Raw genomic sequence first — 144,179 nt, 5'->3', positions numbered from 1 at the left:
CTCTCCAAGTCACCCGTCAGCTGGGCCCAGCCACTTACCTCCTCAGCGATGGCACTCGGTGGCACTCCAGTCGTCTACGGAAGGTGTCAGCTCCGCCACACACAGCTGGTGACACAACCATAGCCATTCCCTCAGCATGGCGAGACGCCCCGGGGCTTCATGCAGCTCCTACACGGGCCCCAGACATTTCTGGGCCTCAGCTTCCCCTGCCATCTCCCTCCCCACCTCGGCCTGCCCAGCCTCAGGCCGCCCCGCGACCTGTTCGCACACGTTTACGCCCTGGCCACCTAGAGGACTTTGTGTCAACCTTTCATGTTTGAAATCCTGCCGGGGGGGGGGAAATGTTATGTATGCACACATCGACAGTGCTGCATTTGATTTGGTGCTGTTCTATTGTGCTGGGATCGATTGGTGATGCCTGCGGGCTCTGGGTTGTTTGATCGGGTCTGCCTTTGATGCTGTGTCAGTCTAAATAAAGAATGCCACGGAGAGGTTGTGTCGAGCGACAGCGCTGTGTCCTGACGTGATTTCTAAATACAATACTGGGACCGCCAGTTTTTGCGCGCGCGCGGCGCCTCGACACGATAAAATTGGCTGCAGCTAAGGAGGAGTTCGCCATCATGGAGCGTCTGGGTATAGTGAGGCGTTCCAACAGCCTGTGGGCCTCGCCGCTTCACATGGTGCCCAAGGCGGATGGGTCGTGGCGGCCTGAACAACGTCACCGCCAATGACCGCTATCCCATCCCACACATACAGGACTTTTTCATACGCCTGTCAGGTACCACTATTTTCTCTAAGGTGGACCTGGTGCGCGGCTATCATCAGGTTCCCGTACGCGCAGAGGACGTGCCCAAGACCGCAGTGTTCACCCCGTTTGGGCTTTTTGAGTTCATGCGCATGCCTTTTGGCTTGAAGGGGGCAGCGCAAACCTTTCAGAGGCTGATGGACTCGGTGTTGCGTGACCTTGCTTTCGTGTTCGTTTATCTCGACGACATATTAGTGGCCAGTCCGTCAGCTGAAGAGCACCTGGCGCACCTGAAACAGGTTTTCCGTCGTCTGGACGAACACGGCCTGATAGTCAACCCGGCCAAGTGTCAGTTTGGACTGCCGGTGATTGACTTCTTGGATCACCGCATTTCGCCACAAGGCGCGGTCCCGTTGCCTTCTAAGGTGCAAGCGGTGGCGGAATTTCCCTGCCCAGTCTCTGTTAAGGCATTGCAGGAATTCTTGGGCATGGTGAATTTCCATAACCGTTTCCTCCCTCGCGCTGCCCACCTCCTTCAGCCACTTTACGAAGCCCTGTGGCTTAAGAAGGCTAACGACCCTGTCGACCGGACTCCCGAACAGGTCCAGGCCTTTGACGGAGCTAAGTGCGCCCTGGCTAGCGCTGCCCTCCTCGCCCATCCCACACCCACGGCGTCCATAGCTTTAACAACCGATGTGTCTGACATAGCCGTGGGGGGTGTGGTTGAACAGCGTGTGGCGAATGCGTGGCGGCCACTCGCATTTTTTTAGCCACAAACTGCGGGATAGCGAGTTGCTGGCACTGCACCTTGCAACCCAGCATTTACGCTTCCTGCTGGAGGGTCGCCCATTCACGGTTTATGTGGATCATAAGCCGCTGACTTTTGCCATGTCCAAGGTGACTGAGCCGTGGTCTGCTCGTCAACAGCGCCACCTAGCGGCAATCTCCGAGTTCACAACGGACATTCAGCATGTGGCCAGGAAGTCCAACCCTGTTGCTGATTGTCTGTCGCGTGTGCTTGTGTGTCCTGTGCACCTCGGTGTGGATTTCTCCGCTATGGCTGCCGACCAGCCCAGCGACCCGGGCGTCCTTGCCCTTAGGTCAACGCATACCGGTCTCAAGCTAGAGGACGCTGTGATGCAGGAAGGCAGTCCTGCCCTCCTCTGCGATGTCTCCACCAGCCGTCCCCGCCCCGTTGTTCCAGTGGCCTGGCGCCGTTGAGTTTTCGATTCTATTCACTCCCTCTCGCACCCTGGAGTTCGGGCGTCGGTGAAGTTGGTCGGTTCCAAGTTCGTCTGGCCTGGCCTCCGCAAGGACGTCAAGGGGGGGGGGGCAGCTTCATGTGTAGCGTGCCAGCGCGCTAAGGTCCACCAGCACACTAAATCGCCCCTCGAACCGTTTCCGATCCCGGCCAAACGTTTCGACCACGTGTATGTGGACCTGGTGGGCCCTCTACCTTCTTCACAGGGTTTTACGCACCTGCTCACAATGGTAGATCGGACCACCAGGTGGCCAGAGGCTGTCCCTCTATCCTCCACAACATCCTCGGATGTTGCACGCGCTTTTCTTTCTTCCTGGGTCGCCCGTTTCGGCACTCCGTCAGATATCACCTCAGACAGGGGCCCCCAGTTCGTGTCAGAGCTCTGGTCGGCACTTGCGCGATCCTTGGGTGTGCAGGTACACCGCACTACCGCGTATCACCCTCAGGCTAACGGGTTGTGTGAACGTTTTCACCGGTTGCTCAAGGCGGCGCTGCGACAGTGCTTAAACCGGCGCACAGGGTGGCAGGCGAAGTTGTGTTTCCGGCCCAGGTTCCCCGTCGGGGTCGTCCTCCTTCCAGGACCCTGGCAGTGTCTGCACGGGTTCAGCGTTCTGCTTCTCAGCCGGCTTTGGACTGTGTTTCACCTACTGTTTCAGCTGAGGGACGGCGCAACCGTTATGGCAGGCTGCTTAAGCCTCCAGTGAGACACTAATTTTCTTTCCAGGAGTCCCTTCTGGGTGTTCGGGGGGCGGGGCTTTGTGGCGGACACTAGGGGCTATGCCTCTCACCCAGCAGGACTGTGAGCTGGGGGCGTGGTTTACGTTCCCGGGCTCGCCGGTGCAGGGTTGTTCCTGCGGCAGTTGGTTTTTGGATTTGAGGAATAAACATCAAACTCGCCTTGGTCTCCTGTGTTTTTCCTCATTCCTGCCACAGGCTTATCTTTTTTTCTTTTTTTTTTTTTGTGAAGCACTTTGAAACATTGTTTTAGAAAAGTGCTATTTAAATATTTTCCCCTCTTTCTCACCAGTTGCATCCGGTCAATTACCCCACTCTTCCGAGCCGTCCCAGTCTGCTCCACCCCCTCTGCCGATCCAGAGAGGTCTGCAGACTACCATATGTCTCCTCCGATACATGTGGAGTCGCCAGCCACGTCTTTTCACCTGACAGTAAGGAGTTTCACCAGGAGAACGTAGCACGTGGGAGGATCACGCTATTCCCCCCAGTTCCCCCTCCCTCCCAAACAGGTGTCCCGACTGACCAGAGGGGGCGCTAGTGCAGTACCCAGGACACATACCCACATCTGGCTTCCCACCCGCAGACACGGCCAATTGACCCTTCGCTAAGCCCCGCCCTGGAACAGCCACTGTCCAATCCTACGTTTGTAACCGTTACTAAGCAGGGGAGGCCTGGCAAGCGATCGAGGAAATGCCGAAGCGGTGCGCTTACAGTACCTGCAAATCAGACAGCTGATATCCTAAATAGTCTGGTCAGTTAAGGGCAAATATGGGGTCAAGGCTGCAAAAAGTCATTCACATTTGAGCCAATGTTTTTCTGTTAATTTAGGGTCCAATAAAGAAAAAAATGCAAGGAGCCCAAAATTTTAGGTGGGGGAAGTCTCTGAAATGGCCACGCCCACTTTTTAGGCCTGGAAATCAGTATCTCGGCTCCTGAATGTCGCAGAGAGCTGATCATGGGCTCAAAAGAAGCAGAAGCACCACATTTATATAAGCATTATGAACAAACATATACCCCAAAACCTTTACTTTTTCAGGTATTTACAAAAAACTAATTTTCACTGGTCACATACATGGCCACGCCCACTTTTTAGCCCTGGGACTATATCTCAGGCTCAGCTCTCGGAGGTTGCCCCGAGTTGATATTGGGCTCAAAAGATGTGGAAATAACTATTTATATTAGTGCTCTGAACAAATATACTGTATGCCCTAAAACCTTCACGTTTTGAGCTATTCATGAACATGTTCTTTTTTCCATTGAATTGATCAGCAGCATGCAATCAACTTTAGCCAAATCTGTGCAAGAAGGCTATACAGTTTGTTTGAGTAAAAGTGTTACATCTACTCATGGAGTGCTAGTATTCAAGTTGACTCTTTGTTATAAGAGGAGGAACCCAGTAACCACCAAAGAAACAAAGCAAACCATGTGAGGTCCAAAAAAATCTTTATTTTAACCTCACACATCCCATCAGACTGGATTCAAACACTTGCTGAGGCACTTGCAATAAATGAGACATTTCATCCCTCTGCCAGCACAAGAACATGAGGTACACTTATTAGATCTGCAACTACACACCCCTGTTACTTGAGACAATGTATCTCTTGTGGAAACTGTGCTCCACTTGACGAAGAGTTCCTCTCCTTCGGTAGTCCAACCCCATTCAATGACAGGGGGACAAGGGAGTTGTAGCAGGCTGTTTCCCCACAGCCATCCTGCCTGGAATGTAGCTCTCAACAGATGCTGTAGAAGCGCATCCTGACTTGGGGGTAGGTCTCTCAGCTCATCATTAACTGAGTGCTTGAACAGCTGGAATCTGAGCTCATCTATACTGACACAGTTGTACAGTCCAGTCTTGTTGTACCAGCTCATTACCCAGGGCTCAATAACTTCCATGCTTTCCTTAACTGTCTCGATACTAGGGCAGCAACTTAGTCCTCTCAAAGCAGCAGTGAGTTCTGTGGACTTACTGTGGTTTATCCAGGCTTTGTATTGAGCAGTCTTTGAGTGGCCAAAGAAGGCGCTCACAGAATCACAGCCACTAAAAGAATGGAACACAGGCATGGCATCGGCCACATCTCCACCAAGCTTCTTGTGTGCTTCTGTGATTGAGTAGAATTGGCGTTTGCCAGGAACTGCAAAGTCAACTATAAGTTGCAAGTCATTACATACTGATAGGAACTGTGTAGTGAACCCTAGTAGGATGACTACCACATCGGAGTCGACTGTTCTAACTGTAACTGACTTGATCCCCTTGTTTAGCATGTGCATCACATGGCAAACGATGCGGTTGTCAGCCTCCTCAAGCATATCTATGCTGTCATAAAGCTGGATCTCGAAGCTTTTGCCGAAGTTTGCAAGCACCTTTCTGCCGTAGGTGATGCTGAACTCCTTGTCCCAGTTCCACGCTTGTGCCTTAGCAATCCTGGCGAACATTAGATTCAGGGCTACTTTGTTGTCTACATTAGACAGAAAAGCTTCAAAGAATTGCTTAGATTCTGGCATGGTGTCATTCTCACTGAAAGCCATCTGTGAACTACCTGCTGATCCCCGGTTCTTCCTAGTCGCAGTCTTGATACTCATATTCTGGTAGAGGTCAGCCACAATGTCAATACGATTGGCTTTCTTCTCATGACCGATCCTGGCAATGCTGTTCAACACTTTGATTACAAAGTCTTGGAATGTCATGCCTTTGGTGAGAGACTTTGCCATGATTCGTACTTGCACAGACAAATCTATCACAAGTCCTTCTGAGGATGTAGATTGAACTTGTACACCGATGTCCTTAAGAATTTGAGACTTTTGGCTATGATAAATATCTCCATCCTTTGTTGACAAGGCGTCGGGTAAACCTGAAATTGAAATGAATAGTTAAGCTAAGTGTAACTCTTGGGCTTACTGTCAAATCAATTAACTTGAATGTGAAATTGAATCAATGAATATCACTGTATTAAAAATCTGGTAAGACTTAAGTAACATCTAAAATATTTGAATAACTGACTTTATATCAATTAGTTTCACCTGTGAATTCACCACCAAATAACTTCCTTGTCTCTTCTTCTCTTGATCTGCAGGCCTCCTTCAGCTTTGCAAAGGTTCCTTTGGGTGGCTTGATTGCAGGGCTAGCGAGTTGGACTTTTGCACATGAACTTGGGAGTTTCAGGGCATTTCGTGAGATGGTTGCATTGACATCCTTCTTACTTAATACAATTCGCTCCTGCACAAACTGGTCATGCTGAGTTTTGCCGACTGTAAAGACAAAACTGGAGTCTTTACTTATGACATCTGGGAAGGGAATGGATGAGTTCAACCTCATGAACTGAGCTTCATCGAACGGGTTGGTAAGGATACCCTGGTACACCTTGAGTGTGTGGCTTGAAAATGTTTCCTTGAAGGAATCCAGCATTTCTTTGTGCCCGTGTGATGGATCTTGACCTTCGACCTCATCTAGGTAGCGCTGGATTTCGGGTAGCGCAAGTTCGAGTTTCCTGAAGAACTCTTGATCTTCCCGATTGATGATATCGACATATCCAGTGTCAGACTTGATGACCTTTATGTTATGTTCCTGCTTTTGATCACATGCAATCTTTGAGAATGGGTTGTCTCTGGTGTTTACTGTGAAAGAGCCTGAAAGAAATTCCTTGAACAAGTATGGGTGTCTCCATTTGAGCTCTTTGAGATCCTGAAGAAACACTGATGCCCATCTGGCATAGTGTGTATGATCAAGTGCAAAGAAAAGAGGAATGAGCTGCTCAAGTGCACTGATCATCATGATGAAGTTTGCCTCTCGAAAGGATCTTATGAAGATAAGAACCTTCTTGATTGTGTCAACAACATTGTTCCAGTAGTGAAACATGGGGCTGTTTTCATTGGCCACCCAGTTACTCCAAGTCAAACTGTTGTCCTCTAGACGTTTTGCCTGAAATGCTTCATCTCTCTTCTTGGCCAGCACCACAGCCAGGAGTTGAATACAGTATCTAGCCTTCTTTATGGAATTCACATCGCAGACAGCAGTTGTCAGACCTGTGATATTCAGATTAGCTGAGGTTAAGATGGTATCAAGGCCAGTTCCTTTTATCAACTGCCCAACACAGACAAGAGAAACCTTCTCAAGGTGCAGCCCACCCATGAACGCGAAGTATGAATGAGAAAACTCTTCCCCCATGGCCCACTGTATCATCTTCTTGATGGCATAAAGGGGCTGATCGGATCCACCCACTGCAACCTGGCCTGGGTTAAGATATCTTGTGTATGATACTGCTATTCTCATGACATGGAGCTGAAGACAACTAAGATATTTTCTAAACTCATGATTCGTGTGTGTATTGTGCTCCATGCTTTATAACATAGGCAGCGAATGAGATTCATGTCAAATATAGCTTTTTACAACCTTCAGGAGCTGATACGTGAAACGTGACCAGTAAAAATTAGTTTTCTTAAAATATCTGAAAAAGTAAAGGTTTTGCGGTATATGTTTGTTCATAATGCTTATATAAATGTGGTGCTTCTGCTTCTTTTGAGCCCATGATCAGCTCTCTGCGACATTCAGGAGCCGAGATACTGATTTCCAGGCCTAAAAAGTGGGCGCGGCCATTTCAGAGACTTCCCCTACCTAAAATTTTGGGCTCCTTGCATTTTTTTCTTTATTGGACTCTAAATTAACAGAAAAACATAGGCTCAAATGTGAATGACTTTTTGCAGCCATTTTGCCTTAACTGACTAGACTAAAAAGTTTGGAGGGTGGGGTCGTATTTTGGGCTTTTCCTAAGCCTAAAACACAAGAGGAAAAATGTCGAATGTGGATCAAACAGTGTGGAAGACCTCACTCACAGCTGAATCCATCGAGGATAAACAAAAACACATTTGTTTGCTCCAAGGTAAGCTTGCTAACACTAACTAGCCTAGCTAGCTAGGTTAGCTATCGAGTACTAACAATGCTTGTTACATTTTAGTCCGGTTCCACCAAACCTTATACCTAACTTTGTATGTTATGAGTTATGTTATCATCTCAGTGCCCCAAACTCTTCCATCATCTCAATCAGCAACATCTTTTCAAATGTAGAGAAGTTGCTAGCTAACGTTACATCCGACAACCCTAGTCTCTAACACAGACGCCGATAGTGCTGCTAGCTAGCTAGTTCAGAGAAAGGGGAAGTATCATAGCAAATTTAGCACATAAAAGAAACTAGCTGGTAACGTTGGTTGCGAAGGTATGCATGCTCTTAACTATCAACTGTTATCTTTTAGCATTTTGTGAATGGACAGCCTACACCTGAACATCCGAATCCCATAGCTGCTATCCCTGCAACTATCCAAAGGAAGGAACATTATGGAGGTTGCCGAAAGCCTCCAACAAAAAGGTGACGAGCAATGAAAGTAACATTAACAATTTTATTGAGTTTGAAAGGACATGACATTTCTTTCTACCACGCAGTTTACATACAACTTTTAATTTCATAGATTGATCAAGGAATATGTACATGAATGCACTTCGATTGCTAGGCTACGCTGAATGAATGCATTTAATTTTGTATCAAAACCCACCCCAGGATTCTCGCTTTCTGTCTGTTTAAAATGATAAGTACAGCATTTATTATTTAATTTGTGTTTTTGTTTCCAACTAAATGATTGTCAAACTGAACTTTTTTACAGAACCAGAAGTGAGGAACAGGATGCTCTGCAAGCTTGCAGCTCAAACCCTACTGAGGACACTGCTTCTCCAAACCCTGCCGAAGACACTGCTTCTCAAGCCTGTGACAGTGATACAGGTAAGTGTTCAAGTGCATCTATCTAGTTATGTGTCTATTTATTTCTGTTCTACTGATGGCATCTGCTGAGAAAGTAGTCAAAGAAAAACAAATCTAATTTGTTTTTCATGTTACCCCACTTTACTGCATCAAAATATATACACTGTAGGTGATAATCTTCAGTGCACATTACAAAGAAGTCACACCATGGCATGCCTTTAAGTCCCAGCTGCCCCGTTATTTGGTAATGATAGGAATGGCTCTCCTTTAGCTTGTAGCTACCATCTGCCTGCCTCACGAGATAGGTACAGTCTTTGAAACTGTCTTTTGATGGGCACTTGATCTCCAAAAGTCCATAGCTTGTACTATCCCCCCTCTCTATCACCTTCCTGTCTGGTGAAGTGCCAAGGTGTGGAGCATGAGGATTAACCACAAAGCCACATGGGAACACTAGATTGCCTGTGACCTCAGAATAGTGCATTGCAGCTATAGGTTCTAGATCTACCCCTCTTTTCATTGCCTTGGTCTGTCTTGGGGCCTTGGTTTTGATACTAGCGGCAAGGATATCATGGTTGGTTCTCCTTATGCATATTCTATGAAAGGAGCTTGATGTGAGTCGGGGAGACCTTTCAAGATGCCAAATGTTACTTGTGTCCTGTTGTATGGTCTCACGTTCTGGAGCTACAGATTCTGCCAAAGTGACTGTCATTTTACTGTAGCTACACATTTCATTTCGATTGAGCACCGTACAGACATGTGTTGGTTGTGGCGGCAATGGGAAATCAGGGAAATCGCAAGGCTGGTTTGTAGGTGGTGTTGGTCTTGCTGGCCTGACAAGAGGAAGCTGTAAAAGGGAAGAAATGTGTACAAATTATTAACTAATGTTTTATCATTTTGTCATTTACAGAGACACATCATGACCCAGACAACCATGGAGAGCCATTGGAGACTCTAAAGGAGACACTAGCAGAACAGAAGCAGGAGATGTTGAACCTGAAGATGGAACTTCAAGCCAAAGACAGCCAAATCCAGTTGCTTGGGAAGGAACTTCATGCATACACTACAAATGCATTAACCCCAGAGTGTCTAAACAACAGTCATGTACCTGAGTACTTCCACTACTGCACTGGATTCACCTATGATCAGTTCAACAGCTTATATGAATTTTTCAAAGTACCCAATGATCCCATCACTCCACAAACAAACATTCCTCTCTCTTACAAAATGCCAGACATCGAGATCCAAAAACTTCCCGTGCGTAGTCAGTTTTTACTCACACTAATGAAACTAAGACAAAATTTTGACCACAAACATTTAGCATTTAGATTTCAGATTCGTGTACAGAGTGACAGCACACTGATAAACTCCTGGGTAGACTACATGTATGACAGACTTGGCCAACTGTCCATTTGGCAACATAGAGATGTGATTTCACAGAACATGCCTGTTAACTTTAAAGAGGAATTCCCAAATACATTTGCAATTCTGGACTGCACAAAACTGAAGACACAGAAGCCCAGCTCATTACTGTTGCAGAGTCAAACCTATTCAACCTACAAGTCCTCCAACACACTGAAGTCACTAGTTGCTTGTGACCCACGAGGTGCACTTATGTATGTGTCTGCTCTATTCACTGGATCTATTTCAGACAAAGAGATCTTTAATCAGTGTAATATCATAGAGCTACTGCAGGGTTGTATTCAGTGTGGCTACCTTAAAGTTGGAGATGGATTAATGACCGACAAAGGTTTTCTGATTGAAAAAGAAGTGGAAGAGATTGGTCTCAGACTGAACATTCCACCTTTTGCTAGATCTAACCGTCAGATGCCACATGCAGATGTTGAGATGACCAAAAAAATCGCCAAACACAGAGTTCATGTGGAAAGGGCAATTGCCAAAATTAAGAAGTTTAAGATTGTTTCTGGTATAATACAAATGTCCCGACTTTCCAACATAAATCAGATATGGTACGTGGTTAGCGTGCTGTCCAACTTCCAACCACACATCATCAAAGACCAGTGATCAGGAGGCGCCCTGGTGGCTAAGGGTCCCCTCCTCTCGTACCTTTCTGTCTACAAGGTATTACTGTCCTATAATACAGGTACATGTCCATTACATCCTTTTTCATGTTTCTTTAGTCATATTAGTCCTATGTAATATTGTATGATACTAACCTGCTTGAAATTACTTGTACACTATTGCCTATGTAGCAAGTGACTTTTGGATACAAAATAAGTACTTATGTTGACTCAGTCAAATCCTTCTTCATTTACCTGTTGGCTCAAACCACTTCCAAGGGGGTACTTGTTTTCCCCTATAGTTATATCAATAGGCGGTCTGTTAGCCAAGTAGCTGATGGGTGCTCCCGTCTGCCGTCTCAGTAGTGCCAAGTCCTCGTCCGTTATTGAGGGGGTCCTTGGAAAATAATATCAAAACATTATTAATATCAATATGGACTACTGCTGAATATGTAAAGTATGTCATTTTGGGGGGAATATGACAGGTCATTCCAGGTAGTCAGTGACAATCCAGGTAACTTACCTGCTCCCGGTGTAGTGACAGTCAACTGGTCGCCGCTTTTGATCCTGTCTAGCCTTCGCGACCACCACCGATGATACGGGCACAGCCTTTATTTTACCACCTCTTGGTTTGTGCCATTGTTGTGGCAAACTTGTGCAGGACTTAGCTGACTCTTCTGTTCTTGCCTTTATAAGATCCAGTGTATGGATCAAGTCCACGATGTGTGAGCAATGTCCTGGTGCACTTTAAACAAACAGGAAAGTGCATGTGAGCTCCCCTGATCCAGCTGGCTAGCCTGGCTAGCTAAAACATAGCCTAATGTTAGCTAGATCTGAAAGCTAGCTAGTAGGCTATATGGACTCATAACTAAATGTCAGCTTAAAATACAACTATCTATATTGTCTTACACTGCTGTACACGAGCATTGTTGTTCATTTATCTCCTTGTCCTTAACGTGAATAGTTAAGACATGGGGTGCCTGGGTCTTATATTGGGACCTGTAGGCTTTAGCCTCGATTTTAATTTCCCCTTCATTCACACGCTGACAAATTATATCATGGATATAGCTTTCAAATGCATATTTCAAGCCTTTCTGTCTACTTCTCTCTGATATCTCCTTGCTTTTCCAGAAATTGGATATCAATTCACCTGGAATATCTGTCGCTGACATGACAGTAAACGCCATGTTTAAATTTTGCGGACGGACGATAGCTTGCCAGGCGTAGCAACAGTAACCAAGGGGGGCGGGACATCGCGAAGGGTGAATTGTGTCTGTAGGGATGCCTGACCAAGCCGGAGGTAACACATGGCCTCGAACCGTCGATCCCTGTGTTGGTAGGCAATGGAATAGACTGCAATGCTACCCGGACACCCTATAAATAAAATTATTATTCACCCTAACATGCATGTCTTTTGATGGTGGGAGGAAACTGGAGCACCCGGAGGAAGAACACCCACACAGACAACATGCAAACTCGACACAGAAAGGACCTGGGATAGCCTCGGGTTCGAACCCAGAACCTTCTTGATGTGAGGCAATAGTGCTAACCACTGGGCCACTGTGCTGCCATAACCCAGGTTAACTGGGAAAGAAGTTAGGCTGAGCAGATAATATCTACTGTGGCTATTTATCATTGGGCAGCAGGCAGGATTGTAAAGCTTCAGGGTTGTACTGTGCTGGTAACAAATATCCACACTTACTGGCTGTTTAGCTATGAATGTGCAACAGCACACGTTCTATAAGTGCATACATACACTCAATTTCTTTAAAAAAAAAGTCAATACTACGTTTCTTTATTGAAAGCAGAAAGCTTATCTAAAAATAACAGACCACAAAGACCTGGAAATGCATAGATATCAAGTGTTTGCTTACTTACCTTTGGCTCCCATCCAAGTCGGCTACTGAGTAGGTTTTTAAGGTTGTAGCTGCACAATATATATGTGCTTAAGTGTTGGTTCTGAAACCAAAAATAGCACATTTACCTGCCTATTTGCAAAACATACACTGACGGGGGAAAAAACATGCTCAGTAAAATGGTGCTTATACTTAGTATGTGAAAGATGGGGCTGCTTGACAGCGCAGTCTATTCTTGGTATGATGGAGGAGAGGCAAATCCTAATGTCATTCTGTGTTTGGCTTAGCTCTATATTTTGAATCGCTTGGAGAAAAATGATGCATCACAGAGATAAAGCATGAGAAAGCCAAACAAAATCTACAAAGGCTTGGTGGTTGGTTTAGGATATTTATCTCTGACAGCTGGTCATAAGTCCAGCAATGATTGCCCCTGAAATCTTATTTTCATTGTCCAGTTTGCAGGACAGTAATATCAATTGCTTCTCTGCCGCAATGAAGGTTGCAGATGTCCATGACAGTGTGGTGAAATGGGTGACACAAACACCATCTCAGCAGTAGAACTTGTAAACATCAAACCTACCAGGGTCACCCATCGCTCTCCTCCATCAATCCAAATTGTCGCATTTAAATTGCCATATTCGAATTCAGATTGTCATATTTCTTTACTTTGACCATTTTAGAAAGGGATCATCCGACTCATTTGATATAGCTTGCTGGAGAAAGCTGTCCATTTGCATCATTTGAGAATAATAGTTCAGCCACAAGCTAGCTGGATAATGCACCACAACAGTGCTAGATGTGTGTGTGTGTGTGTGTGTGTGTGTGTGTGTGCGCACGCGCTCGTGTGCATGCATTTTGGCTAGAACGCTGAGTAATATTTTGAGAACCACTCAGCTGAAACTTTTGAAATGTTGGCCCTCTCAAAAAAAAAAACAAAAAAAAAACCCTATCATGAAAAATTTTGAAATCCCCCTGTGCCGTGTGCCAGGGACCCCCCCAGGGGTCTGTTTGAGAATCAGGGTATGAAAAACCTTTGCTTCTGCAGTCTTTCAGACAGTCTTTTACTTAGCAGTACAGGCCCATCCTTCAGGGGAGGTAGTTGAGCTTAAAGGTTCATAGGGACTCAAGTTAAGGGGGAGAGGGTTTTTTCGACCCAGAATAAATGAGGTGAATAAAATCGATCGTAAAATTGATTCAAAAGAAATTCATTCATTCATTCTTGCAGCATATTTTGGGACGCTAGGTCTGAAGGCCAGATGGCAGATTAAGGTGCAACGCTTGCATTTAGAATGTGAACTGGAATGTAGCTGTGGTCCGTTCCGTTCCACGGCTATCTAAAATTCACATGGATCACTGATCAAATATGAACAACTGTGTGGACATTCATCAACTTTAACAGGAAAATGTCAATGCATCGAAATACTTTGAATGATGAATGATGACAACAACAAAAAAATCAGTAAAAAAAAGTACGTCTTTGGAAAATGATCTTTGCACCAGCACATTATAAATATTTTCTGAATTAGTGACTTTGTTATTCTCTGCCGTGCTGTTCTGAGTATGCCCGGCTTGTCTCCCAGTGTTCTCTCTCTCTCTCTCTCTCTCTCTTTCTATATATATATATATATATATATATATATATATATATATATATATATATATATATATCTTGCTCTCTCTGTCTCTCTCTCATTCCCCCCTCCTTCATTTTCTTCCTCTCTCTCTTTCTCTATAAGGTTATTATAGGCTACTCGCTGCCCCGTAGAAGATTAGCACAGCAGTTTAATAACAGCAGGGCTGGCTTGAACTTGAAGAACTAATATCAGGACCGGAAGACAAACTCTTTTCTTTGAAATCACTCTTTAATTATTTATTTATTTTTATTCTTATTCAACCTTTGTTTAATCCACGGTAGTCTTGCTACCAGGCACACGGGTTCCTTTCCAACAACTCCCTGCTTCTGCTTCACACTCATACAGTTACAAGCAACATTTAAAATAAATACACATGGGAAAAAAAACCTGTCTCCTTACATGTGTTTATCTACCAAGCACGTTTGTGAGCACTCGGTAAGAAAACAGACATACATACAAGCAAATGTGCACACTGGTAAAACCGTATGCTCACACACACACACACACACACACACACACACACACACACACACACACACACACACACACACACACACACACTGAAAGTTAACTGTCCTCTGACTGGGTTAGCTGAGAATAGGGTTTGATTCAGAAGTAAACTGGTGCAACTGGGAGGCTTGGTGTGGGAATTAAATAAAAAATTATTCTATAGACTCTTCTGCAGCAGACTGCTCTTTTATAAACATATTTGTTTTGCAGCAATACCTCAGCCTCAGAAGAGTTGAACTGTTGAATTCTCACTATTAAAATTTCATCTCAAAACCTTTCTTTGGTTTAGTTTTCTTGGGAGCCGGCAATGAGAGACAAGAGACCCTCAGCTATCCATTCTCAATAATGTAAAACACCCTCTCATTAATAAGCATGTAGACTTCAGCCAGGGATCCTATGAGGATGACACCATGCGTGCACGACTCCGTTGCGAAACATTTCTTTTTCATACAAGTCATTTTATCGACAGAATACAAAAATGGCATCATGGTGAAAAATGTTGGACAGCATCTTTCGGTCGCTGCAGACGCTGTCCTTCTTCCAGGCAGTGAAATAGGACGAAATGTTTCCTGTTACCCCGCATTGCTACTGCCATCTCACTGTAATGTCATTATGGGTTGTTGATTGGGGTCTCTTCGTCTTTGTTTTCTTTCAGGGGGTAGGGTGGAGTGGGGGGGATGCATGCATGACTTCATATGATTATAGCCAGACATATTCTCCTCCGTGTCTAAATGCAGAGAATCGCTTTGTCGCTGTGAGTAAGTGAACGCGGGCTCTGGGTGCTTCTTCTGCACTGTGGCATTACCATTGTGTAATTTCCTTTGACACCTCAGTCCCTCACTGAATGTGGGTGTTTAGCAGGCTGATTTATTAGACAGGGCTGGAAACTGTAAAACCCCGGTACCACCCTCGCTAAGGCCTGACACCAGACCTGATTTACACTAATAAGAAACCTGCTTCTCTCCTATAGGCTCCTCAGACTGACGTGACTGTTGGCCTTGTCACCTCCACCCCTTATCTTGTTAGAGACAATTGGGAAAAAAGCAATTACCTGCAGATGCCACATTGTGTCTTGACAAACAAGGTAATGGAGGACAGCAAGCGACTGCTCTCTTTCCCCCCCCCCACTGCTCCCATCTGTAAACATTTATAACAGCATCTTCTCTGGCTGTCATGGCCACTAACGGTCTCACCTATCCTGACGACCCCGAACAGATCTGGTAGCTGGCTCCGTGAGCTTTGACCCCCTGAGCTAGCTACCATCTCTCGTTCCTATTTGTGTAGCATACCCAACAGGGGGATGTTTTGGTTCCAGCTCGCTCGTCTGGCTCTCTCATTAAGCCTGCACAGGGGCGCTTGAGAGGCTGGAAGTTGCTGCAGCTTGGCTTTACTTCCTGAACAATCCTCCAACTTTGTTTACATCCGAGCATACAAGAATAGCCCAGCAGAAGGAGGAGACAACTTGTGTACTTCTTACACAAGACAGTACTAAAAAAACCCGTTTCCAGACTCTCAGACACCAGCCAAGAAAAGTAATCAGTCACAGGCATCTCACCGTGGACACTGAAATATTGTTTTGGGGGAAAATGCCAACTGGAAGAAGGCATGCCTTGGAGAGAGTACATATGGAGTCCACAGAAAAGAGAAAGCTTGCAGCAAATGAAAAATATTGTGCTTCATACTCAACGCAGTGGAGGAGCTGATTAGGAAGATAATTGAAGTGGAAAGTCAGATTAGACAAGGGAGTTGCATGTCTCATTAAACTGTAATCAAAAACAGCACTGCACTATTTAAAAAAAAGAAATCTTTCTTATTTTCATTTTTTTCTGTCAGTCACAAGTGTTTCTGACATGCAGATCACAGAAAGGATGCCGCTATGCCCCCTCTTGATAATTCGAGTCAGACATTCACCGCACATCAACATCACCCTGATTTTGCTAATGGAGATGAATTCTTCAAGACAGGCGCAAACAGAAATTTCATTTTCTGCCGGGGAGTTTGACACATGGCAGGAACTTAACCTGGCCAAATGGATTTTTTGTCTCTCATCCTTTTGATATGAAGGCCTTGCAAAATGTCTAATGAATAATGAGATGGTGCCCTTTGGAAAAGCGCTTGTAAGAGAAAATGAAAAAAAATACACTAATGCCTTCTCCTTCTTTCTCCCTCAATCATATCTCGGCATCTGTTTCGACACAAGTAAAACCGAGGGAACCCTTCTTTTTTCCTCCAAAGGCACAAGACCCCTCGCAGCGGGCGACTACCCTTGGCCAGTAGCCAACAAGTCGGATATCAGGAGAGCTTTGAAGACTTTCCCAAGTGGATATAAATAGTGTATTTAGCCCCAGCTCCTCCACCATGCCACAGACAATAGCTTGGTGTAGTCACCTTCCTCTCACTCATCACCACCCGACCTCAACGAGCAGATTGTGCCATGTGTGAATTAGCTTAAATGCCATGTCTCAAACATGTGCAACCTCCCATAGGCATCATTAAAGAACTGCGATATCAGGTTATATTCAATGTACAGTGCACAGCCTCCCATCTGATTTCCGTTCTGGCCGTGATATCTCTTCATGCTTGCTCAGTAATCCGGGTAAAGAAACACAACGTTGTGTCCAGACGAACTGATGCATCCTTCTGGGATGAGCCACAATATCATTTTCAAACCATTCCATTGCCTTGAATCGGATGGCTAGCGATCTTCCCGGTGGCTGAAATAATTAATGTATTTTTCCACCTTTTCAGTTGATGATTTATTCATTTGGTATATGCAGTGTTGTGGATTACTTTTTCATGATACAAATGCCCTGAGCTCTGCGTTGGGAAGTCGAATAGGTGGATGAGACGGTGAAAAATCAGGTCGTAAAATCCAGGGTTGTAGCCGCAAGCTGGGCCAGTGGGTACTGAACTATATTACTGAACCAGAGAGATTCGCTGGTCCATTGACATCTGCTTATACTTGTTTAGTTCAGTTTATGATCATGCCTTGCCAGATTTTCTTCCAAATAAGATAAAAGTTAGCAGCTTTCGTCACACAGCCTTGTTTTACTTTCTGTGTACATGTTTATGTGCCCCCCACCACCCCCGCCTCTTGCATCATGCTCAATAACAATGCAAAGTTGACCAAACCTATCACGTGTTTTTTTTTTACAATTGACTGTACCTTCAACCAAAGAGGGAAAAAAAAGAGAGAGAAAGAGAAATCTCACATTAAAATGAACATGGTGTTTATCGGTAGGACACAACCCAGGGCCATGTAATCGCCTGCCCTCATTACAAACAAATAATTTTGTCAAGCAGAGTGATCTCATTTGGGTTAAATTCTTCTTTTTTCCACTCACTGAAAAGATGCAACAGTAATCCAAACGGAGTACAAAGAAGTGAGAGTCTCAACAGATCTTGCACACCAAAGCTTGTTCAACCCGGCTGTTGTACGATGCATACAAGCAGGGTACAGCCAGTGGCAGCAGGGGGGGGGTGGTGGGGGTGTGGGGAGGTGGAGGGAGGGTGGATACCCCCATGTATTTGGGTCAGTTCTTTGCAGGCAGTAAAAAAAAAAGTATGGACATGAGGCTGGATCACATGTGTAGTGACAAAATGATGCCAAACATTTGGACCATGAAAATGATTACGCTTGGAAATCAAATGAACCAGTCAGCTAATCAGATGTCTCCACAGTGACACGGATAAACGCTACACAGAAGCACACACGCATGCACGCACACACACAAACTTATATATGCACTCCCATGAGTTTACACTCCCGCACATGTGCCTGCAAGCACACAAAGACATGCATACACAACATTGGTTGCTCGCCTGCTAGTGACTTATAGATCGTGGAGATTAATGTGCTGACTGTTTGAGGCGGTACCGCTCACTGTGAGCCAGTCAGCAATGCTGGAATCCAGCTTCATGACTTTCATTTCCCCCTGCTCACTGCAACATACAAGATTAATTCAGGTGCAGGGGGGGGGGGGTTGTTCAAAGGTGCAGATTTGTGGGACTTATTATTCAGTGGCCTATATATTATGACTTAGCATATCTCCACTGCAATGAACACGTTATCTTCTATGGCATAATATTCAAAAGACAGATAAAAAATATGTTTTGTTTTTTCTTTCATTTAATTGCTGTTTTCTCTCTTTACATTTTATTCAACATCTAGACAACTGAGCACGACAACAAGATAATTACTCCTATGAGACTATTTACATGAAAATGTTCCGTTTTGGGACAATAATCAGACCAGCCAAATTACCGGGAGGAATTCATTTCTTTACACTGCCGAATGAGAAGGAGGCACGGACTCGTCCCAATTAAGGCCCCTTTTACCCCCCCCCTCCACTTTATGTGCGTTTAGAAGTTCTGCAGACAATTTTCTTGAACGCTTTTCTGAAATCCCTGTTGAAGATGGTGTATATGATGGGGTTGACGGAGCTGTTGCAGTAACCTATCCAAAAGAAGAGGTTGAAGAGCGCGCCGGGGATGTAGCAGCTCTCTCGGCACACCGCGTGCAGACTGTAGGTGAAAAAGAAAGGGAACCAGCAGAGCACAAACACCCCCATCACCACCGCCAGCACGAAGGTGAAACGCTTCTCCCGCATCTGGGCTACTTTAGTCTTGTTGGCCGCCGTCAGCTGCTGGCGACCGGCTGCGCTCCTTTGCTCCGAGAGGAGCTGCGAGGCGCGCCGCGCCGACGCCCAGGACAGGCGGCAGTTCTGCGGCGCGCAGCAGTCCGACCCCTCCACCTTCCGCCGCTTGGCGAAGCGGTGGTTCCGCGGCTTGCTATCCGACGCGCAGCAGCTCTCCTCCAGGTCAATGTCGTCCAGCTCTTCTTGCTGGCGAGGCTGCTGCTGCTGCTGCTGGTGGTTCTGCTGGTGTTGGCTGCCGACGGAGCTCTGGCTGCTGGGGCTCTCCGTCTCGCAGCGGTCCTTCCTGACGAAGCAGGTCTCCGACTGGGACGGCTGCCGCTCGAGGCCGTTCTTGGCCACGAACACGGTGGAGGAGCGCTGCTTGGCCACTTTGTAGATCTTACAGTAGACCAGTATCATGATGAGACCTGGAGCGAAGAAGGACACCAGGCAGGAGGACAGGATGTACCACGTCTCGTCGTTTAGCAAGCACTCCCGTTCGTCGTGCTTGGTCATGAGGAGCGGCGGGAACGAGATGACGGCCGAGATAATCCACACCACGGCTATCATCGTCTTGATGCGCTTGGGTGTCCGCTTTAGGTTGTAGCTGACGGCTTTAGTGACAGACCAGTAGCGATCCAAACTGATGGCGCACAGGTGCACGATGGACGAAGTGCAGAAGAGCACGTCCAGAGCCAGGTAGAAGGCGCACCAGGTGCTACCAAAGTACCAGTAGCCCATGACCTCGTTGGCGAGGGAGAACGGGATGACCAGAGTGGCTACGAGGATGTCCGCGGACGCCAGTGAGACCAGGAACAGGTTCTGAGGCGCACGGAGAGCCCGGCTGGTGAGGACCGCCACGATGACCAGCACGTTGCCGACGATGGTCACCGAAATTATCGCCGTTACCACGAAGATGATGAGCGCGGCGGCCACCTCGGTGTGAGGCGGCAGATTGACGGGTGCGCTCGTGCCATTCTCCTCTTTGGAGACGTTTTCCGTAGACGAGTTAAACTGCGTTAAATCCATTTTCTTCGCGCTCTGCTCCCCCGTGTCATGTTGGTTATTTTCGCAGCCCCATTTCTCTCCAAATCAGCTGTGGCGTGACGCGCGGAGCTGCCCTCCGGTCGAGTCGATGACCCCTCGGAAACCGTTGCGCATTGATTAAGGCGTTTGGTAATGGCAACTAAACAAAGTTACGTAAATGTTAAACGAATTCATTGTATGTCCTGGTAGGCTCGTACCTTCATCACGAATCCTCCTACTTGTCCCTGTCAACGCAGCCGACGCACTCCCCAAATTTCAAACATATCCATAAAAATTTGGACAAAACCAAGATAAAAAATCTAGGTTGTCCACATGGGTCACTGTTCCAGAGGCTCGCGAAAAGCTTCTTCCAAGCTGTCACACATATTTCGTTTTGTTGTAAAACATGCTTTGGGGGGGGGGGCACGGAAGACATTCACACACACACACATACACACACACACTCTCTCACACATACACACATACTGCTGATGGAATGTGTGCGAATGCAGGCGGGTTGTGAGTGACATCACTCTGAGGACCAACCCATCTCTAGACTTCTAGGGGGAGGGGACGCACTGGGGGGGGGGTCACACATATTGACTTTTCACACTGGTGTTGAGACAGAGAAAGACAATGATGAAGAGATCTGTGAAACTGAAAATGTGTTTCTGCATCAGCCAGTTGTGAAGTTGACTGCCTGTCTTCACCTGTCTGTCTGTCTGTCTGTCTGTCTGTCTGTCTGTCTGTCTGTGTGTGTTTGTGTGTGTGTGTGTGTGTGTGTGTGTGTGTGTGTGTGTGTGTGTCTGTGTGTGTGTGTGTGTGTGTGTTTGCAATGAGCGGGTGTGGGCTGACCAGATCATCATGAGTAACTGAGGATTGCAGAGCTAAGCAGGATTGCAAGATTTTTTTTTTCTCTGAATTTCACGAGCACTGCAGGACCTTCACCACCACACTTTTGGTTCAGCAATTGCACGCCCAAAATAGAGAGGCTGTCATGAACGGATGAACCTCACGACAACTCTGCTCCGTACTTGAACCGCAGGTGTTTATATCTTATTTCTGCTATGTTATTATCCGGCTGGTAGATGTATTGCTTAAATAAAGACCAAGTCGACGTCATGAAACAAATCTTACTTTTTTCTTTTTTTTTTGATAAAGACCATTTATACAGCATATGCCTACTGTGCCAGTATGAATACACAGCATACCTGAACGTTTCCAAACTGATATGAGTGGATGTGGGTATAACACCTGTTGCTGAGAGGCTTCTCAGATGATGTGTAAGGGAGACATAGTTATATAACATGTATGCAGCATTCAGCAGTGTTAAGCAGCCAGACATTTAGCTGGGGGATATTTATCATCAAGAGGCAATGAGCACGTTCTCACACACAAACACACGCACACACATGCACGCACACAGACAGACAAGTTAGCGTGGCCATGCAGGGGTCATTGTAGAAAAGCTGCCGGGCTCATTGCAACTGTAGACTGCTGCTCTGCCTTGCAGATGTTTGCTATGCTAATTTGGGATTCAAAGAAAAAACAAAAACAATTTGAAATGTAAATATCATCTGCTGGGAGGTTGTTAGTAACAGACTTTCTGTTTGTCAATGTTTTTTGATTGCTGCCAAATTTTACGTGTGTTTGTGTGTGCGTGTGCACGCGTGTTTATGTTTGTGTGTGTGTGTGTGAGAGAGAGAGAGAGAGAGAGAGAGAGAGAGAGAGAGAGAGAGAGAGAGAGAGAGAGAGAGAGAGAGAGAGAGAGAGAGAGAGAGAGAGAGAGAGAGAGTGAAGAAGGTGTGAGTAGGTGCATGTCAGTCTACACTCAGACTTGACAGCGTGTTTGCTGGGGTAAGCTCAGTGAGATCATCTCTTAGTGAAGGAGGCGATACGTGACAGGGAAGAGGAGTAAAAGGAGGAGGATGCAGACAATCTGCAACGCTCACTTCTGATATCTCCCCCCTCCCCTCACTCTCCCACTCTGTTTCTCTCTGATCTACTCTCCACAGTGAGCACAAAAGAACCGAGAGGAGCTCATCTAAAGGCCAAATGTCACGGCAGATCAGTGATCTGCAGTCACTCCCTAAGGCTTCACCTGCTAAGTGAGCACTGAAGAGTAGTTAAGAAGATAGAAAGCCAAGTCAAGGTGGACTTCAGTGCCCAGCATCCACTGAAAGCCTGCATGTTGTTGACAGGTAGGACAAATCAAATGAACTAACAACACCCTTCAGCCACCTCCATTGATCACATGATATTGCTAGCTTAAGAAAGTTAGCTGTGTTTAGAACAGCGGTTCATAAACTCATTATTCAAAGGTCCGCATCTGATTTTTATTTAAGGTTAGAAGTCTGGAATGATTGGCTATAACAAAATAAGATTTAATCAACTCACTTGTAACTTTTAAGCAACATACACTCAAGTTCAAGACAGTCCAAAATACATTTGAGCCTAGTGGGAGGAATGGCCTTGTTTGTTGCATACCAGTAGGCTACTCGTATTACTGTCATTTATGGTCATGCTAGATTCTCTCCTCTCCTCTGCTCTCTGTGTTTACACGAGGTATGGACTGGGTCCGGGTTGACTTGCCATTCAGTCTGGATGCGGACCGAGGTCTGGAGTTTGAGAAGCCCTTTTCTAGAATATAAAATTTTCTTATTAAAAACAAATGACACTGTCTTTACTAACCCTGGCGGCAGGCATGAGCACAAGTCCATGAATACTGGGATCCAGCACTTTACCTGTGCCCTCGTCCATAGGGTTAGTGGTTGTGTCAGGAGGGGCATCTGATGTAAAATTTTGCCAAATCATTATGCGGATTGACAAGACCATATTGGATCGGTCAAGGCCCGGGTTAACAATGGCTGCCATTGGTGCTGTGCTCTCACAGGGTACTGATGGAAACTGTAAAATCCACTGTGGTGACCCCTGAGAAACAGGGAACAAGCCAAAAGCAGAAGAAGACTGTCTTTACCAACCACAGAGTTGGAAAGAGACCTTACTGACACCACCAATGTTGCCTTATGGAAGTATATTTATAATAACACATTTTCTGTGATCCACAATTCAGAAATGCAGCTTATTCAGTACAAAGTATTACACAGAGCACCTTTCACCCAACACCAAATGTTCAAAATGGGATTCCTAGACAAAGACACCTCCTCACATTGTACACTCCATACCACGGGCGATTACTTCTACACCAGTTTGCTCTGCCCACCTAGTCAATCATTCAGGACCAACATGATTAATGAACTATCTTCTGTTCGGGACCACAGCATTCCAGTTTGCCCATCAGTTTGTCTTCTCGGAGATCTCTCCTCGGTGGAAACACCACCCAAACTCCAGCAACACATTTTGATGGCCTTAACACTTGCCAAGAAAACAAGTTCTACTCAACTGGAAAAGCAGAAAGAATCCCACCACATCCCGGTTACACCTATTAATAGAAAATATCTCACTGGAAATTCTAGTGGCATTATCCAACAATAGGTTGATTCATTTAATGAAATATGGGCTACTTTTATCAATGTCTTAGCATCATCCATGGACACATAAGTCCCATACCCAAGAGTGGGGGGGGGGGGCTCCCACTCCTAGGCTGGGCCAGCGGAAGTGCAGAAAGGGTCTGTGAGAGAGTAGTCAGTCGGGAGGGGCCCCGTCCCAGATGGATTGCTCTGTCCTTGGTGCTTGGTGGTGTCCCTCTTGCTGTATTCCGGCAGGGTTGTGGTGAGCACTGCCAGATGCTTTCCAGGGTCCCAGGGTGGTGACTCGTCATAGTGGATGTGTGCCACAGAGCGGGGGGCAGCTGTCGGACTTGCTCCGCTGCCGTGGGTGCAGAGGGCGGTGAGAGGACTGCATGTCTGGCTGTCTGCGGGTGCTGGCAGGGCCCTTTCCATCCCAGGGGAGGGGTTGCTGTTGGGTGGCCTGGGTTGGATGTATTTGGCTACTCGGGTGTATGCTCGGTGCATGCAGCCAGATGGGATGTCTAGCTGGTTTCTCCACACAATACGCAAAGTTCCATAATTTTAGTAGGTGTTTTAGGTCTAGACGGTATTTCGGCAAATGCCGTCTGCCTCTTTCGCTCCCTGCACAGACTGTTGCCAACATGCAACCAAAACATGTCCCTGTAGAGATCACCACCTACTTAAACGTGATTGGATAATACTACTTGGACTAAAACAGAAATAGAAACGGAAACCAGAACACTTCCCATACCAAAATCTTGGCCCTTGCCTACAGATTTTATATTTATACGGCAGAAATTTAACATAACTGGTTAACAGCCATAGGCAGTAAGGGAGGAGATTCAGGGTCATGCTCAACCTTGGCAGTGTGTCGACAAGCATTCACCCTACTGGAGTGTCCTTGAACAAGACGTTTGTTTCCAACCAGTTGCAGAGGTGGTGTTCTGTAGTTGACACCATTTGAGACCGGACCTTTTATACAGACACACAATTGGTTTGGTTTCAAAGTCGAGGGAGCTAAGCGGTGCTGCGCGATTTGGTGAAAAAGTCATATTGAGATTATTGTGGACAATATTGCAATTTGCAATTGCAATATCATAAACAAATTTATACAAATAATAAAATTTGCTGTGTTGCCATGACATGTAACGACTTTCATTTTATATTATTTTACACAGTACCTCTTTCTGCTCAATATCGCTAAGCTTGAATCCACAATATCGCCAAAAACAGAAATTGCGTTTGTTTTTGGGTTTTTTTTGGCCACCAGTTCATCAGCATTAACCTGCTCCTTGTCATCGGTATCCATTTGCTCCCTCTTTCTGGTCTGCACACGGCACACCGGATAGTCATGTGACCGTAGACTGCACACGCTTCACTGCCTAAAGAGAGACTGATTGGTCGCCTCTTAATTTTGGGCGTAGATATGCAGACGACACACAAATAGACGGTCACACACGCACATTTTATTATTTCATTAAATCGCAGCCTTTTGCGGCTATATAATTGCACAGGCTGCACAGCGATGTGCAGCACTAGAGGCAAGTAAGACCAGAATGTGTTGCATTATTACAATTCATGAAAAGCAGACCATTTTTTTTGTGTAATAGTTGTGACCGCACACATGTTTTACTACTCTATGGGGGTGCTTGGTAGTCTAAGCAGGATGGTGGTGCAAGAACCTATTCCTTTATCAACTTTACTTTTACCCTAAGTGAAATCTGAAAGCACATAATAGCTCTGAACTCTTGCCTGTCTGCAGGTGTTGACAACGTGTACAAGAAAATTAAAAAAATTAGCGTTCACTTATCAAGGTCTTAGAGAAGCAATAACAAAAAGTGGCATCGTCTAATATTCTCCCACAGGGAAGTGCAGAAAATGGTTCAAAAAGGAACACAAAAAAAGGGGGGGGAGACAAGTTATCTATCATTCTTTCTTTCAGTCTTGTGTAAATACAGGATTAAGGGGTTTCATAACAGATTAATGATAAGACTTTTCTCTCAAAGTTAAAAGTTAGTGTCAAGGTTTTTGTCTGCTTTGTATTGTTAGGCAGCACACACACACACACACACACACACACACACACACACACACACACACACACACACACACACACAACATCTTCCTTTCCACCCTACCTTTTGTATTGTGTGTCCTGTCTCTTAAGTTTCCTGTTATGATGCAATCAGCATACCTAATGAGAGGCGTGTATGAGATTTCTGCCCCTGGTTCCCCACCAACCTACACAAACACATAGACTTTTTAAAACGCTCCAAGTTTTACTGTCAGTGAGAGGATTTACACTGGCATTCACATTGTTGAAAACTATGTTGAGTCATAACAGCATCACTAGTGTGTGTACCAGAATCAGAATCAGAATCATGTATTGGCCATGTGGCTTTGCACATACCTGGCATTTGACTCCGGTTTCGTGGCTCTCTCAGTGTACTTAACATAGAATAACAACACTACAACACAACAATCTTCAGATATATATACACAAGGATTAACTATATACAAGCAAAAGAAGAGGTGATAAAGTGCAGTGGTGTAGAGAATATATCAGAGATGCTGAAATAGATGTTAGCAGATTACTTACATACATGCCTGAGGTAGATGGACATGTATGGACATGGACATGTGTATGTGACTGTCCAACAGACAGCCAACCAGGGCCTGTTTTGTCCGATGTGGCTTTGGTCTCCGCCAAATGATATTATTCAGCAGCCAAGACGTACTACTCAATACCCTTAAGAAACATCATTTCACAGGCCAAGTCCATCTGCTGATCAAAACTGTTTCTACTAATATCAGAGCGCAATAGTAGACTGATCTGTAACATACGCTACGTTTATTGCCTGAGTGTGGCAAGACTGTACACCGGTCTCTATTTCACTGACCACCTCTGTTGCTTTGTGTTCCTACCTGGCTCTTAGGACGTTGTTTTCTTTGACAACCACTGCTCTGTTACGTAATGTTCCAAGAATAAATGACTCGAAGTGGTGTGTGAACTCCTTATCCCACGGGATAAGTGATTAATAATACTACTCTCCCCTAACGTTTTGACCGATTGTGATTAATTTGGTTTGTGTATGTTTATTACATTTGTGTGTGTGTGTGTGTGTGTGTGTGTGTGTGTAGTTGTGGTGTGTTTGTGAGTGAGAAAGATCAGCAAGAATAGCAAAGTCCCAGACTCGCTGGTTTCAGGGACTCTTACGCCATTATGTTTTCACCAACATGTGTTCCCTGTATACTTGGCAGGTAGAATGAGACGGATCTGCATGGACATAGCTGCTGACCTTTGTTTTGTGCCGACTAAACTAGATATCCCCTCAGATTTTCTGCACCTTCAGACAAAACCACATAGCAACATGAAAGTGTGACCTTCTAAAAGTGGCTGCAGAGGTCAACCGTGTCAGCTAATATCCCAATGGGACACTTTCCCACCGTTCTGAGCTGTTTCAACAGAAGAAGTTTTCTGACGGGTTCATATCTGCACAAACAGATCAGGAATCAGGGACATTTATTTGTCATTTCATTTCATGCACCTGTGCACATAAAATGAAATTAAATATCATTTCCCCCAGTCCACAGCAGTGCAACACAAAGACAAAAACGCATATCTAAACTACAAGAACATATAGCCAACATATCCAACAATAACAAAAAAAATTCACTGTCCAAGAGAGCAAACACCAGGATGACTGTCGGACCTACTGGTCTGCATGGCCTAGCAGTTAACTTAGCCTGCCCTGCTTCCGTGTCCTGTCAGACCGCCCTCGGTGTTTCCTCCTTGAGCACAGCTCCAGGTCCCTGAGCCCACAGGATGCAGCAGACCAAGCTCCCCCAGCCGATCCAATGCCAGCTCTCCCAGCCAGACACCTTCAACATACCTCCCCGCACTCCACACAATGACACCAAAAACACAGTCAACGCTAGGTGAGGCCGCCACCAGACCACCCTCGATTTTATCGGAACTGCCAGTCTGCATGGACTAGCAGTTAGCTTAGCCTGCCCTGCTTCTGTGTCCTGTCAGACCGTCCTTGGTGTTTCCTCTTCAGGCACAGCTCCAGGCAGGGCTGTGGTCCCTGGGCCCACAGGACGCAGCAGACCAAGCTCCGTGAACATAAGTTCACGCCGCCATCTTCTCACACCAGTACTGGGTGAGGCTGCTTCAAATGTGAATTCACGCCATCATCTTGTTGATGTTGAAGCTCATCCAAGGATTGCCTGAATCTAGAATATCGGCTTCGATGAAAGCCATTTTGGCATTAATGAATGCCCAGTCGATTAAATGATTGGTTGTACTTCATCATTCACTTATTTTGGCAGTCATGATGCCATTAATTAAAAAAAAGTATATATGTTCAAATGGATTTGAATATCTCATGAAGTCTTTGAAACTTGTTTACGTAATTCATCAGATGCTCATTGAGTGGTTACAAAACCCAATCAAAGTGTTCTGGGTATCCGGATAAATAAAGTTTGGTATCATTTATGTAGATATGTACTTGTTGGAGACCAAATTAAGAGCTGTATTTCAGCTAACAGAGGTGCCTTAAAAAAAACAAAAAACAAACTCTAATTCCCTGGAGAGGATAGGTTTCCTGCAAATAACCTTTAAAATAATGACCCGCTCCATCTGATTTTAATGAAACTAAACACTTAATGCAGCAAATTATCCTGCTGTAATTACCCATCGTTATCCAGGCTGTGTTGTGTGATTAGATTTAAAGCATTTTAATTGTGGTCGACAGGTGACCTTATTCTCCTCTTTGAGCATTTGAAAAGTGAACAAATGATGGAAAATGTGGTGCAATTCAGTGTTAGGGCTGTCAAAAAGTCTGAGCTTTTTACATGCACTGTTGTCCAAAACATCTCAGTTTAATCCTCAATTATATTTAGGGAGCCTATCCTCTGGCATGGCAGAGCATGCACACTCGAGATTCAAGATGGCTACGTAGTATGAAGTAGTGAAAATTGTAGAATCCGATCATGTTGGCTTCAGGAAAAATCGTCGTATGGGGCTGTGGTCACCTTCGGTCCTTGCCTGCCCATATAATCAGTAAAAATGATGCAATTTACTTTTAACAACTGCTGTTGAAGCTTCATCTCTTCAGTTTGTCACGACTCCAACATACCCGGGTGCACGGGCCAGCGTTTAAGGGTCTCTCGACCTGTGACCTTTGTGAGTATCTGAAGTATCCATCCGCAGTCTTGCTGCCAGGGCTTGTGTTCATTAACGTATCCATTTAGCATTTGACATTGGCTTCATCCACTGTTATTTTTGTGTCAGCCTGTGGAGTCTAATTGTGCCTTTTTTATTATCATAGAAAACATCAGTTTTTATTAACTGTGAGCAAGTGTTTACCTTGGCTCGCACTGCTTCTTTCCTTAATACTCCACATTATTTACAGGAATGCAAAAATAACAGAAGGGGGTAGAAAACCATTTCTGGTGGTTTTTCCAAATTTACCTTTCAACATGATTAATTCCCTGGTGTCTTTCTAATGAGCTGAATGTCAGTTTCTTTACACTGTTCATATACAACAACAACAAGGAATACAATTGTTATTTTAAGTCGAATTCTGGTACATAAAAGGGCATACCTGTGTAGCCCGTGGAATTAGATACCACACAGGACACAATTACTTCCGGGGTTCTTGTAGCTTTAATTTTATTGTTTGAACCTTCGAATGCAGATCGTTTTACTGAGTGCATAAATTCCTGTGTCTTTCGAGCAAACAGCTCATAAATGTTCACAGATGTGGCAAGTTTAACAGAAAAGATTTTAAAAGGAAAATAAATACAACATACAACATACGGTGCAAAATACGGCAGTGGACTATGTACGTTAAACAGGGTTTAACAAAGACATGTGGAACTTCCTGAAGATCGCGCAACTTCTCACTCTGTCAGTTACCTTTAAACAGAATTCAAATGCATATAAAACCTTTACATCCCAAATACAATGGCATGGTGTGGCTTTATTCACGCCAACATTACCTTGTCATGCCTGCAATGGCGAACAGTGGTCGACGGCTCGCGCCCAAAATCACCGAACATCAACTCCAGTAGCGTCTAAATCAAACCATCTTGTCAAATTACCGACATACAATATTGTTTGGAATAATGTTACAGGTATATTTCACAAGATATTTACCTTTACTTACTACGGAGTCAGAGCACCGTCACACCGCAATCTTCAGGTGCTCCACACAAGAAAAAAAGAAAGAATACCCAAGATGCACTTGGATAACTTGCACGGAGTTACAATAAAAGTCCGCAACACTGCCACTTACTGGTCAAAACATGCAATGACAACCAAAACTATAAAAATACACTCACAATCTGCTTCACAATTTAACTACATCAAATGACATTTTACATGGCTTGACAGTGTAACAATTACATATATTAACAGTTAAACTATACTAAATTTAAGTGGAAAATCATTTAACATATTTAACAGATTTACCACCCGGCTACATACTCCCCTGCAAATATAGTCAACGTCCTCGGTGACTACGAAACATGAACTGACTCAAATACTCCCTGCAAGGCCTTTTCAAAGAGAGCAGCACCCAGGCTTGTCAAAACCTTAGAGACCATGTCTGTGCTGACTGAGACTGCATTACAGGCTGACTTTGGCAGATGAAATGGGTTTGAATGAGATCCAGCCATTTCCCGCTTGCTTTTCCTAATGGCAGGTTTAGGTGCATAGGTTCTACGTCCTGCTCCACCAGCATCCTCTGTTAGTGCGGGCCTGTCCCTGTTTTCAATAATGGGCAAGTCACTGTCGCTAACGTCTGGATGCACATCATTAACACATTCTGTTTCTGTGCCACAATTTCTCATATCTGAATAACCTTCCTCAGGTCCTTCACCGTCACTCTCATCTGTGGGTGCTGTCACAGGTAAACTAACACTTTCTGCTGCAAGAGGCAGGTTAGGTACTTGCACAAGCCGGCGAGGGATGACTTCCTCAACAATAACAAAATCAGCCTCAGGTGACTCAGGCTCATCCTCAGCTACAGGCTGTGTAGTGGTCTGTAACCTAGTTCTAGTTCTTGGTTTGGGAACTGGTTTCGCACAAGGTCGCAACTCTGACCTATGAACTCTTTTAATGGGACCTCCCTCAAAAGGTTCAACAGTGTGTGTGGTACCCTGGATGTCAACTACCTTGTAGACTGTTGAGGTCCATGTGTCCTGAATCTTATGTCTACCTGGGGGTCTGTGACGTAGGAAAACCAACTGACCAATGTCCACAGGAGGACAATACACCTTCTCATTTTGCAGTGAGATCCTCTCAGCTGCCTTCTGCTCTGAGTACTCTCTGGCTCTCTCATGTGCCTGTCGGAGTCTCTCCTGATGAACAACCAATCCTGTTTCCTGTCTGACACACACTCACGCCCTAATAAAGCATCTACTGGGAGATGTGGCTGTACCCCGAAAAGCAAATAATAAGGCGAGTACCCTGTGGTGGAATGAGGAGTGACATTATAGGCATATACTACTTCAGACAGATGCTCTGGCCAACGCTTTTTTTTCTCTGGTGGGAGTGTCCTTAACAAGTCATGGAGTGTGCGATTGTATCTTTCACACTGACCGTTTCCCTGTGGCCTGTAGGGAGTTGTCCGTGTCTTTTTAACCCCATAGAGTTTGCACAGCTCTGCTATAATTTCACTCTCGAAATTTCGACCTTGGTCTGAGTGCAGTCTCTCTGGGACCACATATTTCATGAACCACTCCCTGAGCAAAACTTTAGCTGTAGTGTCAGCCTTCTGGTCTTTGGTAGCATACGCTTGTGTGAACTTTGTAAACACATCGGTCACAACAAGGACATTTTCACGGCCATCTGAAGCTGCCTCCAACACTGTAAAATCAACAGCCACCACTTCTAGAGGTCGGGAGGCCAGGAATGCCTGAACTGGAGCATGGATTTTTGGCTGAGGCATCTTGGTCAAAATGCACCGCTCGCAGTTTTTAACCCAGCTTTCAACATCCTCGCATAGCCCTACCCAAAAACACCTCCCTCTTAGCAAGTTTACAGTGCGCTCTATGCCCTGATGTCCCATGTTGTTATGTACATTTTCTAGAACTTGGTCCCTCAAACAACTAGGCACGAGTAACTGCCACACTTCTCCATGACGTGGGTCTGTGATAACCCTGTACAACAACCCTTCTCGTTGTTGTATGCCCTAAACTCTTTTAGGGTGGGGTCACCGGCCTGAAAACCTACCAGCTCCTCTCTGGTATAACCTGGCAGTGTGGGGGTGTTGACCTGTTTAGTACCTGTCTCACCAGACCTCGACTCCCCAGCACGGATCTGTCTCACTTTGTAACACTCCAGACCTCTAGAGACAAGACCAGGATCCAGAACTGTTCCTCGCTCAATCAGGTTACACACAGTGATACAGTCGTCAAAATCCGAGTCAGGGTCTGTTTCAGGCTCCCCTGCAAACTCCTGCCTAGAGAGAGCATCTGCAGCGGCATTACTGCAACCAGGACGGTACTTAACCTCGAAATCAAAAACAGACAGTTGCGCTACCCACCTCTGCTCTATAGCACCTAACTTGGCTGTCTTGAGGTGGCAGAGGGGATTGTTATCAGTCAGGACAACAAACTTTGAACCAAGCAAGTAACCCCTGAATTTTTCAGCAACTGCCCATTTTAAGGCAAGCAACTCCAACTTCATGCTACTATAATTTCGGTCATTCTTCTCAGCCTGGCGTAGTCTGCGGCTAGCATATGCTAGGACACGTCTGGTGTCACCTTGCTGCTGACACAATACAGCGCCTAATCCATGCTGACTAGCATCTGTCTCAACTACAAATGGTTGTGTGAAATCGGCAAAACCCAAAATGGGGGCAGAGGTAAGTTTTTCCTTTAACTGCTCAAAGGAAGAGTCACACTCTGGTGTCCACATATTACAAAACTGGTGACCTACTTTCCCTGTTTTTTTTTCACACCTGAACATTTGTTGACTAGGTCATGCAGTGGCCCGGCAATCTGTGAGAAGCCTCGAATGAATCTCCTGTAGTAACTACAGAAACCCAAGAACGACTGCAGCTCTTTGGCAGTGGTTGGGACCTTCCAGTTCTTAACAGCAGAGACCTTGGAGGGGTCAGTTCCTATACCTTCTGCTGACACCTGATGACCCAAAAACTTTACTGACTGTTGTAGAAAAGCACACTTCTGCAACTTCACCTTAAGGCCCGTCTCCGCCAGTCTCTTAAACACAGTCTCAAGTCTCTCCAAATGCTGCTCAAATGTCTCTGAAAAAACCAAGATGTCATCTAGGTAGACCAGGAGTATCTGAAAAATGAGATCATTCATAGTAACTTGCATAAGTCTCTGAAATGTAGCTGGACCGTTACAAACACCAAAAGGCATTCTCACGTACTCATACAGACCAAACGGTGTAGTAAATGCAGTCTTAGTCCGATCTCTCTCATGCATAGCTACCTGGTGGTATCCGCTCGCCAGATCTATGGTCGAAAAGAACTTTGCCCCTCTCAGCGCATCAAAACTCTCATCAATTCTCGGGAGCGGGAATGCATCACGTCTTGTCTTTGAGTTGAGTTTCCTGTAATCGACACATAGCCTCAGACTACCATCTGCCTTTCTCACTAGTACTATGGGCGAAGCATAAGCACTAGAGCTTTCTTGAATGACCCCTTTTTTAAGCAGCTTGCCAATATGTTCCCTGACTTCACTGTACTGTGTGGGTGGGATTCGTCTGTATGGCTGTGTTACAGGTATGTCATCTGTCAGATGGATCTCATGTTGTACTTTGTCAGTGTGGCCTAGATCTTCATCTTCTGTTGCAAACACAAAAGAGTACTTCTCCAGTAACAAAGTCAGCTGTGCTTGCTGTTCTGGGCTACCACAAAAATTGAGCTTGCCGAGAATTTCCTGCACATCTGTCGGTGTTTCGGGGTGTTAACTGATACTCACTTGTTCAGTGTCTGCTGAGATTCTCTGGAACTGTACCTCACAAAGCTCATCACTTTTCACACAGTCTACCTGAGTCAAAACCCCTAGCCTAGTCCGTGGCCCTAGCCAGATATCTTCATCAGACATGTTCATGACTCGGACTGGAAAAATGTGATTGCCCGATGAAACCAAAGTAGGCACAACAACCAAACCTCCAGAAACGGGGACACCCACAGACTCCAGCAACAAAAAAGAACCATCCTCACTCACGGTCCTGAGTCCCCTAGCCATAACTGTAGCAGCAGATGAAGCAGGTATATGGACTACATCCTTACCAGCTACCCTAGCGAAAGAGAGTCTGTCTGTTGCATGTACTGCATGAAGATGATTAAAAGCCTCTCTCCAGTTTGAGTCAAACCTCTCCTGCAGTGTGGTGTTAAACTCAGTGTGTACTAGCTCTCTGCATTTTTTGACAATGTTCATCCCTATTAGACCTGGAACAGAGGAAGAGTGTTCAGAATCTTTAACTATCAGAAAACCTCGCTCTGGGATAGTCAGACCCATGGCTTCTACATCAAGCTCCACATAGCCCATATAGGGTATGTCTAATCCATTAGCTGCAGTGATCTTTAACCACTCAAATGCCGGGTGAATGTCTTCGCCTTTCACTGACAGGTGTTCCCTGAAAAAACTCTCAGAAATTGTACTGACCTGGCTACCAGTGTCAAGTAAGCAGGACACTGTAACACCTCGTAGTTTCACCTCAACAGTTTTACATTCTCCGACTGCACGCTCTAAGATCCTGCTTCTGTCTGGAGTCTCTTTTGGTGAGCCAGCTTCCTCCCCTCGAGTTGTGTGGCTCATGACAACTGAGGGTGCGAGTTTTCCTGCACTACATAAGAACTAGATGTTGCGTCCCCTTGACCCCCTCTGGCCTGTGAGCATTTTCTTGCAATGTGACCTATGCCTCTACACTTGAAACAGATAGGCTGACCATCTGGTGTGAACTTTGGCTGGGGTCTAGGTCGTGGCTTGGGCTCTAGGAATGTCTGTTGAGTGCTGCGCTTACTCAGTTCACCTACAGCAAAGGCTAGATCAGCAAGTGTTTTGCCTAACTCTGCTAGCTGTTTTTCCTGATGGGCGACTGCTCTCCGAACATCATTTAATGCAGTACCTTGGTCATTGTTTGTTTTAATAATAGAGCACTGGGTTTCTGGAACCTCTGATGTAACTTGGTTGCTCTTTATGACCTTGGGACGATGAGACCTGCTGTCCTCCATCTCCCACAGGAGGGCCTCGTTCCTCACATCTAGAAGACTGCTCTCTGGTTTGTCCCTAACCATTTTCCTGAGTTCACGCCTGAGTGCTGCTTCTCTTAAACCCTCAATAAACCGGTCTCTGAGCACAGTTTTCTCATTAGGTATTACATCTGTGGACTGTTTCACTACAGAGCTCAAAATCTGGGATAGTGCATGGGAGTAGTCACGGAGGTCTTCTCCATCAGTTTGGTTACGGTTGTAAAAGGTCTGCAAAAGCTGTGTGGAACTGCGCTTTTCCCCAAATGCATTGCTCAGGTAAGAGTATAAATCACTGGGCCCCACTGACTGACCCCTCATGCATAGTCGCACCTCTTCCAATGCAGGGACACGCAATAGAGATAGTATATAGTCACATTGTTCTTCTGTTGTTTGCTCTCTGTATCTTAAAACCCTTTCAACCTCTTCAATAAACTCTTCGACAGATCTCCTGTCTGTACCACACTCCCCACTAAATGCTTGGATCTGGCGTTCTCTTGGAACGTAGATGTATGAACGTGTGGGTGCACTGTTATCACTTGCTCTCTGAGCCCTTGCTTCACCATTTAACCTGGTGAGCTCATCTCGCAGTCTGGCGAGCTCTTGCATGGTGGTCTGCATTTCTTTTGTAGCACCTTCACCTATACCCGTTATGCCACCTGAGGTGTGGCCATTATCATTACGTGAATTCCCTTCATCACCAGAATCACTAGACATAATGATATATTAATCTTTACTCAGTCCAGTATAAATGAGGATATTTAGTTCAAAACCTGGTTTAAGGATACTACAAGGACAGTCTTTAACTTGGAGCCTTGCTGAATCTTGGTCTTGTAGCTGAAGTTAGCGCTGGAGTCCTCTGCGCTGGTACGGCTGAGTCGTGTGACACAGGAAGCACCAGAACCTCGTAGAGCCCCTCACGTCGTCTCTCGCTGGTCACCACCTCCACAGCAGGATGGCTTCAGACTCAACACCAACGGACGTCACCAGCAATCTTCACCACTGCCGTATTTTTTTTAAGTAAAAATAAGCCACTCTGTTGCCAATTTAAAAAAAAATGTTTTAGCTACACCCCACTCCTGGTACCAAAATTATGTAGCCCGTGGAATAAGATACCACACAGGACACAATTACTTCCGGGGTTCTTGTAGCTTTAATTTTATTGTTTGAACCTTCGAATGCAGATCGTTTTACTGAGTGCATAAATTCCTGTGTCTTTCGAGCAAACAGCTAATAAATGTTCACAGATGTGGCAAGTTTAACAGAAAAGATTTTAAAAGGAAAATAAATACAACATACAGTGCAAAATACGGCAGTGGACTATGTACGTTAAACAGGGTTTAACAAAGACATGTGGAACTTCCTGAAGATCGCGCAACTTCTCACTCTGTCAGTTACCTTTAAACAGAATTCAAATGCATATAAAACCTTTACATCCCAAATACAATGGCATGGTGTGGCTTTATTCACGCCAACATTACCTTGTCATGCCTGCAATGGCGAACAGTGGTCGACGGCTCGCGCCCAAAATCACCGAACATCAACTCCAGTAGCGTCTAAATCAAACCATCGTGTCAAATTACCGACATACAATATTGTTTGGAATAATGTTACAGGTATATTTCACAAGATATTTACCTTTACTTACTACGGAGTCAGAGCACCGTCACACCGCAATCTTCAGGTGCTCCACACAAGAAAAAAAGAAAGAATACCCAAGATGCACTTGGATAACTTGCACGGAGTTACAATAAAAGTCCGCAACACTGCCACTTACTGATCAAAACATGCAATGACAACCAAAACTATAAAAATACACTCACAATCTGCTTCACAATTTAACTACATCAAATGACATTTTACATGGCTTGACAGTGTAACAATTACATATATTAACAGTTAAACTATACTAAATTTAAGTGGAAAATCATTTAACATATTTAACAGATTTACCACCCGGCTACACCTGTTACCTTTCATAACAGCTCTTTTCAACAAATAAAAGTTCAAATACGAAGTTTTGACGGAGAATACCTTTGGATTTTTGAAGACTTGGTTTGTTGTCATTCTTTACCTTACAGGAGGTCAGATTAGACTGTTTGCTAGATTGATGTTTAACTTTTCCCTTTATTGAAATATTAATATGCACCTGGTGGTGATTCAAGAATAATGCAGGGTTGACGTGTAGCCCAAGTCTTCACATGTAACTAAAACTTTGGCTTAAAATATCACAATTTTTTACACAGTCATCATTTCAAAAACAAGACTTTTGTGTGGTGTGAAGTCTTTTTTATTTAATCTAGTTTTCTACACTAAAGCTGTGATCCTGAAGATTTACATGTAAACAAAATTTGTTTACTGTCCTGTTTGATAAGTGTCATCACAGACACATACAGTGCTGCTTGAAAGTATGTGAACCCCTTGAGCAGTTTAGATGTTTCTGTTGTTTTACCATGATTTTCTTATTTTATCATCACCAGTTTTTATGTATGAAATGTCAGATATATGTTTATCAATTGCATGTACTCGTTTAGTGGGACTTGTGTAAGTAGCCCAAAAACTACATGAAACATGGAATTAGTGTATGTGCAAAAGTAAGTGAACCCCCAGCTGCATTGGTTAAGTCAAGCAGGCAACAGACTGTGGTGAAACACATTTGGGTGCTTAATTAATCATTTAAGCAGACCAATGAAATGAGACATCTTTGGGAAAGGGTTTGGCCTGCACTAATTAAAAGAGAGAGGAAACCAACCAAACCACTGTGGTCCCATACAAATCAACAATGCCGAGAGCAAAGGAGATATCCGAGGACATGAAGAAGAGGGTAGTGACAGCCCATCAGTCTGGGGAGGGCTATAAGACCATCTCCAAAAGATTCCAGCTCCATCCATCCACTGTAAGACAAATAATTTACAAATGAAGGGCCTTCAACATGACAGCAACTCTGCCTAGAAGTCGACGCCCATCAAAACTATCACCCAGAAGCACCAGAAAAATAATAAATCAGGTAAAGGCCAACCCACACATCACCTCTAGAGAGTTGCACACCTCTCTGGTAGCATCTGGGACAAATGTGCATGCGTCTACAATCAGACGAAAATTGAATCGCCATGACATTCATGGGAGGGTTGCTAGAAGGAAGCCTCTGCTCTCAAAAAAGAACAAAGCTGCCCGTTTCAGCTTTGCCAGAGAGCACTTGGACAAACCAGAGGCCTTCTGGAAGTCCATTCTCTGGACAGACGAGTCCAAAATAGAATTATTTGGTCATAATCAAAACTAACAAGTTTGGGGAAAAGCCAACACTGCATATGAAGAAAAGAACCTCCTCCCAACAGTGAAGCATGGTGGTGGAAATGTGAAGGTCTGGGGCTGCTTTTCTGCTTCTGGACCTCAACAACTCCATATTATCCAAGGAACCATGAATTCTCCGGCATATCAACAAATTCTTGACCAGAATCTCCTGCCATCAGTCAGGGAGTTGAAGCTGGGACGAAAATGGATTATGCAACAAGACAATGACCCAAAGCATTCCAGCAAAACTACAAAGGAATGGCTTCAGAGAAAGAGGATTCGTACTCTGGATTGGCCCAGTCAAAGTCCGGACCTTAATCCAATTGGAATGTTGTGGCGAGACCTGAAGAAGTTGGTACATACCAGATGTCCCTCCAACCTCTCTCAACTGGCTGAGTTCTGCAAGGAGGAGTGGGCAAAAATCCCCATAAGCAGATGTGAGAGACTGGTTAGTGGTTACAGAAGACGTTTGGTTGAAGTAATGGCCTCAAAAGGAGGAGCCGCAAGCTACTAATACAAGGGTCCACATACTTTTGCACATGTTAAATGTTCAGTTTTTGTGAAATAAACCACCTTTGTTGAATTAAATAATGAAAATATATCTCTTTTTGTGTGTGTGTCCATTATTTGGAAGGTGTGCTTTACAAATTGGGATTTGGATGTATGTGTAATAAGCTTATTTTAATGTTTTTTACAAAAACAGTGACCATGTCTGGAGGGTTCACAAACTTTCAAGCAGCACTGTATAAGATATTAGCTAATGCATGACTATCCACACTATGCACGCTTTTGTAGTTGCTCATTTTAATGGCTCCCGTTGGGTGGGACTTAGCATTTAACGCTTTCGTGATAGCAGCCAAAGGCAGAGGAATAAGGTCGGTGGATACAGGTTAAACACCAGTAAATTTGCCACTATTAACACATGTGGTTGTCTGTAGTAATAATAATAATGATAAATTTAACTTGACACGCCTTTCAAGGAAGCCAAGGGCACTGTACAGCTCAAGAAGAGCAAAACACAAGTGGTGTTGTAGTAAAGTACAAGTTGAACAAAATCAAAAATTATTTTACGATGGTAGTCCGAACAAATTATTTAATATGAGTCCAGCCAGGTTGCTAAAAACACTTTTCAGACTCTGAACCTCCAGATTGCAGACCGAAACACTGGCTGGCCTGCAATGACGTGTGTGTGTGTGTGTGTGTGTGTGTGTGTGTGTGTGTGTGTGTGTGTGTGTGTGTGTGTGTGTGTGTGTGTGTATCTGACACATTCTGCCACTAAAACGGACCCTGTTGGAGGTGCTATGATATTTCCAGAGACTCAGAGAAGAGGATGACCAGCCTGGACCAGCGGCAGGTGTGGCAGGATGTGGGCCAGCTACAGTCAAAATGGCTTGAATGGCTGAGAAAGAAGTGGACAGTTGAGGAATCGACAAGCAGTTGTTGGATATGTTTCAAGTATTGTCTTCATGGGTGTAGCCATATTTGACCTTCCAAAGGTGACCAAACAAACAGACAAACAAACAAACAAGCAAGCAAGCAAGCAAACAAACAATATAACTTTCATTTCATGTATTGGGCCTCCAGGGGGCTCTCCGAAAGTAAGCCTGGGCCAAGGCTGTGTCCATGAAATGTGAAAAGTAAACTTTTCATAAGACTAAACCAAGTTCATCGGTGGAAAGGTCTTGACCTGTAGAGTAACATTATGTCAGTCTGAATATTGTAAGTGGATCCTGCTTTAAAATACTGACCTCAGTGCATGTTGGAAGGCTTGTCATTCAGCAACAAAAGGGGGGCTGCAGACATGAGACCAACAGTTATAGAGAATGCTTGACTTCAGCTATGTGCCTATACCCGTATGGGTACAGTCACCTAGTGGGGGCGCTGTCACATATGGTCAAAATTAATTTTCACCCACTTAACAATTAGACATTTAAAATCTGATCTCACAAATGTGTTTCCGATCCCCTTAAAACCCTCGGTGTACTCTCAATTCAGTATTTACAACTTCCAATTCAAGGCAATACACTAATATTTTTAAAAAAAAACTACAATTCTTTTGAGCCATGCCATGCAGCTTGATAAAAATCAGTACCATATAGTTGTCGTTTTTTGTTTTGTGTTGTTTTTGTTTGCAAACTAGCATTGTAAATAGGGTTGTAAAAAAACATGTCTACAGAATATATCAAATATTTACTACAGGCGAAACATAAATTACATTGCATTTAGGTGGGCGGCCTGTCCAGGGTGTCTCCCCGCCTTCCGCCCAATGACTGCTGGGATAGGCTGCAGCATCCCTGCGACCCTGAGAGCAGGATAAACGGTTTGGATAATGGATGGGATGGATGGATTTGCAAAAAAGAAAAATACAAATGTTGATTTATTTAGGATATTTTAGCAAGTATTGCAGAAACGCATTTTGGGGTTATGTTCAATGTCGGAAAAGTTCAAAAACGCTGCATTCCAACAATTTTATGGCGAGACCTGAAAGTACCTTCATTAATAACTAACAAACTAACGATCATATACATTCACTGAACGAAGAGTATGAAAATAAAATGCACATTTCTCGTTAAAAATGTTTTTGAAACACATTTTAATGCAAAAACTATCTTACTGCATTTTCCACTGAGAATGTAAGGAATGTCAGCTACTTTTTTTCCAGACAGAAACTTGACAGTCACGTGACATGGACGCAGGCTCCACCAAGGTTGGCTTTAATTTGAAACATCGATACAAAACGTTTTTGGACTGTGCGAGGAAACCGGAGCCCCCGGAGGAAACCCACGCAGACATGTAAGTCAGGTGAATTGGCCATACTAAAATTAAAACTGTCCCTAAGAATGAATGGCTGTGTGTGTGTGTGTGTGTGTGTGTGTGTGTGTGTGTGTGTGTGTGTGTGTGTGTGTGTGTGTGTGTGTGTGTGTGTGTGTGTGTGTGTGTGTGTGTGTGTGTGTGTCAGCCCTGTGATGGCCTGGTGGCCTGTCCAGGGTGTCTCCCTGCCTGCCGCCCAATAACCAATGACTACTGGGATATAGGCTCCAGTATCCCCGCGACCCTGACAGCAGGATAAGCGGTTAAGATAATGGATGGATGGATACGAAACATATTGTAGCGACCGGGAAGGGCGGTCACTGGACTATCAGCAGTTACGTGCTGGGGGAGCGCAAGGGATTCTGGGACTGTTTACGTCATGTTCAGATTATTGTTTTATTGATGATGTGTTTATGTTTTGGTTATTGTTGTGGTGTTTGTTAGGGGGTTCGACTCGGACTGGGTAGGCGACCTGTGACTGTGACTTACTGTGACTTACTGTAGGACCGTGAATAAGACAGATGTTCTTGATAGTGAGACTGTTGGGGGAGGCCATTGTTCAGCAACCATTTTGTGGGTGCAAAATAAAACAGCACTCCTGAGTCCGTGCGGTATATTGGACACACGAGCTGCCATTCAAACGAGGTCCCTACTGTGGGGTACTTGGGATTTAGTAGCCCCCCATCTATTTTTTATTTTATATACTTACCTTCATTGACCACTCACTACTAGTAAAGAGGAAAATTGTCTGCCGTGTTGTTGTGATAGCCGGTTCTCGCCACAGGAGGGCACTGCAGGTTAATTGCTTCTAGCCTGTGTGACGTAGTGCTGGCTCCCGCGGTGCACTCTGGGGCATTCGGGTAGAGTCGTCAGATGAGTGTTGCCGTTCGTATAGTTAGCCATGCTCTGAAAACGTGTCCTCTGTAATGTCTATTTGACAGGTAAGCAGACTAGTTAGACATATGGAATTAGGATGGTGATTAAATATGATGTAATATTGGTGCCGAAACCCGGGATCAGCGCCATTGCCACCATTGTCAGGAGAAGAAGTGGGGAGCGGAGTGAGAACACCTGACCAACAATGGAACTGGAGCTTGAGCAACTGCAAGACAGGCTGAGTGAGACCCTCCTGCAGTTAGGGCTGGACCAGTTAAAAGAGGTGTGTGTTATTGCTAAAGTTCCCACTGAAAACCAGACAAAGAGGCATGCGCTGATCAGACTTATTAGTGAAACTGTGGATGAAGCAATTGAGAAGGAGGATGAAGAGGTAGCACGTCAGTTTCTGTCCAGACTAGTGGACCTCTCTAGTGAAATGAAGCAGAGAGGGGCGGAGTCACATACTGGTGCAGGTGCAGACAGTACTAACAAGGATGCTGCTGAATTGGCAAGCTTACATGAACAATATCAGGCCTTACATTCCAGCTTTACTGCATCCACAAAAGCGCTTGAGGAAGAGATATCACGCCTCAGTGAGAAACTAAGTCTTAAAGAACCCAGTAGACCTATTCAACCTTCAAACCCAATCCCGTCAGTAATCCAACCCCCTGAAGTGACCATACGCAGAGACTTTAAGATAAATGGCCAAATAGGAGAACGGGGGCAGATAGACAAGTTGTCTTATATAAATCTTACGCATCAGATTGATATGGGGGTGAGAAAAGGCCACAGCGAGTTCGAGATAATAGAGGCTGTAATCCGAGCCATCAGCCCTGGGCTGACTCTCCGTGACTTGTTAGAGATCAAAACTGAACTCGCCCTCCCTCAGCTGAGGACCATTCTGAAAGGCCATTTAAAAGAGGATAGCTCTGTGGACCTATATCACCGACTAATCAACATCACACAGGACAGTCAGGAGTCACCACAGAACTTCCTGTTCCGAGCCATAGCATGTAAAGAGAGACTCTTAGCAGCAGTGAGAGAGCCTGGCTCTGATGAACAATACAGTCCTGAACTGATACAGAAGAAGTTCCTAAGAGCTGTGGGAACTGGGCTAGTGAATGACCAGGTAAAATATCAGCTCAAGAGCTATCTCGATGATCAAGCAACTACTGATGATCTTCTCATTGTTAAGATGATAGAGGCCGCAAGTTTCGAGTCAGAGAGACAGCGGAAATTCAAGAAGAGCTCCCACAGTAAGGAAACCAGAGTGCGGGAAGTGCGAGCTGAGGCACATCAGTATCTAGGAGCGGAAGCTGCAGTGGTCGGGGGTCAGGAGTCGTCGCCATCAACATCCGCGAGTGTGAAAGCCCTTAAGACACAGGCAGGGAACCAAAAGGAGTCTGCGTTCTACGAGATAATCCAACAGCTGAAAGGAGAAATGGAACAGATGAGAAAAGCCATGAACCACTCCTCTGGCCAAAGACCTTCTCGTCAGCAGCAGCCTGTGAGGAAGCGCGGATGCAAAGCCTGTCAAGACAGTGAAAGGGGCGACCAGTGCAACCACTGTTTCAAATACGGACAGAGTGGCCATCTTTCAAGAGGGTGTAGAGCTCAGAGGCCTGAAAAATCGGAGCAGGTAGACACATCTAGCTGTACTGTCACCAGCAAGCTCATCGACGACAGTATTCAGCTACTAGAAGCCAGAGTGTCTGCCCGACAGCGAGACGAGGCAGGGCGGGAACAGCAAGCACCCACAGTGAGTCATATCTCCTCAAAACGCCAGTCACTGCTGCTGAACCTAATTGGAAAGAAATACATGATAAACTGTTACATTGATGGTGTAGCCACACAGGCATTGTGGGATACCGGGTCGCAGGTCTGCCTAATCAGTAATCAGCATCCAGGATATGCTCGACAGCCTGAAGGGGAGTGCCTGGTTTTCTGTCTTGGATCAGGGGAAGGCATATCACCAGGGGTTTCTTGAGGAGTCCAGCCGCCCACTGACTGCATTCATCACCCCGTGGGGATTATATGAATGGGTGAGAATTCCCTTCGGACTGTCCTCAGCACCAGCAGAGTTCCAGAGGTCCATGGAGGAATGTTTGATTGGGCTGAGGGACGACATTTGTCAGCCGTATTTAGATGACAACCTGGTCCACTCAACCACATTCGACGAACACCTCCAGCACCTGAGAAGAGTACTGCACCGCTACAGAAGCCATGGAATCAAGCTGACGGCAAGAAAATGTGAACTCTTCAAAAACCATGTAAAGTTCCTGGGAAGGCTTGTGACCAAGGATGGATACACAATGGACCCCGCTGATGTGGCCCCGGTCCAGGCACTGAAGGAGAGAGAACCTATGACCATCGGAGAGCTCAGGAAGATGCTGGGATTCATCTCGTATTACCGGCCCTACATACCTAACTTCTCCCGAATCGCAAGGCCTCTCTATGACCTCCTCACCCCAGAGAAGACAGCAGCGGGGAAGCTCAAACAAAAGAGAAAGGACAAGGGGAGGAAGGGCTCCCGAGACCATCTGCCCTCCTCTCACCCAGTTAAGTGGACAGCTGAACACCAACAGGTCCTCTGTCAGTTGATTGAATTCCTCATCCAGCCACCAGTGTTGGGCTACCCAGACTTTGAACAGCCCTTTATCCTTCACTGCGACGCGTCACGAGAGGGCCTCGGGGCAGTATTGTATCAAAGACAGTCACAGGGTGGGCTGGCAGTCATCGCGTACGGGTCTAGGACACTGACAACTCCTGAGAAGAACTACCATCTCCACTCAGGGAAGTTGGAGTTTCTCGCGATGAAATGGGCCATATGTGAGAGATTTAGAGATTACCTCTACCACGCTCCATCATTCACTGTCTACACAGACAATAATCCCCTCACCTATGTGCTCACGACAGCCAAACTGAATGCGACCATCCACAGGTGGGTAGCAGAGTTAGCCGATTTCCAGTTCTCTATCAAGTACCGGCCTGGACGAGCCAATGGGGACGCAGATGGCCTCTCACGCATGCCGATGGAGCAGTACATGCAGACCTGTTCACAAGAAGTACACCCCGAGGTCATGAACAGTGTGACCCAGGCGCTGTCAGTACAGCTGGAGAGAGCTGAGCCTTGGATGTGTCCGGTAACCATAGCCACAGCACTAGCCGAGTTTGAGAAGGAACATACATCACCTGTGGCAGAGATACCCAGTCAGACGGTGAGAGACGCCCAGAGGGAGGATGCTGTCATTGGTGAGGTGCTGAAGTACATAACCTCCAATCAGTGGCCTCGGGGAAAAACACAGTGTGCGAGCAGGGGTGTTGCGACACTCATGAGAGAGAAGCATCGGCTGTGCCTTGATGATGATGGCATCCTGCGCCGGAAAACAGCTACCCGAACTCAGCTAGTCCTGCCGAAAAAGTTCCATGAGCTGGTGTATAAAGAACTGCACAGAGACCTGGGCCATCTAGGCGTGGAGAGGGTGTTGCACCTGTTGAGGGACCATTTCTATTGGCCTCACATGCAGAAAGATGTGGAACATTACATCACACAGGTGTGTAGCTGCCTGAAGACCAAGCGCCCCAACAAACCAACCAGAGCCCCTCTCACCAACATCGTGACCACACACCCATTTGAGACGGTCTCCATTGACTTCTTACACTTAGAGAAGTGTAAGGGAGGGTACGAGTATATACTGGTGGTTATGGACCACTTTACCCGTTTTGTTCAAGCCTATGCATGCAGAAACAAAGCTGCCAAGACTGCCGCAGAGAAGGTATTCGGGGACTTTGTGCTGAGATTTGGTTTCCCAGCGACGCTGCACCATGACCAAGGGAAGGAGTTTGACAATAAGCTCTTCGCCAAGCTGCAGGAGTACAGTGGAGTCAGGGGTTCTCACACAACACCGTATCACCCGCAAGGAAATGGTCAGGTCGAGCGTTTCAACAGAACGGTTCTGGCGATGCTGAGAAACCTGCCAGCGGTTGCGAAAACGGATTGGAAAGCGTCACTCCCAAAGGTGATACATGCATACAACTGCACCCGAAATGAAGCGACCGGATTTGCACCTTACTATCTGTTGTTCGGCAGAAATCCAAGACTTCCCATTGACCTGATGTTTGGCCTTAGAGCAAAGGACCAGGCACTATCCCATCAAGAATATGCAGAGAAGTGGAAGGCCCGCATGAATGACGCCTATCGCCTAGCATCAGAGACAGCACGGAAGGAGGGGGCCAGAAACAAAACACTATACGACAAAAAGGCCCACGGGACAGAGCTGTATCCCGGATGCAGGGTTCTCATCCGCAACCTGAACGAGAAAGGAGGACCGGGGAAATTAAGACCATTCTGGGAGGACCAGGTGCATGTAGTAACACAGAGGAAGCACGCCGACAGCCCTGTGTATGAGCTGAAGCCGGAGAATGGAAAAGGACGAACCAGAATCATGCATAGGAACCTTCTTCTGCCATGCGACTTCCTGCCGGTGGAACCAAGAGAAGAGGACTTACCTGTGAAACCTAGACGGGAGAGAAAGAAGACAGACAGACAAATGCAGTGGAACCAGGAACAGGACAGTGACTCAGATGATGAGGATAACTGGAGATGCATCGTGGGACGACCAACAGTCAGAGCCAGTGAGCGGATCCAGAGTCAGCTGAGCCCAGACGCCTTGGAGTTCTATCCGGAGGAAAGAGACGGTCAAGATGAAGAGGATTTTGCGGAGCAGCCTGCAACAATAGAGGACAATGGGACAGTGTCAGAGAATGGCGAGACATCTGGAGCTGAAGAAGAGGATGAGCCCGATGACGACAAGAGCCCGGAAGATGCCTTGCAGCCTCCACCAGAAGATGCCTTGCAGCCTCCTCCAGGGGAAGCTGTGCAGCCTGCCAGAGAAAAAGCATATCCTTTGAGAAATAGAAAACCTACACCAGTGTTTACTTATCACAGACTAGGGCAGCCTAGTGTGTCTGGTAGATAAGCAAATCAGACAAGTCAGTATAAATAAATAAATGAAAAAAAATTTTTTTTTAAAAAACAAAAAAAAACAAAAAAAACTTTTGACATGTTACAATTGTTATAGCTATGTGATTTTAGTTGTCCTGTGATCACCAGACATAGAGTTACTGTAGCATTGGTGTTTTAGAACACACCTGTTACCACCAGGGATATTACTATTACAAAGTTATTTGCTTTTAGTCAGATACTATAGCTCCCCGGCCTCAAGACGGACGAAGCAGTGGATTCAAGTGCACATTATTTACTGCAAACATATACCATTAATAGGAGATGTGTGTTATATGTTATGACTGATTACAGTACAGTATCCAGATTGACTCCTGCTTAGTAATAACCTATCTTTTCAATGAAAAGTTATGCAATGTGGACTGGTAGATTTGTTATGTCGGGACGCCATTATCTTTTTGAGGGGAGAGTGTGGGGTACTTGGGATTTAGTAGCCCCCCATCTATTTTTTATTTTATATACTTACCTTCATTGACCACTCACTACTAGTAAAGAGGAGAATTGTCTGCTGTGTTGTTGTGATAGCCGGTTCTCGCCACAGGAGGGCACTGCAGGTTAATTGCTTCTAGCCTGTGTGACGTAGTGCTGGCTCCCGCGGTGCACTCTGGGGCATTCGGATAGAGTCGTCAGATGAGTGTTGCCGTTCGTATAGTTAGCCATGCTCTGAAAACGTGTCCTCTGTAATGTCTATTTGACAGGTAAGCAGACTAGTTAGACATATAGAATTAGGATGGTGATTAAATATGATGTGTAGGTGGGATATGGATGCCTATTAGAAATACCCACGAAGGGACTTTCATATTTATTTTGATAACGTCATATCACTGGCTAACGTTAGCTAGATTGCTAGCGAGTTGCTAACGTTAGCATAGCCATAGCTCCCGCGGTCTGAACCCATTGTTCTGTAGCTTGGCTTTGACATTGTCTGTATGTGTGATTAGTCTCCCTTTACTATGTTTAGTGTCTCCACACTGTGTAAATATGAAGGTAGGCCTATGTGTGTTGCTATTTTGATCCCCCCATGTTCCGTAACGTTATATACTGTTTAGCTTTGCTAGCGGTAGGCTATACTAATGTGAATTTATGGAAGAATATATTTGGTGCTCTTATTGTGTATAAATTGGAGATGAGTGTTGCCGTTCGTATAGTTAGCCATGCTCTGAAAACGTGTCCTCTGTAATGTCTATTTGACAGATGGAGTAAAACAACAAAAACACCAGCCCTTGTAAGTGTCATTCTTATCAAGTGTGCTACACTACCTCTTACCGCCTTTGGTCACCCTAGCTTGCCATGTGGGTGTCAGAAGTGGGACCTCGCTGAAAAATGGAGAGGGAGATCCAGCGACTGCAGCGGGACATTAAGCAGACCTATTGGTGCTTGGAATGCCTCCGCTGCTACATGTGTGACGAGCCTGACTCCATAACCCGCGACTGCCCAGCACCGAAGGCCAGGGTCACCCAGCCGGCGGAATAATATCAGCGGAGTGGTCTAGAGAAGGGACCGCCACGCCAGTCTCCAGCCCACCTTCAAGGCCAATGCATGCTGCTTGGCCACCTAGGTCACACCAAAGGACTGTATTGGACTGTCAACTCGATGGTCGATCCTGCAGGGCCCTGGTAGGTACGGGGTCTACCATTTCCCTTTTGCGACCTGGCATCCTTTCGGGCACCATCTGCCCACTCTCAGTGGCATCGTCAGCAACCAACCCCCAGCTAATGATGGGGGAAAAGACTGGGACGAGAGAGAAGAAGTCACTGCAATGCAGGCTGGAGACCAGGAGCTGGCACACAAGTTCTGGCTTGCCAACATCTAGGACCACTGTTATTCAACACTTAAATGGCAGATGGAACATCCATATGCTTGGTCAGGTGCAAAGTGGGAGAAAGACTTGGGCCCTCTTCAGGACAATCTAGTAAGTATCTTTCAATCCAGTGACACCTTTGCATATTTTGTATTTTTTCCATTATTTAATCATGTCAAATTTCATTTACTTTTAGTTGGAGTACTCCTTTTTAATGTGCATATTATGATGCATATGTGTTTAATCATTTGTAATGCTCTTGCCATAAGGGAATAGATGTTCACATTGTTGACCTCTATGTTTTGCCCACCTGGAAAGACAAAAACGTAGACCCACTGCTTTGTTTGCCAGTAGGTTTTTTGTTGCGATCTATATACACATCAACTGAGAAAACACTATATTAGGAACAGACACAGAAGCATTTCTGTATGCCGAGGTATATTATTCTGCCCAGTTACTCTTGGGAAAGCTTGACCCATACTGCCATACTGTTACCAGGCAGCAGGATGAAGCTGATCACTATCTGCTCTGCTCTCTTTTTAATGCACTTTTTGTTTTTAATATTTATTGTGTTGTAGTGGTTATGGGGCTACATAATTCCCCTTATTGAGCTAGTAGGAACGTTAGTTTACAGCTGCTGTTTCCTCGGTTCGGGTTTACAGTGACACACTTTCGCTGCGCGGGTTTCTGGTTGTTGTTGTAATGGTGGAAGGAATAAATGGTGCACGTTGTGTAGCCAAAAGAGAAAGTTGTCACGACTCCTGCTTGAGCTCCTCTACACTGGTGACCCCGACGTTTGTCTCTTGGTAGTTATCAGAGACAATCTTTCGAACGAACATGGTTGACGAAATCAACGCGGTTTCTCTCAAATTGCCAGAGTTCTGGGAGTCATCGGCAACGAAATGGTTCGCCCAGGCGGAAGCGCAGTTTGCTATCCGCAAAATAACGGATGATGCTACTAAATACTACTACGTGGTATCGGCGCTCGGATGTTCGGCAGACAAATACAAGGGGCTCAAAGATCACCTCTTGAAGATTTTTTAAATTTCCGACGCCGACAGGGCCCACCGTCTCTTTTCTCTGCAAGGCTTGGGTGACAGCAAGCCATCCGAGCTCATGGACAAAATGCTGAATCTGCTGGGACCGGCGCACACACCTGATTTCCTCTTTGTACAACTATTTCTGCGACAACTGCCTGCTCAGGTGCGGGCCGCTTTGGCTAACACCAGCATTACCGATTGCCGCACGTTAGCTGGAGAAGCTGACAAGTTCTTCCTGGCCAGCCAACAGCAGCACTGCGCGTCCGCGCTCACCCCTGCCCACCCCCACACGCCACCACCTGGTGACTCCATGGTGGTCGCCGCGGCAACCCCCGGTCGGCGACATGAGCCCGGCCTGTGCTTTTACCATGCAAAGTTCGGGGCCAAGGCGAAAAAGTGCACCTCCCCGTGCAATTTCAGCTCGTCGGGAAACGCCAAGGCCGGCGCTCACTAGTGGCCATGGGCGTCGGCGTGGAGGACAACAGGCTACTTTTCTTGCAAGACTCCATCTCGGGGCGGCGTTTCCTATGCGACACTGGGGCGCAGAGGAGTGTCGTACCTGCATCGAGTGTGGATGCCCAGTCGGGTGCTCACAGCCCTCCCATGGGAGCTGCTAACGGCAGCTCTATCCGTACGTACGGCACGAGGCATGTGTTTTAATGGACAGCGGTTCAGCTGGGATTTTTTCACCGCCGACGTGGCATTTCCCCTCCTCGGTGCAGATTTTCTTTGTGCTCATGGGCTGCTGGTGGACGTCAGGAATCGACGCCTGATTGACGCCGTCACCTTCGCTTCACACTCAGCGATACAGGCTCCGTCAGGCTGTCCAGCATGCTCTCCAATGAGGACGTGTTTCTCCATCTTCTCTCCGAGTTCCCTGACCTCACTCAGCCCACATTCTCGTCACGACCAAACATGGGGTTGAGCACCACATCGTCACCACTGGCCCGCCGGTGCACGCCCGAGCTCGGCGCCTCGACCCGACCAAGCTCTCTGTCGCCAAGGCGGAGTTTGAGAACATGGAGCGCCTCAGCATCATCCGTCGCTCCAGCAGCCCGTGGGCTTCACCCCTCCACATAGTGCCTAAGCCTGGCGGTGGGTGGCGTCCAGGTGGTGACTACCGTCGGCTCAATGACGCAACAACACCGGACCGCTACCCGGTCCCTCACATCCAAGATTTCTCCGCCCACCTGGCTGGGAAAGTGATCTTTTCCAAGGTGGACCTCATCCGTGGATACCACCAGGTGCCCGTCCATCCCGCTGATGTCCCCAAAACGGCTGTGACAACTCCGTTCGGACTGTTCGAGTTCCTGCGCATGCCGTTTGGGCTTAAGAACGCTGCACAGTCCTTCCAACGCCTCATGGACTCAGTGTTGCGGGACCTGTCTTTCCTCTTTGTGTACCTGGATGACATCCCGGTCGCTAGCACCTCCGTGTCCGAGCACTTGTCCCACCTCAGAGCCCTTTTTGAGAGACTCAGCCTGCACGGGTTGATAGTTAACCCGGCCAAATGCCAGTTTGGTCTGAGCACCATCGACTTCCTGGGTCACCAAGGACGGGGCGGCCCCCCTTCCATCTAAAGTGGAGGCCGTCGCAGACTTTCCACGCCCACACACGGCCCAGTCCCTCCGGGAGTTCATTGGCATGGTGTCCTTCTACCACCGGTTTATCCCCCGGGCTGCCGATCTCCTCCGGCCCCTATATGAGGCTCTGAAGGGCACAGCCCCCAAACACGCTGTGGACTGGTCTGCAGAGAGGGATACGGCTTTTAAGGATGTGAAGGTTGCCCTGGCTGACGCGGCGATGCTGGCACACCCTGTGTCTGGAGCGCCAATTGCTATCACGACGGATGCTTCGGACTACGCTGTCGGCGCAGTTTACGAGCAGTGGGTGAGCGGTGCGTGGCAGCCGCTTGCCTTCTTCAGTCGGCAGTTGAACCTGAGAGAGCGCAAATACAGCACCTTTGATCGTGAGCTGCTTGGCCTTTTCCTCGCTGTTCGGCACTTTCGTTTCCTACTGGAGGGCCGTCAGTTCACGGCTTTCGTCGCTCACAAACCGCTGGTGTTCGCGATTGCCAAGGTGGCAGAGCCGTGGTCAGCCCGCCAGCAGTGACAGTTGGCCTACATCTCAGAGTTTACCACCAACGTGAGGCATGTCGCTGGTAAGTCCAACCCGGTCGCTGACTGTCTCTCCCAGGCCATCGCTGGTGCCGCCCATTTGGGACTGGACTACAGCCAGATGACGGCTAACCAGGCCGCCGACCCAGGAGTGCAGGCATGCAGGACCGCCGACACAGGGCTGCAGTTGGAGGATGTGGCTTTCGACGACACCGGCGCCACGCTCCTGTGCGACGTCTCTACGGGTCAGCCCCGACCAGTCTTTTCGACTGCTTGGAGGCGACGGGTCTTCGACGCAGTCCATGGGCTGTCTCACCCTGGCAGAAAGCCTTCACAGAGGTTGGTGGCGGCAAAGTTTGTCTGGCATGGACTCAAAAAGGATGTGAGGGACTGGGCTGACACCTGTGTGGAGTGCCAATGCTCCAAAGTGCTCCGGCACGTCAAAGCGCCCCTGATACCTTTCACGGTACCTGAGAGGAGGTTCGACCACATGAATGTGGACCTGGTAGGCCCCCTACCCCCTCCCATGGTTTCACATACCTGCTCACCATGGTTGACAGGACCACGCGATGGCCAGAGGCCGTCCCGCTTTCGTCCACGACAGCGCCTGAGGTTGCCCGAGCGTTCATCGGAACCTGGGTTGCCCGCTTTGGCACCCCATCTGACCTCTCCTCGGACAGAGGGCCGCAATTCACGTCAGCGCTCTGGGAGGAGATCGCCGCGGGTTTAGGGGTGAGGCTCCATCGCACCACAGCATATCACCCTCAGGCGAATGGATTGGTCGAGAGGTTCCATCGCTCGATGAAGACCGCATTGCGGGCTACCCTCAAGGATGACCGCTGGGTCGACAAACTGCCTTGGGTCATGCTTGGACTCAGGGCAGCTCCCAAGGAGGACCTCCAGTCCTCATCCGCCGGACTGGTCTACGGACAGCCACTTCGGGTCCCGGGGGATTTCCTTCCCACCGCCACAGCTCCCTGGTCCGCCAGATGCCAACGGACTGTGCTGCAGGAGGAAGCCAGGGCTTTTGCACTGGTCCCCACTTCTCAGCATGGCGGCTCTCAGTCCTATGTCCCCACGGAGCTGCGGTCGGTTGGAGTATGTTTTCATCCGTCACGACGCGCACCGCGGTCCCCTGCAGCCACCCTACGACGGCCCATTTCGGACACGGGACACTGGAGATAAGCACTTTGTGGTGGAGGTTGGCAGCAGGCTGGAGCGGGTTTCTCTGGACCGCCTCAAGCCTGCTCACCTGGACTTAGACCGCCCTGTTGGTCTTGCCCTGCCCCCACGGCGGGGGCGCCCCCCCCCGGCTCTGCCCCCTCCCCCGGCGAGCCGCCCCCTGCTTCCCCAGCCCCTCCCTTTCCCCGGTCCAGCTGTGAGGACTCTGCTGCTTTGCCTGCGGTTAACCAGCCCCCAGCTCCTGTTCAGCGGAGCCGTTGGGGCAGAGAGATCCGCCCCCCTCGCCACACTGACTTTCGTATTAAGGCGAATTCTGGGGGGACGTGTGTAGTGGTTATGGGGCTACATAATTCCCCTTATTGAGCTAGTAGGAACGTTAGTTTACAGCTGCTGTTTCCTCAGTTCGGGTTTACAGTGACACACTTCCGCTGCGCGGGTTTCTGGTTGTTGTTGTAATGGTGGAAGGAATAAATGGTGCACGTTGTGTAGCTCCTCTACAATGTGTTATTTGTTTTTATGCGGCACTGGGGTCTTTGTGAAACATAGTTTCGTTCCCTTGTATGTATGAGACATGTATATAAGGCAATGACAAATAAAAGCAGCCTAACTCTGTGTTGTGTCCTTTTATAACCTTTGTAGATTTTTATTTTTCAGTTCAACAGAAGGGGATAGTGTGTTGTGTTTTCATAGATATTGATAAAATATCCATTGCGGATTATTTTGGTAGCTGAGAGACAGATACGTTATCTCAACTCTCTTCGCCCTGATGGTTTTTGAGATGAGGCCTACAGAACCATATTTAGGTTGACTAAAAATAATTTACTAGCCTTGTTCTATGGCTAAGCTTTTTCTTTGGCTACAGGTTCCAAAAGTAGCCTTGTTCTCTGGCTACAAGTTCAACAGGGAGCCTTGTTCTCAGACTACAGAACTGATCATTCAATTACACATATAATCGTGTTTTCTCTGGATTGCCAGACGCATTTCAGTCTTCATTGATCTGGGCTCCTGGACTGGGAAACAGGAAGAGATCTTGAACTGATGGAATTGTGTCACGCTATACAAGTAAATATGTATACATATTTAAAGCTAGCAGCTGTATTTCAAACTCGTCTAATTTAGGATGCACTTTCCATTTTCCAGTATTTTCCTCAACAGGCTACAGGAAATTCCTGCGGCGTCTTCATGCTGATGGTAGACATGTTTGATTCCTCAAAGCTGTTATACGTAAATGTCACAGTGTGCTACAGTTTTCTTTGTATTTTGCAGTATGCCCTCTGCATCTCATCCCCATTAACATTCACAGAGGTAAGCTGTTTATTCTGGTAAGTATACCATTGTGGAGGATGTAAGAAAGGACACGAGACCACTTCTCCTTTCAACCACACAGCCGTGGAGTCGTTTATTTCCTCCTACCAACTCAAAGTGAACAGATCAATATCTTAAAACCTCAGCCTTGTGTCTACCCACAATACCCCTTGCTAACCCCCGCCCACTGTCTTAAAGGGACCGTCTCTGTCTCGCATGGTGAATATCTAACCTCTAAGTAGGTTGTGTGTGTTTTAGTGGGAAATGTCATTGATTCGCGGTGGTGGTGCATTCGGCTAATTGAGAGGTTTTGCATAAAAGGGTATGACTGACACTACAGAAAATTTCAGTATATTGGCTCTATTAAGTCACTTGTCCAAATGTTACAATGGTATTGTAACGTGCATGGATAAGTAGACACGTTGGCCCTTGGCTAACGGGTCGGACCCTTTAGTCCACTTAACGATGTCGCTTGCGGAGCGGTTCCCGCTGCTGTCCCCCGAAAAAATGGACGGAGATTTGCCTACTGGATAGACGAAGCCCCCCAGCTCCTTCGGGGAACCCTTTAGCCTCTCTTCATGTTGTGAAAATCCACCTTTGCCAAACTGTCACACAGCAGGAAAGTTACGATTGACGGGGTTGAAGAGGACAATTTAAGATCAGGAGGGTCATTCCTTGTCTATATGTACCAGTTAAAAGGGTTGTTGTCCATCCATTATCTTAACCGCTTATCCTGCTCCCAGGGTCGCTGGAGCCCATTCCAGCAGTCATTGGGCGGCAGGCGGGGAGACACTCTACACAAATGATAGGTTCAAAAATTATTCCTTATTTTCTTAAATGCCGAAATCTGTTGAGGAAAGTTTCAATTGAAGTCACACTGTTCTGCCCCTACAAAGGTAGCTTAGTGTGTTTAAGTTGTTTATCTTGTGTAGTAGCCCTAACCTGCGGTAGTTCATGTACAAGGTCGTTTCTTGCTTGTTTAAGTCCTGTGTGAGACGGACTTCAGCTACCAGACTTTCGGAAGTAAATTTTTTCCCGGAAGTAAATTCATGGTTCGCAATACGCGCTGCCGTCGTCGTCATCTCTTCAGTTAAACGCCGTTCTTATATATTCTGCTACCTAAAGCAACGTCTGTAAGTACAGTTCATCTGACAATGTAAGTTAATATAACCAGCAGGATAATTTGTGTCCGAATGAATGTCCAAGTATATATTTTACGGTAGCCGTAGCACTATGTGGCTAGGCTAGGCTAGGCTAGCTCCGCGCCTTTATGCTATGTGCCTAGATACCTGTTCTATCTTTATCGTTTAGTACTGTTTTCATAATTCTGATACCCTGCATGTATCGTGCTTGAAGTTTCAAAAGATTCTCAGTAAACTTCATGAAAATCGATACGTTGCTTCTCGTGGAGTTTTCTTGGGAGTGGTTATCTGGTTGGATAGTTAGCGTCATTGGCTAACAAGGCTTACACACACTTTATCAATCGATCAAGTTGCATTTTATATAGCGCTTTTCTAGCTGCAACAGCCACTTATTGATAAGTGCAATATAACTTCAGAAATACATATTGATAAAATATATTAATGTGATTTTAACAATACTACCAAAATCTAGTGGTCCACATAAATTTGATAAATTTAAAAAGTATGTTAGGTTAACATTTATCATAATATAATTAATATATATTTAATTTTCATAATTCAATCAATCAATCAAGTTGCATTTTATATAGCACTTTTCTAGCTGCAACAGCCACTCAAAGCGCTTTACATTTCTGGTCACATCTCAGTTTCAGACAGCTGTTATAATAGCCGTTTTCTGTACCATTGCTACCCATTTCTTATGCGTAAGGCCACCAAAATGTGATTCACAATGATTAACTTCACATGTGCATCAACATGCGTCCAAACAGCATCTGTAAATGTGAGCAGCTTTTAAAGCCTCCAGGGATGTGCAACATGATCCAGAAAGGGTTGGCGCAAGTGCAGGGCCCTGCTCCAACCAAGCAGCCGCATACCCGAGTCTATAAATCAAGGTCCTTAGCAAAGACTATTGGTTGATTAATAGAATCAGTTGTGTAACTGCTTGGTTGGAACAAGATTATTGTTTGACTAAAAGAATCAGGTGTGTGGTGTGTAACTGCTTGGTTGGAACAAAGACCCCCACCCACACCGGCCCCCTCCAGACCATGCTACCCACCTCAAATCTAACCTGACTAAGCATGCCCAGGCATGCCTAAAACAACATTTGCATGCCCAGGTATGCTTGGACTGATCAAAACAGCTTGCTTTGTGTGCAATATACTAGTAGACTTAAAATATGATGGGAAATCGCAAAAATAGGTTATATCTACAAAACAGTATGTGATGGGAAAATTTTAAGGCAATTTTCATGATCAGCAGCCCAAAATTCATAGAATACACCCAAGTGTTCAGGAAGCAAAATCTTTGTTGTCCAGTAACTATAGTTACTGACCTTCAGACCCCTCCAGGACAAGAGGTCACGACAACATCATTAAGCAAGTCAAGAGCTTTTCAATTTCACTATGATTGGCAATCAGAGAATACCTACTGTCAAAAATGTGATTGGTTGCTTATCATTTTATAATTGAATCCATCCATCCATTATCCAAGCCGCTTATCCCAGCAGTCATTGGGCGGCAGGTGGGGAGACACCCTGGACAGGCTGCCAGGCCATCACAGGGCTGACACATTCACACCTAGGGACAATTTAGTATGAAAGAAATAATGAAAGAATGCATGATGATGACATCAGAACGGACATAGTCAAAAATAAACCACTGCAGGTGACCGATTTTGATTTCCCTAAAACATGGCCGTCGTTTCACACCAGCTAATTACACCAGGACAGTCGGTGCCCTAAAAGTACCTCGGCCATGGTTAGTCTACTCAAAGTCTGCCAATGCCGTCTTTTGTTTCCGTTGTAAGTTGTTTGGAACTGACAAAGGGATCTTCACTACTGGTTTTTCAAACTGGGTCAAGTTATCAACGAGACTGAATGAACACGAGAATTATCGTTGTCATCTTGAGAATTTTTCAAAGAGGAAAACTCTGGAATCTGCTTTGGCTACTGGTACAACGATTGACAGCCACCAGCAAGCAGAGCTTCTCAGTGAGAGACAACGGTGGCATGAAGTGCTTAGCAGAATTTTGGATTGCATCATGTTTCTTGCATTACAAAACCGTGCATTTAGAGGAAGTGGGGGGGGGGTGAGCGATGGTTGCTCCCCTGCCCAGAATAGCATAGGACCGGCCCTGCTGTACACCATACAGTACCGTACATATATAGAAATAACTTCTTTAAAGAAAAAACACTCAACAGTAGGGAAAGTGCTCAACAAATGAGTAAAATAATCCAGTGATTCAAGTAAATTCTTTAATAGACTACTGTTAATTAAAGAATTTACTTGAATCACTGGATTATATATATACGTATAAAATTTGTTAAAAAAAACACTCAACGGTAGGGAAAGTGCTCAAAAAATAAGGGGCAAAATAATCCAGTGAGTCAAGTTAATTCTTTATGAGACAGTACAAGCCTGTTTCATGCCATAAGCAATCATCAGCTGTCGGTCAATTGTTAATTGACAGCTGATGATTGCAGGCTCTAACAGGTACTATTTAATGAAGATGCCAGTTGGGGACCTGTGAGGCGTCTGTTTCTCAAACTAGAGACTCTAATGTACTTATCTTCTTGCTCAGTTGTGCAACGCGGCCTCCCACTTCTTTTTCTACTCTGGTTAGAGCCTGTTTGTGCTGTCCTCTGAAGGGAGTAGTACACACCGGTGTAGGAAATCTTCAATTTCTTAGCAATTTCTCGCATGGAATAGCCTTCATTTCTAAGAACAAGAATAGACTGTCGAGTTTCAGATGAAAGTTCTCTTTTTCTGGCCATTTTGAGCGTTTAATTGACCCCACAAATGTGATGCTCCAGAAACTCAATCTGCTCAAAGAAGTGCCCATCCAACCAATCCAACTTGTGGGAGCTGCTTCTGGAAGCGTGGGGTGCAATTTCTCCAGATTACCTCAACAAATTAACAGCTAGAATGCCAAAGGTCTGCAATGCTGTATTTGCTGCAAATGGAGTATTCTTTGACGAAAGCAAAGTTTGATGTAAAAAAAATCTTATTTCAAATACAAATCATTATTTCTAACCTTGTCAATGTCTTGACTCTATTTTCTATTCATTTCACAACATATGGTGGTGAATAAGTGTGACTTTTCATGGAAAACACAAAATTGTTTGGGTGATCCCAAACTTTTGAACGGTAGTGTATGTGAAGAAGGAACGACCATCCCTGAACCGAGGGGGGTACTAAGAGTACGTCTGTCGCCATCTTACAATGCTGTGATTGCAAACATTCCCAAATCCTCTGAATAGTGCACATGGCCATTGAAACTCTAGTTCATGGGCACGCCTATTTGCATATGAAATTGATTGTTGGTTTCGGTCGTTATGCAACTGTATTATTTAAGGGTGGGGATACCTGCAGTGAGTTGGGACTGAAGAGGTCAGTAAGATGAGTGATGAAACGTTTCTCTCGCAATAAACGTTGTGTGCAGATGAACTGATTCAACTTACACAGCACTTCATCCCTTCAGATGTGGCGGATGGTCAAGTGGTCCATTTTTTTTGCTTTTTCCCCTTTATCCATTCTCTGGTTCTGGCTATTGTTGTAACCAATGTCCAACTAATATGTAAAATTTGAATAATGTTAAGATCGCTATCCATATAGGTACCTTAATCAGTAACTGGGAGCCACTGCCTAATATTTTCTATTGAATTGCTCCACGTGCCTGTGTTCATAGGTTGCTGACTCCTGCTGTATATACTATATGGAAACAACAGAAGTGGTCTAAATGTCTGATTTAGTTTCTCTTGAAATTGGAGGTATTGCATTTTACTGGCATCAAAGAGTGTTCTTTGATTCAGATATTTGTTTTCAGGTTTGAGAGTGTTGGCTGACTCCTCTGTCACTGCCACAGTCTGCTGAGACAGAGAACAACAGCCCAGGCCATCCGGCTGTGCGGTGACTACTAAGCGATTACAGGTAAACGTACTTATCTGGAACTTTGAATAGCGTCTTCTGTGTGCATAGATGGGTGTACTGTCTCTTCCATCTCCTGATCAAACTTAAAATTACTTATTTGGTTTAACATGTCTTTTGAGTTGATGACTGTGAAGTCCACAGCTTTTGCCCTAAATGTCTGCCCAGTTATGCCGTCACGCAACAAAACTTTTTGAAATGGAATCTCTCAACTTGCCTCCAGACCTTTTAACTCTGCTGTTTCAGTCTGTCGTCATAACGCCAATTCTAATGTTTTACATCTGAAATTAAATATTCTTGATGAGCTCGGGCAGACTTCTGACTCTATGATCCAAGTAACCAATTCAAGCTAATAATCCAAAAAAGATGGATGAAGAGCCAGTTTCATTTCCTAATTACTAAGAAATGTGGAGATATGAATTTTTTATTTGACAGGAGTGATATGCTGTAGCAAATCCCAGCATGCTTTGCTGGCCCTCTAGGAACCGCACTGTATTCACGCCACTTATTTGTCTCACAGTCTCTGTTGATAAAGCCAACTAAGGCTTTATAGGGAACTAAGACCATAAATGTTATGAAACATAAAACCAGTCCACAACAAGGGAAGAGTAGTTATAATATACACAGTTAAGATGTAACAAATTTCAAGATATAATGGATTAAAGTAAGAATTATGCTGAGGACCAATGGTCCATGGAATTGGAGGTTTGCTTCAGGCTGTTGTGGATTGGCAGTATATGCATAGTGCCCCTGCTCTGCATATAGACGGCAGGCTGAGATATTGGGGCTTACCATACAGACTGTCTCATCGTCTGTATGGTAAGCCTTTTGCTGTATACTCAAGTGAAAATAAAGAAACGCAAATTAAGGGAAGATGCAGGGTTTTAAATTACTCCCACATTTTCCACTTTAGACACAATATTTTTAAGTGGCTTTTCATTGCTGTGTGTGTGTGTGTGTGTGTGTGTGTGTGTGTGTGTGTGTGTGTGTGTGTGTGTGTGTGCGCGTGCGTCCGTGTGTGCGTGTGTACAAAGAATCTAGAATTATACTCAGTACAAGATCTTTTTTTTCTTCTAGATTTTTCAATAGTTTTTTTAACATGTTTTATATTTTTAAAAATTAGTTATCAAGTCCTGATTAACTTCTAAAAGGTCATTTTCCAACTGCTTTCAAACCCCTTGACTTTTCAGACAGGTCAAATAAATACCAGATTTTTTTATAATTTTTTTGGTTTAAAAAAAGTTTTTATTACCCAGGCTATGCTGAAAAGCCACCCCCCCCCAATCAATCAAGTACTACCACACAGCGCCTCGTAAATTTCTGATAAAGTTGGCTGTCCACAAATCCCATATTTTATCGTTTCCATTGCGGCCTGCTATGAAGGAACACAGACTTTTTAAACACTGTCTTTTGCTCATTTTTAAAACAAAAAATTCCAGAAAGTGTCGCTGATATAGTGCTTGATGCTTTAATCCATGCCCATGTAAGGGCTGAGCAGGCCAGGCGAGTGGTTGGGGGTTCATCATGAGGATTTTAAGGTGCATTCCACAATCCTACCTATCTATGTAATTGGACTTGGAATGTCTTTGAGGCCCAAATTATTGCTGCTACAAACGTTTGTTTTGTTTTTTTTCTTCTTATAAATTGAGCACAATTTTATGGAATTACTGACAATATAACTGGGCATTGAACACTGTGATTGTCACTATTACCTATGATTTCATTGTAAATATTGTGTTGAAATATGCTATTTCAACAAAGTTCATATTTTGGTCTGTTATCTTTCGCTAGTTGAAATGCATAAACTATGCTCCAGAACCCATCCAGTAACTTTTTTTCATTCAGAACCCAAGCATTGTAAGCAAGCTTGACATTGTATTTTAGGACAATGGCTTATTTGTCCTGGATGCTTTCCAAGGGAAATACATATTGTTAATGGAAACAAATCAGTCTCATTACTTTCTAAGACTCCAGCTCACAGCACCTTAGGGCATAGTCCCAAATCACTGCAAACATGCACACACAGACAAACACACACACATATACAAGACAACACATTAATTGCCATATTCATCTTATCTCCTCTTCAGCCGCTTTTCCGGGGTCGGGTCGCGGTGGCAGCAAGCTAAGTAGGGCACTCCAGATGTCCCTCTCCCCAGCAACGCCCTCCAGCTCCTCCTGGGGGATCCCAAGGTGTTCCCAGGCCAAATTGGGCTTGTATTCCCTCCAGTGAGTTCTGGGTCTACCCCAGGGTCTCCTCCCAGTTGGCCGTGCCCGGTAAACCTCCAAAGGAAGGTGCCCAGGAGGCACCCTAATCAGATGCCTGAACCATCTCAACTGGCTCCTTTCGATGTGAAGGAGCAGCGGCTCTACTCCAAGCTCCCTCCGGATGTCCGAGCTCCTCACCCTATCTCTAAGGCTGAGCCCAGACACCCTACGGAGGAAACTCATTTCAGTCGCTTGTATCCGCGATCTCGCCCTTTCAGTCACTACCCAAAGCTCATGACCATAGGTGAGGACTGGAACGAAGACTGACTGGTAAATTGAGAGCTTTGCCCCCCGGCTCAGCTCCTTCTTCGCCACAACAGTCCGGTACAACATCCGCATTACTGCTGATGCTACACCAATCTGCCTGTCAATCTCCCGTTCCATCCTACCCTCACTCGTGAACAAGACCCCGAGATACTTGAACTCCTTCACTGGAGGCAACAACTCATCCCCAACCCGGAGGGAGCAATCCACCATTTTCCGGTAGAGAACTATGGCCTCAGACTTGGAGGTGCTGACTCTCATCCAAACCATTTCACACTCAGCTGCAAACCGCCCCAGTGCGTGCTGGAGGTCATGTTCTGATGAAGCCAACAAAACCACATCATCTGCGAAGAGCAGAGATGCAATTCTGAGGTTCCCAAAATGGACACACTCCTCACCTTGGCTGCGCCTTGAAATCCTGTCCATGAATATCACAAACAGAATCGGAGACAAGGGACAACCTTGGCGGAGTCCGACACACACCGCAAACGTGTTTGACTTTGTGCCAAGAATTTAGAAAAAGCTCTCACTTTGGTTATACAAGGACCGGATGGCTTGTACCCCATACTCCCGCAGTAGCCTCCACAGAGTGCCCCAGGGTACACGGTCGTAAGCCTTCTCCAAGTCCACAAAACACATGTAGACTGGCTGGTCAAACTCCCATGCCCCCCTCAGCATTTTCGCAAGGGTAAAGAGTTGGTCCATTATTCCACAGCCGGGACGGAATCCGCATTGTTCCTCCTGGATCTGAGGTTCGACAGTCGGTTGGAGCCTCCTTTCAAGCACCCTAGAGTAGACTTTCTCAGGGAGGCTGAGCAATGTGATGCTGCGATAATTGGAGCACACCTTCCGGTCCCCCTTTTTGAATATGGGAACCACCACCCCAGTCTGCCACTCCACAGGTACTGTCTGCGACCTCCACGCAACACTGAAGAGGCGTGTCAACCAAGACAGCCCAACAATGTCCAAAGCCTTCAGCATCTCAGGGCGAATCTCATCCATACCCGGCGCCTTGCCACCGAGGAGCTTTTTAATTACCTCAGAGACCTCTGCCAGGGATATGGGTGGGGCTTCCCCTGAGTCTTCAGACTCTACCTCCTCCACTGAGGACATGTTAGTTGGGTTCAGGAGCTCCTCAAAGTGTTCTTTCCAGCGCTCGACAACATCCCTAGTCCGGGTCAACAGTTCCCCTCCCCAGCTGAACACAGCCTGAGTCAAGCCCTGCTTCCCCTTCCTGAATTGCCGGATGGTTTGCCAGAACTTCCTTGAGGCCATATTTGATTTTTTATCTTCCCATTAAAAAGCACGGAAAAATAAAATCGCTATGTTTGTAATGAGTGTCAGAGGGTTGTGTATAACTGAATGGGACGCCTCATCCCCCATGATGTATCATCAAGTTTAATAACTTGTGACATCTGAGGTTAATAGCACCTTCCATCCAGCCATATTACTCATTTTGAGTGTGTTTTTTTTTAACACAGAAACTACAGAAAACTATTTCTTCTTTTTGACCTTCTGCAGAGACTTGAATGATCACTGTCCAATTCTTTCATGTAAGAGAGACTTTTTCTTGAAATATGTATCATAAGCAAGCGAGTTAGTTGACAGCAGCGCAAAATATTTTTCATGTTAGTAACATCCTCATCAGGCATAGTCTTATCAAATCAACACACAGTATGTGCTGCAGCCACCATCGCCAGGAAGCAGCTTTTAGTGACGACGTTCACCATGTCATTCAAGGCTGCCTTCCATGCATACATTTAACAGGAAAACATGCTATTGTGAAATATATCTAGCCTGGGGGTTCAATGGGTCCTTTCTGAAGCTTATGCATGGATAAGCTGTATAAATACAATTACAGCTGTTTCCTGTGTTTCCACCACCCCTGCCTCAGTTTGTTTTGAGGGATAATGATTGAAAGGTTGTCACTAAAAATCGGTATCTTGTTATGTACAGCTTGTATTGTCATAAACACATCCAAAGACCTTAAGCGAGGGGAAGGATCAGCCCTGAAATGTTTGGTATCTTGTTATATACAGCTTCTATTGTCATAGACACATCCGAAGATGCTAAGAGAGGGGAAGGATCAGCCCTGAAATGTTTGTGTCAGTGCATCACCTCTGTGCCCCCCCCCGCCCCATAACTAACCAATACATCCATTTGTCTCTGTAATATGTCTGTCGTAAGGTCAATGACAAACTTAGTACATCTTGTCTTAATCTAAACCTGTAGTTTTTATCAGTTACTCGTTAAGCACAGTTTCAAGGAATAACTTTGGCGTTTGTCAACTGTTGTTTGTCATTTTTTTATGCTGTTTTTGTTTTTGCTCTTACTTGTTTGGTCTTACTCTTGTTTTTGCATTGGGGGTTTTTTGTGAAGCACTTCGTGGCATTGTTTTAGAAAAGTGCTATATAAATAAAATGATTATTATTAAATACAATATGGGTGGCATGATTCAGGAGGTAGTGCTGCTCGTCTAGTAATTGGGAGGTCGCTGGTTCAATCCCCGGCTCCTTCAGAGAGCGTGTCAAAGTGTCCTTCAGCAAGACACTGAACTCCTGACTGCTCCTAATGAGCAGGTTGGCGCCTTGCATGGCAGCCTCCGCCTTCAGTGTATGAATAGGTGAATTTGAAGCATACATTGTGAAACGCTTGGAGTGGTCGGTAGACTAGAAAAGTCAAAAGTTTTGTTTGACATGTGCGATCTCTAGCGGTTAGAGTTAAGAATTACATAACCTAACAAGCTCCCCATTGCCAGGTTCAAATCAGGAAATTTTAGCTAATGATGGGATATTCGACTCTTCGTACTGACTCAAGTTTTTAGTGTCATTAAAGCGCGGTTTTAATCATTTAATCGTGCGGCTGTTCTAGACATTCCAGATGTTACCGAACTATTGTGTGCGGGGGAAAATACTTAGTTGTGAGGAGTGCAGCACACGCAAAAGCTTAAGTTTATCTTCAAAAGCAGCTGTTGCAAGTATTTAATTATCTTTGCGAGACGAACCTGAGCGGAGCAGCCAAATCCAGCAGTAACACGAGACTAGCTGACCAATTCACGCTGCAGCTTTAAACAACCTAAACGAACACTGCGGTAAATACAATAATTATATAAAAAACAGCGGCAATAAAAAAAATTGATTAAAAAAAGGTCCGTCATTCTGCTTAAAAGACGTCAACGGCAATCAGTCCCATCTCAGAACGGCACATATAGCAACGCAGTCTGCAGAAATTATACTATTGAATTTAATGGGATAGATTAAAGTTCATGGACGGTTACTGACTGTGGCATGGGACTTGTGGGTGAGTGAGTGATTCGTGCAGCCCAAGTTAGACCTTCAAGCTCCGGGCTGGGAGAGCGCTTTTCTCACAGGGCTGGGTTAATACAGTAATTAACTTGATACATTTCCACAAATAGGTAATATATGAATTGCACAATCGCTACACTTTGTCTCGCCTCGTCTACGCAGTTTGCAATAGCTAGCGGGAAGGGGCGATTTAAGTGAGTGCGTTAACGGAGACGAGGCTCCAGACTCAGTAAACAGTCGTTCGTTTTGAACGACTCGTTCATGACTCCACATCACTAGCTACCTTCAGTGGATCAGTAGCGGAACACAACTCGATTGTGTCGAAAGATGTAGACGACAGTCGTTTTAATCGTATTACGCGTTTTTGTTTTATTTAATGACAGTTTTTTTTGTTAGTGAGAGTTAATCGCGGTCTTCCCACTCGGCTATTTCAAAAGACAAAGAAATGGACGAGCACAGGTCACATGCACGTATTGGGACGAGAGTGAATGCACTGTTGGAAAGAATTCACCCACGCTCAGCGCGTCGACCTTGATCTGCTGCTGCTCACGTCCGACATTTATCTTTGTCTTTATGCCGAAGGTCGTCGTTTCCGGGTGATTAGGCAAACTTTGCAACGCACCCGAGAGCTGGTCCAACTCGTTTAAGCATTGTGAGTGTGGAGGAATGGACGATGAGATTAGGGCTCAACTCCGGAAGTGGTCGCGATGACTCGGATGTCGAAATAGTCGGTGCTTGGGACCACAGATATGTATACGGTTGGGACGGTGCGAAACCGTTCATCAGGGGGGAGTGGCTGGTCATCGTTACCTCAGTTTAACACCGGTAAGTTCACGAGTCACTTATTTCGGAAGTCCTAAACATTTGCGCTGAATTGAGTCCGATCAGTGGATTGTTTGACAACTAGCTGTTGATATTTATCGTAACCATATTGTGTCGTTTGTGTTTACAACTCGATGGTCAGAAAAATTGCACATTGTTCACTGTAACTGCTGGGGATGTGTTTGTGAAACTGAGCTGATGTTCTGTTTTTGAGCAGTTTGTTTTTATTGGCTAGTCTTATGTACTTTTTCTTATGGATTTCATAATGTATCTATTTTATACTTGTTGTAAAAAATAAATAATAAATATGCGGCAACGTTTTGGATGAGTGGCAGGCAGGAGAGAGTTTATATATATGTATATATATACATACATACATACATACATACATACATACATGTGTGTGTGTGTGTATATATATATATACTAATGCCAGAGAACAAGGAATTAACAGTAGCCCAATGGACTGGTTATGAAGGTGTGGATAAGTCTCCAGATTTTTGGTAGAAAGAGTCTAATCCTTGAAATGTCTCTGAGGTGATGAAAGCAAGGCTGAACCAATGATTTAACATGTTAGTCTAGGCTGAGGTTTTGATTATAAAAAAAAACGACACCAAGAATTCTGCAACGCTGCGTTAAATCGACCAGTGGTGGACAAACTACACAACTCCATTACTTGAGTCAAATTACAGATCCTGGTAAATTATAACTCCACTTCAAGTAAACGTTGCTCAGTCAAAATTTTACTAGAGTTAAAGTACTGGAGTACTTCTAAAAATACTTAAGCATTCAAAAGTACATTTTCTTTTTAATATCAACGCATTGCTTTGTTTTCACAATGCATACAGAGCCTCGTAACTCTGAAATCACCTAATGAATAAATGCACTGACTTACTTGTAGAACCACTCTGCTACACAAAGTCTTAGAAACATCTACAAGAGCTTCAGCATCCTCCACACACACAAAACAGCATGGCAGTTATACAGACAGTGATATGTGTGTGGTATTAATTCACAACCTAGCAATGGCTTCGAACAAGGAATTACAGTACTACTTTTAGTCCTTTCAACACTGGGTGGACTGAACTCATCCTGATCCTCAACACCGTGAGTTGCATCTTCCTCATTTTCCTTACCTATAGCCTTTGAGCAAGGAACAACAGTATTTCTGCTGTACTGTCCATCTGAAAGGTGATGGAAGAGGTCTCTAATGATGACAAGTGAGAATTCTGAGCCTGGTCAAACTATTCAAACTTGAAGAAGTTCTTATTCAGCTTCAGTAGAAGCTGGTTTTCGAAGTTGTGTGAATGAATTCTTCCCCTTCTTGGTCTGAAGATCAGTCCAGCTGCACTAAAAAGTCTTTCACAGGCAGCAGAGGCTGGGAGGGCTGTGTTTAACTTGAGCGACAGGTTGGATATAGCTGGGTAAGATGTCAAAATGTCCTTACCTCCAACCGTACATGCCAGGTATGCAACCAGTTGTTTGGTCATTTCCTGGATGTGTACATGCTTCATATTGCAAAAGAAATCCTCTTCATCGGAAGTGCTTGAGCAGATGTCAGTGGGCCGCAGCAGAGGCTCATCATGGTGTTCCTTGATGTTCAAGCCTAAATCAAACATATTTTTCATCATCATCATCAGTCTATATGTGTATATAACTTTAGTGTTTAAAAAAGTGGAAATGAGAAACTGACCATGGATAATTGTTTTCCTACCTAGTTTGAGGACATCATCAGTGGTCCAGGATGTTTTGAATTTCGGCTCCAACGACTCTCATGACCACTGAATAATGAAGTCGTAAACCAACACCCCCAACGACCGTCGCTGCTAAACAAATGCAAATCAATAGCTCCGATAACGACGGTCGCGGCCAAACATCGGTACACAAAAGATCCACTCCTATCGATGGCTCTGTTAGCGACGGGCGTTGGTAAACATCGGGACACAAAGAGCCATGGACATCTATAGCTCTGACAACGACTCCAAGAGGATAAATTCTGAGTCTCATCACCAGCCAGTCAGACTAGCTTGGTCTAGTCAGAAAGGCACGAAAGCCTCTTGGATGAGAGGCGAAACGTCTTCATGGATATATACCAAGTCCAGTTGCACTTGATTTAAATTCCTTTGGATGACTGCAGGTATCTCTACCCCTTATAAACAATACAGTACAATTCAGTTGCATAACAACCAAAACCAGTGACCAGTTTCATATGCAAATATGGGTGTGACCATTAACCAGAGTTTCAAAGGCCATGTGTACTACTCACAGAGGATTAGGGAATGTTGGAATCAACATTATAAAATGGCAACAGATGCATAACAACCAAAACCAATGACCAGTTTCATGTGCAAATACACACAAAAATAGCTTATATCTACAAACTATGTGACAGTGAATCTTTAGGTGATTTTTGTGATCAGCAGCCCAAAATCCATAAAATACACACAAGGGTTCAGGAAGCAAAATCTTTGTTGTCCAGTTGAGATCTCCTGAATAAAGAAAGAAAGAAAAGAATCTAATTTCTTGGGGGTGGCATCTAATATCCAGCCTAGGGGAGGATCGATGGCACAGCTCACAATATTGATCAACAATCTTTATCTTATCTTTATTTCAGATCCCCATGAATCGCTGCCTCAGCAGTGACTATTCTTCCTGGGGCCTAACAGTACAATAGTTAATTTACAAGTCACAAGCAAAAACATAACATAGATCAATACAACAGCAATAACCAGAAACATCACACAAAGCTAAACTTATCAAAAAGGTTTGAGCGCTATACGAAATTCAATTGGACAAAAAACAAAAAAATTCCCATAAAAGAGAAAAAAGATTAAATAAGATTAAATTAAATTAAAGTAATATATTAAAATGATTAAAATAAAGCAGACATAACTCATAACAGAATACAATAAACAGACGTAAAAAATAAACCTAATCTAAAACAATCTCTGCATTACATATTCTCTCAGCTTCTTCTTCAATCCAACTCTGCTGGTAATTGAAACTAAATGTTGCAGAAGTCCATTCCAGTAGGTAATTGCCCTGTACATTACAGTCTTTTTTAAGGCATCAGTTCTGGGTTTAGGCAGGGTGAAATGACCCCTCCCGGCATAGTGAGTCTCGTAGCTCTATTTTGGGTAAGCTGGATTTTATTTAATTCTTGTTTAGATGCATTTGACCAGATTGCTGGGCATGAGTCAAGATGTGATAAGACTAGGGATTGTATGACTTGCTTAGTAGTTGTGTTAGTTAGAATGTAGGTACTCCTTCTAATGATTGAAATACTTCTGCTCATTTTTGTTCCAATATTATTAATGTGAGTAGCCCAAGAGAGTGTTTCATCTATTGTAACCCCCAGCAACCTGGCCTCCTTAACTTGTTCAATATCAACACCTTGCAAAGAAATACACAGTATGTGTTCTTTTCTTTGAGCATGCTTTGAGCAAATAACGTTTGGATATATTCGTTTTGGATATATTCAGTTTTAGCTTATTTTCAGGGACCCAATTAGAAATCTGCATTAACTCATCTTGAATTAGACTGCTCAAGTCTGTGGCATTCTTTGTGGAAGCATATATTGTAGTGTTGTCTGCGTAAATTGCCGTGTGAGCATTTTTAAAAATATGTGGCATATCGTTTACAAATATTGAATATAGTAGAGGTCCAAGACAACTTCCTTGAGGAACGCCATATTGTAGTATCTTAATTCTTGACAAAGTTCAATTAAACATTATTGATGATTATTGTCTGCTGAATAAGTAGCTTTTCATCCAGTCAATAGCTGAGAGTTTGAAGCCATAAGCTGCTCAAAAGCTGCACTAAAATCCAACAGCACTGTTGGATTGGACTGAGCAAAATATGTAGATCTAGAATTTTAACCTCTGTGTTAGAGACCTGAGAAGATCAGAATCATCATGTTTACTGGCCATGTAGGTTTGCACATACATGGAATTTGACTCCAGTTTCATGGCTCTTTGTGTACTACCATAACAAAACTTCAACACAACAATCTTCAGATATATAGTAAACAAGGATTGACTATATACAGGCAAAATAAGAGGCAATAAAGTGCAATGGTGCAGAGAATATATCAGATGCTGAAATAAATGTTAGCAGGTTACTTAGATATATGCCTGAGTAGATGGACATGACAGAGCGTACCAGTATACGTACAATATATACAAAATGGTTGGATTTATTTGCCAGTGTTAAGCGTTCATTTGAATGGCTGCCCGTGGAGAGAAACTGATGAGCTGTAAGTTTGGATGATTTCCACAAATGCTTCACCTTGCAGCATTTTCACTTTAGCACCTGATTAATTTAATTTATCCAGGGCATCGAGAGGCAGCTAGATTTTTTGGTCTTGAAGGAAGTATTTTTTTCTAAGATGGAAGAACACATGTTATTAAAATTATCCATAAGCTAACTTGCGGTAAGAGGTGAGCTAGAAAACCTAGTTGGGATATTGATGCAGTATTCAATTTAGCAGCAGAGGATGAATTAAAAGTTCTAGGTATAGCTGTGGGGACAGGGATACAGGTAACACAAGGCAACACCATGTTAAACATAAGGCATTGGTGCTCAGAGTTACAGGGATCTACACATTCAACATCAGGAATCTTTATACCATATGATAAAATTAGATCAAGAGTGTGACCTTTTGAGTGAGTAGGTCCAGTCAAAGCATGTGATAAGTTACAAGACTATAAGGTTTAAGAATTCCAAGCCCAGAGGTTCGTCAGGGCAGCAGACATGGATGTTAAAGTCTCCAAGGATCAGAAACTTATCGAATCTAGGCAGAGTTAAGGACAGAAATTTAGTGAATTCACTAATAAAACTGATCATATCTAGGTGGTCTATATGTTGTCAAGTACAGATAGGAAGAATTTCCTTTAATCAGGAAAGGAAGGGCTTCAGACGAACTAAAACAGCCCCCAAGATCAACGCTGGAGCATTTGTAGCTTTCTTTATAGAAAAGGGCAATCCCCCCACCTGTTAGTCTGGGCTGGTTTACAAAACAACCAGGTGGGCTATCTTCGAGTAGGGGAATATGATCATTGGGTGTAAGCCAAGATTCTGTGATCATGAAGAGCTCTAGATCATCACATACATAAACACAACCAAACATAATACTAAACATACGTAAACATAAATACCAACATAAATTCTAGTTCTAATTCATAAAACCTAGTGTGGATATGGAGTCAACTAATTTAGTTGATATATTTAGTCAGGGAATTTTTCATAGTATAGATTTTCAGGCTGACAGCTTGGCCTATAACATTGAGACCGTCTCCCTTCCCTGCTGTATTGCTGCCAAGCTCTGCTCTCTTCAATGGGTGAATAACAATCTAATGATCGTTCCTACCACTGGTGGTGGTGAAATGTGCGTCAAAGCACCTAATACGCTACAGAAGAGAACATCTCATGTTATCAAAAGTGTGACCACACGGGGTGTCTATTCCATTGCCTACCAACACGGGGATGGCCGGTTCAAATCCCCATGTTACCTCCGACTTAGTCCGACGTCCCTACAGACACAATTGGCTGTGTCTGCGGGTGGGAAGCCGGATGTGGGTATGTGTCCTGGTTGCTGCACTAGCGCCTCCTCTGGTAGGTCGGGGCACCTTTTCGGGGGAGAGGGGGAACTGGGGGGATAGGGTGATCCTCCCATGCGCTACATTCCCCTGGCGAAACTCCTCACTGTCAGGTGAAAAGAAGTGGCTGGCGACATCACATGTATCAGAGGAGACGTGGTAGTCTGCCCAGCCCTCCCCAGATCGGTAGAGGTGGTGGATCAGTGACCGGGTTGGCTCAGAAGACTGGGGTAATTGGCCAGGTACAATTGGAGAGAAAAAGGGGGTAAAAAAAATCCCCCCCTCAAAAAAAAAAGTGTGACCACACATCGTTCAAGAGTAGATCTTCAAAATTGTCAACTAATAATACAAGGGGCCTACTTCCAGTTATTTCATCTATTGGAAGCTCTAAAGCAGGGGTCCCCAATAGGCGGCCCGCGGGCCACGTCCAGCCCATGACGGGTTGATTTATGGTCCGCGAGAATTTTTGGAGAAATGCCAGAAGGTAGAATTTTTTTTATTTCCCTACCAAAAAAAAAAAAATTGTTTCTTCCTTCTGGTATTTTTACACATTTTGTGTGGGAACACTATTCCAAACATAATTTCAGCAATCAATCCAACAAGAAATGCTACCTTGTAACTATCAATTCCACCCCGCATTTCCCCTTGTGGGCTAATCCAGCCCCCCTCACTTGCGCGTCACATGACCTTATCAGCATTACTGAAAATACTTCAGTTATGGTGGGCTACAATCGAGAATCGAGACAGACGCATAAGACCAAATAAGTAAGTTCCCAATTGCAATGGCTACAAAGAAACGCAAAGTTGACACCGAAAATAGACTGTTTAATGAAGATTGGACGGATCAATTTTGCTTCATTCTACCTGAACATAACAATGCTAAGCCAACTTGCTTGATCTGTTCGCAAACGGTAGCGGTCAGCAAAGTTGCTAACATCAAACGCCATTTCGAAACAAAACACAGCAGCTTCAATGAAAGATTTCTGCGGAAATCAGATACCAGAAAGCAGAAAATAGCTAGCTTAAACTCTGCGTATGTTCACTCTGTTAAAGTTATTCATAAAACGGCTACTGCTCAAGAAAATGCTACCGCAGCATCTCTCCGTGTATCATGGCGTCTCACAAAGAGCAAAAAACCTTACTCAGACGCAGAGCTTTTGAAGACTTGTGCTGTGGATATGCTGGAGGAAGTGCTCAGTCACGACGAAAAAACAAAAAAATCTTTGACAGAGTTAATCAAACAAGTCCCGCTGTCTGATAATAGCGCAACAAGAAGGACAGAAGTTTTAGCCGAGGATTGCTTCTCATCCCTCCTTGCCGATCTCAAAAAGGCAGATTCCATGTCACTAGCTGTCGACGAGTCCTGTGATGGAACTGACATTGAACAGCTTTCTGATTTTGTGCGTTTTTTTGATGAGAAGTCTTTTCGAGAGGAGTTGCTATGTTTGATCCCAATACATGGGCACACTACAGGTGAAATTATTTTTACAGAACTAACCCAGTTTTTTGAAAAGAATGATTTGGACATGAGCAAAGTTATAGGAATTGTGACAGACGGAGCTCCGGCCATGATTGGTTCTCAAAAGGGTCTGGTAAGCAGGTTTGCTGCCGTTAACCCAGCGCTCCTGTCATTCCACTGTATCATTCACAAGTCCGTTTTGCAAAATTGTGTGGGACGATGAAAGAAACCATGGATACTGTGATGCGGCTCGTAAACTTTATTCGCAAGAACTCCAGTCTGCAACACAGACTTTTCAGGGCTCTACTGGAGGAACGGTCAGCGGCACACAAGGACTTGCTGTTGCACAATGATGTACATTGGCTAAGCAAGGGCCGGGTACTCGAGAGAGTGTGCGAACTGCAAGACGAAATACTCGTCTTTTTAGGCAGCCTGAAAAGCCAGAAGGCACAAACATTTCTTGACGTTTTGAATGACAGCAGTGCTATGGTAAATGTGCATTTTCTGTGCGATGTCACATCCCACCTCAACCAGCTCAATTTGCAAATGCAGGGCAGGAATCACACTGTTGCTGACCTGTACGAGGCCATTGAAGCTTTCCGCCTCAAACTGAACATTTTTGAGAGAGATCTGCATGGGAGAATGCTCCACTTTCCTCGCCTCCAGCAGCACTGCGAGAAGAACCACACAAAGGCTGCGCCACAGATGCATGCATTCATGACGCGACTGATCGAGAATTTCAAGGAACGCTTTGACAATTTCAAACTCTCAAGCGAAATCCTGATGTTTCTCCGCCAACCCTTCCCTGTGAAACCAGACGGACGGTGGACTACCGAGGCTAAAAAGCTGCTTCCATCGCTGCAGGAAGCATCTCTCCAGTTAGAAGTTGTGGAACTTTCAAATTCGGATTTACTGAAAGAACAGCATAAGAATGTCAAACCTGCCGAATTCTGGATCAGTGTGCCCGAAAAATTCAGATTCGCAAGAGCCATTGCATTGTTCTTGCTCACATTGTTTCCATCCACTTACATCTGCGAATCATCATTTTCGATGATGAATATGATCAAAAGCCAAGAAAGAAATCGGCTGACCAACGAACATCTTGACCAGTGCCTTTGCATAGCAACAACGGAGTACGAGCCCAACTTCAGGACCATGGCCGCTTCCAGACGCTGTCATTTCTCCCACTGAGCGGTGAGTCTACAGTAGTGGACAAAAGTTTAATCCGGAGGGCAAATTCTCATGGACTCAATCGGTTATAAGTTTAGGCCAGTGATATTGTGTTTTTTTCAGACAATAACTTTATAAAACGTTTATTAAAAGCTTATGTTTATAACATTTCTTCGTTGTTAGTTTCTTTTCATTAAATATAATAAACATTGGAATCTTACGAATCATCGTTCTATTGAAAACCTACAAATTCGGCACCCGGACTAAACTTTTGGCCACTATTGTATGTGAAATAATTAATTTCTTAGTAAAAGTAAGACTAGTAATATATCGAAAAATAGATGAAAAATCTCTGTTTAAATTATAATACCTGCAACGTATCGACACCATAACAAACTAACGAACAACATGCTGCTGGACGTTGAGTGGCCCATGGTTTTAAAAGTGGCCCTAAAAGTGGCCCGCTATGAAAAGTAATTGGGGACCCCTGCTCTACGTTCAAACGTTCAAAAGTTTGGGTATATTTTTCAAAAGTCAATGACAACAACGCTCGTTGCCACAAGTGCAACAAATTATTTGCCAGTAAGGGTGGCAATACAAGCAATCTGTCGAAACATCGTTTGTCAAAACATGGTATTAATCTGCAGAAATGCGGAGTTTTCGACTGCTTTGCTCGTAGTGTTCCATCCACGTCCCCTGCAGGTAAGCCGTATGAGCCATAGATACGGAGTTAGCTAGGCTAATAACGAATTATTACGAATAGGCCAATAAATAAAATATAATTGCTTAGCTAATTGTTTAGCTACAAATATATAAGCCATAGATACGGAGTTAGCTAGGCTAATAGCCGGGCACACTATAAGTCAGGAGAGATCACGACTCCTGCCGGAGAAGGCAGATATGTTGATTTTTCTGCAGAAGAACTGTTAGGATAATGTTCTAGGTTCTTGTTTGTTTGAACTTCCGTTAGCCTTTTGCTGTAAAAATTTATTTTTAATATTTTTTTTTCTTTATCTTTATCTACTTTTATTTTTTATCTTATTTGTTGTTGTTGAATGTTGATTATAAAGTCTATAATTCAGACGCATTTAAAACATTGCTGCTGCTGTTGCTGCTGAATAAATAATATTTGTTTATATTTATATAAAGTTATATAATAGAATAATAAAGCAGTGTCGATTCTGTTCTTAAGTGTCTTTTTTCTTGCATAATAATCAAAAAGAACCGATAAGAGTATCGATAAAGTACCGAACCGATAAGCAGTACCGATAAAAGTAGTAGTATCGATAAAATCCTAACGATACCCATCCCTAGTAGAGACAGACTCTTGAAAATCTTGCTAGTGAGTTAATTGTGGTCATCTCTAGTCTACTCAATTCAGCTGCACCTCTCACTACCAGAGCTAGGCAACTAAAGAGGCCTACACCCTGATTTAACTATGACACGTGCTCTTAAGCGAGCCTGCAGGACACTGGAATGTAAGTGAAGTTTTTTACCTATCTTGGCATGAGTATTTGTTGAAATACAACTGTGCTTTATCTGCTGCGAAAGCAGTGTATCTCTCTCTCGCTTAATCAGTATTAATAAACAAAACCCTAGATTTCTCTTTGACATTGTAGCTAATTTTACTAAAAAGCAGCAGTCTATTAGCTGCTCACTATTAATGGCCCATGAGTTTCTAGACTTTTTCTGCAATAAGGTTGATGAGATTGTAAACAAAATTAGTTCAACTCCTGCAGAGTCCGTCTTACCAAATTCATATCTATACAATGAGTCACTGATAGTCCCTGTTATTACAGCTTTTGAGACTATCTCTCTTGATTCTTTGACTAAACTCGTGTCGGTTTCTAAATCAACTACTTGCCCCCTTACCAGCAAAACTTTTTGAAGACCTCCTGCCTTTTCTGGGACCTACAATGCTAGAAATTGTTAATCTATCACCTACTACTGGCACTGTTCCCTGCAGTTCTAAAAAAAGCTGTGGTCAAACTTCTACTTAGGAAACTGCACCCCGGTCCAGGCTCTCTTAATAACTAGAATCAAGAATAATTTATTGTCATTTCTATCATGTACTTGACACAAAAGAAACGAAATTTCGTTTCACCTAGCCCACAGCAGTGCAACACAAAAGATAAAAACATATCCAAATTTCCAAAAACACCACCAAAAACAGAAAACAAAGCAAAAAAAATAAAAACAAACAAACAAAAAACAAAACAAACAGTTAACAGCACAGTCCATTCAGTGCAACACAGTCCAAAGATTCCACTGTCCGGATAAGGAACGCCAGCCAGGATGACTGTTGGAACTGCCTGTCTGTATGGGCTAGCAGTTAGCTTAGCCTGCTACGCTTCCGCACCCTGTCAGACCACCTTAGGTGCTTCCTTCTCGGGTGCTGCTCCAAGCAAGGCCGTGGTTCTTGAGCCCCCAGGACACAGCAGACCACGCTCCCTCAGCCGATCGCCAGCTCTCCCAGTCTCTATCGACAAGTCTCTAATCTTCCATTCTTTTCTAAAGTACTAAAGAGAAATATGTATCAACAACTTTCGACCCATATAGAGGAAAACAATTCAAAGAAGGTTGAATCAGTTCATCTCCATGGCCATGGCCGGATTAACCCACCAGGGGGCCCCGGGGCACACACTTCCACCCCCCACCTCCCTCCCTGTCAGATAGGCTACACAAACAATACTAAACATTGTTAAATGTAAAACTAATGCAAATACCCAAAATGGTAGTCGACGCTATACCAATCTGCAAGGGATTCGGATGGTGACGACAAAGTACAACACAACTTTGAATTACCAAACAAACAGAGATGAGAATAGCAGCTCACAGCATCGCAAACATATTGAGAAGCCTTCTTTCCATTTACAATGGCTTACCAACAGGAAATAAATGTTTGTTTCAGAGCAAATAATTTAGTGAAATATGGTCATATTTTAGTAAAACTATCTGTTTAATTATTTTTCAGTATGGGCATTCTAGCTGGCACATTTGTTTAACTATACACAATGAAACAATGGATTTGATCATAAGCATTGAGTTTGCAAGATGTCAGACTTTGTTGCACTCTCAAAGCTACAATGTAAACATGAGGCACATGTTGCACTCTTAATCAATAGAGACTTTGTAGCTTGGGGCCCCCACATCAATAGAGACTAGCTTGGGCCCTGCATCGCGACGCACGGTTGGAACAAACATCCTTTGTAGGGTATGATTGGGGATCCCTACTATATGTGAACACAATACCCCTGACCTTTTGCCCCCCCCCCTCGTGGTCCGGGGCCCCGGGGCACTCGCCTGGCATGCACGGTCCGTAATCCAGCCTTGTCCATGGCAATCCCAGGAAAGGAGGGATTAAAGGACATGAAAGAAAGCAGTTAGAAGATGGGGTTGGGTTTGTTTGGAGGAGATTTATCTGTCAGGTAGAAAAACACAAACCATTTTATTTGGATTATAATCCGATTATATTTATAACAGCCTGTTTGAAAAGACATCACCTCCCCAGCAAATCCATTTTTCCCCTGAACAGAAGAAATTTAAAGAACAAAAAAATTCTGGTTTTAATTTATATTTCTAAAACATTAAGCAAAGATCCAAAACTATAATTGATTTGGCTCAATTCAAACACTTCCTGTGTTTATGTAACCCCCGTGATTTGCACGACGTTGAGTTTGTAACTAGATGGCCTTAACGCCAACATAGTTCCCGATTACTCGCTGCAGAATGCTCCTTTTTTCTTTGATGTAGGCATACGACCAGACCAGATCTGTGGTGAAATCTTTATTAAGCTTAACTTTATTTAAAGTTCATGAACAAGTACTATCTATTGGATTTTACAGTAAGAAGACTCCTACTCTTGAGAACCAAAGTTTGACCGGCGAGCGTCATCTCTTTCTTTGTATTTTACCGAGCAAAGCTCCGGTGAGTTGAACACTGAGTCATGTTGATAATAGCGTAGCTTAGTTTAGCTTAATATGCTAGCTAATTTCCCTCCGTGATATATTAATTCTGTGGCTATGTGCAACATTATGCATCTTTGTTAAGTATGTTACCAACCAATCAGAGACAGACTAAATGTGTGTGTTGGATTTAATGTTTGATTTGATTTATTCTTGAAAATACAGTAACTAATGTAATGTTCTTATGTTTTACATTGATAAAGACAGAGTTTGGAACTTCTTGCTAGCTCGGCTAGCTGTTTTATTCCTGTCCCTTGGTTCTGGTTTGCACACATTATCAACTTCTTACTTCCTGTCTATCCATATCATCTATGTTATACTGACAACAGGTCACCCATATGTATTGTTAACATAAACGTCATTACATCCCCTTTCCAAACAGGTCAATATAACATATTGCATAACCATAACTTGTATATATAACATATTACATAACCATAACTCAAAGCACTTCAAGTGTAAACATTCTTAACATTCAAATTGTCTCAATGTAGCGCAAAGAAACATTAAACATAACATGCACATTAAAGTCTCAGATATCCTGTTAAGAGAAAACTTGGAACAACACAAATGCCATTGTTTCAACGTTACAAATGTATTTTTTTTTAAATCAACAGAAATTTCAACACTCTTTTTTCTCTCTTTCTGTTCCTTCTAACCACAGCTCAACGGTTTATTGTTCTATGAGTCTGTCAGGTGGTTTCCTATGTCTGGTGGACTTGCTAAGAGCTGGTGTCTCAGTTATTGGGGAAGGTGAAGGAGGCTCTGCTTGATGGAAGTCTGGTGTCACACCAACTCTCTTTTCAGACTCAGTCTCCTGTGCATGTTCCTTGATGTCCTCCTGAGTCTTCAACAGACTCCTCCTGTTTCTCTGCAGCCCTTGTCCGTTCTCCGTCTTCACAGTGAATGACCTGGGACCCACTTCGCTGAGGACAGTTGCCTTTCTTGTCCAGGAATCAGGATCCTCGATTCTTACAACATCCCCTTTCTGAAGAGGTTCCAGTCTCCTTGCTGCTTTGTCATAGTTCATTTTCTGTTTGAACTTGAGTTTCATCCTCTTATTAGCCAGTTCTCTGTTGTCATTGTTCTCTTTTGAAACATGTGGATGTGTGGTGTGCAGCCTGCAACCCATCAGGAGTTCACCAGGGGATGCTCCATACTCCAGAGATACCGCCCTGTAGCTTAGCAAAGCCAGGTAAGGGTCTTTTTCAAGTCTTTTTACAATTTGGACCCCTTTTTCAGCCTGTCCATTTGACTGTGGATACAGTGGGCTAGAGATAAGGTGCTGAAATTCATACAGCCTAGCAAACTCCCTGAATTCCCCACTATTGTACTGGGGACCATTGTCACTGACCACCCATTGTGGGATTCCATGTCTAGCGAAAAAACCTTTCATATGTGTTATGACAGACTGTGCTGATGTACTGGGGAGTTGTGCTACCTTGGGGTAGTTTGAATAATAGTCTATTACTAGCAGGGTAGGGAAGGTTTCTTTGGAAATATAATAGGGTACAGATTACTAGTTACCCTATTTAAAATGTAATAAGTAATGTAACTATTTCTGTTACTTAATCAAAGTAATGTAACTTCTTAGACTTGATTACTTTTGTTTACTTTTCTAATTTTCCAAACGTTTTCAACTGTTAACCGTTTTCAAATGTTTAAACCAGGCAGTGTTAACCTTACAGTAGTACTCAACACTGATTAATGTCAAACTTCTTTTGAAGCCCTTCATCATCACTTAAATTAAGATTATAATAATTTAATTTTAAAGCACAGCCACCACAAAGTCAGACTTCAGTATCTCTTTTTACTTCCAGATTATTCTGAGGTTGTATACAGATTTAAAATCATAACAGAAATGCTTGAATAGCTATGATACTGTTTTTAAAATCATAACACCAGTCTTTGCATAGCTATGACACATTTTTTAAATCATGAAACATTGGCATCTAACATTTTACAGCAGTCAAAGCCTTGAAAAGAATCAGTTAATCTCAAAAAATAAAACATATTCACAGCCCTAAATATGAAATAAAAAAAATATTGAATAAGCGCGTGCCCTATTCTTGTTGGATTGTGTTCTCTGGGTTTGTGTAAGTGTGTGTGTGTATGTGCATGTGTGCGCTGTCTCTGTCTGCCAATAATCAAACTTGAAATGGGACAATATACATTTATAAATAAAATGTTCTTTAAGTTTCCAGCAATGGAACGCGTTTTTCTCCGTAGACATGGCCACTCTCAGACAGGTTGTTTAGCTTCGAACGGCAATGTGGATTGATTTAATTGGCAGATTTGGGGCGCTGCAAATTCAAACAAGAGAACCAATCAAAAGCATCAGAATTGCATCAAATGGCTTTACTAAATGGCCTTGACTGGAAATGGCAAAAGAAGGCATTTTGCACATCAAAAAATTAACAAAATTAATATTATTCAACATAGAGCCTAAGCTTTTTACAGAAAATTATAACCAGATGTAACCCCCTTTGTAATCATGAACGTTTTCATAAGTAACTATAATTTAATTACAAATTTTTCTCAGTAACTATAACAGATTACAGTTACATTTATTTTGTAATTAAATTATGTAATGCCGTTACATGTAACTAGTTTGTTACATAACTAGTTAGTTACATGTAACTAGTTACTCCCCAACACTGATTACTAGAGATGCACCGATCGATTGGCCACTGATCAGAATTGGCCGGTTTTCAGCTGATCGGCCATGACCGGTGACCGGCCCCAATCAGTCTTATAAATCCGATTTTTTTGCCAATCACGAAAATTTACATATGTGCTGCACATAACCTTACCATGGTTCACGATGCACACAGAGAGACATCACAGCCACACACACACAACATGCACGTCGCGCACACAGGAGCACAGAGTAACATCACAGACACACACTCATGCACACAACATGCATGTCGCGCACGCAGCGGTACAGAGAATATTGTCACAGCTACATACACACACACACACACAGACAACATGTCATCGGTGTAGAAGTTCTTCAGCGTGAATGAAAACGACTCGAAGCTCGCAATTTGTAATACCTGTAAGTCCAAAATAAGCAGTGGAGGAACAACATTGAAAACATTTGGAACAACTAATTTAATCAGACACTTAAAAAACCATCACTCCGGTGAACATGCCCAATTGAAGTTGCTAGCAAAGGCAAAACGGCTAAAAAAAAAAAAAATAGCGAGAGCGCAGAGCCAGCTACAAGTCAGCAGCCTCTGCTATTTTTCATTGGTATCAGAAATGAAAAGACCAAAGCCATTATGAGGAAAATCGTGGAATTCATTTTCCGTAGTCGAGGACAGGTTTCAGAAATTTGATAAATTATCTGAGCCCAAAATACACAATACCAAGTAGGTGATACTTCTCGGACGTCGCATTACCAGAGTTGTTTAATGTTGTTTCACACCATACACGCAGCCTGCTAGCCGATTGCAAAGGAGCAGTCAGTTTTACAACGGACATTTGGACATCTAACATAAGCTTGATGTCAATGTTGATCCTGACTGCTCAGCAACACCAAGTCATTCTACGCTGTGAAGAAATGCCCAGGTCCCACACTGCTGCCAATCTAACAGCCACATTTGACACAATGTTACAACAGTGGGACATAGACAAAACCAGGGTTCATGTGATGTTGCGAGACAACGCTAGAAATATAAATCAAAGCACTTGATTATACTACGGTTGGCTGTGAATGAGGGTCTGATGTCCTAATGCATCATTGATGCCGTGGCAACTGGAAGGAAGATTGTCAAACATTTTAAACACTCTCCACCCACCTATTCACGACATCCAGGGACAGTTGGATCAGCCTAAGAAATGATTGCAGCAAGATGTTCCTACCAGATGAAATAGTACATACTATAGTATACTGCAATTGCTGATGGGGCAGAGACGCGCTCTGGGGGCATACGCTGCATTGAGCTGCTAGCCACACTGCACAAGCATCAGTGGGGGCTAATTGATAATTATCAATTAGCCCCCACTGATGCAGACGCAGATGTCATTCCAGCCATCACTGTGCTGAAACAACTTTTGGAAAGAAGGGCAGACACCGACCGGGGAGTGGGAACTGCGAAAACCACATTGTTGGAGGCGGTTCAGAGAAGATTCTGCAACATCGAAAAGGAGCCGCTGTACACTTTGGCCACTGTTCTTGATCCCAGGCAAGTTATTAGCCTACTGCTACTGTAGTAATATAACTAATTATTATTATTGTTATTAATGTATTACTATACTTATAAAATTGTTGTTAATGAACATAGCTATATAGCTACAGGCTAATAGTTTGGCTATATCTGAAACACAATCATTTGAACTATCCTACTTGTCTTTGTCTGTTCATAAAAAAGGTACAAGAATCACTACTTCTCAACAGAAGTTAAGGATCAAGTGAAACGGCTGCTTCTGACTACGCTGGAGGGGGAGACTGGACATGCACCTAAGGAACCTGTTGCAGAAACATCCACTGCACCTGGACCTGTCACAGAACCACCTGTAGCCAAAAAGCTATGTGGTCTCCTGCTTTCAGTACATGACGAAATACTGAAGGAAAATTCTGAGGTGGGGCAACTGCTGGCCAGCCCTTCGTCTGTGCAGCTACAGAGTTACCTGTATTGAGTTGCCCATCAGCAGATGTGAAAATGCATTTACCTTCTAGAGGATCGTTTCCCTGCACTTGTTTCACTTGCCCGAGCCTACCTCTCTGCCCCGTGTACAAGTGTTGACAATGAGCGCTTGTTTAGCTTGGCTGGACATGTGGTAGATGAGAGAAGAAACCATCTGTCTGGTAACAAGGCAGAGATGCTTCCGTTTGTGAAGAAAAAATTGCCCTTGATGTTCAAATGATTGCAGTAGGCCTATATACATATGTTGAGAAAAACCTAAAGGTGCCTTGTTATATTATTTTGTTTCTATTTTCTGTTACACCTGTTTTCCTTTGGAAAAGTACAAATACTGTACTTCATTTTTGGTTGGAGGTTTGTAAAAACTGTAACCTGGCTCACTTTTTTATTTTGAGATGTGTAAAAAAGAGAGTCTAATTACATGGCGTTAACTCCAATGTAGTTCCCCGTTCTTACCAGTAGAGCGTGCATACTCGCTGACGATTACGCTTTTTTTTCTCCTTTGATTTATGCAGACGACCAGAACAGAGATATCTCCAAGGTGAAATCTCTTATTAAGCTTATAACTTTCATGAACAAGTACTATGTTTTGGATTTTACACTAAGAGGTGTAAAATCACTCTTGAGAAACAAAGTTTGATTTGTCTTGTCAACACCCCAATGACCCCTTGTTAAATCTTGGGTTGAAAGGTGCCCCTTTAGTAGATGATATACAAATACGTGTATATGTGTATGTGTGTGTGTGTATATATATATATATGTGGAAAAAAAAACATTAATACATAGCTGAACAAGCTTGTTTCATGCGTCGCGCACTCTTCAGCTGCCAGTTCGTGACGCACAAAACAAGCTTGTACTGCTAAGTTTTTTTCCCCTACATCTATCTTAATATTCTGCTCCTCGTTTGTTGAGCACTTTTATCAATACCATTGACGGTATTTCTGGTTTGCAAATGATAAAATATTTTTCAGTTAGACATACATTGCACATTTTACTACTGGTTGAACATGCTTTGTTCTTTGAGAGGATTTTCCAGGTGGTTGAATTATTGATGTTTCTGTCCGCCAATGACCAAATATAACAGCTTAAAGATGTTACATTATTTAAATGGTTATTTCTAAAGCTACACATGTGCATTAAAACTCTTTTTGAATGATCCCTATATATGCAATGCATTAAAACTTTTTTTTCCTGTGTCTATGTTGATATAGAGAGAGAGAGAGAGAGAGAGAGAGAGAGAGAGAGAGAGAGAGAGAGAGAGAGAGAGAGAGAGAGAGAGAGAGAGAGAGAGAGAGAGAGAGAGAGAGAGAGAGAGAGAGAGAGAGCAGAACACTGCACACAGACATAGTGATGTGTTTTAACCCTAAGACGGTGTTTCTATGTAGCCTAGCGTGGAGCACATACATACGTTTTTACCCCTGGTGGAAGAGTATAGCAGGCTGTTTTCGATGGTTATTTTCTATCCTATGTGCAGTCAAAGTGAAATAAAGTTAGCAGTTTTTTTGTCTTTATCCATCTGAATTTGTGGTGTAGTTGAGCTCAGTGAGGTGTGAATTGCACAGACACAGCCTGTGTGGCTCAATGGACAGACAGTGGTACTAACGTTGCCCGGTGTAGAAATGCTGACAGCACTGGGTCCTGATGTTTTGTGCTGTGATATAAAAAATGACAAAGTTGTGTCAAAGAAACAACTTTTCCAAACTATCAGTAACATGGCTGCCAACATGGTGATCAGAGGGACTTGCATACCATCAAGTTCTCTATCAGTGCTCCCACTTGGAAACTATTTTTCTTATTGTAGAGTTTGCGTTTGTATATTTGTGTTTTTGTGGCAGTTTGTAAATGAGAGACCTTGATGTTTGCCATCACCTCCAGCAGCTGTTCCATTAAGCAGGGAAAGCTTGGGGGGGTGGGGGGGGAGTTCACAAAAGTCATTAAATAACATGGGAATTATCCAGTCTGGGGTTAGCTTAATGTTTAACTGGCTGCATACAGCACAACCACTATGAAGCAAATTGTAATTTTTAAACCTTTTCAGTGGGCTTTCAAGGCCTGTCACTCAACTGAAACTGCTCTGACCAGAGGTGAACAATCTTCTACTTGGTATGGACTATGATTCCATCTCTGCTTCTTCTATTGGACCTCAGTGTAGCCTTTGACACCATTGATCACTGTATACTGTTAGAATAAATTGTAATGTTGGTGTCTCTGGCTTAGCTCTCTTGATTTAAGCTCTACTTTCTGGAAAAAACTCTCTGCTATGATATTATATCATAATTCTCTGACGCTAAAGATGGCATACCTCAGGGCTCAGTTATTGGCCCTCTACTTTTCTCTCTTTATATTTCACCTCTTGGCCAAATTGTACGCAGTCATGACTAAATCCCCATTGCTATGCTGATGATAATCAGCTGTATGTACCTATAAGGGATGATGGTGATCGTTACTTCAATGGCTAATGTAGAGCCCTGCTTGGCTCCTGTGAAAACTTGGATGTCACTAAATTTCCTACTTTTCAATTCGGATAAAACTGAGATTCTGGTCGTTCGCCCTGCTAGACACAGACACGAATTTGATCAAGTAACAATAACTATGGACAACTCTGTGATTTCACAAAGTGTGGCAGCCAAAAATCTTGGTGTTATGTTTGATTCTGGCCTTTCCTTTGATAAAGCATATCAAAGAAATCACAAAGACTGCATTTTTCCCCTTACATAACATAGCTAAAATTTGGTCTTTCCTGTCCATGGCTGACACAGAGACTCTTATTACATGCTTTCATTTCATTCAGACTTGATTACTGTGATGTTTTCAGGTCTGCCACATGCTAGTACTAGAATCCTAACTAAAACTAGAAAATTTGACCATATTACACTAATTCTTTCCTCCCTTCATTGGCTTTCTATCCATGTTAGATCAGACTTCAAGGTGCTTCTGCTGACTTATAAAATCCTGAATGGGCTCGCCCCATCATACTTGTCTGATTTCCTTAAACTGTACATTCCATCTTGAGCTCTCTGCTCTCAAAATACAGGGTTCCTGTGTGTACCCAAAGTTAAAAAGAAGTCAGCTGGTGGCAGGACCTTTTTCCTATCAGGCCCTGTTGTAGAATAACCTGCCTGCTGCCATCAGACCGTCTGAGACCTTTAAATCCAAACTTAAAACTCATCTTTTTGTCTTAAACTACAATTAGTTGCCTTTAAATTGAGTACTTCTTGACCTGTACTGAATGACGAGTTGGGTTTCTGTCTCAATGAATTTACCAAGCACTGTTCTGCCAATGAGATTATGTAGTATACATTATTGACTATTGCAAACTGTTCTCTACTCTCACATGTCTTTTCACTCTCTCTGAATGAAGTCTTCCCCTGTCTTTTTTCCTGTGTATGTGAACTGTGTGATGCAAGTCTCCCCCATATGCATGTGGAACCTGCACGACAGGGGAATGGGCCTATGCTTGCGCAGGGACAGTTTACAGTCTAATGTCTAAGTTCAGTGGAGATTGGTGTAGGTTTTTTTCTAGACCGGATTCTAGTACTCACCCCAAAGACAACACACACACTCGTGGGTATAGTTTACAATAAAAAAACCAATTTATTTCAACAGTTCAAAGTAAAGTTATTTCAATATCAATACTAAATTAGATGTGTTATATATATATATATATATTACTCTATTATACTTTTTAAAAGTTCTTCCTAATATTCTATTTATTGTCTATATCTATCTATATTCTATTTTATACCCTTCTAATATATTACTTATGCAGCCATATTCTACACTAACAAATTAAAGAAAATAATCCAAAATAAAGTATGAGTGCACTCAAAGAAAATAATAAAGAAAAGAAAAGGGGGAATGATTCAGTCTTCCAATCTGTGCAAGGTGCAATGTCCAGATCCTACCACAATCACAGGGGCAAGTTCATGTAGAGGCGATGATGATGAATCCAAATCCAGGGCGATGATGGGGGCAATCCAAAGGGGGTATCCAAGGGCTCCAAAAGGGTGTAGCAAGGGGGGTTGTTCGGGGTACTAAAAAAAACAGTCTGCACAAAATTGTACAGATTCCTTATTAATTGCAATCTCTATCAAACAATTACAAACAAAATAAAAATACCCAAATCTAGAGTCAATTCTCAGAATTAAATCATTTCCTACATATAACTAATATGCGGCTGAATGACAACTGCCTATTGCTGTAAGAACAGTTAAAAACAATGTCATCGCAGCCAGGCTGCGGCACTATCAACGTGAATTCACGTCTAGCTGGCTGCTATGGGTTCCTTGCATGCCATGTAGCCCGAGTTGGCTCGGTGGCTAGTGGCGACTGGAGCTTACAGTTTTTTTTAACAACAAGCATATTATTATATTAAAATGTTTAATATTCCTACATCAAATAAACCCTATGGACCGGGTGTCCTGACTGGTTTTAAAGCTCTGAATCATATGGGAACTGCTAAGGATCATAGATATACGTTTTAGCTGGGTTAGCTTAGCTTAGCAACCAATGGAAAATTGTCAGTCTTTAGATTTCAAGATTTTAAACTCTTATCTCACCAGGATTCCAGCAGCGTACAAAACACAAGAGAAAAGAGTCTTCCTTCTTCCTTCAACGGGAGATCATCTGTCTTTGGATAAAATCAAGATATCCTACGTAAATGGCTATGATTACATGGAACACAGAAAGCTGTTTACTTTTTAGCTTTGGCTAGCGGCTCACCAAGGAAGCTTCGTGGGAGGGATCTTTTTTGTCGTAGTTCAAATGTCCTGTAGCTCAAATATCCGTAGTTCAAATATCAATAATTCAGGTATCCATAGTCAAAGTTGTCCGTATTTCTAAATATCCGTATTTCTCTTCTCTATTGTCGACGGTTGTTTGCATGATTTAAACTCTGTAGCTCGTGTGCCTCCTAGAGGCTACTCGTGGAACTTACATACGTCACAGGGTACATGTAACCATGTGGGTTACACATGTGTAGTCTGTCTTTCTCCCAGGTCTCACCACCCGGACACTGCTTGGCATTCTCCTCATGACATTTTTTATATATCTTATAAATCCATGTAATTTTGTTATCCTGCTTCAATGTTCTATCCTTCTCTCACTCTGATGTGTGACTAATGTTCTTTCCTCTTTTCCCATTTATGTGAATGGTGTAATGTGAGTCTTCCCTGTGTGCATGTGTAGTCTCCTCCTGCCGTCTACCTTGTGATGGTGGTCGTGTGGCTCAGGTCCTAGGCTGTTCCGGTAGCATCTGGACACTGCTTGACATCCTCCTCATCATATTCTTCATAGATCTTATAATTCCATTATAATTTTGTTATCGTCTTTCAATGTTGTATTCTGTAAATTGTTGTATATTCTGTACACACAACATTCATTCCACATCTGTCCATCTTGGGAGAGAGATATACCTCCTCTGTTGCTCTCCCTGAGGTTTCTTCCTACTTTTTCCTCCCTGTGAAAGGGTTTTTCTTTTTTTCTTTTTTTTTTTTAATGGAGTTGTTCTTTATCCGATGCGAGGGTCTAAGGACAGGATGTTGTGTTGCTAAAAAGCCCTCTGGGGCAAATTTTTTTTATTTGTGTTTTGGGCTATACACATAAAATTGACTTGACTTAACGTGTTGCTCTGTAATACAGAAAATGAGAGGGAGTGAGACAAGGTACCAAACTGTCTTTAGCGTCCATCCGTTGTCTGTGTCTGTGGTTGTCTCTCACTCCACCATTTGGTTGCCTGGATCACTCTTCCTCCAATACCTCTGTCACAAAATATGGTCAAAAACCCACATCTCATGGTGGCTCACCTGGTAGAGTACGCACCATATAAGGCTGAGTCCTTGCCGCAGCGGCTTGGGTTCGAATCCGGCTTGGGCCCTTTGCTGCATTCATCCTCTCTTTCCTGTCTCTCTCGATTATCGCTATCTAATAAAGGCAGAAAATGCCACAAAAAAAATCTCCTTTTTCAACAAGCTGTACTCATTTCTCCCCTCCACTCTACTCCCTTGCTCCCCAACAACTTGGTCTTTTTGGCTTGTCTAGAGTGATTGTAGACTGGTTGCAGCTGGTGGTTAATTGAGTGTGGCCATCAGCTGCTCTCTCTCCAGGGGTCTCATTTATAAAACAATACATAGGATCCTTGCTAAAAGTGTAAGTGCGCACAAAAGCCAAAAATGGCGTGCGCCATAGAGTTTACGTACAATTGTGCACATTCTCCCATCATGTTTGTTTTTATAGATCACAAATTCTGCATAGGAACTGGCGTACGCCTCTTTCAGGCTCCGTTTTGTGCATACGCAATGGTTATAAATGAGACCCCAGGTCTGACAGAGATGGGCATGGTAGTATTGGGAGTTCAGGACTATTCCCAATTGCTTCCCGGTTAGGTGAGCCCTAACAAAACATTAGGGCTGTCAAAATTGGCCAAAAATGACGTTTGATTATTTCCTCTGAAAAAAAAGGTTCAAACCTATTCAAATATATTTTTGCGCGTTATGTTTGTAAGAGGGTGAACCAGTACAACAAGAGACATAACTACTTGTATAGGTATAGTTATTTCAATGTAAATGTCTTTTAAAAGATCTACATACCTACACATTACAAAATAAACAAATGAAATAATGTTCTATACAATAAAGCTTCTTTTAAACACCATAGACTTTACTCTCTCTCTCGCTCTCTCTGCGCCGTGGTTGGTGCGAAATGAGAATGCGCTGTCTCGGAGCGAGATGAATGATTCGTAATTGATGTGTTATTCGATAGCCTGATTTTTATACAGATTAGGTAATATGAATACTGGTTTAAATAAACAATTTGATAGTATATTTCCACCTTTGCTGAGCAAGAGTGAAAGTGACGTGTGACTCCTTTCCGTCATCCAGCGTATTAAGTGCAGTGGCCAAGGCCCTCATGAGACTTCGCAAGTGACAATCGCAGTAGAGGTTTTTTTCCCTCATGAATGAATATGAATTTTCACATGCAAATGTCTGTTTTTGTACAATTTGGTTTTTTCTTTGAATTTGGAATGTTCATTGACAGCCCTACAAAACATAAACACAAACAAATAAACACAAAAATCGGCATAAACACAAACAATCACAAGCAAACATTGGTGAGATACTGTATTCCAGCGAATTAAGGGGGGGGGGGCAGCCCAAGGGCTAACGTGTCTACTTATCCATGTATGTTACAGTATTTTCATTGTCGTCAGTCTCATGTTTATATGGTTGGCTATTTTAAACAAAAAAAAAACTATTTGGTTTATACTTAGTCTGTCTCCTAGCTTCTGTTAACAGTAATAAGCACTTGTTTTGTTTTTGGTTTTTTGTTTTGGTTTTTTTTTTGTTACTTATAACTAATTTCATTAGAACTGTATTCATAGACAGTTAAGCAATTTGTTAGCTGAAACCTATGAGAGATGCAAAGTTTAGATATCAACATTTAACTAGCACTAGTCTTTAATGAAATTCTGTTAACTGCAAGCTGCTATGTATTAGTTACCAACACTTATTAATATTGCAGTTGTGGTAGTTCCTTGTCATGGTACAAATTCAATAGGCTCTTGTCACCAATTTGGTTTTTACTAGCTGGTCACTTCTCTGTTTTTACATGTAACAAACATGGGCTTGTGTTTATTTCAGGTGTCACTGATTTCTGTTATACTAATCTTTTTCTTTCTTACTAGTGAAACAAAATCAAGTAGCTTTTTTACTAAATCTTATGATGATGTATACTTGAAGTACTAAATAGTAGCTACATATTATCTAATGACAAGTTGTTATTCTGATTCACATTTGTGATCTTTACATCTTTTTCAAAAGGCAATGAATAACAGTTCGTAATTTGATAAAGCTGAGTTATTATTCAACATACTAACAAAAAATAAAATTATTATTAAATTTCACTCCTCTTTGTCGATTTTTATAGACCTCAGGAATCCGAGATGGGCTCTTGTGCTGAGATTGAAGCGGTAGAAATAATTGACGGCAACATCACAAGTGAGAAACACCAGATGTCCAAGGCTTTGTCATCTGATGACAGCGAAAACCCAAAAGGCAATACACAACAAACTCTAACTTCAAACAAAAGAGGCATACACTCTTTGGAAAATACCTCAGGAGACTTTGCAATGGTTTCACCAGTGCCAGACTCTGGTATTCCACTACCAGAGCAGCAATTTTTTTTGGATTCTGTGACTGGATCACCACAACTTCCTTTGTGTGTAAAAAGAACTTGTGTAAAATTGAAAAGGTCTTTATCTGAAGTCCATGAACTGGAAAAGTCAAGGTCTTTAGTTTATTTAACAAAGGAGTCTCAGCAATTGTCAGGGTGCCCTGAAAATTTTGATAACAGCAGTATGGCACCAGAATACATGGTTTCAAGGAGCACTAACTATTCTAATGAAACACAATTAAACTTTTCAGTGGAAAAGTTGCAAGACTTGGTTGAAACCCCTCAGGTCTGGGGACAGGCTGTGGACAGTAAGGAAAAGGGATGCACTCAATTCCATGTGGATGATACAAACTCTCTCCTCTTGCAAAACCGGGCAAGCTCCAACTGCATTCTCAACAACCTTCCCTTGTCTGTTCCAAAAACTGAAGACTTAGGTGATAGTGATGATCTGAGCGTGGACAGTCCAGTGGATTTTGACTGGCGATGGGAGAGTGATGTGGAGGAAGAGAATGGGGAGTGTAAAAATGAGGTGAAGTTCAGGAGTACCAGTCGAGAGGAGAGGCGTTTTGTGTGCCCAGTGACACTCAGGAAACTAATAGCTGCACCAGTTCAAGGCCTGGTTAGACACATTTTCTGTCTTTTTATGTTATCCTTTCTGTCTCTCTCTCTCTTGCTTTTGCTCTCTGACTCACTAAACAGTTTTATTAACAAAATACAATGTTATACAAACTCCTTACTGTGAACCATCTCCCTTCTTTCTTTTTTCCTAGGATGATAATGTAGAGATGGATGATGGCTTTGGTGCTCCCAGGCAGCTTTGCCAGAAGAACCTGAGCTTGGTTTATAGTACCATTGAGGAGCAATACTCAGAAGGCACTCTGCAACTGCTGTCTGACCTGCTACAGCCTGGCTTCTACCCCCCCAAGGACATCACCTCCCATCTCCTGCAAGGCATCTTGCTTGATCATCAGTGTCCCCTGCAGTTCTGTGTGCAGGCCTTTAATCTGTTGATGACAACACAGAGGTGAGGCAGTCACAGAACACAGTCATAAGATGGGTAGGAGTTTAGCTAAATTCAGACCACACCTTAAATCTGACCCAATTCCTATTGCATTCTTCAAATGTGACAGATCTGATTTTTTAGGCATGTGAATACTAAAGCACTGAAAAATTATTTTTAAAAAAACCACATGGAAACGCATCTTCTTAATCTCATATTTGGCCACTTTTATATGTGGTCCTAGACGAAATACATATCTGATACACAGCCATGAGTCTGTAGGTTGGAATTCACATGACTTTTACGTTACTATATGTGGCACCAATTGTTGAGACTCGTTGGCTTGTATCAGCACGAGCACTCGTCTTAACACTGTCATCGCCTTAGTGAAACTATGGTCCAGTGAGATATCATCATCTTCAGCGGTCACTTGGAGTTGAGTATGACCATCTTCCCTCTGGGTCCCTCTGGATCCTCAGGTGGGTGTAGAGGCCGATCCTGGAGCCGCATAATGAATGGGAGGATGCCTGCGCATGACAGCTTTTTACGTTAAGTGGCTGATGCACCTGCAGCCACCACATGGTCCTTGGCAGGGGGTGGCCAGTGTCCAATAGCAGGGAGAACCAAGATGATTGGGGACCACCCTGTGTTGCAGCCTTCATCCACTTTCATTGCCGTTGTGACCAGGAGACATCTTCCACCAGTTCTGCCGTTGAGGTCTTAGTTGGATCGCGCTTTGTTTGGAACCTTCCCCTTGACCAGTCCGCCTTGGGTGACCCTATCAGGAAAGCCAAGCTCCAGATGGCATAGCTCTTGGGCTCATTGGTACATGCAAGCTTCTCCACCATGGCAAGGTGGCAATCCCGGAGAAGTCCTGTGAGATAAGGGATGATGTCTTTGGAATACAGTGCCTTGCAAAAGTATTCAACCCCCTTGACAGTCATCACTAATTTCTGGATTATAAAAGATACACACATCTGTTCCTGAACAATATAATTTTTGTGAACCCATAAGGTCTAACAGCATGATCGCAAAGCCAAAATAAGTTATGTTTCGCTGACTTTTTATTAATAAATTAACTAAAATATAGTGCTTGCATAAGTGTTCAACCCCTTGTGCTCTGAAAGCTCCAAGTTTACACAAATGACACATTATTCCTAAAACAAACTCAGGTAAACACGATTGGACATAATTAATGTGCACCTGTAAGATATTAAAGTAACGATCTCGTTTATAGGTATAAAAAGCACTCTGTGTAAAGTTCATTAGCCAGGTGTGAACTCCATCAGAAAATGAAGACAAAGGAGCATAATACTGAAGTAAGAGACAAAGTGATTAAAATGCAGAAGGCGGGAAAGGGATACAAAACAATATCCAAGTGTTGGGATGTCCCACGGAACACTGTTGGATCTATTGTCAGAAAGTGGAAGATGTATCACATCACCCAGACGCTTGGTAGGACAGGCCGTCCCCCAAAGCTAAGTGTCCAACCGAGCAAGACATGGGCTGGTGAGGAAAGCCACAGATGATCCTGCAATCACTTTGAAGGAGCTCCAGAGGTAAGTGGCTGAAACTGGAGTAAATGTGCATGAGTCAACCATATCATGGGCTCTCCATATATCTGGCTTGTATGGGAGGGTGGCAAGAAAGAAGCCATTGCTCAAAACTATGCATATAAAAGCACGCTTGGAGTTTGCTACCAAGCCTGAGAGAGACCCAGTTAGGATGTGGGTAAAGGTTTTGTGGTCAGATGAGACAAAAGTTGAGCTTTTTGGCCAAAAGTCAATGCGTTATGTGTGGCGCAAACCTGACCCTGCTCATGCCCTAAAAACACCCTCCCTCCAATGAAGCATGGTGGCGGCCACGTAATGCTATGGGCTTGCTTTTCATCTGCAGGTACTGGGAAACTTGTTCAAATTGAGGGAAGATTGGATGGAACTATATACAGCTATAACTATATACAGGCTCTTTTGTGTACCGATGTTTGGCCGCGCCCATCATTATCGGAGCTATTGATATGCGTGGCTCTCCTGTGCTCCAATGTCCAGCCGCGCCCGTCGCCATCGGAGCTATTGATTTGCATTTGTTTAGCAGCAACAATGCAAGTAAGTGCCAAAAAACTAGGTTCAGGTCTGATAGGACATAGGTGTCAACAGGCAGTGCACAAAAGCAATGCATAGGTTGCATAGAAGCGATTTTTTTTAATACATATTAATACCAATAGGTGTGGAGGTGTTAGAGAAAGAGTTGGGTCTTAAGCTTCTTAAAGATGGAGAGGGACTCAGTGGATCGAATGGAGTTTGGTAACTCGTTTCACCACAGGGGAACTACAGAAGAGAAGAGTCTTGCTAGTGGCTTAGGGCCCCATTGTGGTGAAAGTGCCAGGTGCCTTTCATTGGTAGACCATAGTGAGCGGGACTGAGTGTAGACCTGAATGAGGGAGTTCGGGTAGGTGGGAGCCATTGTAGTTGCTGTTTTGTAAGCGAGCATTAAGGTTTTGAATTTGATGCAGGCAGCGACTGGGAGCCAGTGAAGGGATATGAACAGTGGAGTGATGTGCTGTTTTGGGTTGGCTGAAGACCAGACCTGCGGCCATATTCTGGATCTTTTGCAGAGGTTTAAAAGTGCATGCAGGGAGACCTGCCAGTAGGGAGTTGCAGTAGTCAATGCATGATATAACAAGAGCCTGTACCAGGAGTTGTGCTGCATGCGCTGACAGGTACAGTCTAATTTTCCTGATGTTGTACTGGGCAAATCGGCACAACTAAGCAGTCGAGGCCACATGAACCTTAAAGGCTAGTTGGTCTTCAATCATGACACTCAGGTTTCAGGCAGAGTTTGTGGCAATGAGTTGGGTTGATCGGAGCTGGATATTGATCTGTTGCTGTGAGGATGGGCTGGCTAGGATGACAAGGAGCTCAGTCTTAGATAGGTTAAGCTGAAGGTGGCATTCTTTCATCCATGCAGAGATGAATGATGATATCCGTGCAAGACTGTGGGGTCATCTGGTGGGAATAATAGGAAGAGCTGGGTATGGTCAGCATAACAATAATATGAAAAACCATAGGAGTGAATGATAGCACCAAGTGAGGTGCTGTATATTGAGAAGAGAAGGGAACCAAGCACTGACCTTTGAGGTACCCCTGTGGATAAGCCGTGTGGTCTGGACACTTCTCCCCTCCAAGATACTGTAAAAGATCTCCCCGAGATGTAGGACATGAACCAGCGGAGGGCAGATCCTGAGATACCAAGCTAAGTGAGTGTGAAGAGGAGGATTTAGTAGTTAACCATGTCAAAGGCAGCCGACAGATCAAGCAGCAATAAAGCTGAGGACTGACCAGCAGCTTTAGCCAAACACAGTGATTCTATTACCGACAGGAGTTCAGTCTCAGGAGAGTGACCCCACTTAAAGCCAGATTGATTCGGATTATACAGATTGTTCTCAAAAAGGAATTCAGAGACTTGGTTAAAGACCGTGCGCTCAAGTATTTTTGAAAGAAAGGGTAGGAATGAGACTGGTCTATAATTTTCAACCTGGGCAGGGTTAAAAATGCTATCTTTTACACTGATGATCCTCTCGAGAAAAAGGCTGTCTCCACAGAAGTGAGGAATGAAATAGCTAAGGCCAAAATGAAGTATAGGGGGGGAAAAATAGAAATGCAATATAAGCAGTGGTGACCTTAGAGCAGCCTGGCAAGGGATCAAATCAATGGCCTCCACTAACCAATATGCAAGTGAGACCAAGCAGCTTATCAGTGTTAATGGAGTGGAATATACGTACATACACATTGATGAGTGATAAGAAGCGCCCCCCCCCCCCACAGGGATTCGGAGACTCATAATCCTCTCAGAGATTCTTAATGGTAGAGTGAGCAATATGGACACAATTCTTTTTTCTTTTCTTTTTTTTTGATAAATTTATTTCTGATTTTTCTCTTTTTCTCCCAATTTAGTGGCCAATCGATCCCTATTTTAGTTCAAACACCCACCCTCATACTGCATGCGTTCGCCAACTGCATCTCTCCAGCCAGCAGTCTCGAAGGAGACACCTCGCCACTTTCGTGACGAGGCGAATCCAGGCCGAACCACTGCTTTTTCCGACACACCCAGAGACGCATTCATGTGACGAACACAAGCCGACTCCGCCCCCCTCCCGAAGACAGCGTTGCCGATTATTGCTGCTTCATCGAGTCCGGCCATAGTCGGATCTGACAAGACCGAGGCGCGAACCCCGGTCCCCAGTGGGCAACTGCATCGACACAAAGCCGATGCTTAGACCGCTACACCACTGCGGACCCCAATATGGACACAATTCTGTTGGTAATGACAAAGGCCACTCCAGCATCTCTCCTTCAATCGGCCTTTCCAATCCAGAAGAAGGTGTAGTTGCTCTCTTGTATTTGTCCTTGGCCTTCAATCCTTGTTTCTTGGAGAGGAGCAATGTCAATGCGGTATCTCTCTACCTTCTTAGCAATCAATGCAGTTCTTCTTTCAGGTCTGGTGTGGTTGTCCAACATGGTCCAAATGTTCTATGTAGCAACAGTTAGTTTCCCTTTCTTGCATTTTTGACCGCTGATGTGAAGACCCGCTTGCCGCGGCGAACCAGCCAGATAGTTTCTGAGCACCGTTTCTAGGGGCTTCCCCTTACGGGCGGGCAGTGCTTTCCCTGAAAAGGGCTGCCCGGACACTCAGCTGCCTCGACCCTGTTGTTGCCCAGGATTCAACAGAGTTGCGACCATCACATGTGAGTCGCCTATGTGCAGAGGTCCCACTAGTAGCTTCCAGCTCCTTAAGCCTGCTACCATCATGTTCATTCTGTCACCATATGACTTTGTAAACGCTCTCCTCACAAGCGGTTTTCCCATCGAACTCTCCTCACATCACGCCTTGCACAGTAGTTAAGACAGTCGGTGTCATGCCTCTACCAGACAGTCTTTCTGGACCTCAGAACCCATTCCTAAGCGGTACACCGTAATGCAATGGGCTCAGTAGATAAAGAGGTTGCCCTGCAGTGACAGCTTACTTGTCAAGTGATACCATCCATTGACCAACAGAGTGGTTCCTCTGCATGCCATCTGATGTTTGTGCCATTGGTCCGATAGGGCTCATGATCCTATTGAGCTCTTTTGCTGCAAACACCGAGTGCCCTGCTGCCAGTGCCTTCTTGGATTTGAATTCGGGGTTACCTTCCCCTAGCCTTTGACTAAAGAAGCAAATCTACGAGGCAGTAGAAACAGATGCAGATAGTACCATCTATTGTCATAATGGTAGCAGCAAAGGCGTACCTGACTTAATTAAACTTTATTTTTTGGTTTAATTGGTTGTCTGTGAAGGACAGGAATACCCTAAACAGTATCATTAAGGTCTGCTCCATCAGAGAGACTTGTGCTCCCTCTGGGAGAAACGTGGCCCAGAAAGCAAAAGGAATTATTAGTCAGTCTGACAATGTCCTGTCCAGTTAATTCACTGTAATGCCCTCAGGGCGGCGCTATAAAGTGCCCCCGAAGAAAACAAATCGCTATTCTACGTCCTTCATTCCTTCTGCTATCAGGCTCTGTTATCAGGCTGTTAAATGCCAAGAGGTGGTCATTTTAAATGAATGCTTTATTTTGTTTTAAACCACAATAGTTGGTTTACCCTTGTCTGTTTTTCACATGGTTTGTAAACCATGTTGTAATGGAATGTAACGTGCAAAGCATCTTAGGATGCTTTACTTATTTATTTATTCTATTCTTTTAATTTATGTGAATTTTTATACTTCACCTGGTCCTTGTATGAGTCTGCATGCATGGCCACACGAGGGTGCTAGTGTGCATCTTTTGCCCATGCACTGATCTATCTATTGTCTCTGAAATACTGCTGATTGCCGCTTGTCTGTGAGTTTGTGTATGGTCTGGGTAGATGGTAAAACTAAATTGCCCTTCTGGGATAAATAACGTTGTCTGAATCTGAATCTGATGAATCGAAACTCAAAACAAGTTATAAATCACTTACCAAACGACTGCAATCTCCTATGTTCACGCTCAGAACTTGTTCTGCTGGGTTTGGTTCAATCTCTCATATAAGCTATTGGTGAAAATACCGCCCCCGTCTGATTTTCACAACAAAGGAAGCAATAGAGAGTGCGACCCGCGTCTGCTGACCCAGCTATTGAAGCTCAGATAGTGAAACGAGCAGGTGCTCAGCCCAAGAAAGACTGATGACGACCTAAATCCGAATCAAAACTCAAAGCAAGTTTTAAATCACTTACCAAATGACTGCAATCTCCTTTGTTCATGATCAGAGCTTGTTCTGCTTAGTTACATGTTTCCTACCTATTGATTTTCCTCCTTGCCTCCTCCTTTTCTCTGTCTGCCCTTCCTCTCTCCTTGTTTCCCATATTTTAAATCAGTCACTAAAGCTACTTGCTGATTGCAGATACCACATAGCTGACACTAACACTGTTCCATGGGACTGGGAGCTGTTAACCTCAGTTGTGGCTAACCAGGTACTACTCAAGCCAGAAATGGTGTTAGCACACAGATGATGACACACTGGACATGATTATGATTGTGTAATTACACCAAAATGAGAAGGGACTTTATTGGCTCTCCCATTAGGACAATTCCAAAGGACACTGCTGCGAGGTTGTACGCATGCTGTTGGAGTATGTTGTGCAGACTCTAGAAGATGACTACCAGGTCCAACTGTCTCACTCTGCCCTCCAGCAATCTGTTGCCAAGGCAACATTGTCTTGTTACTTGCACTTTGATCGAGTCAGGTGAGTCCAATGTCTGATTTACAGCTTGACAGAGGAAAGTATTGCAGATTTTCCCAAAATAGGATTGAGAGATTATAATTGATGGATGGGTATCCGTGGATATGGATGGTATTTTCTTTTCCAGAGATGTCATAAGATGGCTGTTTGCTGCCATCATGAAGTCAACAGTATCTGGGGAAGGAGAAGAATTAGCCAGAGAGAGAGATGAATATATCAGGTGAGCTCCATAGTAAATCTTATCTATTTATCTCATTGATTCTTTTTCTAAAATCTAATTGGACCATAAACCTTGTGATTTATTGGGTAATCCAGTAACAGGACAGGCAGAGAGGCGTTGACATGCTGTAGAGTATAAAGCACTATAGAATACCATGATTTCTTGATTAGCTTATCAGAGAGAACATTTTCACTGATGTTATTATTCTCAGTCATTCTATATATGTGCAGAAAATTTTCCAAACTGCTCTGTATTGTATTATAGAAGTGATGCCATCTTCTCATGCAAGTTTGTAATTCAACCTTGCAGGATGGTGTCCATCTTTCAGAGAATGCTGTCTTTGGCACTGGAGGTAGACTGCAGTCCAACTCTCAGCTCTGTCAAGCTGTCTCAGGAGCTTTTTCAAATGTTCATCTACTTTCTGCCATTGCGAGCTCACAGGTGAGAAAGACAGACCATGTGTGTGGGGGGGGTAGGCTTGGGTAATTGGACGAATATATCGGAACTGGCAGTTGGAGTTGGGTCATATGCACATTCTTGATGCATTGATTTCCGACGAATCTTTCACAAAATAGGACAGTGACTAAATGACAATTAAGTCATCTCTAGTGGTTGCTGTCTGATCAAGAGGTGCTGAAAAGCATCATCAACTTTAATACGATATTTGAGAAGTAATATTTGAGCAATATTTGAAAACTAGACCAAAAACATTATATGTGTAGTTGTGCACCCTGATCATTTATATTGCATAGTTATGTTATCATCACCTGTTTGTTCATTTTAAGGCTGCAAGCAGAGGTGTCCTTCTCCGACGCCATTGGACTTTTTTTTCCCCCAATCATGTCAGACAGCTTGTTCAACCTGTCTTTACAGCTTACTGCTTAGCAAAGATCTAAAGATGATTTATTTTTTAATTGAAGAAGAGTAGCCTATAGGTTGCAGTATTTTAGTAAAAAAAACTAAATTTTTGCATTAATGGTTGTGCAAATTGTTAGTGTTAGAATCTTTTATCGGCACTACTCGTTTGCAAAAACGGCAAATTACTTTTAGATCTTTCGGCTTGTGAGTTACGTCTGGTTTAAAAGCAAAATATTCCCAATTAGGGGATTTTGTATTCTTTTTCACAATGAGCTCTTCCATGATTGCTTATGCTGAAAATGGCCGGTGTGCGCACAGGGGGACATATCGGCAATCGCCAATTGTTGGGCGGACGGTAGCCAGTAGAAAAATTTAGACACATTGCCCAACTGTGATTTCAGCATTTAGAGAAAATGGAAGCAGTATGGGAAGAGGTGATTGGTTGCTCTAGTGGTTGCAAGTAAACTTCCCCTTGTCTTTCAGGCTACGTATTTACTCCTTCCTTAACCAATCTCTCTGTGCCATAGGATGCTGTTACTGGAGAGCTTGAAGAGCAAACTGCTGAGCTGTAAGCTGTTAGAATATCTATTGGACTATGCCTGCCCACAGAAAATTCATCTGCCCATGTCACTCAGTCTGTTGCTTAATTTTCTGAAGAATTGCACTCTCAAACCAGACCCCGAGGTAAATTTCAACATTATCAAGATTAAATGATGATGGAACTTTGGAGGGAATTTTGTTTCCCTTTATCATTCTGTATTAGCTATTCATAGATACGGCGTTACTGGCATATATTTTACTGATGGTATACCTATACTTTTTTCTTTTCTTTTTGGAATACTTCATTTCCAATTTTTAAGTTTTTGGAACAGGTATACAGGATACGTGAACAACCAAATAAAAAAACATGTAGAAATCCCCCCTCCCCCCAAGGCTCAAGAAAAAAAAAGACTATGCAGGGACTTCTTATTCCAATCCCACATAACTATGTTTTTGAAGACAATATAACGGTATACACATATATCTGTATAAATATTGTAGTTACAGCCAGGTAAAAAGTACATTCAATGAAAGGGGAAACCTTCAATAAACTCTGTGAAAAGACTCCAGGTCAGAGCGAAGTTTTTGTGGGTTTTACATATTTTATATCGGAGCTTTTCTGAAGGTAGAAAGGACAGCACCTCCCTTAACCACTGCGAAAATTATGGGGCTTTATTCGACTTCCAGGGAAAAAGGATAAGTCTACAAGCTAGCAATGAGGCACTTACCTGCAAATTTGTGACCTTACAGTTAGGGAGAGATATGCCAAAGGTGGTTGTGTGAAAATCAGGGGATATGGCCTATTTACAGATATGCGGATGATGATGATAACAGATATGCGAGAATACATTAAATATAATTGTAACTGTTGAGAGAGGGGCATGCCCAGAACATGTGTCACACCAAGGCTGGACTATGGCTGCACCTCGGACAGCCAGGGTCTGTGGTGGGAAAGATTCTGGCAAGCTTGTCCCCCGAGTAGTGAAGATGGTGAGGCACCTTAAATTGAATCACTCCATGTCATATCCACAATGAGGAAGGAAGTGTGTATATGAGTTAAGCTGTCCCAACATGCCTCTTCAGAAAGCTCTACACCCAAATCCCTCTCCCATGCACTTTTTGTTTTGTCCCAGGATGTCTGTTTTTATCCCTGTATAAGTATGTAGATTATAGAGACACGTACCTATACATTTAGCAGGAAAAGAGACACTTTTGCACTGTCAACCTAATTTCAAGATGGGACATTTGCATTATTCATTTGAGGTAAATTAAATGTGCTATGTATGTTATAGAATGATTATGGCCAGTGCATTCCAGTCGCCAAAAAAAAACCGTTATTTTTTTTTTGTCACAGTTACACTTTGAGATTAAAATGGGAGGGACATTTTTTCCGAGGAAGCAAATCTTCACTGGCCATATACTAGGGCATTCATGACTACTGCATTAATCACGGGAGATATACATTTTTTCGCCCAATAAAAACAATAAATTCTCATCAAAAAGGTCTCATACAACCGGTAAAGGATTAACTAATGGAGGCGGGACCATCCTGGGGGTAGATTAAATAGCATAGTCCTCGATTGGCTCTGAGAGGCTTTACAAATGAGCCACAATCTGATTGGAACCCCCAGCAAGCTTGTCTGAGCTGGAAATGTGGAGGTTTGACTGAAGTAAAAATGTGACTTCTTTCTTGCAGGTGTTTCGGGTTAACCAGTGACCATGTTCTGGTGACTTTCAGCCGAGTGCACCCATGGTTTTCATGGTGATGGCAACTGTTGAAAAGATTAAAAGCCTTAAATTATCTTTAATTTAATGTTCAATTACAGTATATATTCGTCTGGTCCTTTTTGTCCTACTGTATGTAAATTAAACTGTGTCGCCAACAAGAAGCATTCACATTTCTTGAAGTCACTTTTAATGTGGGGAAAAACATAGATTAGCAGAGCAGCTAGCATCTAATGATGAATTTGACATTACAACGTTACAGGTTAAATGATTAAATATGGGTCACTTCCCAATTAAAGATAACAGTATAAAATACAGCTGCACTGCCAGCTGCATTTTTTCCCCCCACATTATATGAAATGTTTCGAGAGGTGAATGAGTCTGGCTGAGCACAGTTTAACTTATGTAAATGGTTGGTGTAGATATTAAACACAGGTGAGTGTTTATTTAAAATTGAAGTAAGATTAAAGACTTTTAGGAGAACACTACATGTTTGTGTTTTCAAACAGCTGCCGTCACTAAAGTCACCAGTTAACACGGTCACTCGTTAATCAAAACACACGGATGGCAGGAGTCTTTCCTTCTCTAAATACCTTAAATTCTGTTTATTTTAAATGGCAAAACGTAGGAAATCATTGTTCCAACAAATCTCTCTTGGAACCATAGCACCCCCAGCAGCAACAGCAGCATATCATAGTCAGAATATCTGCTGTAGATGCATTGCCACTGCTTTATTACTCCACAATGCTAAAACCACAGCTGAACGATTAGTATGCAGTATCGGCTAGTGGTTTTGATAGTCGACTATTCTGTAAAACCCTTAAAATATACACTTATCAGCCAAAACATGAAAACCACTAACAGGTGAAGTGAATAACATTCATTATCTCGTTACAATGGCACCTGTCATGGGGTAGGATATCTTAGGCAGCAAGTGAACAGTCGGTTATTGAAATTGATGTGTTGGAAGCAGGAAAAGTGGGCAAGCGTAAGGCTTTTGAGCGACTTTTTGACAAGGGCCAAACTGATGGCTAGATGACTGTGTCAGAGCATCTCCAAAACGGCAGGTCTTGTGGGATGTTCCTGGTGTGCAGTGGTCAGTACTTATCAAAAGTGGTCCAAGGAAGGACAACCGATGAACAGGCAACAAGGTCATGAAGCGCCCAAGTCTCATTGATGCACATGGGGAGCGAAGGCTAGCCTGTCTGTCCCACAGAAGAGCTACTGTAGCTCAAGTTGCTGAAAAAGTTAATGCTGGCTATGAACAGGTGTCAGAACAAACAGTGCATCACAGCTTGCTGCGTAGCCGCACACCGATCAGAGTGCCCATTGATGACCCCTGTCCACCACTGAAAGCATCTACAATGGGCACAAGAGCATCAGAACTGGACCATGGAGCAGTAGAAGAAGGTGGCCAGGTCTGATGAGTCACATTTTCTTTTACATCATGTGGGCGACCGGTGTGTGTGTGCATTGTTTACCTGGGGAAGAGATGGCACCAGGATGCAATATGGTAAGAAGGCAAGCCGGCAAAGGCAGTATGATGCTCTGGGCAAAGTTCTGCAGGGAAACCTTGGGTCCTGGCATTCATGTGGATGTTACTTTGACATGTATCACCTACTACCTAAAATATTGTTGCAGACCAAGTAGACCCCTTCATGGCAATGGCATTCCCTGATGGTAGTGGCCTCAGGTGGTTTTAATGTTGCACATACAATTTTTTTCCTTTTTGCATCAGTGTGAGACTACTAGCCCCAACACTAGGCTTAAACATTCTATCAGTAGAGTAATAGAACTTGAATTTATGTACTCTACTTTATTTCATTTTACCACAAGTTACTGTCCAGAATAACAAATTTTTAACCACTACCATCTCCAGGATGGTGCAGAAAGGTGGAAGAAGTGGGATGAGTTGGTCCAACTCCTCTGGATGTTGCTGCTAAGCTACAACAAAGTGGTTAGAGGTGAGATGTTGGTAAACTTTATTGCAGTGTGTGTGAGTAGCTTATCATTTCCAATTTCTCTATGTTAGTCCTAAATTAAATGCATATATCATCCTCAGGTCACTTGCGCTACCCAGTTACAGACCGAAATCATCACAGCGTGATCCAAACGCCACATGACATTTTGTCCAGGCCTGCTGTTCGGGAAGCTGTGGAGTCTTTCCTGTCCAGATCCCAGGCTGACATTGGCAATACCCTACCACCTCATGTTGAGGAGTCTCTCACCTACCTACAGGATCACCTACTAGATGTCTGCCAGTGTTGAGCGGGTTGCTTTGTTCAAGTGACTTTTAATTTTTCTTATCCATCGATTCATTATCCTAACTGCTTATCCTGCTCTCAGGGTCGCGGGGACGCTGGAGCCTATCCCAGCAGTCATTGGGCAGCAGGCGGGGAGACACCCTGGACAGGCCGCCAGGCCATCACAGGGCCAACACACACACATTCACACCTAGAGACAATTTACTGCCAATTCACCTGACCTGCATGTCTTTGGATTGTGGGAGCAAACCGGAGCACCCGGAGGAAACCCACGCAGACACGGGGAGAACATGTAAACTCCACACAGAGGATGACCCCCAAGGTTGGACTACCCCAGTGCTCGAACCCAGGACCGTCTTGCTGTGAGGCGACTGCGCTAACCACTGCATCACTGTGCTGCCCCTGAAATTCCTCAGTACAAAACCCGATCAAGTTTTACTTATTTTCTTTAAAAAGTTCCAAAGAGCATATTGATTTTTATAATTATAATTAAGTTATTTTACCCATAAATTATTGTGGGTCCTTTTATATTTTATTGTGGGTCCTGTTTAATTGTTTGAATAAAACAAGTTCATTTGAGATCAAACCGATTCAGTTTCTCTATCAATAAATATTTTGTCAGTTAAGTGTAATTACCTGTAATTTATCATGAATCCCATCAGCTCAAAATTCATTTCAGGTTCAAAGCTAATGAAACCGATTGAGCTTGTATAAACTAAAGTTGCTACTAAGGATGCTGATGGACAATGCGTAATTATAAAAAAATTTTTAAAAATGAGCCGGCAGCATGCATCAATCTATCCTTTGGTCGCGTGTATGCACCTGTGGTTTCTGCACTAGAGGTAAATCATGGAGGTTCAACTGATGTTAAAATAAATAAATAAAACAAACAAACAAACAAAACTGCTGCTTCGACTGTCCTTACGCTGGCCAATAGGATCTAGCGCTGTTATCATTGGCAGGAAAAAAAAGATCCTGACAGTCGCCATGATACAGCAGCGGAAACGAGTCAAGTAGCTAGAAAACAAAAGAGAACATACTCGGTGTCGCGATTTGGTATGCTCTTGCAGGTAAAAGCAGCTCCCTACTATGAAGTTATGAGTTGTTTATTAATTTTTACTACATTGGGGGCTAAGCGCTGAAAACGCCGTGTTTTTTTTTCAACCAAAAGGAGACTTCTTTCAGTAGGAAGTCGGTAAGCTTCGAGAAATTCGGATGTTAGCTTTAGCGTTTAGCTCGCAAGCAGCGAGTTAATAAACGGAATAGCTAGCTTTTCCCACCTCTGTGCTTGCTAACGGTGCATTGTGTAGCAATGTGGCTTGCTCGCGTTCTCAAAGGCATTGAGCTGTTGTGAGTTAGCCAACGCTAGCTGGCTAATGCGCTGTTTTTGTGGCCTAGCGTTAATGCGCAAGTCAGTGTTTAGGCATTATGTAAACAACAAATGTACATTTTATTTACGTGTCAATTGTCGTGTCCATTGCAATGATGCTTTGGCATAGTGCTAACGTCAACCAATTGTTAAACATTGTACATTTCGAAAGTACACTTAGCTTTGCTAGTTAGCAAACGAGCTAGGGTAACTGTTCATTGAATGTTATTTAGTTTGTTAGCTAGCTGTTTAGGCTACGCTAGGCTAATTGGTTAGCCACGATGTGAAGAAAAATCGACTATTCTTATGTAATTGTAGAACTAAGTTGATAAATCTGATTTGAAGCCTTTGAACAAATATGCCTGCCGGCTTCATAGTTCCCAAATTTGGCTCTGTAAAATACTAGAAGTGTTTTACATAAACTATTATATAACTTTAATCTTGTGTTTTAATGACTCCATTAATACATTAAATATGTGAGTGGTTTCCTTTTTTCGTTAAATGTAAATATAAAAAATGTCTTGGTAAATTGTACTATTGTGCTGATTGGTTTTGGATTTCATTCATGTCATAGTGCTGTTCTTACTGACGTCTGGAATTAAATTTTAGTTTGCATATGTAGAATACCAGATGAGATGAATAATTCTTCTATGACCATAACTGGCAGAGAATTATCCTGACTAATATAAACCCTACAGGTTTCCCAGCTGAGATCACCTGTGGGTTAACCCTGCTGATTGTGTGATTAATCAGTGATCCACATTATTTGTGAAGAGATTTCATATCTAGGCACATATTCTCCAGTGTTACAGGAATGCCCAAGGAAAAATATGACCCGCCAGACCCTAGGCGGATGTACACAATTATGTCGAGTGAGGAGGCAGCCAATGGGAAGAAGTCATACTGGGCTGAGCTTGAAATCAGCGGTGAGTATTGGCAGGGAGTCCATGAATGCGGTGAAAGGATGCTGTTATTGGATCTGCACTGAGAGGGGAGATAACTTTTTTTTCATGGACATCTTTCTTGTGTTTGAAATTCATATGTAAACGTGGGAGTTACCTGTGAAAATATTTATTATAACACATGCTTACTCTTCACTTTGCTTCTAAGGTTGGCTTGGAGTCGAATCAGTTCAGAGTTTTTTCAGCTTTCAAGAGATAAAGCCCCAAATGCTACTTTGCATAGAATTGTTCCGCTAAGACACCCCATTCTTTTGTGTATGTGTCCCACTGACTGCTGCAGGTCGGGTAAGGAGTCTCAGCACAGCCCTTTGGTCACTCACCCACCTCACTGCCCTGCACCTCAGTGACAACTCGCTGTCACGCATCCCGCCAGACATTGCCAAACTACACAACCTGGTGTACCTGGATCTCTCGTCCAATAAGATCAGGAGCCTGCCGGCAGAGCTCGGCAACATGGTGTCTCTCAGGTGAATAATCCTAAATTTTACAGTCCACTCATTTATGTTTAATTTTTTGATGGAAAGAGAAAAGGGATAACACAGAAAGTTGAATCAGTTCATCAGGACACAACATTTATTTAGAGAAACGCCTCATCACTCATCTAAGTGACCTCTTCACTCTCAACTGACTGCAAGTATCCCCACCCTTATAAACAATATAGTGGCATAATGACCGGAAACAGTGATCAGTTTCATATGCAAATTGCTGTGACCAATAACGAGTTACAACAGCAATGTGTATTCGCAGAGGATTGCGGAATAGTTGCTATCGCAGCATTGTAAGTTGGCGACAGATGTACTTTTAGGCCCCCCTCTCGGTTCAGGGATGGTCGTTCCCTCTTCACATTGATGGCCTCTTGGACTCCCCGTTTAAACCAGCGTTCTTCCCTATCAAGGATGTGCACATCCTCATCCTTAAAAGAGTGGCCACTGGCCTGTAGATGGGTGTAGACTGCGGAGTCCTGGCCTGACACGTTAGCTATTCTGTGTTGTGCCATCCTCTTGGCCAGCATCTGTTTGTTTTCCCCCAAGGTACAAGTCACGGCAATCCTCCCAGCACTTAACAGTGTACATTTGTATGCTATATTGCTCAGTCTTGATGCATGCCCAAGAATCCAGGTAAGAAAATCAAAGAAGGTTGAATCAGTTCATCTGGATATGTTTATTGACAGAAACGTTTTATTACTCATCTAAGTGACCTTTTCAGTCTAAACTGACTGCAGGTATCCCCACCCTTATAAACAATACAGTTGCATAACGATCGAAACCAACGATTAGTTTCATATGCAAATATGGGCATGACCATTAACTAGTGTTTCAATGGCCATGTGTACTATTCACAGGATTTACCCAATTTCCTCTAGGGGATGAATAAAGTATTTCTGATTATGATTTGGGAATGTTTGCGATCACAGCATTGTAAGATGGTGACAGTTGTATTCTTGCCCCCCAGTTCATGGATGGTTGTTCCCTCTTAACATAGAAGGCCTCTTTGACTCCTCGTTCAAACCAGCTTTCCTCCCTATCAAGGACGTGCTCATCCTTGAAAGAGTGGCCACTGGCCTGTAGATGGGTGTAGACTGTGGAGTCTTGGCCTGCGTTAGCTCTTCTGTGTTGTGCCATCCTCTTGGCCAGCATCTGTTTAGTTTCTTCAATTTAATAGTCACGGCAGTCCTCCTGGCACTTAACAGCGTATACTATATTGCTCTCTTTGTGCCGGGGGACCTGATATTTGGGGTGGACCAACTTCTGGCGCAGCGTGTTTTGGGGTTTAAAAGCAACTGAGACATGGTGTTTGGAAAATATGCGTCTCAACTTTTCCGACACTCCCGCCACATACGGAATCACCACTGGTTTGCGCTTGGGCAGCTGTTGTCCTTCTCCTCTCTCGATTGGCTGTTGCACTGTTAGAGCATCTTCCTGGCTTTGACAAACGCCCAGTTAGGATAACCACACTTAACCAGGGCCTGTTTAATGTGGAATTTCTCCCCGGGGACGTTGTCAGCTCGATGGTACAATGTCTTGATGACTCCTAGTTTGTGCTCCAATGGATGAGTCAAACCTTAAGTGTTGATTAGTGTGTGCTGGTTTATGGTAAACATCAAACAATCAAATGTCCCCCATCACCAATTGTAATTTCACAGTCTAAGAAGGCTAACCTGTCATTTTTCACATCCTCCCTGGTGAACTTGATGTGGTTGTCCACAGAGTTAATGTGGTCAGTGAAATTTGGTACAATTAAATCTCAGAATGTACCACATTTCACCGACCACATTAACTGCCTTCTTAAACTGTGAAATTGCAATTGGTGATGGGGGACATTTGATTGTTGATGTTTACCATAAACCAACACATACTGATCAATACTTAAGGTTTGACTCTCATCCTTCATTGGTGCGCAAACTTGGAGTCATCAAAACGCTGTACCACCAAGCTGACAGCGTCCCCACTGATACAGTGGCCGGGGAAGGGGAGAAATCACACATTAAACAGGCCCTGGTTAAGTATGGTCATCCTACCCGGGCATTTGTCAAAGCCAGGAAGACACCCAAACAGTGCAGCAGCCAATCGAAGAGAGGAGAAGGACAACAGCTGCCTAAGCGTAAACCAGTGGTGATTCCGTATGTGGCGGGAGTGTTGGAAAAGTTGAGACGCATATTTTCCAAACACCGTGTCTCAGTTGCTTTCAAACCCCAAAACACACTGCGCCAGAAATTGGTTGACCCCAAGGATTGAGTCCCCCGGCACAAACAGCAATATAGTGTATGCTGTTAAGAATCATCCCTGAACCGGGGGGGCCTAAGGGTACATCTGTTGCCATCTTACAATGCTGTGATTACAACTATTCCCCAATCCTCTGTGAATAGTACACATTGCCATTGTAATTCTAGTTAATGGTTACAGCAATTTGCATTTGAAACCGATTGTTGTTTTTGATCGTTATGCCACTCTGTATTGTTTATAAGGGTGGGGATACCTGCGGTCAGTTGAGACTGAAGAGGTCACTTAGATGAGTGATTAAACGTTTCTCTCAATAAATGTGTCCGGATGAACTGGTCCAACTTTCAGTGATTTCCTTATCTGAATAATTGAGCCTGCGTAAAGACAGAAAAGTTATAGCTTTTATATCGCTGGCCCAGATTTCCAGGTTAATGTCATTTGATATCCTCCGTTGGCAGTGATAGTCGCAAGGTAGTTATTGTGACAGTATACTATACACCTGTTGATATTATGACAGCTATTTGGTAAAAGGTATGAAAGGAACTTTGTTTCCTATATATCTGTCCCATTTTGTCAACAGGGAACTGCTTTTAAATAACAACCAGTTGCGGGTTCTGCCATTTGAATTGGGGAAGCTGTTTCAGTTACAAACACTGGGGTTAAAAGGTAAGCAGAATTTCAAGTTCTTTATAATCATCCCATCCTTTAGATTGCATTTTATAGTTTACATTACAACATTGTTTTTCTTTTGCTCTCCAGGAAACCCACTCGCACAAGAAATTCTGAGCCTCTACCAGGAACCTGATGGCACGCGGCGGCTGCTCAGCTACCTGTTGGACAATCTGGCAGGATCTATCAAGCGCAGTGAGTCATCGTCTTTGGCATTGTTTGAGAATGTAACAGGAATTAAAAGAAGCAAATATTATCATTCCTGTGCTGTCATGTCAACCGTAACATTTGTTTTGTCTCAGTGAGCCCTGGCTGTTTTGTGTGAATTGGATGGTGTTGTGAGTGTTGTTTTTTTTTTTTTTTTTTAAGCCTAATTTAAACCTCTTTGTTTACCTTGACTGAACCATATCTTTGTCTATTCAGTACCGACAGAGCAACCTCCAGCTCGGTCATGGATCTCACTTCAGGAACCAGACAGAACACGGCCCTCAGGTAATCGCTATTTCACTATTGTCTTACATATGCCACACACGCACTGTTATGTGTCTTCTTAGCAACATACACACAGATTTTTCTCTGGGTGAGACACTGTGCAGTGAGCTCATGTGTATTTGCTGCCAAAGTCATAATAGTGTAGTAAAAAAGCCTCACATTATAAACTTTCATGTGGTGTTGTGGGAAAATGTGCTCTTGATATAACCCATAGAAATTAAGGAAATAATCCTAGTGCATCTGTGATTAATTGGTTCTACAATAGTTAATTTTACTTGAGTAACATTTTCAAAAGATGTGCGAGTGTGTTCATTTATTTTCAACCCAGGGATTTTTAGAATTTGAATTAAAGCACAACAGTTAGCACAATTTAGACCTTGAAGGAGAAGGAAACGAGTGAGAAATAAGGGGTTGGTTGAGCAGTTGCGAGTAAATGAAAAATTAGCATTTCAGGCAAGTATTTTACACTATTATTTGTTTCAACATGCATCCATAAAAAATTTGGTTGTCATAGCACAGTGCCATCTCATCTGATGCCAGAGCAAGCTCACTTACTTGTTAGCTTCTGAACCCCAGATGACCCGTTAGCCAAGGGCTAACGGGTCGGACCCTTTAGTTGACTGGTTAACGTTGTCACCCGTGGTGCGGCAGACTCGGGTTCGCGTCCCGGCTGACAAAACAATATCCAAGTGTTTTGATGTCCTATGGAACACTGTTGGATCCATTGTCAGAAAGTGGAAGCTGTATCAAACCACCCAGACGCTTTGTAGGACAGGCCGTCCCTCAAAACTAAGTGTCCGAGCAAGACGTGGGCTGGTGAGGAAAGCCACAGATGATCCTGCAATCACTTTGAAGGAGCTCCAGAGGACGTACTCTTGCTCAGTGGCTGAAACTGGAGTGTATGTGCATGAGTCAGACATATCACAGGCTGTCCATAAATCTGACCTGTATGGGATGGTGGCAAGAAACCAGCCGTTGCTCAAAACTATGTATATAAAAACATGCTTGGAGTTTGCTACCAAGCATGAGATAGACCCAGTTAGGATGTGGGTAAAGGTTTTGTGGTCAGATGAGGCGAAAGTTGAGCTTTTTGGCCAAAACTCAAAAGCGTATGTGTGGTGCAAACCTAACATTGCTCATGCCCTAAAAAACACCCTCCCCACAGGGAAGCATGGCGGCATAATGCTGTGGAGTTGCTTTTCATCTGCAGGCACTAGGAACCTTGTTCAAATCGAGGGAAGAATGGATTGAGCTAAATGCAGGGAAATATTGGAAGAAAACCTGTTGCAATCTGCCATTAAACTGAAGCTTGGGAGAAGGTTCACCTCCCAGCAGGACAATGATCCTAAGCACAAGGCTAAAGCGACAATGGCATGGCTCAGCAACAAAAAGGTGAACGTTTTGGAGTGCCCAAGTCAAAGTTTGGACCTCAACCCCATTGAAAATCTGTGGCACACACTGAAAATCACAATTCAGAGGCGCCATCCCACCAACCTGCAAGACCTGTACAAATTCTGCCAAGAAGAATGTGCAAAGCTCGTACATACTTACCCCAAGAGAGTCATGGCTGTTATTATAGCAAAAGTGCACTCTACATAGTATTGATATGCAGGGGTTGAATTCTTAGGCAAGCACTATATCTTAGTTTTTAATTTATTTGCAAAAAGTCAGCAAAGCATAACTTATTTTGGCTTTGGGAACATGCTGTTAGAGCTTATGGGTTCACAAAAATAATATTGTTGAACAGATGTGTGAGTATCTTTTATAGAAAAATCCAGAAATTAGTGATGACTGTCAAGGGGGTTGCATACTTTTGCAAGGCACTGTAAAAAAAACTTCTTTTTTTTACCTACTGAGATTGCATATTTTTCTAGCCATGTTTTTTGCTGCTGAGATGTTCACTTTAGTGACCAGATTCACTATATACAGTCCATTAAGAGACTGTTGAGGCATTCACTGATAGTTGATACTGAACAATACACTCACCGGCCACTTTATTAGGCACACCTGTCCAACTGCTCGTTAACGCAAATTTCTAATCAGCCAATCGCATGGCAGCAACTCAATGCATTTAGGCATGTAGACATGGTCAAGACGATCTGCTGCAGTTCAAACCGAGCATCAGAATGGGGAAGAAAGGTGATTTAAGTGACTTTGAACGTGGCATGGTTGTTGGTGCCAGACAGGCTGGTCTGAGTATTTCAGAAACTGCTGATCTACTGGGATTTTCACGCACAACCATCTCTAGGGTTTACAGAGAATGGTCCGAAAAAGAGAAAATATCCAGTGAGCGGCAGTTCTGTGGGCGAAAATGCCTTGTTGATGCCAGAGGTCAGAGGAGAATGGCCAGACTGGTTCGAGCTGACAGAAAGGCAACAGTAACTCAAATAACCACTCATTACAACCGAGGTATGCAGAAGAGCATCTCTGAACGCACAACACGTCGAACCTTGAGGCAGATGGGCTACAGCAGCAGAAGACCACACCGGGTGCCACTCCTGTCAGCTAAGAACAGGAAACTGAGGCTACAATTCGCACAGGCTCACCAAAATTGGACAATAGAAGATTGGAAAAACGTTGCCTGGTCTGATGAATCTCGATTTCTGCTGCGACATTCTGATGGTAGGGTCAGAATTTGGCGTCAACAACATGAAAGCAGGGATCCATCCTGCCTTGTATCAACGGTTCAGGCTGGTGGTGGTGGTGTAATGGTGTGGGGGATATTTTCTTGGCACACTTTGGGCCCCTTAGTACCAATTGAGCATCGTGTCAACGCCACAGCCTACCTGAGTATTGTTGTTGACCATGTCCATCCCTTTATGACCACAGTGTTCCCATCTTCTGATGGCTACTTCCAGCAGGATAACACGCCATGTCATAAAGCTCGAATCATCTCAGACTGGTTTCTTGAACATGACAATGAGTTCACTGTACTCAAATGGCCCCCACAGTCACCAGATCTCAATCCAATAGAGCACCTTTGGGATGTGGTGGACCGGGAGATTCGCATCATGGATGTGCAGCCGACAAATCTGCAGCAACTGCGTGATGCTATCATGTCAATATGGACCAAACTCTCTGAGGAATGTTTCCAGTACCTTGTTGAATCTATGCCACGAAGGATTAAGGCAGTTCTGAAGGCAAAAGAGGGTCCAACCCGGTACTAGCAAGGTGTACCTAATAAAGTGGCCAGTGAGTGTATGTCATGTATATCTAAGCAAATATCATGGAATTCTTTTTGAATTGACTTAGAAAAATGTTTCTTAGTGAAGAGTGGGAACCCTGATAGACTTTGTATTTACAGGTAGATTGATAGCCACTGTCTGCTAAAATAATTAATCGGATTGGTAGACTGATGTGGAGGAACTAACAGACAAATATAAAATGTCCTATTAGAAACACCAAATTGAATAAGTTGTACCTTTTTCATAACTAAATATGTAGCAATTTTTTTCTCTTTCTTTCCTGTCACTCAATCACATTGTGGTTTTCTGCCAGGAAGTTACTGTCTTTCGGCACATTGATGTGGTCTATAGTGTGTATGCATGTGGGAGGTGTACTCGTATATGCATTACAAAAAATCAAGGACAAAATTATACACAAAATTATAAATGTTCCAATCTTGACTTTGTCATGATGATTAAACCTTTTTTTCACAGTTAGCCAAGTGTGAAGTGAATTGAAGACAGACTTATTGTAATGAAACAAAAGTGTTGCTTTTATAATTTCATCACTATTACAGAACACCATGCTGTCGTCTCGGTTTTTAGGACACACATCTACACATGCTCACACTACATGGCCAAAAGTATGTGAACACCCGAACATCAGCCTCCACTCTTCTGGGAAGGCTTTCCACTAGATTTGGGAACATGGCTGTGGGGATTCGCTCCCTTTCAGCCACAAGAGCATTAGTGAGGTCGAAACTGATTTTGGGCGAGAAGGCCTGGCTCGCAGTCAGCGTTCCAATTCATCCCAAAGATGTTGGATGGGGTTGAGGTCAGTGCTCTGGGCAGGCCAGTCAAGTTCTTCCACACCAAACTCAGCAAACCATGTCTTTATGGACCTTGGTTTGTGCACAGGGACATTGCCATGCTGAAAGGAGAAAGGGCCTTCCCCAAACAGTTAGCACAAATTTGGAAGCACACAATTCTCTAGAATACATTGTATGATGTAGCATTAAGATTTCCCTTTACTGGAACTAAGGGGCCTAGCCCAAACCATGAAAAATGGCCCTAGACATCCACCAAACTTTACGGTTGGCACTATGCATTCAGGCAGGTAGCATTCTCCTGGCATCCATCAAACTCAGGTTGGTCCATCAGACTTCCAGATAGTGAAGCATGATTCATCACACAAGGGAACACATTTCCACTGCTCGAGTCCAATGGCAGTGTGCTTTACACCACTATAGCAGATGCTTGGCATTGCACATTGGGAATTTAGGTTTGTGTGCGACTGCTCAGCCGTGGAAACCCATTTCATGAAGCTCCCAAACAACAGTTCTTGTGCTGATGTTTCTTCCAGAGGCAGTTTGGAACTCAGTAGTGAGAGTTACACCTGAGGAAAGATGACTTCTACGCGCTTCAGCACTTGGTGGTCTTGTCTGTGAGCTTGTGTGGCCTACCGCTTCACAGCTGAGCTGTTATTGCTCCTAGATGTTTCTACTTCATAATGACAGACTTAGAGGTGACTGGGACAGATCTAGCAGGGCTGAAATTTGACAAACGGACTTATTGGAAAGGTGGCATCCTATGAAAATGCAACATTGAAAGTCACTTTGCTCTTCAGTAGAACCAGTTCTACTGCCAATGTTTGTCTATGCAGTGGCTATATGATTTATTTTATGTACCTCTTAGCAATGTGTGTGGCTGAAATAGCCAATACCACTAGGGATGTTCACTGTCCACATAATTTTGGCTGTGTGTGTGTGTGTGTGTGTGTGTGTGTGTGTGTGTGTGTGTGTGTGTGTGTGTGTGTGTGTGTGTGTGTGTGTGTGTGTGTGTGTGTGTGTGTGTGTGTGTGTGTGTGCGTGCGTGCGTGCGTGCGTGCGTGCGTGTGTGTGTGCGCGCGCGCGCATGCAGATACATTAAATGTTAACATTTTGTAGAGCATTATAAAAAACATCTGTTAATATGTAGACATGGATTTTTTTTTTTAATAAATTTATTTCTGATTTTTCCCTTTTTCTCCCAATTTAGTGGCCAATAACTCCCACTCCCTATTTTAGTTCAAACACCCACCCTCGTACTGCATGCCTTTGCCAGTTGTATCTCTCCAGCTGGCAGTCTCGAATGAGATGCCTCGCCACTTTCGTGACAAGGCGACTCCAGGCCGAACCACTGTTTTTTCCGACACACCCAGAGACGCATTCATGTGACGAACACAAAACGACTCGCCCCCCCAAAAAAAAGACAGCGTTGCCAATTATTGCTGCTTCATTGAGTCCGGCCATAGTCGGCTCTGACGAGACCGAGGCGCGAACCCCAGTCCCTAGTGGGCAACTGCATTGACACAAAGCCGATGCTTAGACCGCTGCACCACCACGGACGTAGACATGTAATTTAAACTGTGCTTAATATAAGCATCACACTTTGAGTTTCACTGAGAGCTATTCAAAACTGCCTGAAATTTTTATATTCATTGTGGAATCAAATTCAAAATTTCCCTCTTTTTTTTTTTTAGAGTGGTCTGCATTTTGGGTGAAAAAAAAACATTTCTTTGCCAAATATTCTTGTCAAATTCTCTTATTTAGGATATAAACTAAAGATCAAAACAGAAATGTTAGTCATTCTACTAAACTTTAATGAAGTTGAATTACCTTCAGAAAACAGGCTTTAACCAGCATAAACCAACACAGTGTATTGACTCTTAATATTTTTTTATATTATATATATTCAATTTTTATCTTTTTTATTTTTTGTTACGTAGATCTTGAGAACTAGTCATAGCTTTACTTAGTCGTACTTCCGTGGTATGAATCTGACCTCAACCGATGCTTGACTCACTAGAATTTTCTGCATAGAAAGAAAACTATATCCATTGATCTAGAAGATCATAGCCTCCTAAATACTTTCCTAAATACATCTAACACTATGGCCTTGTTCTTCCTGTGTCCCCTCAGCTCTGTTCTCAGTGATGTGCTACAATGTGCTCTGTGATAAGTATGCCACGCGACAGCTATATGGTTACTGCCCATCATGGGCGTTAAACTGGGAGTACAGGAAAAAGTCCATCATGCAGGAGATCTTGGGCTGCAATGCAGACATCATCAGCTTGCAGGTGAGAGATGAATCTCAGGCATCATTATAGTTGTTTACCTGAAAAGTACCGATGAGAGGAAGCCTCCATTTTTCCCTTGTTCTCCTCATTCTTGGAGGATTTTAATTTTAGTGTCATGGTCATTTCTTGTTACAGTATAGCAATGATATAAATCACTACCATATGTCATGCCCACTGTCCATCCTGACACACCCTAATTTTGCTTACAGGAAGTTGAGACAGAGCAATACTACAACTTCTTTCTGCCTGAACTGAAGGAGCAGGGTTATGAGGGATTTTTCAGTCCAAAGTCGCGGGCCAGGACTATGTCTGAGTCTGACCGCAAACATGTGGATGGATGTGCAATTTTCTACAAGACAGGAAAGTATGTCGTTACAATTTTTTTCTTTTTCTTTTTTTTTCTTTTTTTTTCCCATTACAGGTTTTATGATAAGCCTGGATAACATCAGTTACCATCCATCCATTATCTTAACCGCTTATCCTGCTGTCAGGGTCACGGGGATGCTGGAGCCTATTCCAGCAGTCATTGGGCGGCAGGCAGGGAGACACCCTGGACAGGCCGCCAGGCCATCACAAGGCTGACACACACACACACACACACACACACACACATTCATACCTAGGGACAATTTAGTACGGCCAATTCACCTAACTTACATGTCTTTGGACTGTGGGAGGAAACCGGAGCCCCGGGAGGAAACCCACGCAAACACGGGGAGAACATGCCAACTCCACACAGAGGATGAACCGGGACGACCCCAAGGTTGTACTACCCCGGGGCTCGAACCCCGGACCTTCTTGCTATGAGGCAACCGCGCTAACCACTGTGCCACCGTGCCGCCACATCAGTTACCATCAAATCTTAATCCTGTTAAAAAAAACAAAACAAAAAAAACATGGTTCATAGTTTCAAAGAAAATTGAATCAGTTCATATGGATACAACGTTTATTGACAGAAACGGTTCATCGCTCATTTAAGTGACCTCTTCGGTCTAAACCGACAGCAGGTATCCCAACTCTTATAAACAGTAGGTGCATAATGACCGAAACCAACGATCAGTTTCATATGTAAATATGGATGTGACCTTTAACTAGAGTTACAATGGCCATGTGTACTATTCACAGAGTATTTGGGAATGTTTGTAATCACAGCATACATTGTAAGATGGCAACAACTCTTTGCCCCCCCTCCCCAGTTCGGGGATGGTCGTTCCCTCTTCATATAGGTGGCCTCTTTGACTTCCCGTTCAAACCCGCTCAACCCAGCATTTCTCTCTGTCAAGGATGGGCACATCCTCATCCTTGAAAGAGTGGCTACTGGCCTGTAGATGGGTGTAGGCTGTGGAGTCTTGGCCTGCGTTTGCTCTCTTGTGTTGTGCCATCTTGGCCAGTGACTGTTTAGTTTCCCCAATATACAAGTCACGGCTATCCTCCTGGCACTTAACAGCATACACTATATTGCTCTGTTCGTGCGGGGGGACCCAATCCTTGGGGTGGACCAACTTCTGGCAAAGAATGTTTTGGGGTTTGAAAGCAACTGAGACGCGATGATTGGAAAATACGTGTCTCAACTTTTCCGACACAACTGCCATGTACAGAATCACGACTGGTTTACGCTTAGGTAGCTGATGTCCTTCTCTCCTCCATCGGCTGGTTCACTGTTTGGGCATCTTCCTGGCTTTGATAAATGCCCATTTAGGATAACCCTTCCCCAGCTGCTGTGTTGGTGGGGATGTTGTCAGCTTGGTGGTACAGCATCCTGATGACTCCTAGCTTGTGCTCCAGTGGATGATGAGAGTCAAACCTTAAGTACTGATCAGTATGTTGGTTTACGGTACATCTTACAATGCTGTGATTGCAAACTTTCCCAAATCCTCTGTGAATAGTACACATGGCCATTGTAACTCCAGTTAATCGCCACGCCCATATTTGCATATGAAACTGATCGTTGGTTTTGGTCATTATGCAACTATATTGTTCATAAAGGTGGAGATACCTGCAGTCAGTTTAGACTGAAGAGGTCACTTAGATGAGTGATGAAACGTTTCTGTCAATAAACATTGTATCCAGGTGAGCTGATTCAACCTTCTTTGATTTTCTTACCTAGATTATTGAGCATGCATAAAGACATGGTTCATAGTTCCTCAGAAAAGGCACTAATACCTTGCAGCTTGCACGGTAAAACTGTTTCAGATGAAGTAGATACAACTTGTATTTTAATGCTGTGTATTTATTTCTGATTTGATGGCTTATCATTTGTTTACATGTTTAAGTGAGACTACTTAATTACTTATTTGAAGTACTGTGGCAGTATTAAGACTGTTAACAGGAGTATGATGTTATAAATGAGCTAATGACAGTAATGAAATTTGCTGGAATTGGTATTTTGTGTCTTAAATTAACACACAAGATATTTGTGAACATAAAGATTTTTTATGTTTGCAGTTGGACCCCTTATCATTTGATCGTCTAGTGGTGATGTTAAACAGGTTGCAAAGCTTGCATTTGGAGTTATTTGAACCATTTTCGCATAGAGACAGTATTTTTCTCGTGCTTGTTTTGCTCAAGCCACTCTTGAGGTTCCATATCAAATTATCAGGATAAAGGTTATATTGTAATCTGTATACTTGAAGTCTAATGATTAACTCATAACTGCCCTTAGGCTTATGTACAGCCTAGTTGAGCAATAGCTTGGAATCATAATATGGGGTCAAGTAATGGGAATAAAGAATCCTATGTACTAGTCAGAGACACAGTGAAACAAGGTTATGTTATCCATCTGTACAGACATTTCTTTTTGGCAAGCCTAATCTCTTTACTGAATGCTTCCTCCTGCTTTTTTTTCTCCTGCCCCCCAATCTCTAAGTCTGCTTCTTTTTCGCTTGAATGCTCATATTTTTGTCCTCACCCATCTCTTCCTGTGTCTCTTTCCTTTCCCCCAGGTTCAGTGTGGTGCAGAAGCACACAGTGGAGTTTAACCAGCTGGCCATGGCAAACTCTGAGGGCTCAGAGGCTATGCTGAACAGGGTGATGACAAAGGACAACATTGGGGTGGCTGTCCTACTTGAGGTCCGCAAGGAGATGATGGAGCTCTCTTGTGAGTAGGGATTCTATGTTTGATCCTCTCAACTTTTGTTTCCCAGTGTTATTATAAGAACCAATCCCACTTTCTGTGAATTTAAGTTGTTTGAAAAACCCAGAGGAATTCAAATTTAAATCACAAATCTCTCAAAGCATTTCAGACCATATAAACAGGTAGCGCAGGTGCTGCTGCCTTTGTCCTAAACACATTTTAGTAGGGTGGTGTAGTGGTTAGCAGTGTTGCCTTGCAAGAAAGAGGTTCCGGGGTTTAATCCTGGCCTGGGTCCTCCCTGCATGAAGCTTGCATGCTGTCTCTATGTTTGTGTGTGTTTCCTCCAGGTTCTCCAATTTTCTCCTGCATCCAAAGTCATGCTAATTCATTAAGTTCTAAGTCAGGGCTGTCACGATATTAGATTTTCACTACACGATGATCGTGGCAAAAAGAATTCACGATAATGATATCGCAAAACGGCAACCAAATGAACTCATACAAAAGATCCACAGGGCCTAACATCTGCCATCAATACAATGTCAACTGAAACAAAATCACTTGTGGGGAGCAGGGGACAGAGTTTGTGTGAGACCACAGGCTGACAACTAACCACTCTGATATACAGTGATTTAACATCCACTGACCATTTACTTTTTTTTTTTTTTCCTCTTTCAATTTTTCATGACATGATTTTCAACGGCAGCAGTAGCCACACACTGTGGTAGTAGCTAGCTAGTGTAGCATTGGACCAAGTTTAAACCAGTAAGAGACAATGTCAAACCCCACACAGGATACATGCATTCAGAATACACAACCCCCCTTTTTTTTTTTTTACAACACAAATGAATTTATAATTAATTGCAAGACAAGGAAATAAAACACTCAATTTAAATAAACTCACCTCACCATCAGACAATTTTCAAAGGTTATATTAGAGCCAAAGGGAAAGAAAAAAGTTCCATATAATTCAGTTCAGTTAATAAATTAAATATGTTCCACTTCGGGATTTCCCGGTTACCACTATCAGTTCAGTTCAGTTCACTAAACAATGCTACGCCACTTTGGGATTTCCCTGTCATCCCACAAACAAAACAAGGAAGTATTCCCAGCCACAGTTCAGTTAATTCTCCAACAAAACTCCACAAAGCTTCAGTCAAGAGGAAAAAAGGCAAAAAAAAAAGACAAATGGTCACCCAGCTTTCGCCGACTCACAGTTACTTTGGGGAGTGATCATTAAGCAGTTGTCAAGTGTCTGGAGATGTTTAGCTGTCGGATCTGCGACAGATTTCTTGAGATGACTTCTCATGGGGACACACTTGCTAATATATAAAGAACACGGATTTAACACGGTGCAAAGGCCTGGGTAGGCTGATGAAGTGGCGGTCTAACTTCTCTCTGCACTTTACTCGCCAGTGTCAGTCGCCATACAGATTTGTACGACTCTTCATAAAGGAACGATTGGGTGTGATGGATATGTAGAATATTGTGTGGTGCTCAAAGCTGTTTAAGTTTAGTTTTGTGTGATGTTTATGGTTATTGCTGTTATTTTGATATATGTTCTGTTTTTGCTTGTTGACTTTTAAATTAACTATTGTACTGTTAGACCCCAGGAAGAATAGTCCTGCTGGGGCAGTGATTAATGGGGATCTGAAATAAAGAATAAAGAACGCAAGGGGCCGGTCTCTCCAAAACCGGGTTAATCAGAGCGATATCACTGGTTGACAGGACTGGTGGGTGTGTGGAGGTGAGTGAAAACAGACTGATAGCCGGAAACATACTTATGATTATTTACAACAACATAATTTAGGAGATTGCCACACTAGCTAGTTACTGTATCACAGGGGAGGGAGACAAAGCAAGAGCGGAAAGAAATGAAAATAATTTAAGAGGTGCCAGATTATTTACACGATATCATGTGTAATATTTACTTGATATCAATATTTCATTTTTTAAAGTATCACGGTGATCATTAATACCAGTATATTGCGATACCCTAATGCTAGGTGCTAGATACTCCTTCCATTGACCAAAGCGCTGGCCTCATCTACCCGGTGGCAGCACGGTGGGCCTTGACCCTATGTCAGATGTGGATGGGCATGCCCGCCACGCCTGCTGGGTGGGCGGTTCCAGCAGTGCATTGGTCTTTTGGTTGCGGGACCCGGCTCTAGGCTGGTGGTCTGTGCTTACCGTCCATGGCTCGGATCCCATGCCAAGCACATGGGGGTGCACCTCGAGGGTGTGACCCGGCTTGTGCCTTATGCTCCTCACGGTGTGCAAGGCTTTTGTTGTGTGGGTGCCTGACCCCCCCTGTTGATTTGGTGTTCCTCTAGAGTTGCAATGCTTTGGTCTCCAGCTGTTCTGTTGGTCATGGGGTGTATGCACAACTGTGGGGCCTGAGGGTGGCTGCAGAGCCTGTAGTGCTCACCCGGAGGCGCTACGATAAGTAGCAAATCTCAGACACCAGAATTTATTGGGATTAGTCCCATGCACTCAAATGTGGACACGTCACATGCACACTACTAGTATCTGCCTCAAAAACTCCCTGGAACTAGGGTTGTCAAAATTGGCCAAAATTAACGTTCAGTTATTCCTTCTAAAAAAAACACATCAGTTCGAACCCATTTGAATATATTTTTAAACATTATGTCGATAAGAGGGCAAACCAATACAACGAGAGCCATACCTAGTACTTGTATAGATATATTTATTTCAATGTAAACTTCTTTTAAAAGATCTACATACCTACACATTACATAATAAACAAGTAAAATAGTCCTATACCGTAAAACTCCATTTAAAGACCATAGATCTCTCTCTCTCTCTCTCTCTCTCTCTCTCTCTCTCTCTCTCTCTCTCTCTCTCTCTCTCTGCGTTGTGGTTGGTGCTAGAGTAAGAAATGAGAATGCGCTGTCTCAGAGCGAGATGAACGATTCGTAATTGATATGTTATTCGATAGCCTAATTTTTATACAGATTAAGTAATATTCCTACTGCTTTAAATAGACAATTTGACAGTATTTTTCTGTCTTTGCTGAACAGAAATTAAAGTTGCGTTGTGTGACTCCTGTCCATCATGCAGCGTATTCAGTGCAGTGGCCAAGGCGAGGCCGATGGCTGCAGTAGTGCTGCTTTTTTTTTTCTTCCACAATTCGATTATTCAATCAAATTTGGAATATTCATTGACAGCCCTACCTGGTCCACTCTCTGGATTGTATGTTTCTTTTTAGCCCTTTCTTCACACTTTTTTTTTTCAGTCTTCTCCTTTATCGCCTTAGCTGCTATGCTAAACTGACGTTGATACGCTCGATTTGATATGTTTTGTAAGGGTGGGGTTTGTCTACATGACGGTTTCAGTGTGGACAGAGTGTCTGATGCAATGCGATAGTCGCATCCAGTTAGGACATGGTGCATGGACGTGGCGCATCACGTGAGCGTGACAAGCAGTTGTTGTTTTGTTTTTGTTTTTTACCTTCTACACCAATTGCGATTGTGAATAGCAAAATTGCCAGCTGTGTTTTCTGCATCACTGCGTGCATATTGAGTTTTGATAAGTGATAATGCGGGTGGGGTTTTTTTGGGGGGGGGGGATCCCCCCCTTTTCTCCCCAATTGTACCTGGCCAATTACCCCACTCTTCCGAGCCGTCCCAGTCGCTGCTCCACCCCCTCTGCCAATCCAGGGAGGGCTACGGACTACCACATGCCTCCTCCGATACATATGGAGTCATCAGCTGCCTCTTTTCACCTGACAGTGAGGCGTTTCGCCAGGGGGACATAGCACGTGGAAGGATCATGCTATTCCCCCCAGGCGCCCCGACTGACCAGAGCAGGCGCTAGTGCAGCGACCAGGACATATGCCCACATCCAGCTTCCCACCCACAGACACGGGCAGTTGTGTCTGCAGGGACGCCCGACCAAGCCGGAGATAACACAGGGATTTGAACTGGCGATCCCCATGCTGGTAGGCATCGGAATAGACTGCTACACTGCCTGGGCGCCTCCTTGCAGATGGTTTTGCGGGGCTTGGAAGCATAGGCTATATTAACTGGTACTGAATTTATTAACTAGAATAGGATCATTGATACACATTGATTTGATTGATTTATTTAAATGTGCAATGAAAAAAAAACTCATCAAGGTTGCATTGCTGCGTCACATTGCCTCTGGTACAATGAGGGGTTTTTTTTGTAATTTTTAAACCGATTGTTCTAGTTTTTTAGACAGTTCTATGTAGTTTTTAGCTGTTGAAGCAGAGGTGAAGCAGAAAACACAGCTGGCACGCAACACAGTCACATTGGGTGTAGAAGGTAAACAAAAAAAAAAAAAACTTTTTGCCCCACCCACGTGAAGCACTGCGTCCGAGCCTGGGCTGTCTACACTCATCTAAGTTAGACACGCTTGTAACGTTTCCTTTCTCATTCCATTGGGACAATGACAGCGACATGTTTGTCTGCTTCTCAGCTGTTGCTCTCCATCGTGTGTCTGGCTCCATCTCCTCCCCTTTCTGTACGAATGGCGAAAAAAAGCACCGCTCCCTTTTCACGATTTCTGCTGGAATCTTCTAGTCGAGTATCAGGTGCAGTTGCATCAGAATTAGGGCTGGGCGGTACATCGACTTTTTACATTATATCGATATATTTTCAAACAAGATATAGGATGAGACAATGCCGTTTATATCGATATAGTTTGATGTTGCGTTAAAATACATAACCTGTTTCTTAACACTGGAACCCAGAATTTCACTCCTACCTAAAACGACCATGGGCAATCAAATTGACGGCGGTTTTTAAACTCTATATTCTGCCAATATAAGTACCCAATTGAGATATTAATGCATTACATATGTTAGTTTGTCTGTTATGAAACGACTGACACCAAAATTAACATTTTAACAACTATAATACTATTTTTAAACAATTTAATCTTCAGAGACATGGTCGAACTTGAATTGAAAAAGTGAAAATATTACCTGAAAAACAAAACGGAAAACACATATTGCTAATATAACAAATGCAACAACGCCTATAAACTGAATTGTAAAAAAAAAAAAAGAAAGAACTGAAAATGACTATTGAAACAGTCCTAAACAATGACTGGAACTTAAAAATTACTAGAATGACCGTGAGCGGTCATTTTGACCGCCACAGTTTTGAAACTCTATATTCTGTCAAGATATACCCAAGTGAGGTATTAATGCATTACATATGTTAGTATGTCTGTTAAGAAACTAACTGACAACAAAATTAACATTTTAACAACTTGTAATACTATTTTTCAAACAATTTAAAATGGCCGCTGTCCAACGCCTGTAAACACTGCAGCGCATCGTGGTAGTCATGGTGCGTCTGAAATGGCGTCTGTTACCAAATATGTTGGCAATAATCAAAAATCAAATTTAGACTGTTTCTGTGCACTTGAAAATGCTGGGAGGGGGGTTCTAGGACAGAGCAACGAACTTCGCGAAGGAAATGATGCGACCAAAACACGTCATAATTAGTGACACGACGCGCAAATTATGAGCGGCCATTTTGACCGCTCATTATCGTTTTAAGTAGATCTTGTAATTTTTCGTGCAATTGATCTAAAACTTATTTTGAATGCAAATATATGCAATTTTAGGAGAATTCAGGGAGCGGCAGGTCTGTATCTTTTTTTTCACAAAGTTATTAAACTTTGCAAAGTTTTGGAATGTGGTTTGCTTTCTCAAATAGTGTGGTGACCCACATCTATATAACGAGAGACATTCACCTAAGAGGACGGTGTACCTTTAAGGGAAGAGGCGAGGGGTCAGATAATGCACTTCCACTTCCGGTTGAGAGTTCAGTGTCGTTGTCGAATGTATGACATGCTAAGTTGGAGCTAGTAAACTACCTCGACTACGTCTACTCTCACGTCTCCTGTCTCGTTGTTTCCTAACTCCACAATAGGCATATTTTTATTTAATATAGGCTATTTATTTTTATTTATTTATTTGTTTATTTTTTGTGGGGGGGGTTCCCCATTTTCCCCCCCAATTGTACCTGGCCAATTACCCCACTCTTCTGATCCATTCCGGTCGCTGCTCCACCCCCTCTGCCAATCCAGGGAGGGCTGCAGACTGCCACGTCTCCTCCGATACATGTCCAGCCGCTTCTCTTCACCTGACAGTGGGGAGTTTTGCCAGGAGGGCGTAGCGTGGGGGAGGACCATGCTATCCCCCCCAGTCCCCCCCCCCCCGAACAGGTGCCCCGACCGACCAGAGGACGCGCTAGTGCAGCAATCAGGACACATACCCACATCCATTTTCCCACCTGCAGACACGGCCAATTGTGTCTGTAGGGACGCCCAATAGGCTATTTATTTTAGATAATTTTTCATTTACATGTTGATATATTGTGCAGCTGTATATTTTAAAACAGGGAAGGAAACCCTGTCTTTGCATTTTATTTTGATCTGTTTTAATAAAAGTGCTTGTGACATCTCACATGTGGCTTTGACTTACAACTGAACATTTAGCCATTTCGTAGAAAAAAACGACATATATATCATGTATCGTCATTCAGCCTAAAAATACCGAGATATAATTTTTGGTCCATATCGCCCAGCCCTAATCGGAATAGTTTTATGAGTATGAGTATGAGGACAGTATCAGACTGATACCTGATACTGGTGTCATTATCGGTGAATCCCTAGATGTGACATGATTGAAGAAAAATCTTTAAGTTGAAATGTGACTAATGAGCAATGAGCAAACGTGATAGCAGCCACTGTTATTTCAAGACACGTTAATAAACATTAATTTTTGAAAAACTTGCAGAACTGATGCTGAATATAATTTTGATAATATAACATTACGTCAACATGTTTTTGGTTGTCGAAAGAACAACTTAAAATATTCCATCTTGGTTGCCTATGAAAAGTTAAGTCTTCAGAAATGATTGAATGACTGTAAAAGTTGATCCATGATTTCATGAGTTTACTTTTTATCAATACAAACCTTTTTTTTAAAATTATTATTATTCCCTTGCCCTGCTTCCCTTCTTCTTCATTCAGCAGAGTGAGACTGTTGATGATCAAATTCTTCATATATCTTGAACTCACCTCATACAAATAATTCGGTTTCAACCAACATACCAATGTTATCCATAAACGCTGCTAGCAGACTCTGTCATCCAAAATCTCTAAGCACTTTTTGTTGCCCCCTACCTTCTGTTACTGCTTTACACTTAAAATATAATCCAACCCACATTACTGTAATTTTCCATCTGTTTCTTCACAACTTCATGTTCTGCTAACAAGAACAAACTCTACTGTATCACACACACTGCATCCAAAATCTTTGGACTTTCCACCCTCAACTTTTTGGACTCAAACAGCAAAGCCATCTCATTCATAGCAATCAAAATAGCCTCTTAACCCATTCTGCTTCCCTTGCTGTCGCAGGGACAGATTGATAGCTTGTATCGTTAGCCTTTTTTCCAGGCAATTGATCTGTATCTCTGTCCGCTCTACCATAGTAACTTCAGATAAAGTACCCCAGTGACGAGTCCTTTTCCCTGTGTGTACGCATGTCCCATTAAATGGCATGTACATTTGTGGTATTTGATAGTACCTATGTAACTGTGTCTTAATTGTGTAGAGGGATTTATGGAATTATGTATGAAGGTGATGTGTTTGAATTTTGATGTTTGGAGGTGAACTAGTAATTGAATGTTTTGGCTGTGGCAGTAAATTTAAAAAAAATGTGTCCATCTGTTCATTCCATTCAGCGGGTAAGTCGCTTCATGGCATGGAGAAGCAACTGCTACTGGTAGCCAATGCCCACATGCACTGGGACCCAGAATACTCGGACGTCAAGCTGGTTCAGACCATGATGTTCCTGTCAGAGGTGAAAAACATTGTGGACAAGGCCACACGCAGCCTCAAACTGTCCTCTGTCTCTGGTGAGACAAATGCCATTCCGCTGGTGTTGTGTGCTGACCTCAACTCCTTGCCCGATTCTGGTAAGTGAACCAGATGAATTCAACAGAGCTGTGTCTTATCATTAAGGGGTTTATCCTTGCTAATTATACATTGACCAATGGTAGCAGGCTTGGTATCATCAAACATCTAGTGGGCTTAAACAATTATACATGGCTCTGAATATTAATACCACCAACAAATGTTTTTCCAAATTCTGCTTTTTTTTTCTTTTTTTTTTTTTTTTGTAAATGATGATGGGTTCTGGCGAAGATGACCACTCTCCTATTAATCCATCTAGGTGTGGTGGAGTATCTGAGTACAGGTGGAGTGGACTGCACCCACAAGGACTTCAAGGAGCTACGCTACAGTGACAGCCTGACCAATTTCAATTGCAATGGCAAGAACAGCACGTCCAACGGCAGGATCACCCACGGCTTCAAGCTGAAGAGCGCCTACGAGAATGGCCTGATGCCTTACACAAACTACACCTTTGACTTCAAGGTGAGTCATCAATGAAATGTTCTTGGCTTGTTTTGATTTTGAATTGAATTGAATGCCTTTATTGTCATCGTACTTTTCAGTACAACTCCACTGTGGTGCAACAATAAGATGAATAAAAAGCACACATTAAAAAGACAAGAATGATTTAAAAAAAAAAAAGCTACAATCCCAAAGATTTACATGCAAATAAATGCCGTTTTTGAGACTTAACATCTCTGGCATATTTAAGACAAAAGCTAGTCCACGAATATCCTAATCATGAACGTTTTTTAACTCGGTCATTTCAAGGTTACTGTAAGGTAGGACTTTTTTGTGTGAAAATTGACACCGTGTCTTCAACATTGCAGCTGGCAAACTCATTCTAAGTGCATGCAGGTTGTGCTTTTGTTCACTTGCCTGAGGTTTGTTTTTTGTTTTTCAAGAGATGTTTCACAATGTTGAAAAAATACACTCAAATTGAACCACAGACCTTATTAGACCTTATCTCAACATCATATGACTGAATTGATTCACAATGAATATAAAAATCTCAAAAGAGAAAGTTAAGATTTTGCAAAAGCAGAATGCTGTTGGTTAGGACAGCTTATTGTTGTGTCAACGTTTTAGTTAAAGCTTGCATGTTAACTGGAAATGTAGTTCGTTTGATTCCATAAACTGGAACGTGTGTTAAAACAAATGTTGCAAAATCTACATCTGTTAAAAATTAAGCCATGGTTAAACTGTGCAAAAACTGTTGATTGAACTGTAGGTTTGGTATAGTTTTGGTGGTGTTGAAGCCATGGTTACAATTTGGGAGGGCAGTCATCCCTTCCAGTACGCCATCTAGTGAGGACTGTGGAAGTGATACTTTTTGTAGGTTTTGGACAACTGTGGTCCAGTTTTCGTCGGTTGCAGATTTTGGTGTAGCACCGGGAGAGACGTCGTTGTTATTGACAAAAGTAGAAAATAAATGGAAGTTGGCTCTGGTTGATGTGAGAGGTGTGGATGAAAAATTACTGGCCGTACTGCTTTCTCCACCAGATTGCGGCAGCATCTTGATTTGGCATTTCTGAAATATGCCACGAACAAACCTAATGCTATGTTAATCATACCATCTCCCCTCTCATACTGATGAGCCAAAACATTATTACCACTCACAGGTGAACCGAATAACATTAATCATCTCCAAACAAGGGCACATGTCAAGGTCTGGATTGATTAGATGGTAAGTGAGCAATCAGTTCTCGTATTCAACGTGTTGGATGCAGGAGAAATGGGCAGGAGTAACCTGAGCAACTTTGACAAAGGCCAAATTGTTATAGCCAGATAACTGGGTCAGAGCATCTCTGAAATGGCAAGGTTTGTGGGGTGCTCCTGGTTAGCAGTGTTGAGTACCCACTGACCGTGGTCCAGGAGGGACAAACCACAAACAAGGTGACGGGGTGTTTGGCACCCAAGACTCATCAATGAGTTAGGGCAATGAAGGTTATCCTGTCTGGTCCGAACCGACAAAAGGTCTACTGTGGCACAGAAAATCTTACTGATGGTTACCAGAGGAATGTGGCACAACACACAGTGCATCGCACCTTACTGCGTATGGGGCTGCGTAGCCGCGGAGCGGTTAGATTGCCCATGATGACCCCTGTCCACCGTTGAAAGCACCTACAATGGGCACATGAGCGTCGGAGTTGGGCCTTGGAGCAGTGGAAGAAGGTCACCTGGCCCAATGAGTCCTGTTTTCTTTTAGATCATGTGGATGGCCATGTACATGTGCACTGTATCCCTGGGGAAGGGATGGCATTAGGATGCATTGTGGGAAGATGACAAGCCAGGAAAGGGAGTGTGATGCTCTGGGCAATGTTTTGCTGGGAAACCCTTGGTCAGGCCATTCATGTGGATGTCAATTTAACATGTGCCACCTATGTAAACATAATTGCAGAGCAGGTACACCCCTTCATGGCAATGGTATTCCCTGATGACAGTAGCCTCTTTCAACAGGATAATGCACACTGCACACATTGTTCGGGAATGGTTTGAGGAACATGACGAAGTGTTCAAGGTGTTGCCCTGGCCTCCAAATTCTCCAGATCTCTGTTCGATTGAGCATCTGTGGGATTTGCTGGACCGACAAGTCCAATCCACAGCAGCCACGCCTCGCAACTTACAGGACTTGAAGGATCTGCTGCTAATGTTTTTGTGCCAGATACCACAGGACACTTTCAGGTGTCTTGTAGAATCCGTGCCTCGCTGCGTCGGCCCTGTTTTGGCGGCACATGGAGGACCAACGGCATATTAGGCAGGTGGTCACAATGTTTTGGCTCATCAGTGTGTATTTGCTTACAACTATGATCTGCGATTCTGCTTTATGAATATTCATTCTGTCTTGCCTTTGTATTTCGCTATCCAATTCTCTGAATTTGTTTTTCCATATCCTACAGATTCTTTGATACCAGACATACTGCTTGCTTTTCTTGCTTGTATTCTTGCTTGTATTTCTTTTGAAGTTGCTTCTCTCTTTTTCTCCACAGGGTGTCATCGACTACATTTTCTACTCCAAGCCTCATCTGAACGTACTGGGTATCCTGGGCCCCCTGGATCCCCACTGGCTCCTAGAGAACAATGTCAGCGGCTGCCCGCACCCCCACATCCCCTCCGACCATTTCTCCCTCTTTGCCCAGCTGGAGCTGCTCCTGCCCAACTTACCCCCCCAGGTCAACGGGCTTCACCTGCCTGCACGCAGGTAGTGAGTCCCCAACACCAACCGGGGGAGCTGAAGCCACAGCTCCTTCCCAACGTTCCTCCCTCCCAGCTACCAGCTCTTCCCTCCCCACACTGGAGGAGGAAGACAAAAACCCAACCTGTAAAATAATCGTACAGTGAGGTCTGGCCGACAGGGATTTCGTATGATGTAATAGATATTCTATATTTTTCTTTTTTTCTTTCTCCTTTTTTCATTTATTTTTTGAACTGCTCGAGTCAATCCTGTTTGTGTATATTATCTTGTGTTTTGGACTCCCCTTGCTCCTCCAACCCATATCCCACCCCCATCCACACAGCTTGCATATTTCTAACTGGAGTGGATGGTAGCTCACTCAGATATGTCACATCAGACAAGGTTTGGTTTAAGAGAACTATATGGGAGTAGAGGGGGACAGTATTCACCTTTTTAGAAACTCCAAACTTGATTGTCTGTCTGTCCTGTACAAAACTCAAACCAGCAAAGACGGCAGACTTGTCTATCTCAGACCTCCATCATTGGCTTATGCTTGCTTCTTCCTCGCTCCCATGGGTTTCCAGCATTCTATGGTAAAGATGCTGTGCTGAATCTGGTTGGGTTAAAGCAGATTTTAGCTGGCAGTTGTATGTGTCCCTTGAGGTGGGTGCAGCGTAGTTTGAGTAGGTGGCAAGATTTCCTGCTGTCATCCTGTGGTGCTGAGGCCTTTTAGGTCATCACAGCCACTGGTGGTGCTACGTGTTGGTCTACACCTTTGACTCTAGCCCTGGTGCAATAGCAACCATACCCACAGATGCCTCAAGAACTAGGCTGAGAACTACATATGCAGGCCATGGGTAATATTGGTTTGCTGAGAAGACATTTTCTGAGCAACTGAGAACAGCTACCATCCTATTTACAGACTGTTTCACCCCAGCTTGTATAATCGTAAGCCAGGCTAATCTTATGCTTTTGAGCTTATATTGATCATGTACCGCCGTTTGGCCAAGGGACAGGGGATTTAGGCTGATGGGCAAAGCAGTGTGGGAAATTGGTAAATATCTAAGTCCTGGTTGCTTTTAGGCAGCGAAAGTGAGTAATTGCTGACATACAGAAGTGAAACCAGCATTCCTTTCGCTGTCTGGAGTTGTCGTCCAACTCCATACGCACACACTCACACACACGTTATTTGCAGGCAGATCTGTAGCACTGTCTCTGAGGCCAGTAGTGACTTTCCCCAGCCATAAATTCCATACACAAAGCAGTGGGTTTTTTTCACAAGTGTTTGTACAGAATAGAAATCTAGATTCAGTCTTTACATGATTGTATATGAACCACAAAAGACCTGTTTTCTGGCGTTTTTTGTACTAAGAGTAAATTATGATCAGATTTGAAAAAAAGATTGTATTGTAAACTATGGCTAAATTTTTATCCAGTTAATGTTAAGATGAATTGATATTACCAGCTTGTACAAAAGACGTAAGAAGAGATTGTTCAAGGCGTTCACTGTCAATACTTTGCACTCCCCTTAGATTAACTGTTATCAATGTATCAGTATTTTTTTTTGTTTTCTGTCTGCCGTTTTTTTTCATGAGCATATTGATGAGATTGTAAATAGACACAGATTAAACCCTGCCTATTGCTTCTTGTTCATTAACAGAGCCATTGATTCACACTGCTGCCACCAGTTCAGACAAAACATGAAAGGATGAGTCGCAGCACACCAGTGACTTCACATCTGCTTTACCCATACATACACACACACACACATATATTTTTTTATATATATATATATATATATATATATATACACACACTCACACACACACACACACACACACACACACACACAAACGTGTGGTGCAATGACTGAAACAACCCCAGCAACTCATATGATCCGACGTGTTGTACAAATTGAAACACGGTGCCTCACTGTAGCAGTTGTTGTTGTCTTGCACTATTTACAATCGGCGAACGCCTGAACAATCTTTTCTCCTTTTATTTTTAAATACTGTTGAGACATTTGTGAAGATTTTATGTCCTTTTTTTTTTGTTAATGTTGATTTTTTTTTTTATGAGCTGTGACAATGTTATGATGATGTGTATATCCTTCCTATTCATTGAGCTCTCTAGTAATCAGGTATGCTATATCCACCAACGTTTCCTCCTCTCCTTATGGCAGATGACCTAGGATGTCTTACCTTTATAACTCCACACTATTTGATTGTTTTGCACCCTCCTTGTACTTTAGCACAGCTCCATTACCTGCACCCCCAGCTCCCACACCATACCACTCCTTCCCCTTTTAGTTCTACCCTGACCATCCAGATGTTGATTAAGACCCCCCCCAAGCTTGTCCATCTGTCACCCAGCCCTGTCCCCCGCCATAGTGTTCCTCCCAACCACCGACTCCAAACTTAACCTGCCCATTCTATTACTGTAGCTGTGTTTCTTTTCTAAATCCCTTTGCTCAACCACTTTGTATAGTTCCCTGCCTGCCCGCTGCAGCTCTAGTGCCATCTGTGGTCCCCTGCCTATTTATTGGACAGGTGGAAGGCCCACTGCATTCTGCTTATTGGATGAACAAGGGATGAGGGGCAGCGAGCTCACCTGTTGCTCTCTGTTTGGCCAGATAAACATGTTGCTATGAATCTATTTCATTACCAGCCGGACCAATGCGTGAAATCTGTCAGTGGTGAGACTCTGTTAATGACACCGTCATGTTTTTAAAAAATTTGTTTTAAACAGACAATGGAATGATGAGCACTTAAAGTAGATTCAGATGCAGCTCCCCCCAGTCCTTTTCCCAACACAGTAATGTTATTTGTGAATGAAGATCTCCATCAAATTTTTAATGTAAATGATGAAATTAAAATTTTTTCAAAGTGAGAGGAAAACAAACACATAGGAAAGTAAAAATTTAGTGTTCAAATCAAGTTAATTTCCCATTTGTTTGTCCCCGTTTTTATTATTTTTCCACGGAAAACCAATGTGTCCAGCTTGTTTTTTTTTCTGAATTGCATTAGTATTGTAGTACATTTAAAAAAAAAACTAGCTTTTTTGTAAAGTGTGAATAAAATATGTATCTCATGTTTCCTTTCTAAAAAGATATTGAATTGTGTTGTTAATGTGTAAATCATGAATTCTATGATGGTGTTATGATTGCCACATTGTTTTTACTTTTACTCCCATATTTTTCCCTTTTTTTTTTATCCCATCTCAAACCAAATCCTGTGTAGAAATGATGTTGAGACATAATCTGAATAGGTTGATTACTGAAGTTCATGTCCCTGGGCTCTGTCAGAGGGAAGGGTAGTGCTCTCTGGAGAAATTGTACCAGAGTGTCACTGTTAATCGGTTGATTTTTTTTTTTCTTCCACAACAGGGATATTCAGCCTTTTTTGTTTTACTTTTCAGCTTTATTTTGGATGTTGCATGGTGCTGGCTGAATTTTGCTAGCGCCCCTTTGGATAGGGCAGCGGTGCTGGCCTTCCTAGTGGCTGCAGCTTAGTTCTAGAGACCACTGTTCCTGACTTGTGTTAAAATGCGTTTGTCAAGCCATGCTAAAGACGTGCCGCTGACAGCTAGACTGGTCCTGTAAGTTTTGATTACTATTGGTCCATCTCACTCAGTGTTCTTGTGCATCACAGTGGTTAAATCTGTTAACACGAGCAAATTAATATTGATAGTCTTGAATCTTTGGTTGTATGCCCCCCCCAACCACTTCCCTAACTGTGTGAACTCAAACTGGCTTAGGATTGAATTAAAACTGACAAGTTACATGAGAAATGTCACCCCGTAAGCTTAAGTGAGGGCACACATGTTAGCTTTGTACTTTTTTTTTTTTTTTAACTATTCAGTTTGTGTTTCATAGTTGGCTTTTAGAAATACAGGGACGGTTTCCCAGGCTGCATCAATTTGTAATGTTGCACACCAAAGCTGCTTGTAGATCAGTTTTCTGTTGACGTGTAGAGCGAGCTCCCTCATCAGCCATCTGCAGACGAACCCAGTCTCCATGAAATGTAGGGCTGTAAGGAAAGCAAGGCACTTATTGCTTTTTCCTTGAATTGCATTTACACAACTGCATTTACCATCATCCATGTCACTTTCCAGTTTTGGTCAAAATCCTTAAATTCATTTCAGACATCCATTTCCAGAGACTTGGCAATAATACCCAGAAATTCATTCTGAACTTCTTCTTTTTTTTTTTCTTTTTTTTTTTTGTCTCTTTGGTTTACATTTTATCTGCAAACTGTAGCTAACTCGCTGTCATCTCTCAGACTTGAGATTCATTCTGTTTAACTTCCCATCTTTGCTTCTACGTTAGATCCTCTACTGTTTCATTCTACCTGTTTCTACTCTTTTCATCCATCTTGTATATTTACTCAACCCCCCCTCCCCCCTACGATCTAGTGGTAGTTGTTCAATGATCAGGATTGTCTATCTGTAGTCAGCTGAGTACATATATTGATCTGTGTCACTGTGTTACTGCACTGGACCAACTATTGTTTACCATTCATGAAATACCAGCAAAAAAAAAAAAGAAACAAAAAACACTTGCACAATGTTGTAGAATGTTCATTAACCCAGATAAGAAATCAAGGCAGCTGTTTTCAAATAAACATTCTGTTTAAAAAGAAACTGAATGGTAAACAATGCTCTTTCTGTTGTACCCCTTAGCCGTCCTCTCAATTCTCTTCGGATTAGTTTTTGTTTTAAAATTTCTGTTTGACTACAAGTTCTGCTCGTTTCCTTTACACCTACCTATGTATTTTCCTACTTCTGGTTGAAAATAAATTCTATATTATCTGTTTCAAGCTGTGTCACCTTATTCTTTACAATGGATATTGAAAATAAATTCTATATCTGTTCTCCTTGTCCTGCCTCCTTCGCTTCCTTGAGTCTTCAAATCTTTATTTGCATTTTGAAGCACTCGGGCTGATGCATTACCGACTTCATAAATGGTGTTTCTGGTGTGTTCATTTGTCTCAGCCTCTCCAGTGACCTCATCAGAATCATGTCATGTTTATCAGAATCGGCTTTATTCACCAAGGCACATTTACATGCACTAGGAATTTTACTTGGGTGTTTTTTGTGCAGCTCGGTGCAGTACAATAACTACACAGAACACCCATTACACACAATACGGTGCAATACAACAATGGATAAAAGATGTATAAGATGCAATACAATACACAAAAAGCACCTACAATATGATATACAATACAACATACAGCACCAGGATAATGAGTAGTATAAAACATAAATAAATGATAGATGATGCGTAAAATTCACAGTAGGTAAATGGTAATTAATACTTAAGGCACAGTGGTACCAGAAATACTACATACAATACCAGAGTTCAGGGGATATTGAGAAGAGCTACCCCTTTGGGGTAGAAGCTATTCTGATGACGTGTGGTTGTAGTCTTGATAGACCTGCACCGCCGTCCAGAAGACAGTCTTATGAACAGATTGTGGGCTGGATGAGAAGGATCAGCTACAGTCTTTCCTGCATGTTTGCTGGCTCTGGAGCTGTGTAGGCCCTTGATGGAGGGCAGGGGGCAACCGATGACCCTCTGAGCCACACATACAACTCTTTGTAGGCTGGCCTCAGAGTGAGCAGACGCAGAGTCTCGTACCAGACAGGGATGGAGGAGGTCAGGGCGCTCTCTGCGATGGGTCTGTGGAACTGAATCAGCCAGTTTTAAGTTTTACAAAAATGCCTTGTGGGTAAATAACCGGCACCTCAGGGAAAATGGAAACCAACCGGTCTGTGCCGAGTGGAATGAGCATGTGAGAGGGAGATTTGCCATCTGAACAGTTGAGATGAAGCCACTGGATGTGGCCTTTAGATGTATCCGGCAGCTTTGTAAACGTATTAAAATCTCATGAATATTAGGACACTAGGGGGATGCGCCTCAGATACTTAGACCAACATTGACAGTGCACTATTCTTTCCGGACACAAGGGGGAGCCAAAAGATTGCTTGATCTATTGAAGTCGTCCAAATGGGTTAAGATTAGAAACCAGGGTTCAACAACTGACCGAGGCTTCGCGACACCAACCAGGCTGCATTCAAAAGTCATCGGAATACGTTGGGAGGGAGTCTGAAAACTGAACAGCATCGTCTAATCGGAGAACAGCAGCTGTTGCACAGGATGCAAATGGTATCCTGAAGTAGAACTTTGCAAACTATATGAGTTGATAGTGTAGACCTTAGTGCTGACCGGAGAGGACAGTACGGTCTGAGCTGGCGTACAACAAACATTAAAAACGCATGCATTTTGGAAGCATTTAAGTGTGTGGCGCTGCATTGTGTGGGGGGGAGTAGACTATAACTTTTTGTGTATGCATATGTGGGTGACTGTTATTTGACTGATATATAAGAGACGTACTAAAATATAATTCATGAGAAGCTGAAGAGAATGGCTAGTTAAGATGTAAGTGGTGAATTTATAACACTTGACACACTTCTGGCTCTAGAATATGACACAGATGATTCAAATTGGACACAGTCAAAGTACAACATAAAGTTGCTTTCTTTACACATTATCATCCTCAGTGTGCTGCACAATAGCATATGCTGCACAAATGAGCAGTTTCCATGCGTGTTCAGCGCTGTGGTGTTCGGGAAAGACAATCAACCGGCTGCCATTCCCATTAAACAGTTAAGCATTTGGCTGGTGTGGGGAAAGGCAGTTTTATAGAGTATGGTGATGGTGCAGCTGTGTGTGTGTGTGTGTGTGTGTGTGTGTGCGCGCGCGCGCGCACGTGAGTGCATGCGTAAATTAGCCCCATTTAACAGTCCTAGTACATCTGCAAGGATGAGAACCAGAACACCTCTGTTGTTGACCAAGCATGAGCTATGTCAGTGTACGCAGGTTTTCATTTAAAACCAACACTACACCAGCTGATGTGACTGACTCACACACCTTCAACTGGTGTATCTTTGGGGATGGAAAGAAACTGTGCATGCACATAGCACATGCACTCCATGTCACATGATTAAGTTATCGCTGGTCTACATACATACCATCCGTGAGCCCGGGTGATTATATGGTTTAGGAGCCCTGTGCTTATGTACACATTTGTTAAATACCAGCCAGCACACTAAGGTAAAGCACATATTACCTACACACAGAAAAAGAAAACCATGTATGTAGACCAGTGGTTCTCAAATATTTTGGACCTAGTGCCACCTCCGATCAACGCCCAGGCGCTGTACTGTGGCTGCCCACTGCTCCTTGCCACACACAGGGATCAATAAAGGTACCTCAATAATTAAAAACTAAAGCATAGTACCACCGACAAGTCACCAATCTAACCAAGCCACAGAAAAAAAATCTCAATGACTAGCATGAGAATATGTGCATGCACACATGCACACACACACACACATGCATGCATGCACACACACATGCGTGCACACACATACACACTCACACACAAACCTCCAACGGACTATAATCTCTCATCATGACAAAAGTGAAAGAATGTAAATGCGTTTCTTTGCTGACAAATACAATCACAACTCCAACACTATACCATGAACATATGATTATGCTATGAGTATATTGGTTAAGTCAATCACAAATTAAGACTGTTCAAATACTTCCAATAGTTTTTCATTTGGGGGTTTTCCAATTTCTCAGAGCAAACACCAAGTTCCCCGGGTCATCTAGATCTCGGTGTTAATCTGAACAGATTAAATTGAACAGATTCCCATAAGAAGGTTTAACATCGCCAACTGATAAAAATGGTGGGAAAGTTTGGGAGAAAGAACGAGGCAAGCGACATTATCACCCGGGAGTGATATGCGCTGCGTTCACTCGGTTGAAATTGGAGCGAAGTGAAATCGGAAAGTTTATTGAACAAAGTATACTGTTCGCAGTATTGAATTATCCCTGCGTATTAAGGGGCTACAAAGCTTTTATTCCGCTGAAATGGACCGGAAAAATAAATACTGCTCTCTTCCATTAGATTGCTTTCATATTGAACCCTTGGGCTTTTTAAAAGTGTTTTCTTTACTCAGTTAATTTGTTGAAAATGGGAGGGTTAGGAAGTTGGAAGAGAATATCAAAGGCTGTCCAAGAGTGTTTGGTGTGTGTGTGTGTGTGTGTGTGTGTGTGTGTGTGTGTGTGTGTGTGTGTGTGTGTGTGTGTGTGTGTGTGTGTGTGTGTGTGTGTGTGTGTGTGTGTGTGTGTGTGGGTTGGCATGCCAGGGATCGAGGATGAAAGGAGGAGTTTGAAGCTGGCCTCTGTGGCTGCGTGTACATTGGAGCAGCGGAGAGAGGCAGAAGTAGAGAAGGAAACAAGGGAGAATGGATCCTGTCCGGTTCACCCCATTGTTGGCAGTCCCTCGGTTTTGTGTTGACGTGGCAGCATGATTGCAAAGCCTGTAAAGCGCTTTGCAGATGTTGACTCTCTTTTTTTTCTCTCTCTCTCTCTTGTTTGTTGTCTCTTCTATTTCTCCATATCCGCTTTACGCCTTCTCCGTTGGCACGTCTAGTGTGTGTGTGTGTGTGTGTGTGTGTGTGTGTGTGTGGGTGTGTGTGTGTGTGGGTGTCCTCTTAGAATATTTCCTCTGGTTTTCCTGGTTGTGGATTCAAGCCGTTCAGAAGTGGACGCATGAAGTATGGGGGTCTATGCACAACCGGTGCTGAACCTGCCAGACCAGACACCAAACCAGCGTGTGTTCCAAAGAAAGTTCGTTGACCTTTTGTTTCAACTAAAGATTATCGCTTGGTTGAAAGACTTAATTTTCATACCGCTAAAGAAGTAGTATGTGGTGTATTGATAAATGTTCTATCGTTCACTGTGGATACGGAACTACTTATTGTTTACATGTTGTTGACCGGATGTAACCCCGCCCAGAAAGGATATTGTAGTGGGAAATGCCTGGGGATGTACTTGGAATGTTGCACTGGGCTCGTGCAGCTAGAGGACCAATCACAGGTTAGCTCGCGCTGTCACAGACGCAACTATATTAGACACCGCGGGAGAGACAAAGCGCCAGAACTGTTTAGTAACCATATCGTAGACTGTCACCTTAGCGTGGGATAGAGCAGGGAAACCTAGCGTATCCTGGGCTAGACAGTAGATACGGTGGCTAGTAGTGGTAGTGTTAGCAGCAGACTGCCTCGGTACCTGTAGCTAGCTGACTACCCCCGAGAGCTTCCCCAGAGAGACTGAGAGAGACATTCACCCGGTCACACCGGAGCCAGAGTACAGAGAGAGAGAGAGACACGCACCCCGGAGAGCAGCCATCCATCTCCCGCCCCGCCTAGAGCTCAGCCGCCCTGTTCCATCACCAGCCCTGGTCCCAAGGTGAGCTTGCTAACCCATTAGCACACGGCTAACTAGCTAACTAGCAGGCTAGCCCTAGCATTGGTGGCGAACGGTGGTGAAGCCCGGTTTGTCGCACCTAAAAGTCCCCGCCTCCATCCATAGTTATCCGGGCTATAGAAAAACCGCGACAAGTGGTGTCAGAAGTGGGATTGAAGGTTGGGATTCGCCATAATCTCAACACCGGAGGATCCTGCCCCGGTCACATGGCGGCATAATTCAGCCTGCACACTGTGAGCTAACCCAGCTAGCAAGAAGCCATTTTGTACTTCTTCGTGAAGTAGAACCCCAACGAAAAAAGTGAATAAGAAACTTCTTTATGAAGTGGAACCCAAACGAAAAAGTGAATAAAAAGACTCATTAGTTTCTCAACGCCATTCACACTGTGAGGATATTGTTTTTCACCGAGTTTCACCCTGAAAGTGCACAAAAGGACGTCCAGTGGCGCTAGCTAATTAGCATTGACATTCTGCAGCATTTCAAAGCAGCATTTAGCAGCTTTTTGGCGGCATCGCTATAGCTAGCTAGCAACTGAGTGAGTCAGCCATTTTGTGAAGCACTGTAATTTCTTCAGTAGTCACGTAAATCAGTGGACAAATAAAAATGTCACAGGACAAAGAAAATGTAAAAGAACAGTCTGAGTTGAGTCTGGATGGTGCTGGTGTGGGGACAGAAGACCCCGGAGAGCACGCCTGGATGAAGCTCCTCCTGGCGCAGATGGAAACCATGAACCAGACCCAGGTTCAGATGCAACGCCAGATGGAAAACATGGAACGCCAGACCCAGGTTAAGATGCAACGCCAGATAGAGATGCAGATGGAGGCCCTCACAGCGCGTATCGATGGACTAGCGGAACCGGTGGCTAAGCGATCTCGTCCCCCCACACCTCCCATTCAGCGCACCGATTGGGCCCGTCATCGTTCAGATATCCAAGGTGAGCCTCCCGGTTTGTCGCCCATCGCTCAAGTAGTGAAGCAAGGGGTTTCTCCTAGTAGCCCTCAAAGCGATAGTGGTGTAGGGTCAGCAGGGGCTGTGCTCGGAGAACGAACTAGCAGAACGGTGCAAGACATGAGCCTACTCTCGCAGTTCACCCCGGCCCGGGAGAACCCAGGGGCCAGACAGCGAGACGGCGCTGATCACCTGTTGCCAGCAGCTATGGCCGCAGTGGCTAACTTGAGCGACCGGCGCAACGAGGAGACGCCAGCCAGGCTGAGCAGCAAAGCGGCCCCAGCAGCCCTGCGCTATACAGGAAATGGACCCAGTGAGCCCGCACCACTTACCAGCACTCCGATCGGTCATGGTGGAAAAAATGGAGCGACTGCAGTACCACCCCCCGACGGGATGCAGGGTGGCCAAATGTCCCTGGACAGCAACGGCGGCTGAAACCTGCTGGATGACAGCGTTGGAGGGCAGGCAGGTTCCTCTAGAGGTCAACAGAGCCAGACAGGAGACCTTCAAAGTCGGAGCGGCAACCGAAGCTCACAAGGTCCCGACCGAGGACACGAAAATGACATCAAGCTCCTCGCCACTTTTGATGGTAAGGGCGACTGGGATAGTTTCGTTGGACCATTCGAACGGATGGCGAGAAAGAGGGGCTGGACCGACGAGACCTGTTTGGACGCCTTGTATCTCCGACTGAGGGACAACGCCATGTCTTTTGTCATCGCGCAGCCAGCTCCGATAAAAGATGACTACCACGCGCTCATCACCCAGTTACGCCGCCGCTACGGTAAAGAGCTGCCTGAGGGGACTGCGCGCCGTAAACTCAGCGAGGTTAAGCAGGCCAGAGAGATGACCCTCTATGAGTTTGGCGAGGAAGTGAGGAGACTTGTCACACTGGCATACCCGCAGGTTGGTGTTACACTGCAGGAGGCCTACGCTGCAGAAGCCTTTCTGCGCGGGCTGAAGAACCAAAACATCGCGTATGAAGTCCTGGGGGCAGAACCCAAAACACTAGCTGAAGCAATCAGGAAGGTTGAGGCACGCGAGTATGACTTTAAAGCGACGCTGGGGCGAGAGGTTGAAGGAAAAGGGAGAATCCGGCGAGTAGCATGGGAAGACGAGCGGCGTCGCGATAGCTCTCCAAGTCCTCCGCCGGTAGGAGACAGCATGAGCACCCCCGAGCTCAAGACCCTGGCCAGTGGCATCGACAACATTAACAAGGTGCTCTTAAATTTCGAGCGGTACATGGCCAAAGAACAAGTAGGAGTGGAACGGGGAAGGACGCTTGAGCGGGCTACCTACGCGCACACGGGGCAACGCGTGCAGCGGTCCCCGAGCCCAAGTTCCCGCAGCAAAGGGACCTGTTACCAGTGTGGAGAGGAGGGCCATTTCAAGCGAGAGTGTAACTCACGGTCACCAAGCCCGAGGGCTCCGAGGAAGGTCAGCGAGCAGCCATCAGTCAATCTCGGCCGAGCCTCGGGGAATGGACCCAGTCTCATCATTCCCATCACCGTGAACAGCCTGCAGCTGAAGTGCATCGTTGACACAGGGGCCGAAGCCACGGTGATGTCCCGAGACACATTCCAACGATTAAATCTAGCCGACCAGCCGAGCGTCGGAATCGCCATTCTGCGTAACGCTGAAGAGGGTAAAGACATGGCTGAAACCCCGAAGTATAGGGTGACCATCCGCTTGGGCCCCAAGACCATCGAATGGGATGTGTTCGTCGTGCCCATCCGCGACCCCTTCCTCCTGGGCCTAGATCTCATGTTGGCCGCTCATGTCACTGTATCCGGGGGAGGCCAGGTCTACGTCGAAGGGGAGCCAGTGGCCACAGTTATCGTGGGTACGTCCGTGGGGGAGTACGCCGTCTCTCGCGTACTGCTGCAGGACTCTTTGACACTATCAGCGGAGAGCGAGCAGGACGTCTGGGGTGTGGTGGAAAGCCCCAAGGCAGGTATCTCCGCCGTCCTGGAGCCTGCTGGCCTCACCGAGGGAGTTTCATCAGGCAGTGTGTTGGTCAATGTTGCCCCACACGTCCCTGTGCGACTGTGTAACCTGATGCCGAAAGAAGTTAGGCTGAAGAAAGGAGCCTGCCTCGGCGTGCTAGTGGAGGCGGAAGAGGAGCTTCAGGCCCCACAAGAGGACGACATGAGCCGAAAAAATGAACCAGCCACAGTCCGACGGATGGAGTCGTCACCAACTATGGGTCTGCCCGACCATCTGTCGTCCCTGTATGAGTCCGCCAGTGAAGGGTTGGATGAGGATCAGCGGAGGGCCCTGCAACAACTCCTGATTGAACACCAGGGCGTGTTCGCGGCCAGTGACGCGGACCTGGGGCGCTTCGATGCGGTCCAGCACCGAATCAACACTAGCGAAGGCCAACCTGTCCGACAACCGGCTCGGCGCACGCCCCTGGGCTTTCAACAAGAAGAGGAGGGGCACCTGAAGAGCATGCTAGAGGCCGGAGTGATTACACCATCCACTTCGGAATGGGCCTCTCCAGTGGTGTTAGTTAGAAAGAAGGACGGAGGTGTGCGGTGGTGCATAGATTATAGAAGACTCAACGACCTGACTCTCAAAGATGCATATCCACTGCCGCGGATCGAAGAGTGTCTGGACACCCTCGAGGGGGCCACTGTATTCTCGACTTTAGATATGCAAAGTGGATATTGGCAGATTGGAGTGCACCCGGATGATCGTGGAAAGACAGCCTTTATAACACGCTATGGGCTGTTCGAGTACACCCGAATGCCCTTCGGGCTGTGCAATGC

At 43.8% G+C, this 144,179-nt stretch overlaps 3 protein-coding genes across 5 annotated transcripts; 2 read left to right on the top strand and 1 right to left on the bottom strand.

Annotated features, from left to right (window-relative positions):
* Positions 1-18,642: 18,642 nt before the first annotated feature.
* adra2db (adrenergic, alpha-2D-, receptor b) lies at positions 18,643-20,218 on the bottom strand. Its single transcript, XM_056291993.1, has one exon. It carries the CDS (start codon positions 20,167-20,169, stop codon positions 18,856-18,858), a length of 1,314 nt encoding a protein of 437 aa, XP_056147968.1. The 5' UTR covers positions 20,170-20,218; the 3' UTR covers positions 18,643-18,855.
* A 45,338-nt stretch (positions 20,219-65,556) lies between these two features.
* simc1 (SUMO interacting motifs containing 1) lies at positions 65,557-105,304 on the top strand. 3 transcript variants are annotated; one of them, XM_056288758.1, is made up of 13 exons: positions 65,557-66,046; positions 78,115-78,196; positions 79,042-79,230; positions 79,355-79,429; positions 90,810-91,674; positions 91,826-92,079; positions 98,473-98,542; positions 98,655-98,815; positions 98,940-99,032; positions 99,342-99,473; positions 100,418-100,574; positions 104,035-104,119; positions 104,218-105,304. In XM_056288758.1, the coding sequence occupies exons 5-13, from the start codon at positions 90,826-90,828 to the stop codon at positions 104,421-104,423; spliced, it is 2,007 nt and encodes a 668-aa protein (XP_056144733.1). In that variant the 5' UTR covers positions 65,557-66,046; positions 78,115-78,196; positions 79,042-79,230; positions 79,355-79,429; positions 90,810-90,825; the 3' UTR covers positions 104,424-105,304. The 3 variants fall into 3 exon arrangements, with proteins under 3 accessions (XP_056144733.1, XP_056144738.1, XP_056144747.1); XM_056288763.1 differs by lacking the exons at positions 78,115-78,196; positions 79,042-79,230; positions 79,355-79,429; XM_056288772.1 differs by lacking the exons at positions 78,115-78,196; positions 79,042-79,230; positions 79,355-79,429; positions 90,810-91,674.
* A 118-nt stretch (positions 105,305-105,422) lies between these two features.
* cnot6a (CCR4-NOT transcription complex, subunit 6a) lies at positions 105,423-132,347 on the top strand. The gene is made up of 12 exons (XM_056286968.1): positions 105,423-105,489; positions 106,593-106,714; positions 107,031-107,217; positions 110,051-110,136; positions 110,230-110,334; positions 110,563-110,631; positions 116,756-116,913; positions 117,123-117,277; positions 119,856-120,010; positions 127,732-127,965; positions 128,223-128,425; positions 130,933-132,347. The coding sequence occupies exons 2-12, from the start codon at positions 106,603-106,605 to the stop codon at positions 131,146-131,148; spliced, it is 1,680 nt and encodes a 559-aa protein (XP_056142943.1). The 5' UTR covers positions 105,423-105,489; positions 106,593-106,602; the 3' UTR covers positions 131,149-132,347.
* The last annotated feature ends 11,832 nt before the right edge of the window (positions 132,348-144,179 follow it).

Source organism: Lampris incognitus, chromosome 1 (genome assembly GCF_029633865.1).
Source record: "Lampris incognitus isolate fLamInc1 chromosome 1, fLamInc1.hap2, whole genome shotgun sequence".
NCBI lineage: Eukaryota > Metazoa > Chordata > Actinopteri > Lampriformes > Lampridae > Lampris > Lampris incognitus.
Note: the sequence above shows the minus strand (reverse complement) of the source record. Positions and strands in the feature narration are given on the sequence as shown.

What these genes read in the sequence shown, in the direction of transcription:
- adra2db (XM_056291993.1), bottom strand. Translation starts at nt 20,169, where the DNA reads ATGGATTTAACGCAGTTTAACTCGTCTACGGAAAACGTCTCCAAAGAG.
- simc1 (XM_056288763.1), top strand. Translation starts at nt 90,826, where the DNA reads ATGGGCTCTTGTGCTGAGATTGAAGCGGTAGAAATAATTGACGGCAAC. An exon ending in GAGAGAGATGAATATATCAG is followed by an intron (nt 99,033 to 99,341) that starts GTGAGCTCCATA and finishes TCAACCTTGCAG; the next exon opens with GATGGTGTCCATCTTTCAGA. An exon ending in CTCTCAAACCAGACCCCGAG is followed by an intron (nt 100,575 to 104,034) that starts GTAAATTTCAAC and finishes TACCATCTCCAG; the next exon opens with GATGGTGCAGAAAGGTGGAA.
- cnot6a (XM_056286968.1), top strand. Translation starts at nt 106,603, where the DNA reads ATGCCCAAGGAAAAATATGACCCGCCAGACCCTAGGCGGATGTACACA. An exon ending in GGCAACATGGTGTCTCTCAG is followed by an intron (nt 107,218 to 110,050) that starts GTGAATAATCCT and finishes TTTTGTCAACAG; the next exon opens with GGAACTGCTTTTAAATAACA. An exon ending in GGAGATGATGGAGCTCTCTT is followed by an intron (nt 120,011 to 127,731) that starts GTGAGTAGGGAT and finishes CATTCCATTCAG; the next exon opens with CGGGTAAGTCGCTTCATGGC.